This window comes from Neophocaena asiaeorientalis, unplaced genomic scaffold (assembly GCF_003031525.2).
Source record: "Neophocaena asiaeorientalis asiaeorientalis breed wild unplaced genomic scaffold, Neophocaena_asiaeorientalis_V1.1 scaffold40, whole genome shotgun sequence".
Classification (NCBI taxonomy): domain Eukaryota; kingdom Metazoa; phylum Chordata; class Mammalia; order Artiodactyla; family Phocoenidae; genus Neophocaena; species Neophocaena asiaeorientalis.
Window position 1 is genome coordinate 1,367,631 of NW_020185335.1, and position 117,434 is coordinate 1,485,064.

The 117,434-nt window shown below is 45.4% G+C and overlaps 5 protein-coding genes across 11 annotated transcripts; 2 read left to right on the forward strand and 3 right to left on the reverse strand.

Annotated features, from left to right (window-relative positions):
• Window positions 1–15,242: 15,242 nt before the first annotated feature.
• On the forward strand, window positions 15,243–52,338 carry PMFBP1 (polyamine modulated factor 1 binding protein 1). Its single transcript, XM_024735706.1, has 20 exons — window positions 15,243–15,404; window positions 24,333–24,575; window positions 27,946–28,167; window positions 31,765–31,935; window positions 32,927–33,037; window positions 35,754–35,880; window positions 35,978–36,135; window positions 37,554–37,794; window positions 40,208–40,397; window positions 40,562–40,715; window positions 41,656–41,823; window positions 42,088–42,225; window positions 44,288–44,452; window positions 45,013–45,180; window positions 45,486–45,653; window positions 46,476–46,579; window positions 47,082–47,156; window positions 49,343–49,578; window positions 49,932–50,016; window positions 52,122–52,338. Exons 1-20 carry the CDS (start codon window positions 15,387–15,389, stop codon window positions 52,336–52,338), a joined length of 3,159 nt encoding a protein of 1,052 aa, XP_024591474.1. The 5' UTR covers window positions 15,243–15,386.
• Window positions 52,339–53,293: 955 nt separating this feature from the next.
• On the reverse strand, window positions 53,294–71,138 carry DHX38 (DEAH-box helicase 38). Its single transcript, XM_024735683.1, has 27 exons — window positions 70,893–71,138; window positions 68,533–68,874; window positions 67,985–68,172; window positions 67,211–67,315; window positions 66,513–66,660; window positions 66,251–66,369; window positions 66,016–66,092; window positions 65,411–65,566; window positions 64,727–64,888; window positions 64,409–64,516; window positions 63,928–64,040; window positions 62,324–62,461; window positions 61,770–61,956; window positions 61,439–61,624; window positions 60,919–61,059; window positions 60,475–60,585; window positions 60,264–60,380; window positions 59,991–60,098; window positions 59,482–59,594; window positions 58,557–58,765; window positions 58,294–58,448; window positions 57,736–57,891; window positions 57,506–57,640; window positions 57,190–57,315; window positions 56,571–56,666; window positions 55,037–55,158; window positions 53,294–53,764 (listed from the first exon to the last, which is right to left on the reverse strand). The coding sequence occupies exons 2-27, from the start codon at window positions 68,853–68,855 to the stop codon at window positions 53,680–53,682; spliced, it is 3,684 nt and encodes a 1,227-aa protein (XP_024591451.1). The 5' UTR covers window positions 68,856–68,874; window positions 70,893–71,138; the 3' UTR covers window positions 53,294–53,679.
• A 207-nt stretch (window positions 71,139–71,345) lies between these two features.
• On the forward strand, window positions 71,346–80,051 carry TXNL4B (thioredoxin like 4B). 4 transcript variants are annotated; one of them, XM_024735596.1, is made up of 5 exons: window positions 71,346–71,565; window positions 74,155–74,383; window positions 74,680–74,848; window positions 76,453–76,604; window positions 78,695–80,051. In XM_024735596.1, exons 3-5 carry the CDS (start codon window positions 74,717–74,719, stop codon window positions 78,867–78,869), a joined length of 459 nt encoding a protein of 152 aa, XP_024591364.1. In that variant the 5' UTR covers window positions 71,346–71,565; window positions 74,155–74,383; window positions 74,680–74,716; the 3' UTR covers window positions 78,870–80,051. The 4 variants fall into 4 exon arrangements, with proteins under 4 accessions (XP_024591364.1, XP_024591362.1, XP_024591360.1 ...); XM_024735594.1 differs by lacking the exon at window positions 74,155–74,383 and having other exon boundaries at window positions 71,348–71,565; XM_024735592.1 differs by lacking the exons at window positions 71,346–71,565; window positions 74,155–74,383 and adding an exon at window positions 71,906–71,967.
• Window positions 80,052–81,833: 1,782 nt separating this feature from the next.
• Window positions 81,834–87,511, reverse strand: LOC112393373 (haptoglobin-like). The gene is made up of 5 exons (XM_024735591.1): window positions 87,370–87,511; window positions 85,689–85,768; window positions 85,294–85,392; window positions 83,706–83,780; window positions 81,834–82,752 (listed from the first exon to the last, which is right to left on the reverse strand). The coding sequence occupies exons 1-5, from the start codon at window positions 87,372–87,374 to the stop codon at window positions 81,974–81,976; spliced, it is 1,038 nt and encodes a 345-aa protein (XP_024591359.1). The 5' UTR covers window positions 87,375–87,511; the 3' UTR covers window positions 81,834–81,973.
• A 16,320-nt stretch (window positions 87,512–103,831) lies between these two features.
• DHODH (dihydroorotate dehydrogenase (quinone)) lies at window positions 103,832–117,252 on the reverse strand. Of its 4 annotated transcripts, none has more exons than XM_024735771.1 (9): window positions 117,211–117,252; window positions 114,581–114,793; window positions 112,475–112,674; window positions 110,047–110,129; window positions 106,880–107,067; window positions 106,159–106,272; window positions 104,996–105,149; window positions 104,661–104,820; window positions 103,832–104,183 (listed from the first exon to the last, which is right to left on the reverse strand). In XM_024735771.1, exons 1-9 carry the CDS (start codon window positions 117,229–117,231, stop codon window positions 104,129–104,131), a joined length of 1,188 nt encoding a protein of 395 aa, XP_024591539.1. In that variant the 5' UTR covers window positions 117,232–117,252; the 3' UTR covers window positions 103,832–104,128. The 4 variants fall into 4 exon arrangements, with proteins under 4 accessions (XP_024591539.1, XP_024591540.1, XP_024591541.1 ...); XM_024735772.1 differs by having other exon boundaries at window positions 106,168–106,272; window positions 117,211–117,237; XM_024735773.1 differs by having other exon boundaries at window positions 105,114–105,149; window positions 117,211–117,237.
• Window positions 117,253–117,434: the final 182 nt, after the last annotated feature.

Here is a 117,434-nt window from a genome sequence, read left to right on the forward strand (position 1 = left end):
TTTTTTTTTTTTTTTTTTACTATTGATCTGGTGCTTTAAGAGGGGAAAAAATCTCCTTGGCTGTCTAAACACTATTGATCCCTGCTTGGGAGTCGCAGCAGAAGTGTAGAAAGGGCGTGGATGAATTGAAATTTCATTTCCGACAACTTGTTCCTGTTATTTTTACCCTTTTGGACGGGGAGAAACAAGTTGCTGCGGCTTCAGTCAATGTGGTCGATAGCTCCACTGAGAAACTCAACACGGCTTCTGCCAGAGGTTTGGCAATGAGACATGATGTTGGATTTAGAGTGTGTGAAGCTGAAGGATGCTGGTGAAAATCACGAGGTCTTAATGGCAACCAGAGGCAGAGCAACTGCCTTTGGGCTCACTGAGACCCAGGGGGCTTGTGGCTTTGAAGAAAAGAAGACTTACAGAGACTAATGACACCCCCGTTTGGGAAAGGCCCTGAGTAGTCACACAAGAAGCTTCACCGAATAGAGGGTCCTCACTTCTGACTCATGGATGGCTGTATGTTATAACCAAAGTAGAAGCTAAATTTCTAGCTTCTCCTTTGGTTTAGCTCTAGCTGAAGCTAAATTTCAGACTTCAAAGAAGAGCATTAGGTTGAGCTATTCCAGGAGGTTGCCCACGACCTGTCCAGGAAAAGGACCAACGCAGAAACTGGAGCTGCAGGCCCGCAAGGAACTAGGGGATGATACTGGGTCTGCAAGGGCACACATCTGCAGCCAGCGGCCTCAGGAAGCCCGCCTAGCCCGGAGCACGCTGACTAGGTGTGGTTTGGTGCCAACAACACCAGCTTTGTTCTTACTTTTATTTGATGCTCAAAGAATACAGGAGAGAACCAGGCTCCTTCTTCCTAATGGCAACATCTGGCTTTTATGCAGCCATGCACCTTTGATCCTTAAGGATCCCAAAGCCCTTTACAATCTGCTATAGTGCTAATGGCCAGAGCAACAATCTCAAAGTAAACGTGCCAAGTATTCCCCACACTGGCTCCCTTTTCTCAGTTTTTCAGTGTATAGAACAGTTCTCCACTCTGGGAGGGAAGAGTCCAGTTTGGATCCCAAACACTTCTTTTGTCACGTCTTTTGCAAAGTTTGTCCTCCCTTTTTTTAACTAAAAGTATTTCATCACCATTCTTAATAAACAGTACTTTATTTACATTTCCAGTTATTTTACAGGCCCATTTCTGCCCCTATCCCCATCCCTCCCATTCCAGAAAAAGATGGAAATTTTCTCTCCTGGGAGCCAAGAATCTGCATTGCCAATGAGGTTGCAAATTCAGACGCAATAAACAGAATTAAGAAAAACTGAACTGGCATTTGACGGAAATTGTAAAATGACACTCAGAAATGTTGCTCTTGTGGAAATTACTGATATTAAAATATAAATCAGTGTCTTGTGTTTCCCGAAGCACCAGGGGCTCTATTAGGTTATGCAGTTTGATTGCTGAGCTGAACCTAAGAGACTTGGCAGTTCAGTGCTGAAGTTATCCCAAAGAATTTAACCCCTCTCCTACTGGAGAGCAGGCACCCAGGCAAATGCCTATTGATCATAGCATCTCCAAAAAGCCTTTGCTTTTCCACTGAACCCTTTGAAAACTGCAAGAAGGTGGAGGGGGCTAACATGGGGAGAGAAGAAGGTAAAGGAATTTGGAAAATCCCTTCTCAGGATAACAGTCTTACTGCGTAGTATCAGGAAGAAGGCAGCAGAGGGTAACTCAAGAAGCAGATTCTATGAAATTTTTTATTAGTTATAACGGGGAAAATAGTAACTCGGTAGACACCAGCATGACCAAGTGACCAAGGTCAATATCATTGGTAATAAGACATACTGATAGTGTGTAAGATGCTAACACTGGGGAAGTTGAGGAAAGGGTATATAGCAGCTCTCTGTACTATGTTTGCAACTTCTCTGGAAATCTAGCATTATTTCCGAAAGGTCTGTATGTTCCTGTTTTTTCACCAGAGTCAACCACTGCTACCTTTGTAGAGACAAAGCAAATCACAAAAAAACCATAATAAAGGCAGATTGTGTTGTTTTAAAAGGTGAATAGATAAAGTGCCATAGGAGTCTGAGGGGTTACCTACCTGGCAAGGCTGCTGTGAGGATTACTGTTCTTTTATGTTTAGAACAGTACCTTACATATAGTAGCTGCCACACAAGTGTTAATTAGCACATGTGGTTGGAAGGAAGATGACAGAAATGGCTATTCAGTTGGGTCTTGAAACTGTATGTTTTTTGGACAGAGAGATAGATACCTCATGTTTTAAAAAAGAAAGATACTGAGAAATCAGGTGGGAGAGTTCTCAGTATGTCGGTTGATCCTAATGGCAACCAAGATGCAATGGAGTGTGTACTTCAAAAGAGGAAATTTTACTAAATGGCATGGGAATAATGATGGTGGCAGTAGGAGGGCTAAGTATGTTGCTCCCTTCCCTACGCTGAATCTCACTACTCCATACCTCAAGTGGAGAAAGAGAAAGAGCGAATGCAATGAGCTGATGTATCAAGAGAAAACGAAGTCAAATCAAGGCAGAGAAAGGAACATTTGAGAAAAATGTTTGTAGGATCAAAGAGTTGGTCCACAATAAAACAGGGGTTCCAGAACCTATAGTAGAAGCACCTAGTGGAGGTCCTAGAAATGAAGAGTGAATTGTAAAGAGGTCTCTTGGAGAGGACTATAATTAAGGGTACTTTATGCCTTTGCATTAGATCTAGCTGCATACAACAGAGAAAATCCAAAACAGTGACTTAAGATAGAAGTCACTTATGATAGAAATTGCTCTCTCTGTGGAATTCCCTGGCCATCCAGTGGTTAGGACTCCACAATTCCACTGCAGGGGGCACAGGTTCGATCCCTGGTGGGGGAATCCCTCATGCCACGTGGTGTGGAAGTAAATAAATAAACAAACAAACAAATATGTAAGAAATTGCTCTCTCACTCCAGGGCTGGCATGGTGGTTCCATACCATCAGAGACCTAGGTTCTACCTCTATGAGCATTACATCATGTTCCAAATGGTTGCTGGAGCACCAGCCACTAAATCAGCATTCCAAACAATCGGGAAGGAGGAAAGAACAAAGAACTGCACATTACTCTTTAGCATTTCCAGGAAGTTCCCACAATATGTCCTCTTACATCTTACTGGCCAAAAGTTAGACATATAGCCATACCTGGCTACCAGAGAGGCTGGGATAGGTAGTCTTTTGGATAAGTACATAGACACCCCAATAAAATTATGGCTCTGTTACATGAACGATTAAAAGTATGGATGTTGGAACAGGCAACTGACAGCCTCTGTGAAAAGTACCAAAAGAAATAGCCATGGGGAGAGATTTTCACCTGCAGCAGTGAGTCTGATAAATCCTGGGACCCCTTCTCTTGTTCCTTCTAGACACTTATTTCTTCTGCCATTCCAAAGTCTCCTTTAGGAAGACCCAACGGGCCCTGCTTCCTCTCCAGAAAAGCCTCAGTCCTGGGGTTGAACTATGACCCAGTTAGTAACCCTGGTAAAACCATCCCCTTCTACCACCTCCCCCATCAGATATGCGCTACATGACCAGGGACTTCTTTCTTTTTGAACTGGATTTGGATCCAAAGAAGTAGACTGTTCATGCCAGGCCTTCACACAGTATGGCTCTGTCCATGCATTCTTGGCAGAAGTAATTTATTGTACAAGGAGCATCCTGTCAATTCATGGTGTTCACATATTTTTAAATGGAAGAAACATTGAACATCCTTTCCTCATTTCAATAATTAAGACCCCTAGGACTCATCACCCTTTTCTCATTGGTAGGAGATGGAACATTGGAGAAAAATCTAAAACCTAGCAAAAGTAAAGAAAGACTCATGGCTAAGTGTAAGTAAACCTGTTATTTTGATTAATCCCCAAGGATAGCTTTAACTTTAAACTAAATAGCATCTCTCTCTGTGAAAACATAGAAACATGTTTTAGATGAGAAAAATAGGTCCTTGATATTCTTCCGTCTAGGTCATGAAGGAAAAGGAACAGATGGTGTGGCTTTAAGGCCAGTAGTCCCTCCATATACCCGAGCAGTTACCGGTTCCTTGGGGAGAGAGCTAGCATCAGTAATCTGTGATGATGGCGTTTGTGTAACCTAATGAAGGTCGATGGTGTATGAAGTACTAACATGTGTTTCCCATCCTGCCCCTGTTCAACCTGTGTTTCACTGAACTGTTCACTTGTACTTTTTTCCTTCTTCCCCCACAAATAAACAAAGTCTCTTTGAGTTAAGAAAGGGGAGGGAGGGACTTCCCTGGTGGCACGGTGGTTAAGAATCCGCCTGCCAATACGGGGGGCATGGGTTCAATCCCTGGTCGGGGAAGGTCTCACATGCCACAGAGCAACTAAGCCCGTGCTCCACAACTACTGAGCCTGCGCTCTACAGCCCGCGAACCACAACTCCTGAGCCTGCGTGCCACAGCTACTGAAGCCCAGGCGCCTAGAGCCCATGCTCCGCAGCAAGAGAAGCCACCGCAGTGAGAAGCCTGCACCACAACAAAGAGTAGCCCCCACTCGCCGCAACTAGAGAAAGCCCACGTGCAGCAACGAAGACCCAACGCAGCCAAAAATAAAAATAAAAGAAAGAAAGGGAAAAAAAGAGGAAGAAGAGAATTTGAACATAAATAAGAGAATCTGACCCTGGTGAAATCAATGAAATGGGCACAAATGGGGAAAACAATAGGACCCCAGGTAGGTTTAGCAATCCAGGGGCAGAAAGGGCTTTTGACAAATATCAGGAATGGGGGACAGAGAAGTAAACAGAATCTTAAGATCCTATCCCCTTCCTCTCAACACCTTTCTAGAGAATGGTGGAAATGATGGTAGGTACAATGATGGTAGAGCAGGTCCAAGAGGAGAGGGCCTGAGACCAATCTCACGTGTTTGTGTGTGTGTCTCTCTCTCCTTCTGCATTAGGAGCTTCCTCAGGGGATGAAAAAGGGCCAGAAGACGCAAAGCCTACAGTAAGACAAAGATGTAATCTATGCAGCCTGATGACCAGGACACAGACATCTCAGCACACTTCAGCTGGGAGAGATGCCCATGACCATGGACCAGGAGCCACTCCTGATGCCAGGTTGCATCCTAGGACCTCAGAAATGAGGCACACTCTGGAGAGACCTAAATAGGTGGGAGGAATCATGAACTGCTTCATTTTTAACCTAAAAATGATGGAGTTTTCTCAGAAATAACTAAGATTCTGTTTTCTGCCATTTGGGGGAAATGGGGTTTAACAAAGAGGTTGAGTAATAGAAAAATAGTTACCTTTTCTTTGCCCACCTGAGTTCATACCTGCTACACTAGTCACCCATGTGAGATGCAGTGTTAGGTGTTTCTCGGGAATCTGTAAAGTGTTCTACGTGGGGGCTGAGGCCAACTTCAGGGGCACAAAACATCACTATGTTTTGTGATATGACATCACCCTGACCAAGTTTTTGTTTTCACTACAGTTTTTTTTTTTTTTTCCTGCTCACAACTGTCACCAAGAAAAAGCCTGCTAGAAAGGCAGATGGCAGAACTTTCGAATACAAAAAGAGTAGTTCCCTGGGCAGTTGCAACAGAATTGGAGATGCTGGTGGAGGAGATGAGGCACGAGGATGTGAATGTCTCAACAGTGATACAGGAGATAGCAGCACAGAAGATGTAGAATCAGTTTAAGAAGAGAGAAGACATTGAAGTCCTGGGCCCAGAGATCAGTATCCATTGATCAGGTAGGGGGCCCCTCCCTCTGTGATGAGTTCTCTCCTCTACAAAATATTTTTCCAGCCACACTCCTCAGAGGGCATTGTGAAGGTTCCCATGTTCATTTTATGAAGCATTTGAGGCTCCCTCAAAGCACTCTTCCTTATCCATCTGGCAAACATTACTGTCAAATGCTTCGAAAATTTATCATATAACCCTTCCCTTTTTTTCATCATAAACACTTCCAAATTGCCTACTGCTGCTGATAGTGACTCACAGGATTCCCATGTCTCCTTCATGGAACACAATTCAGCTCTCTATTTTTCCTCTGACTTATTTTACTTAGTAAATATATTTTCATGCAAATATGAGAGCCTGTGCCTGCCACTTTTCCTTCCAAATGCTCTTGGCCCTTGCAACGATAGCTGTGTAACTCCGTAGTAGATGAAACCAGCACAAGTTAGACAATCATTTTTCTGTCTTTGAGACAAAATTTCATTTGATTTAAGAATTATTTCCTGACTATCCAGTAAGTCTGCCTCTAGAGGAATATTATTCTCAAGGATATGTTTACTCCATTCCAACTTTTGTGTGATGCTTGGGTTAAGTTCACGATTCCTATTAAAGAAGAATGTCCATCAAGGTAGAACCTGAACCAGTAAACTTTAGAGCTAAGAAAGAAAACAGTCATTTAGTACAGCTCCTCAGTTTACAGAGGGAGAAACAAAGGCTTGGAGAGGTGAGTGCCTTTCCAAAGTCTACTCCTTGACCTAGATGCTGGGTCAGGATTAGCAGTTTACTGGCCTAGAGACCTATTCAGTGTTCTTTTAGGCCATGCTATTTTTAATCTTCTCATTTGCCTAACACTGTAGAGTAAATGTTTGCGTCCCCTCAAAATTCATGTGTTGAAATCCTAACCGCCAAGGTGATAGTGTTAGAAGGTCGGGTCTTTGGGAGGTGCTTAGGTCATGTGGATGAAGCCGTCATGAAAGAGATTAATGCCCTTATAAAAGAGACCCCAGAGTTCTCCCTTATCCCTTTCACCATGTGAATTTACAGCAAAAAAAGAAACAGCCATCTCTGAAGTGGGTCCTCACCAAACACCTAATCTGCTGGCACCTTAATCGTGAACTTCTCAACCTCCAGAACTGTGAGACAAAATTTTTTCTGTTGTTTATAAGATATGCAGTCTGTGATATTTTGTTGCAGCAGCCCAACCAGCTAAGACACCTTGCATGGAAATGATGTGTAACATTCACCAATATTTCCTCTTGGGGGTAAAGGAAGAATGTAGGCGTAGCCATATGACTTGTTTTGGCCAAAGAAATGTGAGCAGAAGTGAAGTGTGTCACTTCTACTTTAAGAACCTGTATGTGATTCATCTAGTTCCCTTTCTGCTGGGATGGCAACAGGCAACATACTAGATGACAGAGGTTCTACTAGCTGAGGACAATAAAGAGCAGAGCCCCAGCTGACTCATAAACGACGTGCAGCACAAATGAAAAATAAACCTTCATGGTTTTAAGTCCCTGAGATTTGTGGATTGTTTGTTACTGCAACATCACCTAGCCTCTCCCTACTGGGTAAGCCCAAGCTACATCACCATTCCCATGATGCATCTCTCTGCATGAAGACATAAGAGGGTAAACAATGCAGCAGATCAGAATACAACCCCATAAAACATTCCAAATTCTCACCAGCATTCTTTCTTCCTCTTGGCTTACATTAGGGATGTGGTTCATTACAAAGAATGAGTATTTTGATAGCTTCTCATTCTTGGAACTATTCTGCAGGTAAGTGCTTGGTGGAAATTTCCTCTGGTCTTAGAGTTTAAAACATAACGAATTAGATTGTTTTAATAAGTGCAGTGCATTATGACTTCAAATGCGTCATCCTATACTTACACACATACATGTGCACAAATCCTTGGTTTTCTTTGAGGCTTTTTATTTAGATAATTCTCAGCACTTTACAAGTTTCCTAACTTTACAAGCACCAACATTACAGTAACTTGATGCTGCAAAAAATCACATTATCAGATATTTCCAAATTAATAGTTAGAAATTATGGAAGGGAAGCTCCCCATGGAGTAGTAAGAGAGCCTCCCTGGCCTTGGGTAAGTCACTTAGCCCCTCTGGGCTTCAGTTTCCTCCTCTGTAAAATGGGGACAGTAATAGTATCTACCCACCAGGGTTATCATGAGAATGAAGTTGGTGTACACATCCCATTTGATTCATAGTTAGTAGTTAACTGTATTTGAGCCATTGAATACTTAGAAATCTAGAAAGTAAAATCATTTCAGTCCTTTTACTTTCCAAGAAAGATGTGTTCAGAAACTATTTAGCCTACCAAGTGGTGATTTTTCAGAAAAGATGTAAAACCATGGTCCTGTCTTCCTAGCAAAGGCTTTAACACACTTTTGGAAACAGAAACAGATGGGTAGGCAAGTAGGTATTGCTAACAGTTCGGAAATTTTTCCAAACTCCCTGCTCAGAGCACACATCCAGGTGGGAAAATCTTTAAAGGGCCAGACTCATTTATGCTTTTTCCATCTTAAATTCTTGGACTTTTTCAGGTTTATAACAAAGCTCAGGAAATGCTAAAGCTTAAAGGAGAATTGAGAGGTACCCAGGAAATGAAAGATGAGGTAAGCATCCTCACTCCTCTGTGTACGTAGAGTTGAAACTTTGCTACAAGGGACATCTTTTCCAGTTTCATGATTCAAAATTCCAATAACAACATCCCAAAATGTCACAGACAGAGGTGGACAGCAAAGCATAACATTTAAAAGCCCAGACTTGAGCTAGGTGAGTCTGGGTCCATATCTAATAGCAGTGTGATATTGGGCATGTTACTTACCCTCTCTGAGCTTCCTTTGCCTTACCTAGAAAATATGAATAATGAGTACCTATTTCAAAGGCTTGCTGTTAGGATTAAGTAAGATACTGCATGTAAAACACCAGTGCTTGGGGCTTAAGCACTTATTAAATATTGTTGCCGACATTTTCTTTTTATCTGGAATGATATGGAAACGGAGTGCTCTGATGACTCTATTATTTTGGTCAAACTGTGTTTATGTATTCCCTGACTTGTTCCAGAAAGGACTTAAAGGGGATGTTTTGGTTAGCATAGGGTTGTCCCACATGACATATGCTTTTTAACAGACCTTCTACCAAGAGCTCAGCAGCTTCTAAAAGAGGTGTTTCAGCTCCTTTCCTGCTGGATTACTAGTGGGAGCCATTGAGGATTCACTGAAAGTTCTGCAGGGAACGAGGATCTGGTATGGATTTTCTAGAAGGGCATTTCTTCATTCAGCTGATATCTCTGGGGCACCTTCACTGTGCCAGGCATTGTTCTAGGGCCTGGGGATAAATCAGTGGACAAAATCGACAAAGATCTCTGTTCTTGTGGAGGTTACTTTCTAGTGAAATAATTTCTCCAAGGATATGATATGTTGGAGAAAAGTATGTGGCAGTTGCCCAAGTACCAGCAGGAACTGGCGCATCTTCCAAAGGTGGTGGACCGCCTGCCATATGCCATGTGTATCCTAAGCCACATACTTTGTACAGTGTGCCAACTTTTAAAGAATTTAGAACACAATGAAATATACTCAGTCTTCACTATATGAACATAATTGGCTCCAAAATTTTTGCTCACAGGCAAAACCTCATGTAAATGCCCATTAATTCCCATCACAAGTAAACAAAAACTGTAATTTTTTTTTTTTTTTTTGCCGTACGCGGGCCTCTCACTGTTGCGGCCTCTCCCGTTGCGGAGCACAGGCTCCAGACGCGCAGGCTCAGCGGCCATGGCTCACGGGCCCAGCCTCTCTGCGGCATGTGGGATCTTCCCAGACAGGGCCCGAACCCGCGTCCCCTGCATTGGCAGGTGGACTCTCAACCACTGCGCCACCAGGGAAGCCCTGTAATGTTTTTATAGATGGAAAAGCAAGCTCAGGAATCAAGTTAGTAATATCAATAAGAATGTTTGAATTTACTGTAGATAACTTTAAACTCTTATTACACAAGTAAACTGTAAAAATTCCTGTAGCAATGTTAATTTTTAAGATTTCCTGCTTTTAATGTAAAATAGATAGCTAGTGGGAAGCAGCCACATAGCACAGGGAGATCAGCTTGGTGCTTTGTGACCACCTAGAGGGGTGGGATAGGGAGGGTGGGAGGGAGGGAGACACAAGAGGGAAGAGATATGGGAACATATGTATATGTGTAACTGATTCGCTTTGTTATACAGCAGAAACTAACACACCATTGTAAAGCAATTATACTCCAATAAAGATGTTAAAAATAAATAAATTTAAAAACTAAAATTGTTGGTAGAACAAAAGATTTCCTGCTTTTTCTTTTTTTTAATTAATTTATTTACTTTGGGCTGCATTGGGTCTTCGTTTCTGTGCATGGGCTTTCTCTAGTTGCGGCGAGAGGGGGCTACTCTTCGTTTCGGTGCACGGGCTTCTCACTGTCGTGGCTTCTCTTGTTGCGGAGCACGGGCTGTAGGCACACAGGCTTCAGTAGTTGTGGCTCGCAGGCTCCAGAGCACAGGCTCAGTAGTTGGGGTGCTCGGGCTCAGCTGCTCCACGGCATGTGGGATCTTCCTGGACCACGGATCGAACCCGTGTCCCCTAGAAGTGGCAGGCGGATTCTTAACCACTGTGCCACGAGGGAAGCCCAGATTTCCTGCTTTTTAAAACGTAAGTCTCACTAGATACTGATATATTTTGAATGGTAGTCATGGCTAAAGGTGGTTTTCCATTTTTTATTGAAGATTTGTCCTTATCCTCACAAAGGTAATTTCCCAAAGATGATGAATTTTATGGTATTGTTGGTGGACTCCAGTATTACTCTCGAAAGTGCCACCAAGCTTTCTTGTTCAAGTGCCAAATCCTGGGAAATGCTGCCGTCTTGAATCTTGGTGATGCTTCTAGGGCCTGAGAGTGCTACTGAATCACAAGCTTCAGTTTAACATCAGCTCCCCACAAGAAGAAGCATGAGACTATCTGTCAGTATTTTGAAGCCTAGAGCAAAATTTCTTCCTGGCTTTTGAAATACATGTTCAAGAAGGCATGCTCTTTGAAAAAAGACCCTTTAATCAATACAGAAAATTTGCTTCAGTAAATAACCTATTTTCCAATCACTATCATGCATCTGGTAGCAACTGTAGCCTCAGCACTCGCCGTTTTGCCTGTGGTTGGTAGCTGCTGCAGATGTCTCGTGCCTTCAAATCAAGTGACCAGGTTCCAACCCCATATAAGCAAAACTGGGTACAGGCACACTTCATTGTATTGAGCTTCACTTTATTGCACTCCACAAATATTACACTTTTTACAAATTGAAGGTTTGTGGCAACCCTATGTCGAGCAAGTCTATCGGCACCATTTTCTTTTTTAACATCTTTGTTGGAGTATAACTGCTTTACAATGGTGTGTTAGTTTCTGCTGTATAACAAAGCGAATCAGTCACACATATACATATGTTCCCATATCTCTTCCCTCTTGTGTCTCCCTCCCTCCCATCCTCCCTATCCCACCCCTCTAGGTGGTCACAGAGCACCCAGCTGATCTCCCTGTGCTATGCGGCTGCTTCCCACTAAGCTATCTATTTTATGTTTGGTAGTGTATATATGTATCGACGCCATTTTCAATAGCACTTGCTCACTTTGTGTCTCTGTGTCACATTTTAGTAATTCTTGCACTATTTCAAACTTTTTCATTACTATATTTGTTATGGTGATCTTTGATCAGTGACCTTTTTAAAATTTTTATTGGAGTATAGTTGCTTTACTATGTTGTTAATCAGTGATCTTTGACGTTACTTTTGCAAAAAGATTGCGACTCACTAAAGGTTCAGATGATGGTTACCATTTTTTAGCAATGAAGTATTTTTAAATTAAGGTATGTAATTTTTTAGCTATAATGCTTTTGCAAACTTAATAGACTACAATATAGTGAAAACATAACTTCTATATGCACTGGGAAACCAGAAAATTTGTGTGACTTGATTTACTATGATATTTGCTTTATCTCAGTGGTCTGGAAGCACACCCATAACATCGTCGAGGTAATGCCTGTATCTAAGTGCACGGCTTATGTAAGTGAAACTCACCTAGCAGTGGGGGCTTATGATTTCGGCCGTTGTTGAAGACTTCAGATCTAGGACAGGATCAGATGGTGCCTGAGGGTCAGCATTAGACTCTCAGTTCTTCTCATGCCCCAGTACTGGTTACAGAGCTTTGAATGATGAAATGTCAGATTAAGTCAATTCCTACTGCGTATTGATACTCAAAAGGCATCTGCCTGGAAGTTAGCGTTCATAAAGTACATAAGATTAGCAATAGTGTACAGTGACCTCTGTGCACAGTGTTAGCAGGAAATTAAGTTTACTGGACCCTCAGAAACACTTGCCTTTCTGGAGTTCTGAGGTGAGCACAGCCTCTTCTTACAACTACCTACAGTAAAAATAGTACATGGTTCATGGAAATCACCTTATTACTCTCCCAGGATTTTCATTCTGTTCTGATGAATAAAAACCCTTGTGTAATTTGGCCTTCAGGAGTGAATGGTTAGGTTCTGATTTCAAAAGCAAATTTCATTTGACATCCAGCAAAATACATTTGTTATTCAACTGGTTTAGGGCATCCTCAAAGAAAGGATTATTTATTCCAAACCTCAAAGAAATTGCCTCAGAGACTCTGAGTCAATGCTAATGTCCAAATTAGATGAGATCATCTACATTAAAGATCCAATTCTGAAACCCTAGTGGTGCGACAATATTGGGCTAGCAGGCCTACTGCTCAGGGGACATCTAAAACTAGAAGGAGTGGGCTTTCTTTTAATTGGCCTGAGAGAGAGGGCATTGAGCTTTTAACATAGAGAGGCTCAAGTTGTATGTCACTGGTACTTTGTTAATAAGTCCTCAGTGTGCCAGGCTTCATATGCAACAATCTGGTGACATGGCCCTCACCTTAGGATGCATATATTCAGCATCAAGGCAAGAGTATAGGGCATTTGACACTTCCATAGAGTTGGCATTGTATTATCATCTAATCCGCTCATAGATGCGAAAGACAGTCCTGTGGCGAGGGGGGAAGGGATCCCTAGGCCCCCACTCCCGTGAGTCTCCATACTCTATTCCCAGTATGGCAGCTATGAGAAAAGGGATTTAAAGCACTAGAATCAAACTGCTGCTCCTTTTTTTTTTTAATTTATTACTTATAAGTTTATTTATTTAATTTTGGCTGTGTTGGGTCTTTGTTGCTGTGCGCGGTCTTTCTCTAGTTGTGGTGAACAGGAGCTACTCTGTTGCGGTGCGCCGGCTTCTCATTGCACTGGCATCTCTTGCTGCAGAGCACAGGCTCTAGGCACACGGGCTTCAGTAGTTGTGTCATGTGGGCTCAGTAGTTGTGGTGCACAGGCTCTAGAGTGCAGGCTCAGTAGTTGTGGTGCACGGGCTTAGTTGCTCTGCAGCATGTGGGGTCTTCCCGGACCAGGGCTCAAACCCGTGTCCCCTGCATTGGCAGGTGGGTTCTCAGCCACTGCGCTACCAGGGAAGCCCAAACTGCTGCTCCTTGTCAGGTCAAGGATTTTGTTTTCTATTTAGAGAACAGTGTCTGTACACCATTTTTTAGCTGCTCTACACATATTCTCTTAAGAGAGTCCCTGGTAATTGTCTTAATGGTAATTACATGCTTGGGGCAGTTGACACGCACTGTTATTTTTCAGAAAGTGGGGAACAAGGGACAAGAGCAGGAGAGGAAGAGGGAGAGTTTTGAGATAATGAAATGCTTTTAATGACAGAGCCACACCGTTAACCTAATTAAACTGTAAAGTGGTTTTAAAAAAATCCAGGTACTAAATGGAAATGAAGGCATAAATCAGCTGAGACAGCGGCACTTCTGGGAAACCTTCTGAATTCCGAATACTCTGACATTGCCATGTAGGATTCTCGTGGTTATTCTCTGTCCACCCCACCTCCCCGGCCTTGTGCAGAGGTCTCTTAAACTGACCTGTCCAGTAGGCTTGATTTATGATGTCCATATCAGGTCTCCGGCTCCCCCGGGAGTGTGCGTTATATAGCTCATATATTTAAGAAGCCAGTGCAGTCAGTGGGACATGGTGGCAGAGCACTGGCTGCAGGGTCAGGAGAGCAGAGCTCTCCTCATTCTGCTGCTAACCACCTATGGGACTTTGGACACTGTCACTTGGATCACTTTGCCATTTCTGTGCACTCATGGCTTCTGCGTGCTTTTGCACCTGCAACTCTCTTAGAAGAATTGCCCTTGGGCTTTTGGGTTCACTTTGCTCATAAGAGCAGAAAGCTGGAAGTCCTTGGGAGCTTACGTCCCATGAGGCAGCCCTTAGCCATTGACTGGCTGATGCTGAAGCTGACAGCCCAGCTTTCATTGCATCTAAGCAGGACAGACTCTGAGGTGTAACTTACACTCTGGAGTTTCCTGTGGAATTAGGCTGAAGCCACTCCCGCAAAACTTTGTCTGAAATCGTGCCCTTGCTCGGTTTCTTTCTCTTCCCTGTCCTGCTTCCCCCACCTCCTTGCTGATTTCTCTTGGGAGTGTTTCTTGAATAGATGCCATGAATCCTCACCAAAGAGCCTGCTCTGGGTAATTTAACATAAACAAGCACCTACTATAAAAGCACCAGCCACAGTTCCAATATCTAAAACTTGGAGGTGGTAGTGCTTGCCCTCAAGAGTGTTACAAAAGGTTTGCACAGTGATAGGACTCAAGCACTGGACAGGTTCACAGAGGGCTTCTTGCTAATTTCTTTTTACACCGTTGTCACCCACAACACTGGGAGTGGAAGGTGGCGTCCTCTATGACAGGGCACCCACCCTCTTCCCACAGCTGTATACCCCCAACCCCACCCAAGCTGCTATGCTCCCCATTCTCTATTTTGATCTTGATCACTAATTTCCATCTGACCTAGCAGTAATTAACAAATCTTTTTCTCTCATAATCAAAGACAGGGATCTTGTGCGATCAGCCCAGGGATTTTACTTTTATTCCCATTGGTGTACGTCTCCAAAGAAAAGCACTAGGTTTATAGGTGAGGGAGGTCTTTGGTTTAGTGGGTAGAAGGGAAAGTTAAGAGACTTTTCAGAAGCCACATCAACTCCATCACTGATTCACAGTAGTCTCGACAAGTCCATTTGACATCTCACTATGTTCATCTCATCAGTGACAGAGCCATTAATATTTACAGACAGTCCACTAGGTACCTGAAATTATTCTAGGCACTGACTTTCTCTTGAAAAGCAGGGGAAGCGTCTATGATGCACCCACAGTAGTGGGTGAAGATTAATTAATGTAAATAAGTAATTGTCTGAATAATGCAGAGCACCCGGACACCTCACAAATGGATACTGTGTAAACATTACGCTGGATGAGTAATGACAGCTAAGGGTTGATGGACAAATTTCCAGCAAATTTAAAGTCTCTGTCAACCAGTGAATGAAAGGAAGCATTTTCTTGATAGTTCATAATTGATGCTTTTGTTTTTCTGACTGCTGAGGCGGGGGAGAGAGACCGAGAAGTGAGCAGCCTGAACAGCAAGCTCTTGAGCCTGCAAGCTGACATCAAGAATCTACACGATGTCTGCAAGAGACAGGGGAAGACCCTGCAGGAGAATCAGCTCTGTGTGGAGGAGGAGATGATGGACAGCGGCCACGTAAGGGCTTCAACATCCGTTTCCCACCTCTGCCCCCCCGCTTCCACCTCTGCCCCCTTGGGCAGGACCAATAATAGAAAGTTCTTCCACTGGTCATTCAAGAGCATTTATTGAGCAAGCAGTGAGAAAGAATTAAACACACACACCCTAACACACACACACACACACACACACACACACACACACACAAATGCCATCCCTGCCCTCAGGATTTTTCCATCTAGCTATCTCCAAGGTCATCTACATCTGAGCCTCTGTCTTTTCCTTATCTGGCCTTTCACACCTGGCTTTGCAGCATCTGAGGCCCATTGCCCTGAAAAGACCAGATCATAGTTATATAAAGAGAGTAGCATCTCTTAATGGATTTTAGACAAACTTCTAAATCACCCATGAAAATAACAACCATCCCACTTGCTCCAAGATGTCACTTCCTATCGGTGCAACAGGAGCTCTTTATTGCCACACCTGCAGCTCTCTGACTACAAGCTTTTCTTCTGGAAGCAGGAACCCAATCATAGGACAAGCTGAAGTACAGAAGAGTTAATACCCCTAGAAGCAGCCCTCAACCAATGACTGATGGGGAGATGGTTGATTAAATAACCTATCTCCCTTGCCCTATCTCACTGGAGATAACTCCAGGCATGCTCTTTGCTCTGTCCCAGAGTTCCTCAGTGGGGCCCAGCATCAGTTGCCCAACAGTGCTAACTAGGTTGGTAACACACACCCTTTCACAGTTTCCTTCCCTGCCTTGTTCATTTCCCCGCTCCCCCTACCTGAGTTTCCTAAAATCACCTTCCACATAAGCTACTACTTGACGTCTGGTTCCTTGCCATAGGACTTGCTTCCAGAGGTGCCCAAGCCAAGATACTCAGTAACACCTGTCCTGAACAGGAGGACCTCCTGGCATGATCATCTTTCTTGAGACTGTGATTTTGAACTAATACTTACCCATAGCCTAGGCAGTTCATCAGCTGAGGCAACTTCATTTCACCCTGAGGTTTTCTCCCTTGGAAACTCTAGCTCCAAGCTCTTTAAGCCAGCCTCTAAATTTTTCCACACAAGCTGGGGAGCCAGCTGGGAGATATTTTCCCATAGCTCTGTAAACACTTTGGGTTGCCAAGAACTCCTAACTTGCAGTCTTCATTTCTGCTTAGGGACTTGAGTCCTTGGCAAACATAAGGCAGGTACTTGTTGCACAGACCTGTTGTTAGACCTCCAAGTTAGCGTCTTAGGTGCTGTGTAAACAATCACCATCATCTTCAACGTTTGCAGTCAAGGACCTGGTCTCTCTTAATTGTGTCTGTTAGAGTTCTCCCGGGACTTACCACCTCCCTATAAGAACAACAGATTGTTCCTCTGCAATGCCCTAAAAATGCTAACAACAAAGTAATTCTACCTTGTCTTACTGAGCACTACTGTCCTTTCTGTAGGAAGTCACAAATATAGAAAAATCCATTGGTTTTCCTAAATGGATCCCAGGAAGAATATTACCATAATTTATTTTCTTTCAGCGTTTTAAGATATTTTCACCATTGCTGTTGCAAGTTTATTTATTCCCCCAGTCAGGGAAAGCCATGTGGCATATAAATGTACCTGGCAACTTGGAGGGAGAAAGGTATTGTCACATTTTTATTCTAATTGCCCAGAAGAAGGTCGAACAGCTTGAAGCAAGCTTTAAAACACGCTCTTTTTTCCCCAGCACTTAGCGCAGAATTTAAATTGCAGACTACGAATACAAATACACAATTAGATGTAGATTTAACACTCATCTACTCAGAAAATCATGCAAGATCTGCCTTCCACAAGGAAATATAATATGGGAACAAAGGGGGAACCCAAGACTTTCTGAAATTTTGACTAATATCTGACAAGGAGCTGGAGAAATAAGCAGGAGGTCATAGTTCAGGACACAGTTGTGTGAAAAAATCAAAATATTATATCAGATGTTATGCGTAACTAAAGGAGTGGCAGGCAGAGGGTAGGTGACCTTGTAAATCAAGAATACGTTGTGCTCCAAATCCCACGAACAGAGAGAGCTGTGCCTAGGGAAAACCAAGTGAGGTGCCTAGGGTGCAAAAAGTGCCAACCCTGTACTTGCTCAACCCTGAGACTGAATGCCTCCTTTAAATTTGCACATCACTTGCCTCACTCTAGTCCCAACCCTGCTCACATATCAAAAGTGCCTCCATTAAAGTGAAAGGAGAAAAGGACAACAGAGATATCATAGTAAAATGATGATGAAACCAGAAAAAGAGCAGTTTCCCAGGCTCCTTTGGCCCCGGCGGTGGCATGGAGAGAATACCCTGATATTCAGTAGAGTCTGGATTGCCAAACTCATCTTTGCAGTGGACTGAGGAATTATTTTTAGCAGAAAACTGTAAGAAATTTGATTTCTGCAGATAAAAGTAATTCATTGAATATATAAAGATTAATACACTCGATGGAAATTATCACACAAAGATATCATTTTGAATCATTGGGAATAAAAAAACTTTAAGAGAAATTGCTAAATGCAATGTGGGATCTAGGATTGGCTCCTGGAACAGAAAAAAAAAATAGTAGAAGAACTGATAAAATCCAAATAAACTATGTAGTATAGGTAATAGCAGTTTACCAATGTTAACTTCCTAGTTGGACAAATGTACCATGGTTATGTAAAATGTTAACATTAGGGGAAGGTGAGTGAAGAGTATATGGGAACATTCTGTACTACTTTTGGAATTTTTCTGTAAATCTAAAATTATTCCAAAATAAAGAGGGTTTTTTTTTTTTAAGTGAATCTCTGGTAAATAGAGATCACTGATAAGAAAAATGTCTAAACCATGAAGATGTGTCCAGAAGAAATGGATGTCACTGAAACACACAGTTCTACACTCTACCAATGTAAGAAAGTACAAGGAATGCAATCTGTAGAAGATATAAAAAGTAATAGGTGAACCTATCTAGTGATATAAGGCTAAACCAGGCTTACATGGGAAATATCTCACTTCCTACCTCAAAAATAGGGAAAGAAGTTCTGACAATGACTGGGAAAAGATGGGGCTTTTCCTCTTAAATGAAGAAAAATAAAAATCAGCAGGGATTCAGTTTTCAGAGCAATGCTAACCTGAGCACAAGAGTCAGCACAAACTAGGAGAGGGAATAAAATGGTTTAAAAGTATTTGGAAAAGCCGGCTTTAGGTAAAGCAGCAGGCCCTGATGACATGCTTCGAAGAGAAGCAGCCGCACAGCACAGGGAGATCAGCTCGGTGGTTTGTGACCACCTAGAGGGGTGGGATAGGGAGGGTGGGAGGGAGGGAGACCCAAGAGGGAAGACATATGGGAACATATGTATATGTATAACTGATTCACTTTGTTATACAGCAGAAACTAACACACCATTGTAAAGCAATTATACTCCAATAAAGATGTTAAAAAAAAAATAAGACCCAGCACAGCCAAAATAAATAAATAAATAAATAAAGAGTACTTAAGGAATTGGCAGGTGTTATTACATAGCTGCTAGCAATTATCTTTGAGAACTCAAGGGGATAAAGAAAGTCCCTGTAGACTGAAAAAGGGTAAATGCAGTGCTCATCTTTTTAAAAAGGGAAAAAGGACAATCCCGGTAATTATAGACCTGTCAACTTAACTTCAATATCAGGGAAAATATAGAACTTAACATCAATCAATTAGCATCAACTTGAAAAGCACAAAGTATTGGGTGGAAACCAACATGACTTTTCAAAAGACGAATCATGCCAGGCCAATTAATTTTCTTCTGTGATCAAGTGGCCACATAGGCAAGGAGGGAGCAGTAGCTATAATCTCTTTGACCATAAGTAGGGCTGAAAAGTAGTCTAAATATGGCAACAGTTCCTACAGGTGGCCAAGTCTCTATCTTTTAAGACAACTGAGGCCTGGACAGAAATCTAGCTGAGAAACACTGGTAGACCAGATGGCCTCTGGAATCATTTCCAACCCTGGATAGTCATTTTAGGAACTAATCTTACTTCCATGAGACTATTTCCAACTTGCTCACTTTCTCCAGATCTCAGTTTAAAGGTCAAAGCAGAATCTAGTAAAATATCTATGTCTTCACTCTAAAGAAAACTTTTTTAAAAAAGAAGACAAAGAAGCAGTAGAAAATGCATTGATGCCTTTGTGACACTGCTTTTTGGTACAAATGTAAGTGAAATTCAGGCTTAATCCATAGTATGTCATTTTCTATTCATGTAGAATTAAGAAAAATAATCTTTTGAATACTTAAGGATAAATAAGTAGAAATTTAATAGGTCTCAGATAAGTCTAGGCATTTCTCCAAGTCTTTGAAATTTGACTCCTAAGCCCATAGGTATCTACAGTGTGCAAATGTTTAATTCTCATCCAAGAAAACTCTAGTTTCTCTGCAGGTATGAGCAGTTCTTGGATCTTTATAAGCAGGCAAATTAGATCAGGTGCTACCTTTGCCCTGTACTGAAAGATTTTAGTGAACTCTCATCATCTGGTTGGTCTCTTATATTACCTCAAACCAAAATTAAACCCAGAAGTTTTAACATGTCCTCTGAGGAAGAGATGATTAGCAGTTCCCCAGTATCACTGCCAGGTTACTAAGCTTTATACTAGGAAAGGACATTCTTTACCCACAGGAGGCTTTAAAGCCAAAGAACAATTATGAACACACCAAAGTATAGATGATGTACTTGGAGGGGAAGCCCTAAGGAAAGAGTTTGACTTCTTTAAAAGAAGAGCATTTCTCTTATTCTTTTGGGTAATGAAGACACAGTGGGGACATGGATATAAGGGAAAGCAGAGAAAGAATATAATGAGGAGATTAGTCAGTTTTCAACTGGGTCATACACATCCAGCAGTGGAGAGGCAGGTCCAAATCAATACTTGCACACAAGCACTAGAAGGACCAGGAATCCTGTTTCTTAGTTTTCAGAGATCAAGTCACTGTCAACAAAGCCAAGAGAAACAGGATTGGAGCAAAATTTGGTAAGGATTTTATTGGGTATTAGCTTTACTAAAATAAGCCCTTCTGCAGTAACCATACACCAGATGTTCACTCCTTTGCTTTAGTTCTACCCACATTAAGTATTTATTCGTGACCACGTCTTTTTCCGATTAGCTCCCCACCCCAGAGTTTACCTGTATAGACAGAGGACTTGGGCTCTTGAGAACCTCCCCCATATATGTTTCTGTGCATGCACACCTGAGCACACACACACACACACACACACACACACACACACCCCACTCCCAAGTCCCTTCTCTCTGAACCTCATTCACAGATGAGTTGTAAGAATAGCACAATTCTTATCTTGAAAAGGATGAAAGCACTTAACTAAAAACATTTATTATAAACGTTGGCAATTGTAGCTACACAGAGTAAATACAAAATTCAGCTTTGTTTGGCCTAGGAAAGAATTCTCTCAGGCCAAGGGTTCAGCTTGTCTTTGCCTGGGATTTTTTTTGCCTGGTGACCATTGTGGTGCCTTTTCTGTCTTCTCTTTCAGATTGAACTGACACAGTCAGCTGTTGTCTCTCTGGCTCTGAACTGGGCTGATCAGCCTCCCTGATCTTATCTGTGCTGTCTCCACCCACTCTCACTACAGAAGATTTTCTCTCTTTTGGGTCCCAGCTCTTACTGAATTAATCTCTTTAACACTCCATCTCTCCAGTTACTCAGAGAAAAACCATGGAGTTATCCTGCCTTGTATGACCATTATCTCCCACCATCCCACATCTAACGCAGAAGCAAATCCTGTGGAGTCTACTTTCAAATATACATCTAAAATCCAGCCATCTCTCCCAACTCCTCCCTTGGTCCATGCCGCCGTCACTTCTCACCTGGATTCTTGCAGTAGCCTCCACGCTGGTCTCCCTGCTTCTATCTTTGACTCCCTACAGTTCATTTTCAATCTAACAGCCAGTGTGTCCTTTGTGACATCTACAGGAGATCACATCACTTCTCTGCTCAGTATACTCCACTGGCCTTTCACCTCCCTAAAAGGAAAAGTTAAAATTTTCAGAAAGGCCTACATGGTCCTAGAGGACCTCACCTCCCTTTCCTTTCTCACCTCATCTGGTACCGTTCTCCCCCTTACTGTCTCTGCTCCAGCCAGAACAAAGTGGCTTCTCAAACACCGCCAGGCCCCTCCCACCTCCAGGCCTTAGCACCTGCTGTTACCTCTCACTGGAGTGTTCCTGTTGTAGATTCCCACCAGGCTCCTTCCCTGCCTTCCCTGGACTCAGATGTCACCTTCTCAAAGCGATCTTCCATGAGAACAAAATTAATTCCAAATTACAACTTCCTCCATCCTGGCATTCCTCATCTCCCTCCCCTGCTTTACTCTCCTCCACAGCACTTTTTCCTCTTAATAAACTACATAACTTACTTCTGTAATTTGCTACCTCTCTCTCTCTCTCTCGTTCCCTCTCTCTGTCTCTCTCTCCCTCCACACATTCCCCCCAGTAGATGCAAAATTCTTGAAGGCAGAGATTCTGTTTTATATACTTCTGTATCCCCATTGCCTAGTCGAGTGCTTGGCACATAGCTGGTGTTCCCTTAATATTTGCTAAACAAATTAACTAAATGAAAATATATTCACACAATAGCTACCATGTTAATGTTCATAGCAGCATTACTCATAATAGAAACCGAAGCAATCCAGCTATCTATTAACTGGTGAACAGATAAACAAAGTATGGTGTATTCATACTCTTCAGCAGTAAAAATCAGTATTCAGAACAGAATCCTGATTCTTGCTACAGCCTGGATGAACCTCGAAAACATTATGCTAAGTGAAAGAAGCCAGACACAAAATATGACATATTATACAATTCCACTTATATGAAATGTCTGGAAAGGGCAAATTCACAGAGGCAGGAAACAGAGTAGTGGTTGCCTGGAGCTGGGGTAGCAATGGGAGTGACAAATGGGCATGAGGGAATTTTCAAGGCGATGGAAACATTCCAAAACTGGATTGCAATCATGGTTGCCCAACTCTATAAATTTGCTACAAATCATTGAATCGTACACTTACAGTAGTTGAATTTTATGATATATAGAGAATACTTCAATAAACCGATTTAAAAAAGTTTATTTTAAAAAAATTTGAAATTACTCTGTTAATGAGGCCAAGGCCACAAGCTCAAATTCTTGTGAGCCAGTGAGATTGCTTATTCTCTATTTTGTTTCTTTCTTTCCTCCAATACCTAGCTGTGTGTGAATCTATAATCTAGGCCCTATAGGAGTAGACATAACCCCTGCCCTTTGGGAATTTATAATCTAATTAAAAGATAAGATGCACAGAGATCATTACAATGCAAGGCAGAATATGAAATGCCACATTAAGGACATGCCAGGGAAGTGTTAAGTAGGAAGACAGTAAGCAGAGAAGGGCGCTAAGGAATGCCTACAGGCCACCCTCTTCACCCCCCTCTCTCCCACATGTCACCATGTTACTGAAAGTGGGATCTGACTGCTCGCTACTCTAAAGCCAATACTCAAGAGGCAAGGTTGGTAAAAGGAAACTGCTTTATTTCAGAGGCTGGCAACTGGGGAGGAGGGCAGACTCACATCCAAAGACTGACTCCCCCCACTGACAATCAGTGGGCAAGAGCTTTTAAAGCAGAGTTTCAGGGGTGTATATGTGGAGGGAGGGGGCTGCATGCAGAAACAGCACAGTCAGCCCTGACCGTCACCTTGAAATTGGTCATCGGTGGGTCTGACCAGCGTCATCTTGTTTGTTTTAGGTACAGTTAATCTTCAGTTCCAGGGTGGGTTTGTTCCCACTTCTTTGAGCCCATTTCTCAGAATTGTGGCAGCTTATGTCATGGCTACAGTCTGGTCATCATGTAATTAACTTTTTTCACCTGGGGGTTTCAGTATCTACCAGACAGCTCAAGGGATACGGCTCAGAATATTATCTATAGCCCTTGAGGAGGAACTAAATGTCCTTGACTTTGTTTAATGACTAAACTGTTATTAGTCGGTCTTGTTTGACTGCTTTACTTTGCTTCTGCATTTTCTCACTTCTCTGATTAAACTTATTCTTTGGCTAAAGTTTTTCTACAGACAAAAGGCAGGCAGAGCACATGGAGGGGAGGACCATAGGGTCCTGCTCCATTTCAACCAGGAATATTGGGAAAGAAAATATAGAAGCATCAGTGCAAAGATCTCAATTGTACTAGAATAAACAACTCAGGGATGTGTCCTATTAGCAGAATACCTGATACAGTGTAGGTGTTCAACATATGCATGAATGAAAATGTAGGTGGGGTGTGGCAGCATTTCAGGTTGATTGTAGACTGGCAGGGAGAGATCTCACACACACACATACACACGCACACATACACACACACACACACACACACACACACACTCAGCATCTGCAAGGTCACATCTGCCTTCAGAATGAGACAGAGTCAGTGCCCAGATGTGCCTGAACAATATCTCTGCCTCCCGTTTCCCAGCATTCCAGAAAGCTATTTCCCCAAGAGTTTGTCCTTTTATCTGGGCATTTTTAATAATCAAGTTTAGTCCAAGAACCATAACCAGAAATTCATTCCCTTCCAGGTCAATTGTGTTATCTTTATACGTGAAGACAAAACATAAGCATATTATCGAGTGTATCTTTATACTACTCTCTAGGTTCTTTATGTGAATGTTTTTTCTTCTGACCTACATAATAGGAATGGTAGATCTAAATAGTAGGAAGAAACTATGGTTTTTTCCTTCTTTTAAATCCTTCCCATAGAGTGAAAGTGCAAAGTGATGTTTAATTGTGAATAGAGTGAAATGTTTAATAAGTGCTCTGGAGATGAAAAGATAAATGGATGGATAAATGGATGTGAATGGTTGAACAAATGAAAAAGATCAAAGAATGAATGCCTGCTTGGTGACAGTCTAAAGCCTTTCTGTATATTTGATCTCAATTACAGAATAAGAAGCAAGTGTCAGCATTTGAGGAGTCACACATGGAGTTTGAGCCCAATAAACAGTGTCATCTGAGACAACTCCAACAACTCAAGAAAAAGTTGCTGGCCCTTCAGCAAGAACTGGAGTTTCGCACCGAGGAGCTGCAGACTTCTTACTGTTCCCTCCTGCAGTATCAGTCCATCCTGGAGAAGGAGACTTCCGACCTGGTTATTCTCCACCATCACTGCAAGATGAAAGAAGATGAGGTATAAATAAAGTAACTATGGAAATGTCCCATATGCCCATGTACCTACAGAAATCAGGCCAAAGCTACTAGAAAGCAAGCATTGGACTTAGAGAAGAGCTTCACAGCATCTTGAGCAGGTTTTATCAACTTTCCCTCTTTAATTCTTGATTTTTTTTGAAGCTGAACAGAGGGAACTAAACAGAATGGCATAATTGGGTGAAAGCTCCAGTATTAATGCACATGGGGTATGTGGTATGTGTGTACATGTGTGTGTGCACGCACATATATGTGTATGGTGTGCATGTAGGTTTGTCATCTCCATTCTATTACCATGGCAATTTAAATGCAAAAGACTCTGGTTCTCTGAGGGTTATGAAGGAGGTATAAGGTCCATTAAGTCAATCATATTTAGAAAAATCAAGTTTGGGTCATATATAAATTCCTGACACTTGCACAGTTGATAAGATAACCAGACACTGAGTCTTGAGTCAATCACTGACAGTACCAGATCAGTCATTTTTTTCAGACTGGAGTTTTAGATCACGTAGACTTAGCTTAAGTACATTCTGGACATTCATTTCTATTCATGTCCGAGGATAGTATTTTTTTTTAAACCAGAAAGTATCATCCTTGTAGAATCCCAAGTAAATTCCAAAGACCAAAGTCATAGAACTAAAATCAGCTGGGAAGTGATAGCACTGGCAGTAGTAAAACCATGGGTTCAAAGGAATGGGACAGGGACTTCCCTCGTGGCGCAATGGTTAAGAATCCGCCTGCCAGTGCAGGGGACACAGGTTCCAGCTCTGGTCCAGGAAGGTCCCACATGCCGTAGAGCAACTAAGCCCGTGCGCAACTATTGAGCCTGCGCTCTAGAGCCCGTGAGCCACAACTACTGAGCCTGCTCTCTAGAGCCCACAAGCCATAACTACTGAGCCTGCATGCCACAACTACTGAAGCCCACGCGCCTAGAGCCTGTGCTCCACCAACAAGAGAAGCCACCGCAATGAGAAGCCCTCGCACCGCAACAAAGAGCAGCCCCTGCTTGCCGCAACTAGAGAAAGCCCGTGCGCAGCAACGAAGACCTGACGCAGCCATAAATAAATAAATACATTTATTAAAAAAAAAAAAAAAGGGAATGGGACAGGCAGCCTCCTCTGGCATTTTCTTCCTCTGCCCTTAAAGATAAAATTCCAAGGGCTATCTTGAATGGTGCTGTTTTAAGAACTAACTCCAGGGGTTTTATGAAGGGCCTTAAAGAACATGGAATTTTTTTTAAAGGAAATATTATGACCAATAAGAATTTGCTGAAAAGGACTGGGAGGGAAAGGAACAAAGAAAGGTTATCCTACATAATATAATCTGGGACAAAGCCTGTGAGCATAAACCATGGTTTAATAAAGCTAATGCAGGGCTGTGTTAAAACTGTCTGGTTCATCTTAACTTAAACAAGAGTCCAGCCTAGATAAAGTCACCCTGAATTAGTTGGGATTCTATTTGGCTGCATATAACAGAAAACCCCATAGTAATAGTGTCTTAAATAAGATAGTTTATTTCTATGACATATAAAAGAAGGTCAGAGAGAGGTAGTCTAGGACTGTTACGGTAACTACATGTTTCATCAGATACATAGGGTTCTGTCTTTCAGCACCACCATCATCAGCCCAAGGCTTCCATTTTCTAGTTCACCTAAGACAGCTGCTGGAGCTCCAACCATCACATCTTCATTCCAAATAATCGGGTGGGAGGTGGGGTGGGGAGAGAAAGGCACACTCCTCCCTTTTAAGGACACTTCCCAGGAGCCGCACACAACACTTTCACTTATATACCATCGGCGAGAATTAGTCACGTGGCTACAGCTAGTTCTTAGGAAGGCAAGGAAATGCAGTGTTTTAGTGAGGCTCACTATTGTCCCAAATAAAGTCAAGGTGTGGGATTCGGCAAGCAGCAGTCACAAAATGGGAAAACTTTGGAAAAATTACTTTAGGCATTCTGCCAAGTTCCCCCAATATTTTGTTCACAGAAGTATCAAACTTCTGTCTAATGTTGGGTTTCCCAACAACAGATCTTAAGGAGATGAATATAAGTACTAGTCAATTCAGGAGGTGATCCCAGGAAGCATGGTGGGAGAATAGGGAAGTGAGTCAAACAAAGGCGGGAAGCCCATAAAGAAAATCAAGAGGATCACTGCTATGGGAAACTGGGGTTCAATCCCTCTGGAGAATTCTGGGAGATAATGTAGAACACCCCTCAGATTGATCCCAGCCAACCACCCCAGTCATCGTTTGAGAGTTGCACCTGAGGGTATTAAACTCCCCAGTGCTTGTCACTTGCCTTGTCTTGCTCCTCTGCTTGAGTGGACTCCTGGGGCCAGAGCAACGCTCAGGCAAAGAGTTGAAGATGCTTGTGGTTGGAATGGGGTTAGCATGCAAAGGGATGGTGAGTGTCAAGGGGATATGAGCTTCCATTATAAACGTTTGAATATAAAATATTCCTTTCCTCTTTTCCTTACCAAATAAACACCTCAAACTAAATGATCTTCTCCCAAGACGAATCTCAAATGACAGGCAGCAAATATATTAGCTTAGACCAATAAAATGTGTTCTGTCTGACTTCTACTGAACTATTTGAACCCAAATGAAGCCTTCCTGATGACCCTCCTGCTCTTAACTTTTTCAACACATACAATTCAAGCTATATAATTTAGCTCACTCAACAGTTGTTTGCTAATTTTAAATCGTATCTCTCCCCGATTTGTAAGAGTTTGTAAATTCTTTGAGGGAGGAGCCTATGTTATATAGGTATACATACCCCTAAGCACCCAAAACAGTGCTCATGAGCATTCAATAAATATCTGTCAGTTGGTTGACTAATTAATTGATTAGGAAGAAAAAGAACCTAAATAAGGATGCTGCAAATCCCAGTGGAACTTCGGGTCATGTTCCCCCACTATCTCTAGGGAACTTTGCTGACATGGGCCTGTGTGCACGAGGGGCTCCACATTTTCTAAATTAGACCTCTAGAGAATACATAGGAAAGAAAGAATACTGGCATTTTAAGCCCTTAAAAAATGGAGCTATACATTCATTCTTATTAATCAACTAACAAGTCTTTATTGAATTAACTACATACCAGACAGAATGAGAAATAGATATGGTCCCTGCCTTTAAGAAGCTTACCATCTAAACAGGACAAACTTTAAAAAAAAATTTCTAATCATTAACATTCTGATTTTATGTCTTGTAGTTTTTAGGTCTGAGCTGGGCCTGTTCTTTGCATCTGGGTTTCTAGTTAAGATATGAGACTCCTCTGCATGTGGTCTTATAGCAATATCCTTTCCTCGTTAGATGCTTCTATGGGTTCAGTGTTGTTGTTTTTTCCTACACCAACAGGTGATTCTCTATGAGGAAGAAATGGGAAATCATAATGAGAACACAGGGGAGAAGCTCCATTTGGCCCAGGAGCAACTCGCCTTGGCCAGGGACAAAATCCTCTCCCTAGAAAGGAGCTTAAACCTCTACAGGGATAAATACCAGACTTCCCTGAGCAGCATCGAGTTACTGGAGTGCCAAGTGAAGATGTTGGAGGGGGAGCTCAGCAGGATCGTCAGTCAGGTAGGACTTAAACCAGACCACTCAGACCAGGAGCTCCCAGGTGGTCCCTGTAACAGTCCCAGCCTCTCTGCCAGAAACCCAAACCTTCAACCAGTTGTCATTCCTTCCCTTGAATTTTGTAGCCCTCAGTTTTGAACTTCCAGCCTTCACATCTCCTGTAAGATTGCTCCTTAGGAATTTTAAGACTCCTTAATTAATTTAAGGAGCCACAACTTCAAATAAGGCAGAAAGTGAATTACCAAATGAGCTCTCAAATCTTCCATGTTGCCATGGGGGTCCGGCAGGGGGCTATTCCAGGTCACAGGACTCATGGAAACCATAGCTTCAGGATCAAATAGGAGGAGAAAGCCACAAAACATAGCAAAGAAGTGACTGAACTTGTTTCTTTTTTCTTTCAATTGCTTTTTAAAATTACACAAGTAATACAACAATATAGGCTCTCTAGACAGAATTATGGAGATTAAATGTAAAAGTCTACCTTCAGCCTTCTCCACTCCACTCTTCTCCCCCTAGGCAATCACCCGAAATGTTCTGGCAGTCTTCCCCATCCTATTGCTATGTAAAAAGTTAGAGTTTTCTTTTTACATAAATGAGTCATTTTATAAATATGGTTCTACACTTTGCTTTCTAAATGTATATCTTGATGATTTCTTCTAGTTACTACCTTGTATTCTGTAGTATGACTGTACCCTGTACCATCTACTGACCTGTTTGTCTACTACAAACAAGCTGTAAATGAACATCTTTATCTCTACGGGGTTAATTCCTGAAGTGGGATTTTGCTGGGTTAAAGGAAATGCTTATTTTTAATGTTTAAAGATACTTCTAAATTGAACACCAAAAAGGTTCTACCAGTTTACACTTTTACCAACAGTAATTTCCCTACACTCACAGGGTATGTTTTCAGTCTTTTTAAGTTGTGCTAAACTGATGCATGGGGAAAAAAAATAGATTTTCTCATTTTCTCAATTTTTTTTTCCTTTAGTTCTAATAGCTGTGGGTTGGGTTCCCCAGGAAGCAGACTCTGAGACAGACTGGTATACAGGACGTTTTTAGAGAAAGCTCTTGGCATCAACACCTGTGAAGGGGAAGGAAGCAGGGTTGGGCAGATGGAGAAGCTGGGCTCTGATGGTCCTAGCAAAGGCCTCAGCCAACCTCATGGAGACCTCTGGGGCTGGAAGGACCTTTGAGCTATTCTAAATTGGGGAGAAGGGAGCTGGCCTTTATAGCTCCATGTTGGTCAGTGATTGGATGTGAGCTGTCTTCCTAGGGAGAGACATGACCTTGGGCAAAAGTTTTCTTCAGCCCAGGCAATCCCCAAGAGGGCTGACAGCTGAGTCTATCTTAGGGCATCGCCCCCAGCAGCTGGAGGAGTAAGTCCTTCACTGCTGAAGGGGATCTGGGAGACCCATCACAGCTCCCACCTTGTGAATGAAGTAATGAGCCTGTTCATAAGTGAATCGGTCCTGTGGATTTCTGTTTTACGAATTGCTTTTAAATCCTTAACCAATTATTTAATTGGGTTGTTAGTCTTTTCTGTGTTGACTTATAGGAGGTTCTTAATATATTACAGGTAATAATGCTTCATTATATAAGTTATAAATATTTTCTCCCAGTTTGTAACTTTTCATTTTCTCTTATTAATGGTATTTTTCAACATACAAAACTTTTGAATTTTTATGAAGTTAAATCTCTTAGCTCTTCTTTATAGATTCTAGGTTTTATGTTTTGTTTAGGAAGGCCTTCATTACCCTCAAAATTGCAAAAGTTTATCTTATATTGTCTTTTAGCACTTTTTAAAAATTTATTTATTTTATTTGTTTATTTTTTAGCTGTGTTGGGTCTTCGTTGCTGTGCGTGGGCTTTTCTCTAGTTGCGGTGACCGGGGGCTACTCTTCGTTGTGGTGCGCGGGCTTCTCATTGCGGTGGCTTCCCTTGTTGCAGAGCACAGGCTCTAGGCATGTGGTCTCAGTAGTTGTGGCACGTGGGCTCAGTAGTTGTGGCATGTGGGCTCTAGAGTGCAGGCTCAGTAGTTGTGGCACATGGGCTTAGTTGATCCACAGCATGTGGGATCTTCCTGGACCAGGGCTCGAGCCCGTGTCCCCTGCGTTGGTAGGCGGATTCTTAACCACTGCGCCACCAGGGAAGCCCTAGCACTTTTATAATTTTGTATTTTTATGTTTTTAGCTTTAGTCCACCTGGAATATACATATATATATAATGCACACATACATATATATATTTTTTATATATACATAATAAGAGTATCATCTTACTGTTTCTTAACTTTTTTATTGTTTTCCATTCCTTTTTCCACATAGACACTGAATTATTTATACACTCATGGGCAGCTTTCATGCTTAGTGAACATGAACTATTTCTAACTTTGCCTGAAAAAGCCCAGTTAGGGAGACAGTTTAATGGAGAAAGTATCTACCGTCCAAACTAGGACTTTTTGGGTTTTTTTGCCTGTCTGCATCAGTTCACCCCATTATTAGTGCAGACCAGTGAACAGGTAGTAACCTTCATGCATGATTTCAGATGATCTAGAGAAAGACATTTTTTTAAAAAACGCACTTCTGGGAAAACAGCCATATTCATGGTGATGAGTGTCAACTGGTATGTTTTCTTTGAAGGACAATTGTGCAATATCAAAGTTTTAAATAGATCCAATTTAAATAGATTACTACTTCTACAAATTTAATCTACACGTAAACTAGAATAGGTGCTCAGAGATCTATGTGCAAAAATAGTCATTTCAGCTTCGTTTTAGAAAAAACTTGGAAGCAACATATATTCCCATCGATAGAAGACTGGATAAACATCTTTAAAAGCAATTTAAAAGAGCAAGATAAAAGCACATGTACTAACATGGATACATTTCTAAGGCATCTTGTTGAGAAAAAAAATGTTTCAAAAAGACAAAATAATATATGTATTCTACAATATTCATTTATATGTATGTAAATGTATAAAGTTCTAGAAGGATATGCACAAATTGTCATCTCTGGAGAATGCAGCAAGTATGGGATTAGAGGTGGTGGTCAAAGAGAAATTTAGACTTGCCTGTAACATTACAATGTTTTAGAAAGATTACATATATATGTGTGTGTGTATTACTCGTGCAGTTTGAAATTAATTTTAAAAGAAGAGTAAGATAGATCCACAAACAGCAATATGGAAAATATCCTAAATAAGTTGCCAAGTGAAAACACAATGTTTAGAAGAGTGTGCAGAAGCCTTTCAGTTGGTGGGGGAAGAGTAGAGGGTTATATACGTATACATATACGCATATGTAAATATGAATAAATTATCCCCAGAAGGATATACAAAAAACTGGTAACACAGACCGTCATGGAAAAGGGGACCTGTGTCATGGAGGGTCAAGACTGACTTTTCAGTGTATTCTCTTGTGAACGCTTCGAACTTTTTACCGTGTGTCCACTTAATTTTTTTCTTTGGTTAAGGAAGCTCTGATTCACATATATGAATATAAACTTTTAGAATACAGGTCTAGAGATCTTCCATGTTCATGGCATTCTGAAATTGACTCAAAAATTATGAACAAGATCAACCTATTATTTTTAAATATCCCAGGAGCCCAAGAGTAATGGTGATCATTCAAAGGTGCATATACACACTTCTCCCTGCATGATTCAAGAGCATCAGGAGACCCTGAAACGACTATCTGAAGTCTGGCAGAAGGTCTCTGAACAGGATGATCTAATAAAGGAACTTCGAAATAAGCTAGCCTGCAGTAACGCTTTGGTAAGTGTCTCCTTCTAGAACATTTTCCCAAGAGACCCAAAATAAAGCCATGAGGAAAGAGAGGAGGGGAAAAGAGTCACCTAAAGTAATCTCTTTTCCAGTACTCCTCAAATGTCTTACATATTCATGTCCCTGCCTCTTGTTCATACTCTCCATGGTATGCATCCCCCAACCCACACTAAGTTTGAGATTCTAAAGAGACTTAAAATCTCACACAACAACCAGGGTGTCCATCAGTAGGGAAATAGTTAAAGAGATTAAGAGGAATGATTAAAGAGCTATCCATATTATGGAATAACACACAGCCAAGGGAAAAGATTAAGCAGATCTGTAAGGGCTGCATGGAAGATGTTTGCGATACACTGTTGAGAAAAAGTTGCAGAATCTTATGTATAGTTCAATCCCACTTTTGTTTTTTAAGGTCTTTGATCGCAATAGAGAAGTATATACTGTAAATTGCCAATAGTGCCCCCTCCCCCTTAGTAGAAGTGAGAGAGGGGAGAATAAGTGGATAGGAGAGTCTCACTTCTTATTTTCAATGCTTGGGTTCTATTTGAATTATTTTCAACAAACAAGAACAAAAGTTTCATATTTTTTTTAATTTTAAAAAACATGTACACATTCACCCACTCCAAAAGAAACTTCCTTCTTTATTTCTTGAACTTTGAATCCTATCTTCTGAGAGATTCAGTACGTCTTTCCATCACAGCCTCCAAAGAATCTTCTTCTGCCTCATAAGCTGGACTGCACAGAGGATCAAGAGGGAGTACAAAATGTGGCCATTGACGGACTTGAGACAAATCACTGTCTATGCCTTAGTGAACCTTGATATAAGATTGAGAACATAATTCCTTCTCCTTAGTTTATATAATATGAATTATATAATGCTGCAACAAACTTGGGCTGAAAAAGGAACACCCTGCAAAAATAGCACTAGTAATAAGCCAGTTGCATTGATCACCCAGCATAACTGACTTGTGCTGGGTTGCAGGTTCTGGAGCGTGAAGAGGCTTTGATAAAATTACGAGCAGACTTTGCTTCCTATACAGCCACCCACCGACATCCCTCTAGCTCCTCAGAAGACTGTGAAGACATCAAAAAGGTGGGAGAACTTTTGCTTATGTGTGCCTGGTAGGATTGGGCCGAGTTGGGTTTGATTCTGGGCTCTCCTACTTATTAAAATTTTTATACTACATTTTATATTTTATTTTATATTTGTGTCACTTTGGTTAGCCCTGCCACAAGGATAGTGTGTATAATGTATGCCAAGCCCCCAAGGAGTGTGTCTGGCATGATTAGATTTTGGAATTGAATTTTGGAATTGCACCTGTCTCTTAACTCACATCCAATGGTACATCTAGACAAGACAGAGGCTCCTTTTGGCTTGCTAGCTTCAAAAGAACCATCCAGCCTTCTAGTTTCTGGCTGGAGTTGAAAAGCAACAAATTTAGGGAAGATTATTAATTCAAATCCACTCCCTTTTAAAAAAACTCTTATGTTTTCAAAATTCAAAGCCATCTCAAAAGTTGATTCTAATAATGAATAAGCATTTAAACCATGTAAACAAATGGCAGGATTTGACCAACAAATATGACAGTGAAAACTAGGTTAGGGTCCCTTCTAGGAGGTCTGAAGTCAGTCATGCCTGAACTCGAGGTACCAGGCAAAGCCAGCCACACGAGGCCATGCTGATGCTGAAATAGTGGCAAAGCGGAGTGGCAGAGAGAGTCAACACATCAGCTCTCCAAGGGATCCTCTAGTTGGGGAGTGGAGATGCTTCTTTTTCCAGGACTTTCTGATCCCACAAGGTTTAGATGAACTTTGGAGCTCTTCCTTGTACATCTGTCAATATTTATTTTAAAAGTCAGTCCCATGTTATTCATATCCTGACCTACAGCAAGATCTCATACACTCCATGTTTGTTTTCTTTTTGTCTGAGAAATGTCTTTATTTCTCCCTCACTTTTTAATTTTTTATAGTGGTAAAAAACACATAACATTAAATTGACCATCTTAACCATTTTTAAGTGTACAGTTAGTTGTGTTAAGTATATTCTCATTGTTGTGCAATAACTCTCTAGAACTTTTTCATCTTGCAAAACTGAAACTGTATCTACTAAACACAAATTCTTCTTTAATACTCCATTTTTTAAAATGATACAGACTTCCTCAAGAAACAGAATCCACTTTCACCCACCATTTTCTATATCCTACCCAAAGCCTTCACATTATTTGGACATTCTATTCAGGCTAGAACTACCCACATCACATTTAGTGCCAGCCGTCCTCTCCTCCCTCAGCTGGCCTGGCACACACTGGGCCTTTGAGTCTCTATAGGGCCCACACCCAGGTCAGACGGTGATTGCCCTGCATTTCTCCAGCTGTCCCCCTCTGTCTTCATGCTGCAACCCTCCTTCATTGTCAACTGTGAAATCACATAACTATCTCCCCAGCATCCCCTGATGCCCAGACAACTAATTGTTCCTTCTTGGCCATGTGTACATGTTCCTTCCTGCCTTCTCTGGTTACAGCCCCTTCCCCTCTCCTTCAGGGTAGAAGCCAAAGTTCTTGCTGAGGGAGGGACTAAGAGCCCTCTGTGATGTGACTGCCCCCTAACCTCCTCACCTCCTCCTTCTCTCCCCATCACTCACTCCACTCTAATCACATGGCCTCCTGCATGTTCTGCCCCCAGGGCCTTGTCATCAGCTAGCACTGCCCGCTCCCCCATCTGCAGAGCTCGTCCCTCAGATACCTCAACATGGCTCACGCCCTCACCTCCAGCAAGTGCCTGCTCAGAGGCCACCTTCTCAGTGAGGCCAACCCATCTATCCTATTTAAAACTGTAACCCACAGCCTCGCCCCTGCCTGCCCCATACATCTCCATTCCCCTTTTGCTGTTCTGTTTCTTCCATAGCACTTATCAACTTTTGTTTTCTGTAAGTCACTACTTTACGCTCTTTGTCTGTCTCATCCCACCAGAAGGTCAGCTCCCTGGGGTTAAGAATTGGTGTCTGTGTCGTTTGCAGCACCTACAGTGCGCACAGTGCCTGGCACACAGTAGGTGTCTTATCAATGACACTGAGTGTTACAGGGAGGAAGAGGTGGCTCCTTTTGTGCACATTCCATTCCGTGTGAGCATGAGAAGAAGTCTGCCATGTCCTTTCTTTTTTAACTCTCTTTTTACTTTTTTAAATTGAGATATAATTGACATACCAGAAAACTCACCATTTAAAGCGTACAATCAGAATGGACTTGAGGACACGGGGAGGGGGAAGGGTAAGCTGGGACGAAGTGAGAGAGTGGCATGGACATATATACACTACCAAACGTAAAATAGATAGCTAGTGGGAAGCAGCCGCATAGCACAGGGAGATCAGCTTGGTGCTTTGTGACCACCTAGAGGGGTGGGATAGGGAGGATGGGAGGAAGGGAGATGCAAGAGGGAGGAGATATGGGGACATATGTATATGTATAGCTGATTCACTGTGTTATAAAGCAGAAACTAACACACCATTGTAAAGCGATTTTACTCCAATAAAGATGTTTAAAAAAATAAAATAAAAATAAAGTGTACAATCATTGGTTTTTAGTGTATTCACAAAGTTAGGCAACAGCACCACTAATTCCAGAACATTTTCATCACTCCAAAAAGAAACCCATATCCACAAGCAGTCACCCCCACCATCCTCCCTCCCGCAAACCCTGGCAACCACTATTCTACTTTCCGTCCCTACGGATTTGCCTGTTCTGGACACTCAGAATTCTATAAAGCTTTCTTCCCCCATGTCCTCACCCTGCCCTGCTCTTCCATCTGCCCAGATACTGAACCACCTGCAGGAGCAGAAAGACAGCCAGTGCTCGCACGTGGAGGAGTACCAGAACCTCGTGAAGGATTTGCGCACGGAGCTAGAAGCCGTGTCGGAACAGAAGAAAAGCATCATGGAGGGTAAACCATGGGCCAGCGGGCTGCGGCAGAGGGTAGGCAGCCAAGGAAGCCAGAGCCCCGCTCTGAGCAAGAAGCACTCTGTCTTGTCCCGCTGCAGACATGTTGAAGCTGGAGCTGGACCTGCACAGGCTGCGGGAAGAGACATCTGCCCGCGTGGAGAGGAAGGACAAGGAGGTCGTCATCCTGCAACGGCGACTGCAGGAGCTGCAGGTGCAGTTCACTGAGACCCAGAAGCTCGGTTTGAAGAAAGACAAGGTAAGGCGAGGAGCTCCGTGGTTGGAACTGCCAGCAGGGACCTGTGAGGCCAGGCCTCGGCAGGGGCGGGTTCTGTGGCCCCGCACTTGCTGTGATTGCTTGGGGAGCGCCCACACATGCGCAGTGAGACTGCGGTGCTTCAGGCCCAGGGGCAATTCTGAGCTCTTCCCTGGAATTTCTCATGGCACGTAATAAATAAATAAAACATCAGGGGCCTTAATAGAGATGTGGACTCTGTAAGAAAGGGGTTCTTCCCCAGCCCTGCAATAGTGAGTTTGGGACACGCTCGTATTATTCCCTTATGCTTTTGTTTATGCCTAAGAGTAGAAAGAAATGCTATAAAATAATGTGCAGCCTTATTCACAATTTCATGTGAATTTCAATTCTTTAATTACAAATAACTTACAAATATGCAAACCAGGCAGTTTGAAAATATTAGTGGAACTATGCCCTAGAAGGTCTGTAGTTACCAACGTAAATCAAGCTCCTAGAAAAGCGTAAGACAGGAACCAAGGGCCGAAAGACTCTGAAACCAGCGCAAGTTTCTGTAGTCAGTACTGTTTCAACTCTAAACTTTTACCAGAGCTAGTAGAAATAATCCAATTGATTTGAGTGGCTGGTCATTCAAACTTCCTATTTCAAGGTCTGGAGGTGATTCACCAGTCAAAATAGAGGTATTTGGAGAGATGTTGAAGAAGCAGCAAGGAGTCTGGATAAGCAGCTTCGAGTCACTCATATATTCATTCAACAGATATTTTTGAGCTCCTATTATATGCCAAGCACTCTTCTAGGCATGAAGAATATAATAAAACATGTGCCATCCCTATTTTCATGGAGCTCACATTTCAGTCTTTAGAGACAAACAAATAAAACTAATATACAATAAAATGTTAGGTACTAATGAATTCCTAAAACAGCTTGGTGGCTGTTTTCCCCAGAGTGGTCGGGGAAGGCCTCTTTGATAAGGTGACATTTGGGCAGACATTTGAATGAAGTAAGGGGGCCACCCAGGCCAAAGTCTTGAAGAATATTCCAGGCAGAGGCAACATCAAGGGCAAGTGCCCTCAGGTGGGAGTCAGCTTGGAAGCAGAGAGGGTGGGGCGGCAAGAGGTGAGGTCAGACAGGTAGCCAAGTACCAGATCATGAGCGTCCCGGGACGTCGTTGTAAGGACTTTGGCCTTTTTCTAACTGAGATGGACCCAGTAGAGGTTTTGAACAGAGACATAACAAGATCTGACTCGCCTTTGTAAAAGCCCAACTCTGACTGCTTACAGGGAGGCAGGGAGCCCAGGTGGAGGCTATTGCAACATCCAGGCGAGAGAAGATGGTGGCTGGAAGAGGGCTCAAGACAATCTCTAACTGACTTCGCCCTGCCACTGCTCAGGCCTCTATCAGCATTAACACTTTGCTTCCCTCAGCTCCTCCAGGAGAAAGATGAGATGCTGCATGAGCTAGAGAAGGACCTAGCGCAGCTTAAGAACACCCTCGTAAAGAAGGAGATGGAGTTGGAGAAGCAGCAATGCATGACAAGTGAACTCGAAATTGCCATCCAGGAGGAGAGACGGGATAAGTGCAAGGCCGAGTATGGGCACCTGGGAGCTGAGATCAAGAAGCTGAAGGACTGTCTCGAAGATGCCAAACAGCAGCACAGGCTGGCTGGTGAGGCCCCCGGGCAAGCACTGTCCCCACACACTCCAGCCCACAGGGCCAGAGCAGCCCCCTCCTTTCCCCAATGTCCGTGTCCCTCTCCCTCACCGCTTTCTCACTCCGACCTCCTCATGATCTCATCTCATCTCACAGCACTTAGGACCGCCCTCTAAGCTCCTTCCTTCACCCCAACCTTACCTTTTCTCTGAAGCCCCCACCACACAGCAGGTGCTCGGGTTGGGAAGGCGGACCGCTGCTCTCACACGCCCACAGTTTTCTCTGCAGTCGCAGCTGAAGGCCCTCTCCTTTCCTCACCACGGAGAGCACAGGGCTCTGTACCTTGCTTCTTTGCATCACATTCCTCTCCACCTTCTCTGGGACCTTTGTCACACCATCCACTTCTTCCTTCCCTGGTTTTTAACGCTCTCCTGTTTCAGTCTCCACACACATTCGCTTGCAGTGTGGGTTGTGTCCTTGCTCCTCTGCCAAAAGTGCTTTCTCAGAAGTCACCAGTAACTTCTTGCCTTGGAAATGGGGTTGCCTTTGAGTGATTAAAATGTCCTGGAATTAGATGTTGATGGTTGCACAACTTTGTGGGTCTACTAGAAACCACTGTACTGTACACTTTAAAAGGATAAATTTTATGTTATGTGAGTGATGTATCAATTTGGGAAAAAAAGAAGGTCCAAAGCATGTCTTCCTTCCTCGCCCTCCTCTAACTCTCTGGGTGTCCACACTGTTGGTCCCCCGCACCTCAACGGTTGTTTATTAGCTTTGGAGACACAACAGGTCCCTTGTTCTTCCATAAATCTCACCATTGTTTCCTCTTTTCCCTCCTGCCCTGACAGTGGTCACCCATCTCTAAGATTCTGCCCTCTCCTCTCCTCTCTACACTCATTCCTTGATGAGCGCCTCTGCTCCTTGTAGCTGCATTTCTTTGCAGGTGACTCCAATGCCTAGAGCCCCAGCCCTGACTTGGCACCTGGTCAGTCTTGTCTTTAGAGACTAGCTCCACCTGACCAACCCACCTTCCCCACTAACCCAACATTCCCAAAGCTGAATCTACTTTCTTCCCTATTAAAAAAAATCCTCCTCCCTTCTTCCGGGTGTATAATTATTTCCGTAGTGACACCATCTTTCTTCCAGTATCCCAGGCTTAAAAAAACGGAGAGAAAAGTGATATTTAAGTAGAAATGATAGGAGAAACTACCGGAAGTGGGGATATATTTGGTGTAGAGAAACCCCAGTAATCAACTTACTCCTTCATACCCAGTGGAGGCAAGGACGTGGGCTAAAAGGATATTGTCAGAAGTCTTTCTCCATTCTAATCCACTCCAATTTTCCTAAAGCACTCTTTCCTTTATGGCAGGTCCCTACTCAAGAACCCACTAAATCATGTCTAAACATTTCTCTCAGGCTTTCAACGTCCTCCAAAACCCCCTCTGGTCCATCCACTTCCTCAATTCTGTCTCTCACCATTCCTTCCCACTTTCCTTTCCAGTTAAGCTGATATCTTCCCCATCATCTTCCCACATGCCCTCCCCATTCCCTTCACTGTGCCCTCCACCCCGAGAATTCCCTTTCTTCTCCTTCTTCTAAGGCCCAGCTCAGCCACTGTTCCTCCATAAGTCCATCTCCAGCTGTACTTCCCTGCTTTGGTCTTCCTTCCTGAGTTCACAGTGAGTTTAACATTACTGTGTTCTCTATGTCAGGTAAACCAATTACAACTCCCTCACTAGACTCTAAACTCCATGAGGGTCAGGATTTGTCTTCAATGACAGGATGAGTTGCAGAAGAGATACCAAGCAATTTTGACCAATTTGTTTAATTTTAGTCAAGAAGGAGTTCACGACTGGTTGGGTAGCTGAAGACAGATAATTTATCAGAGCTCATTAGGAGTGATAATGAAATAGAGAGAGATGAGGACAGATTGGAAATTGAAGTAAGTCACAGAATGAAGGAACAGACTTTTGGTTTTTTTGGCTACATTGGGTCTTCGTTGCTTCACACAGGCTTTCTCTGGTTGCAGCAAGCGGGGGCTTCTCTTCATTGTGGTGCGCAGGCTTCTCATTGCAGTGGCTTCTCTTGTTGTGGAGCACGGGCTGTAGGTGCGCAGGCTTCAGTAGTTGTGGCACATGGGCTCAGTAGTTGTGGCACGCAGGCTCAGTAGTTGTGGCTTGCAGGCTCTAGAGTTCGGGCTCAGTAGTTGTGGCACACGGGCTTAGTTGCTCCACGGCATGTGGGATCTTCCCGGACCAGGGCTCAAACCCGTGTCCCCTACATTGGCAGGCAGATTCTTAACCACTGCACCACCAGGGAAGCCCCAAGGAACAGACTTTTTAACTGGTCTCATTTGAGAGTCTGATCTTCACACATACTCCCTTCACACATGGACATGCCCCGGGCTATCTCCTGTCTTCTGCAGCTCAGCAAGCAGCCCAATATAAAGAAGAGGCCATTCTGGCAAAGGGTAACCTGGAGGATTGCCATAGGAAACTGCAAAGCTGCATTTGCCTGGAGAAGCAGAAGGCAGAGACCATCCAGGAGCTCCGGAGAGAACTTCAGAAGCTGCAGAAGGATTCCCTAATGGCTGAGGAGGAACTCGCGCCCAGCAGGTACCACAGGTTCCCCTCCAGACAGAGTCTCTGTCCCTCGTAAGCCAGTTGGGACCCTGTGGGCTGCTGCCCAGGAGTTGGGTAGCAAGCCCCGGGCAGCCAGCCCACAGTCCACCGACATGGACCCTGAAGTCCATCCACCTGTTTTTGCCGTTTTGCTTTAGGAAACGGATAGCGGAGCTGACATCAGAATTATCTGAGTTCTCGAGAAAGCTTGAAATTTCAGAGAAGGAAAAGAGGCAGCTTCAGAAGACAGTGACTGAGCAGGATGTAAAACTGAATGACCTGCTAGATCGTATAAATCACATTCAACACCAGGTGTGGAGGGCAAGTAGGCAGCCAGCTCAAGCATTTGCTCTGTTTCAGATTAAATGCATTGCTCTTGGGAATTCCCTGGCCGTCCAGTGGTTAGGACTCCGAGCTCTCACTGCAAAGGGTCTGGGTCAATCCCTGGTTGGGAAACTAAGATCCCACAAGCTGAGCGGTGTGGCCAAAAAAAAAAAAATTGCATTGCTCTTTATTTGGGAAGATGCCACCACCAATCCATTGCAAAGTACTTGTCCGGAATTTGTTTTAGAATGCTAAGCCAGCCAGGCAGCTCCAGTTCCCACAACCAATAAGCATTTTCAGGGGCCAAGCTTAAAAACAGTCAAAGGAAAATATTATTTCTTTTTCTAGGACTCAAAAGCTATCCTTCTCAGTCGATTTAAAGTTTTTTAACTTTGAATTATTCCTTTTGTGCTTTTCTAAGATTTTTTAAAATTTATTCAAAGAGTATTTTATGTGGAAAGACTTGGTAAGTAAGTGGGACCTGGATCTATAAATAAAATAAGTTGGTATTTCTAATTTAACAAAGAAAAACTGTTGCTGAACCTAAGAGGAAACTTTTTTATTAAACACGCTAAATAACCAAGGAGTTGGCCTCATTTTTTTTTTTTTTTTTTTTTTGGTACACGGGCCTCTCACTGTTGTGGCCTCTCCCGTTGCACAGCACAGGCTCCGGACGCACAGGCTCAGCAGCCATGGCTCACGGGCCCAGCCGCTCTGTGGCATGTGGGATGTGGGATGTGGGATCTTCCTGGACCGGGGCACGAACCCGTGTCCCCTGCATCGGCAGGCGGACTCTCAACCACTGCGCCACCAGGGAAGCCCTGTCCTCATATTTATTTCAGCCATCCCTGTGCACAGTTGTCTGGGCTGGGGGTTTTCTCTGCAGAAATATGGTGCCTGACTTGCAGCCCCGTGTTTGTTTTCTCAGAACAGGAAGCAAGCCTCCTCCAAATGCAGTCTAGAAGAACAGCTTCAGGAGGAAACCAGGTTGCTGGAGGAGAAACAGGAGCAGTTGAAAAAGAGTAAAGAGCAGGAGAAGTTACTGCAGCAAGAGCTCGAGATATTCCGACAGGAAGAAAAAAAGAAAGAAAAGATGGTGAGGAGAATCTGGGAAGCCTCGGGATTAAGAATCCAAGGCCAGACCTGAGCCCAGCTGGGCCTGGTGGGAAACAGAGGCTGAGGGTGCTCAGACTTCAGGAGAGAAGGGAGGGAGGGGGAGAAAGACAAGTGAGGAGGGCAGAGAAGGCCTGAGATACATGGGGTGCAAACTGGAGCTGTGTGTGAGGGCAGAAGGAGGGGCTTCTGCAGGAGTCTAAGATAACACCTCCATCTGGGCTTTGTTTCCTTAATTGGGGAGCAGTCAAAGGAGAATTTGAGAAAGTTGGAGGAGGAAAATGCTAATCTCAAATCACAGTTAAAGCAATGTTCTGCGCAACTAGATTCCTCTCTCTGCAAACAAAACAGCACCCAGCAAATCAACCAGGAGCTGACTCGTAAGGTGAGTAGACAGAAACCCCAAGGGGGTGAGAAATTTGAACCCTATGACCCTTGACCTGAAGTTGGCACCTAGCTCTCCTCCATCACAGAAATGCCACTAACTGCCCAGCCCATGTGCATTCTGGGGCACCGGAGCCCCCACTTCCCTCCTGAAGTGTCACCCACTTGCTGGCCGAGAAGTATTTCTTCCACATGTAGAAGGTCTTATTTAATATCTGGTGGAGCCCCAAACCATCTGGCCTTTGGCATCAAGGCTTCCAGAGCTGCATTTTAGACCAGAGTTGAGTGAGCCCATTGTTTGGGGCAATTTGCTAGGGAACACTTCCAAAAATAGTCCCAAAGCACAAAAATGGGATGAAAGGGGACATGGTTATATTTCATTACACGAATTAAGACGAGAGGAGTAAATGGCACCTAATGTATGCGAGGCATTGTGCTCACATTCAGTCATTTGCTGACTGTCGACTTACGTCCTTGGCATATGCCTTCCATCTGCTGGTTTACAGAGGAGAGAAAGGCTGAGGCTCAGACTGACTGATTGGTAAGTGACGGGATGGAGCAATATTTGAACCTGGATCATCTGGCTCTGCCACCTGACCTCTGCCCTTCATCCTGAATGGCAATACGTGCCCCAGATGTACCCATTCCGTATTTCTGGACAAGAAAAAAATACAGCATCTTGATTAGGTAGTCTCTTGAATTATGAATGAGAGACCAAGCAGCTCTGATTCCTTCATAATAAAGAGTTCATCTTAAAATACTATGACCACTCTAAGCGTAAGAATAGCACTAGGCAATAGAACTCTCTGTGATGATGGAAAAGTTCTAAATCAGAGTTACCTGGTACTACATGCACTAGCCACATATGGCTATTGAGTGCTCGAAATATGGCTTAGTATGACTAAGGAACTGAATTTATAAGTTTAATTTTAGTTTTATTGAAATGTAAATAGCCTCATGTGGCTAGTGGCTGCCATATTAAACAGCAGAGGTCTGAGGCACTGATGTTTCTGGAGTTTTGTCACTCAGAGATATAAATCTCTCCTCTAGTGTGATCCAGAGTTGAGGCCTGAATCACTCAAATCCCCAAGGAACTGCTTTCAATATAAGGAATACTGCCTAAGTATTTAATATAGGCCTGTTATCACATTTGCCAAAAGAAAGGGAGTTATGTAAATGTGCAACTAGAAGCACTAATTTCAGAGTTCCTTTGATGGGAATCCAGAGGCTGGAGGAGTTTACGTGTGTGTAAGCATGTTCAATTTTTTAAAAGCATGCCCCACATATAACAGACTTTTTGAATCAATGGAAACAGCCATTAGAAAGAGGCTTAGTTTTGCATTCTAAACTGCATTTCCTTTCATCAGTAGTCCATATTTCAATTTTAAACACACTCTGTCAGAACTATATGTCCAATTCATCCCTAGTATTGCCCAATGCACTATTTCATTCAGTCCAAATAAATCATTTAGTATATTTAGTGAACACCTATTATATGCCATGCTCTGAGCTACAGGTAGTGGGGATACAGCAATGGAGAAAGCACACACAGTCCTGCTTTCATGGTGCATCAGGTCTAGTGGATTATGTCAGGAGTTGAGGCATAATGCATACCACTGAAATGTCGCATCGTATTTCCTAACCTAGAATTGGATTCCAGGTTAACACTAACCCTAACCCTAACCCTAACCATGAGACAGTTAACTATTAACAGAAACCATCCAGTTACAAATGTAGGACCCGTGCTTGGCTGGCACACGTCAAAGGCTGCGGAGTCTGTGAAAGGGACTTTTCGTGTATTTGACACATCATGGCCCAGTACTTCCAGTACTCCTTGTATTGGGAAGACATGCTATCTAGAAAGGAAGTGTGGGAGAGGGGTGCAGAAGAACCTGGAAAGGCAGCTCTTCCTCTTCCAACAGTGAGGGGAAGTGGGCATTATCACAGTCTGCTGGGCAGGTAGTTAGTGCAGGGAGGAGAGAGCCCTGTGCCTGTCCATCTGTGGACACAGAGGATGCCTCCACGGCCATGAACCTTGACAGTTATGTTCCCCCTCCCTAAAGATAACCCTTCAGAAGGAGACAATGGCGAGTCTGCAGATTCAGCTGGACAAGGCTGCAGCGAAAGAGAAGCAATACCTCCAGACCACGGTCAGTAAAGAAGTCTATGAGGAGGTATGCCGGAAGTCAGCCTCCTGCCAAGACGACCTAACACAGGCCCTGGATAAGGTGGGCTACACCCTCTCATCTCCAGGGCTGTTTAATATCCAAGTTATCCCAGCAGCATGAAAGGTGAAGGAGTCGATTTCCTGCATAACTGGCTGTCACCAAGGCCATCTGCAAACCCTTGCATTGGCTGGGATGTCTGTCCAGAGAAGGCCTGCTTCTCCTTAGTGAGGCTTTGGGGAAGAGGGGGATAGAGGCCAAATCTAACAAGTCTTTCTGCCCATGGCTAACCCAGGGGCAAGGTCTTCCCAAGACCTGGATTTTTCAGGGAAATTCATGCCGCATCCCTGTGCTAATCATGCCTGGCTGATGAGCTCATAGAATTGGAAAGAGAGGAAACGGGAGAGGGGCAGGGGAGATGCGGAAGACTGACCGTTGTCACTTCTCAACCCTCCCTGGGACTCTAGGCGAGGTGACCAGGACCAGGTGTGTCTGTGCCCCCCTGGGCAGAGAAGAGAGTAGGGGCTGTGGGACTGGTGGAACCCTTCTCCATTCAGGACTCAGCAGAGAGGCCCAAGCGCAATGACAGCCGTTCTCCCCCCAACCCTTTGTCTTTACCAAAGCTCAATCATTCGACCTCAGAGACAAAGAGTCTTCACCGAAGTCTGACACAGGCCCAAGACAGGAAGATTCAGCTGGAAGAGGAAGTCATTGCTTACGAGGAGAGGATGAAAAAGCTGAATGTGGAGTTAAAAAAACTGCAGGGCTTCCAGCAGCAGAGTGAGCTAGAGGTGAGGAGCGGCCAGGGGCCCCGGCTGCCGTCCTGCCCAGGGCCCCAAGGCCTCTTCTTGCCCCACAGCTGTGTACTTCGCACTGAGCCAGTCCCTTTGGCTAACAGGTGCCTTCCCTTTTGCTGGGCTCTGGGAGCTTCAAGAAGGCGGCAACTGTCAGAGCAGGGGCGCCCTCTGCTGGCCGCTGGATATAAAACACTCCCTCGTGAACCTCCCAGAGAAAGTGCCCTCCCGCCTTGTTGTGGGTCCTCCAGGGTCAGGGTGGCAAGCTGGGGTCTCCCTCCTCACTGTGCGCTACCGAGCAGGTGCAGGCCTTCGACAAAAAGCTGGAGGACATGAGCAATCAGGTGCTGCAGTGGCAGAAGCAGCACCAGCGGGACCTCGAGGTGCTGGCCGCTAAAGAGGAGCAGCTCAGGGCGTTCCAGGAGGAAATGCGCGCCCTGAAAGAGAGCCTCCTCGCGGACGGGACGGAGGTGGGCACTCCTCAACTCCCAGCCGCTTCCTCCCACTGCCCCAGAACATCCCACGACCGCCTGCATGACAGACACCCTTTGGTGGGGGTGGGGGTGCCTGGGAGCAAGGAAAGGACACCCCCTCTATTCAGTACAAAGCAGGGTCTGGGTGTTCCAGGCCCACAACGGCTGTCTCGACCCAACCATCTTCCCGTGACTTTGTTGATAGAGATATTGAACAGAGCAAAGGTCCCAATCCAGAGGAGAGAGAATGCCATCTCCATGTCAGGTACACCAGCAGCCCCAACTTAGATAATCCACGGCTCAGTCACCCTCCAGAGCCCCTCCTGACACTTTCAATTACCCTGCAGTAGAATCGGCTAAGAGCTCTTTGTGCACGTCCAGCTCTCTGAGCAGTGAAGTTTGTAGCAGGAGGCTCCCGGATATCCTTGGGGTGGCCACAGGGCCTTTGCCCAAATTAGAAAAAAAAGTCCTCCCTTTCCACCAGATATTTTTTCTTTCATCTGTTTTTAAAAAGGCTTAATGTATTGCTGTTTTAGAATAGGTCACTTTGCTACCTTTGGCCTGAAAATCATTATTATAAATGTACAAACCTACTTTGTCTCTACTATAAGTGGTGTCTGCTCACAGATGTCACCTTTGTGATAATGCACTGCTGTGGAGGTGGAGGCCTGCAGTGGCAATTCCAACTCTGGCCTCAGGGTTGGACAGCAGAGTCAATGTTTCTTCTCCCAGGAAGAGAGGAGACCTGATTTGGGAGAAGGGAGGTGACAGGCCTGTGCTCCCACCCCCTTACTATCTCATTTACTTCTTGTACCAAAGTCCTGTTGCCTGCCCCAGCGGTCTGCGCCCAAAGACACCTGCAGGCTGCACCGAGAGAATGATCAGATTATGTCCAACATGGAGCAATGGGCAAAAGAGCAGAAGTAAGTGCGGAAGAAAACAGTAAGGCAGGCTTCCAAGGGCTGGAATCACACCTGTGCCAGAGAAGAGTGTCATACACACACACACACAGCCCTCCAGGGAAACTGATCCAGTCTCAGCCCACACCCAGATGCTGGGAATAAGATGAAGGGGCCGCAACCCTTCAGGCGGGTTCAGAAAGCCCCTCCCACTTGGAAATGGAGCAGCTTCCAGACAGAAGGGATGCTCCTGTGGGTCAGATTTCCTCCTCCCAGCCTGGTGTCGGGCTTCACTGCCTGGATCCCGTGAACTCACTTGGGATCACAGTGATTTTGCATGGGAGTGTAGAGGGTCCTCGTAATTGCCAGTTGCTAGGAGGGCTCTAGCTCCGGGGACGGGGGGATGAGCGGGGGGTCTGGGCCCCGAAGAGGCCTTGCAGAGAACACCCAATGTCCTTTTCAGCCAGCTCATGCTCTTACCCACAGGGGTCTGGGGAACGCTTTTCTTCTGTGAATTTTATTACAGGATCGCCAATGAGAAACTAGGAAACAAGCTCCGTGAACAGGTCAAATATATTGCCAAGCTGACTGGTGAAAAGGAGTAAGTCATCCCACGTCCCCCTGGCTGGAGCTTGGGCCCCAGGGAGAGGAGTCAGCCAGGAACCAGGGCTGGCTTTTTCACTGGATATGTGGAGAAAGACCCCAAGTCCCGAGTCTGCATCCATGTGACCTTGGGCAGTACCACTTGACCTCTTTGGGCCTTAGTACCCTCACCAACAATAAAAAAGGGGGTTAATCATCTCTATGTCCCTCTCCACTGTCACCTTCCACAGTTCTCAGAAGTCAGAATGCTGAGAAGGAAACAGGAACTGAAAAGCAGACTGTATTAGTTAGGGTAGTGGCTAAGCTGTGGTAACGGAGAGCTCTCCAAACAAAGGGACATAGAACATAGAAGGAGCACCTCTATGAGGTGAGCAGTCAAGGTTGGTGGGGTCCTTCTGTCCCGTGTGGTCATTTGGGTCCATCTACTTGCAGCCTTGGTTCACCCTCATGGTCAAAGCTGGGTCAGCATAGAGTGTGGTATGGGAGGAGTGTTGGAAGTTGGGAACAGAGGCAAAAGTATGGATGTCTAAAACTGAGATTTCAGAGGTGGCATAGTAACAGGTAATGACAAGCTCCAGGGCAGTGTTTCCCAACCTTTTGTCAGGGAACACTTAGAAAACGAACACCTTTGTTTGACACACTGAGAGGGTCTTGGATGGGGTTGCTTATGGTAAAGGTGACCAACCAGCAGCTGTGCCAAACCCTGCTCCAAGGACTGAGGTATCGCAGCACACCTGGGACCCATTCATGCAGCCCCAGTTAGAAAGCTGTGTCCTGAGCTTGGACCATAGGAAAGCGTCTGGGTTGAAGGAGATGAAAAGATCACTGAAATAAGGAGGTCAAGGAACTGAAGGGCCAGGGCTTGGATGAAAAGTACAGGATGCTGAAAGCATCAGGGATGCTGACAGGAGTGGACCAGAGAGAGTGGCAGAGAGCCAGGGAATGAGGGCATTCGAGGACCCTACCTCCAGGCCCAGTGGCACAAGGAGCATGGCAACAACATGAAGAGCTACAAGGGAAGGGGTGTCTTCACTGCCAGCCAGATTTATACAGAGCAAGAGGGCAGAGAATACGCCCAGAGAAGCAGTTGAGGATGAATTCTCTACTTGATTTCCTCTAGAAAAGATCATAAAATATTTCACTAGGACAGAAACATTTTCTGAAAGGATTTAACTAAAGGAGATATTTTCAGAATCTGAAGGTAGCCGGGCACCAGGCTTTTTCTTGTATTGTGCCAAGTTCTGGCAAGTTTTTTGGGTTTTTTGTTTGTTTGTTTCACAAAGAACTCATTCTTGAGTTTGCTTGACCCTATTTGAAGGAACACCATCTTTTAATCGTAATAACAAGAGCTCAACTAATAGTTATTGCTTACTCATGAGGAGCACTGTTCCAAGTGCTTTACGTGTGTTAACTTATTTAATCTTCATAATACCTCACACGTTCAGTGCACGTATAATCCCCATTTAAGGATGAAGAAAGGGAGAAACTCAGGCTACATGATCTTCCCATGGTCTCATGACCAGTAAGTGGCAGAGTCAGAATCCCAACTTGGGAAGCCTGGTTCCAGAGCCCACTGTCACTCACTTCTCTCAACACTGGTTTGGAGAAATAAGGCTGTTAGTATTAACAGTTGCCATTTATTGAGCCACAGGAGGTATGCTCAGTTACCTTTCCCCTCACCTACATTGGAGCTGCCATTTCCTCCATAAAATGGGGACAAGTAACTTGCCCAAGCTCTCGACAGAGCCGGGATCCCCTGTGTTCTCAACCTTTCGGCAAAGGGAGGCAAAAGAACTTGGGCTTTGGCATCAGAACTGGATGTGAGTGTTTCCTAGGCATGGCTGTGAGAAACTGAGGACATGTGATCAGAGTTGTTCTGGCTCTTTGAATCCAATTTCTATCATTTGTCAAACAGGATTTTTATATGAACCCCAGAAGGCAGATCAGACTCAATGGTCCCCATCTAACAGATAAGAAAACTAGCCCAGAGCTGACATGACACAGTGGGTCAGGAGTGCTGATTCTGGGTCCACCCCAACCCCAGGCCTGGGCTTCTTCCTGGGGATGCACATAGGCCTCCATTTCCACAGAACATGCGTGAGAGCACCAGCTCTGGAAGGAACTGGGCGTCCACGGATCTGGAACAGACCAAACACCCACCTGTCCTTCCCTCTCCTTCCCCAGCCACCTCCACAATGTAATGGTCCATCTGCAAAAGGAAAACAAGAAACTAAAGAATGAAATAGAGGAGAAGCTGAAAGCTGGGCCCTCAAGGGTATATACCAAAGCCCTATGCCCAAGCAAAACAGACCCCACATCAAGGGGGAAAGTGTATGGCACCTTGGACTGGAGGGGGATAACCCAAGATGTGAGCCAAAGAATGGACATCACCAAGTCTGTCGGGATGCCCCACTGCTCAGGTATGTCCACCATGTGTCTTTTGCTACTTACTATGGTGCTGTCTTTCTTAGTCCATTGGGTCAAAAAAAAAAAAAAAACATATTTTGAAGAGATCACTGGATTGGAAATTCAAATAGGGGAAAAAAACAAATCTCTTGCTTAGCTCTTCCGGACCAGAGATCATTGTTTTCTCCTCTGTAAAGGGGGAGGCAAATGAATTAAGGCCCATCCTGATTTAAGAATCTTTGATGTTACCCAGGTGCCTCCTATCTCAGACCTATCCCTTCTCCTGACCCAGTCCCTTTTGGAAGGTGTGAGGATAAGAAGGGAACAGGCAGAATAGGCGTTTTTCTCCTCTAACGTGTTTTGGAAGCCTCACAAGAATGCCCCGGTCTCCTGTTCGGCCTGAGTCCAAGGCTACCTTTTCTGCCACCTGTAGACTCCATGGTACCCCCAAGGTAAGAAGTCACCTGCCACAGAGCTGCCTGGCCACGAGACTAGTCCTTGAGGAATCACTTCATTAATTTCTCCTCAAATCAAGATTGTCATTTCCTCCCTGTTCCCTCAGGTTCCTCATATTGCTAGAATCAGCGCCTTGCCCTGAGCATCATTTCCATGCATGTTTTTCAGAGGACAGTGAGTTCCTATTCCTCTCTCTTGACTTGGATCAGCTCTAACCGGAATATGTCAAGGTCCAAGCTTATTCTGCAAGATGCTAACGTTTTATTGAGTTTTGTCTACTTCCTGCGGCAGAGTGAGCCTTGGAACCCTGCTACCATCTCCAGGCCCAAACTCTAAAATAAAGACATGAGCACAGCAGCCTCAGTGAGCTCGTGGTGTCTTGCAGACAATCCTGCCCCCTCAGGTCCCCAGCAATGTGTTCATCCCTATTTTCCCTAAATTCTAAAACATATAGTTCTCTTTGACGTATATAGGGGAGCTGTAATTCTCAAAGCAAGCTTCTGGATTATCTGGATTCGTTTTTAAACCAACAAGAGATAATTAGTTCCTTTTTTATTCCTTCCATCTCTGTCTGGAATTTAAGAAGAAAAAGAAATATCTAAAAACCTCCAAAAGGAAACTAATCCTGAGACCCAAAAGAGAAGAAGAGCAATAAATGATGCATTTTCCAAAGGCAGGAGGGAGAGATAGCCATCTGCTTTCTCCCTGGCTGCCATATTCCTTCTTTTAACAATTTTATTTTTCTCCCCAGCCAGCTCAGTACAAGAAAAATTCCATTATAACAAACTCCAAGGACAGCTAAACTATTTTATTGTGGCTGGATTTTGTTAAACTAAGTACATGTCTAGAATTTCTATTTCTAGTCTATAGAAAATTGAGAGAAATAGCTAAAGGTAAAGTAAGAGAAAGAAATGAAAGAGCTTGCATTTCTGGAAGAGGGGAAAGGAAAAGTGAAGGAAGAAACCCACTAGTTGATAGCAATTCTTAAATATCTTGCCTCCCTCCCCAGCCAAACAAAAGCCAAGAAAAATTTCTGCTAATAGCAGCAATGTGTTATATAGGATGCCCCTGCTAGGACTTGGGAAGGGCAAATTCTGGAAATGCAGTGTGGGGCAGGAGTGATGGGCACGTCTGGTGGTTTCTATTGTGATGGTCATTGTCTGGTTTTTAATGCTCTTTTGACTGTGTTCCTTCATTTGGTTTAGAATAAGGATATGTCTTCTAGAGAAAACAAAGACTGAAGGGTCTGGTACTAATGAAATGGCTTCTAGTTCTAGCCTGTGGGCCATTTATTCAAGTAAAAGTTCAGTGTCATTAAAATCCCCAGTACAGCCTACTAAAAAGGCATTTTGTCTCTTTAATTTACAAAAAGTTTTCATATGTGTTGGCCAAAGGGACCATATCTGGGTACTTTGAATGTTGTACTTTTTCCAAAGTTGTCTTTCGCCTCCTATAGCATGATTACACCAGAGGAAAGCAGGTAGCATGCTATGGGGAGCAAAGGGGCAGGAGAGCCAGAACCATGTCAATACATCACCCAGCCGTGTGGCCTTGCAAGCCCAGCCAGGTAGGAGACCCAACTGAGTGGAGGGGCTGGGCTTGGAGAAATGAAGAAAGGTAGGAGAAAGGGCAGGGAGCCCGAATGTTGCCTGCCTCTAATGCTTTAAGAAATAACCAAAGAAGTGAGTTCTTTAAAAGTTGACATTAAAAAGACGTGGTCTCTGTATGAAACTATAATGGTGGATGCATTTGTCCTAACCCATAGAATGTACAGACACCAAGGGTGACCCCTAAGGTAAACTACGGACTTTAGGGGGTAATGATGTGTCAGCGCAGGCTCATCAGTTGTAACAATCGAACCACTGCGGTGGGCGATGCTCATAGTGGGGAGGCTGTGCAGGTTTGGGGGCAGGGGAAGCAGATATAGGAGAAATCTCTGTACCTCCTGCTCAATTTTGCTGTGCACCTAAAGCCACGCTAAAAAAAAATAACAAAAAAGAAACGATTATAAAGCTAGGACTTAGCCGAGGGGATTACAAATAAAGCGCTTCAGCCACCCAGTCGGAGGGTCACTCAGATTCTGCTACTTTGGGGGCCGCAGAATCCTTTGTGACAGATCCTCTTCTACCTACCTGGAGTATAATTCTTCTCCCCCTGAGCTAAAGGAACCCAGAACAAACCCCAGCCGCCGCCTTACTAAAGGGAAGGAGGAGCTCCCTAGAACCACCATGTGGCCATGTACACTCGCCTTTGAGCCTCCTCTGCACATCCCATATGAGGAGGAAGCTTCCTGCCATAGGCAGGGCCCAGCAAGCTAGCCCCGGGGTCCCCAGAAGGAGCCCCCTATCTCAGCCTGAGACCCTCAACTGCTGATATTTCTAAGATGTCTAAAGTATCCTGCTCCCCTCAAGTAGGCATTAAAGGGTAGACGCACATGGCTGAGAGCAAGGCAGGGGACCCCTGTCCAGTTCAACAACCTTACTGTTCTCTCACACCAGTCTCAGGAATCCACTTCCGGGTCATCACCAAGAAACGCTTTTGTACCTCTAGAAAAAGAATCAGTTATCATCTGAGGAAGAGATGGTGAAAAGCAGAGTATTAAATCGGAATATTAAAGCTGGAAGGAAGGTAGATCTGAATGGAAAGGGTCCATAGTTAAAAAGAAAGCATTGGAGAAGAGTGCAAACAGATTCTTGGGCAGAAGTCCAGGAGCCAAAGCAGATTCGGGTACAGCCGCTGGGGGCGGGGAGCCTCCCCACTTACTCTGTGGCATCTGTGTATGCCACGTGCCTCACCAAACGGCGCCTCAGCACACCGCTGAGGCTGCTTAACAACAGAAAAGACTCGTGATTCTAGCGTAAGCATCGTCTTCTACGTGAAAACCGATAAGCAACATTTTACACTATTTTCCATGAATACACAACACATAACGGAAGAAACTTCGGCCATTCTGAGCAATAGAGCAGCCAACCCGCCCATGGGAAAGGACAGAGGGTGCGCGGCTGCTCACCTTCCTCCCACTTCCTGGCCACCGTGGCCGCCTTGCCCCAGCCCTGCCAGGTGCTGGTGCCCCAGGCCATTCTCCTTCCCTGTCAGCTGAGTCCCACCCCATCAACCCCTCCTCTAAGAGGCACTGCCTGGAGAACAGAAATAAGGGCGAGCTAAGGTTCTAGAAGGATCCATCCAAGGAAAGTCAGCGTTCTGCCTGTTCTCTAATGTGTGATTTAGGGCAGTCAGGGGAAAAGAAGAGTCAGAAATACAATAACATTTTACAAACAATAAATTTATTTCCAAATCCCGAATTATAACCAAATTATAATTCCCCCTAGGTCTATTGTGCTGTTTTACACAAGAATTTTAAAAAACAGAGTCACAGCTGTGTCATTCATACACCAAGTGTCCCGGGGACAGTTTATTTGAATACGGTGGGTCCGGCCACCTCTCGTGGTCCTGGCAGCTGCTCTGCGGCCCCACGTCTGCACCGAGAAACTCCCACCTCCTCCATGGCAGAGCCTGGCCGCAACAGGTGCCCCCAGGGCCATGATGTACACAAATGAAAGCACACAGATGAAACGGTTTTGTCGGCAGGCCTGGGTGCTCCAGCCACGGGGCTCATGACTCAACACCTGGCCCCCCTCCTCTTCAGGGACAGCATCAGCTCAGAGCCCAAAGCGGGCTGGTGTGCGGCGAGGGGTCATGGGTTCCCCTTGCTCTTTCCGACCTGGGGTGTAGATCTTTGTAGACCTGGAGACACAGAAGAGGGGTTAGGAATCGCACTGCTGCTCACTCCGGCCAGGACACACAGGAGGACGAGGAGCCTGAGGTGTGAGCAGGCTTTGGGGCTGCAGGGTCTCCGCCCCTGGCACACTTCCACTCCCCTCGCCTTCCCTATGTGTGATCGGGAGCAGAAGGAGATAGCACCTCTTTCTTATATCCACTGAGGCACGTTATGAGATTTTTTAACAATTCCATTCATATCCCCTAGGTGAGCTATGAAGGGAGTCTTCCCTCCACCTCACCAGGCCGCCACTCGAGCTGTGGCTGGGCTTTGTCCCCAGTTCCTGGAAGTATCTCTAGACCCTTGGAATTTCCCAAGGGACTGGAGTGTCTCTGTTATTCACGGTGGACCACATCTGATAGTTTATGCAAATGAGATGACTCAGGATGGTGGCTGCCCTGCCAGAAAAACCAACCTGTGATTAGAGGGCTGTGCGTTGAGCCTCGTGCTATTAGCCCAGACTCTGGGGAGGGAAAAGGGATTGGAGACTAAGTCAACACATGGGTCCTGCCCAATAAAACTCTGGGCACCAAAGCTCGGGTGAGCTTCCCTGGTGACAATACTCTGTGTAATGTGCCAGTAGGGCAACATGACCCCAAGGACAATGGAAGACTTCACATCTAAGACCCTCTCAGACCTCACTTTATACATCTCTCCCTTTGGCTGGTTCTGTGTCCTTTTGCTATAATAAAACTGTAATATGTATAGTACTTTCCTGAGTTCTGCGAGGTATTCTAGCAAATTATCAAACCTGAGGGAGTCCATGGGGATCCCCAAATTTGTAACAAGTTGGTGAGAAATGAGGGTGACCCTGGGTACCCCCCAACTTGCAGGTGGTGACTGAGGTGAGGGCAGTCTTGCAGGGACTATGCCCTTCACCTGTGCGGTCTAACTCCAGGCACCAGGGCAGACGCAGGTGCCCAAGGCTCTCCTGGCCTTGCCTCTCCACTGTGATGTCCAAGCCCTAGCCTGTTGGTAAAGCTCTGAGACCTACTCTGCCGCTCCAGCCCACCTTGGGCCCCATCACAACATAACAAACAACGACCAGGAGTTGCAGCTGTATCACCACTCCTTGAAAGTATGTCCAAAACCCCTCCCGTCTCCACGTGACCACAGTCAACTCGTCACCAATTCACCTCTGCACATTTAACTTCTCTTAAATCGTGACCCTGCCTCAGGGCCTGGTCAGTCCAGCTGGTGGGCTCCATCAGGACAAGAGTCCCGAGACCACAGCTCACCTGACACTACCCAGGGGGCTGCGCTTTTCCTGCTCCTGCCGCCGGGCCCGCAGCTGCTCCTCGGCCAGTGCCATCTCCTCCTCCATGGCAGAGGCTTCCTCTTTGGCCCGTCGGCGGTTCTCCTAGAGAAGGGAGAGGTACTGGGGTCACTGGGGATTGGCGGGTGAGGAGGGCCGGCCTGCACCCATCTCCCTGCTGCAAGCCAGGTGCTGGTAGACCTTGCCAGCTCCCAAAGGCAGGGACACACAGCTCCCTGCCCCAGCACTGAGGCCTGCTTTGCTCACTGATCCAAGACAGACATTGGATGATTGAGTCCTCACCCTGTCATGCCTCAGCCCTCCACTCAATTTGCTAAGTGCTTACATGCTCTAACCAAGTTCATAACCATGCCAGGAAGTACAGGAAACAGAGAAGGCATGACATCTGGCTGGAGAGGACGGACACAGGAAGATGTGTGCGGGCCCGGTGTGGGGAGGACTATGCTGAGAAGGGGGGAAGCTAAAGTCCACAACATTCTGCAGCCCCGCCTCCAGCCGGGAGCCACCAGTGGACACCAAGACTGTCAGGAGACCGAGAAGTAGGGAGAGAATTTATAACGGAGGGTCAGGTGGGACCACTGAGCAATCCTAGTGTCTTCAAAAGTGGCACCACCAGACCTTATGTGCCTCCTGACTGGATCTAAAAGGAGGTTCACAGCACCACATGCACTTATGCATCCTTACCCGAAACAGCTGAATCTGAATCTAACCAAGGCTTTAGATTAATGACTAGCTTACAAAAAGCACATGGGATAGAGGCAAAAGTTAAATATGTTGAGGAAGCAATCAGCTCAAAAGAGAACGTGGAACATTCTACAGATGACCAACCTGTTTTCTCCGATAAGTCAATGCCATAAAAAATGAGTCGGGGCAGAGCTTATTCCAGAATAAAAGACTTAATATATATAATGACAAATTTCAACGCCTGGATCCAAATTCAAGCAAATCAATTATAAAAAATTATCTTTGGAATAAAAAAGGAAACATGAATAAGAAGTGGAGACTTTAGGAACATTAAGGATTAATTCTGTTGAGTAAGATTTGCATGGAGGTTATGTTTTAATTTTTGAAAGTCCTTTTAGAGGCACATATTCAAGTGTTTATGGGTGAAAAAATATAATGTCTGAGGTATGCTTTAAAATATTCCAGGAAAAACCAATATGTATGGAGCGGGGTGGGAATAAGAAACAAGGTTGGGCAGAATGTTGATAATTATGGAAGCTAAGTGAGGAACTCGTGGCTCATTATACTGTTTCTGTCCACTTTTATGAGTATTTGGACTTTTCAATAATTTGTTTTTTTTAAGGCTCAGCAGACCAAGCAAATGGAGTGGGTGCGGGGGAGATCAGACAGACTAACCTGCCTAGATCACAACTTTTATGTTTGACAGAGAAGTGAAGGGAAGCCAGATGACGATGTGTCTTTAATACCAGGCTGAGGGGAAAGCGGATCCCAGAGACAAACAGATCCTCCATAGAAAAGCACAGGATCCTTACCTGCCGAGACTTTCCTGCCTGTTTCACGCTGTAGAACATGGGGCCCAGCTCTGCCAGCCACTCTCCGTCCACAGCAGTCACACACTGCATGTACTCCTGCAGGCAGAAGGGCCACAAAGCGGTGGTCACAGAAGGACTAATGCTTTGAGCTGTCCCTCCCAGAGCAGTTCCACAATTAGGAGCTGAATGGGAAGGGCCTACCCCTAGCCCTGTGAGGCTGAAAAAGGCGAGGGAAAGCCGCAGACACTGGGATTCTAATCCCTTCTCCCATCCAAATTCCTCCACGCTTGAGAAAAAGGCCCCTATTGTCCAACAGAAAAGGCCCAGCCCCTCAGAAAACCCTTCTAACAACACCAAAAGGGCTTGCTTGTCCGCGGCAGCAAGTAGGAGACAATCCTGCTGGCACAGCCGAGGCCACTGGAATCTAGAGGTTAACTGTGTATCCTTATAAACTTCCCCAAACCCCCAAGTGAAAACCAACTTCAATTTCCCTGCAAGCATGTGGCCTTAAGCCTCCCAAGCTCAAAACCCATCCCAGAAGGCGGCAAAGGGTTATTACAAAGGCCTGGCCCAGCCAAGTGGGCCTACAGTCATACAGGCTGCCTTGGAAAAGACTCACCTTGGTGGTCATGACCAACTCGTGATACACAATGTAGTCTGGGGTGTAGCCCATTCCAAAGAGGGAGCTGGTGGGGTGCAGGTGGCAGGGCATGCCTGTCCGGATATTCACATACTCCCCGATTCCCTACGGAAGAGATGCAACAGGTGGCTACATTGCAAAACACTGCACATCTGGGCCACTACCCAGTCCAGTACTGTCTTGACACAGGCTTTTGGGGGAAGCCCAGATCTGCAGGGCTGTACAATGAGACACGAGACCTCTGCCCTCGAAAGAAGTATCAGGCCCAGAGGGGCCATAGCCCTACTAGGCTCACCTTGAGCTTGGCTGCCTGGTGGAAATAGGCAGCACAGATACACTTCCTGACAATGTCCCAGTCGGTGCCACACGAGGCCAGGCTCATCCGCTGCTGCACCATGATGTCCTTGAGCTGAGCCCGCACCTCCCGGACCTAGAGCAGGACACAGGTAGACAAGGATGGAGCCCTCCTTCCCTGCATCCCAACCCTCCTCCCAACGTGCTGCTTGTCTCGGCCACTGCCCCCACCTTCCGCATGGCCTTGGCATGGATGAAATGATCGTTACACCAGATGGTAGAGTAACTGTTGTTCTTCCACTGCAGGTAGACATTCAGGTAGGTCAGATGGTCACTCTCAGGGACTGCGAACTTCTCCCGGATTTGGTCGCTCTCCTCCTCTCGGCCCTAGGAAGGAAAAAGGGAAGTCCAGGTCCAATGAGAAGAGCTATCTCACACTATCATCTACCCTCACCACAACTAAAAACACATCAACGTAGTGCCCTGACAATATAGGAAAAATAAATTAGTTTACAACAAAATATTTATTCTAAAATGTGAGGGCTCAGGCACAGCCATCCTAGAAAAAACTGCAAAACACTCCCTGAGAACCATGGATCTTGCCCACCCCTTCCCCTACCCCAACCTGCTTAACATAAAACAGCAAAACCACTCTGGAAACTGATTCCTGCCCGTCCCTCCACTCTGTCTTAACAACACAGAGAGAAACTACTCCCCTCTCTCAACCTTCCCTGAGCCCATAACCTCCCGAGATCCCTGGGAGGAGAGGAGCCGGACAGCATCTCCCACCTTGGGCCTGTAGAAGATGGCTGGGACCGAGAGCATGGAGACGATGAGCAGGATCTCGGAGCTGCAGCCCATGTCACAGGACACGATGAGCATCTTGGACAGGGCCGGGTCCAGCGGGAACTCCACCATCAGCCGCCCGGTCGAGGTCAGACCGCCTGGGAGAGAGGAGCAAATCCGCACGGTCAGTGGACACAGTGCCATAAGAGGGAGAACCCAGGCGCCAGAGCCCACGGGGCCCTGCCCGGCTCCCGGGGCCACAGCACCTGTGTTGTCCAGGGCCCCGAGGATCCAGAGCTGATACATGGAGTTGAGCATGTTGTCCTCCGGGGGCGGGTCCATGAAGTGGAACTGCAGCAGGTCCTGCACCCCCAGGGACTTGAGCAGCAGCACCACGTTGGCCAGGTTGGTCCGCTGGATCTCGGGCACCGTGGTGGTCAAGAGCTCATTCTTGTAGGCGCTCTGGGTGTAGAGCCTGTGGGGGAGAAGACGCAGTCCTGCCGCACTTCCCACCATGCTGCCCGGCTGAGCCCCTCAAATATGCCCGGCTGTCTACACAGGGACCAACACTGGGCTTGTGCACCCAGAAGAGGCAGTGCAGATGAAAGCCACGGGTAAGGAGGAGAAGTCCTCATTTCTTCCCCCCACCTCCCCCTTTCCCTTACAATCACGAATCTCCACTACTCAAAGCTCAGTCCTGACAATTCACCATTCTGCTGGAGTCGCCTATGTACTTGTTTCATTTCTGGAACCAGTGAGCCTGGGACTAGAATTATGGCTGGGGGTTTTTTTCTTTATATTTTTCTAGATTTTCTGAATTTCTATGGTTAATACATTATTTTTACAAATCGGAACAAAAAAGAGAGAGAGAGTAATTGGAGGAGGCAAAAAAGAACCGGTGCTGAAATTTGTTCACATTTGTCTTCTGGGAGGAGGCACACTGTAATCACTGGTCATCCGCTGCAGACACCTTCAGCACAGGTCCTCCTAAAACCCAAGGCCGCTCAGACGCCAGGGCTGCCTGGGAAGGCAGCTTCTTCCACTCAGCAGCATGTGATGAGAGGACCAACAAGCGCTGCCCCACCATTGGTTCCCAGCCTCAGGGATCACCTCTCTGCAGGATCACAGTCCAAGCCTTCCCACCCCAGCTGGGGCTCCACCCCAGAAAGCAGGCTAGCACAGGGCTCCTACCTGAAACACTGACCTGGGCCCGTCCTGCCGGCTCGCCCCGACCTCTGGTTGGCATTGGCCTGGCTGATGGGGTAGATCTGCAGAGCATCCATGCCAATCCTGGGGTTGAAGACCTAGGAGGGGACAGCAAAGACCTGACTAAGGACAGAGTGAGGGGAAAAAGGGAGGCAGGCTTGAGACAAAGACAAACCCTGGTTGCTACACATCACAGAATGAAGTGTCTTAGCGATGTAAGCAGCCATCTTTCGGAACCAGGAACCTCAAGAAATTTCCCCTAAACACCAGCTCCGCAATCTCTATCGAGCTATGTAAGCTATGTGTCTACCTCGAGTTATCACAAGGATGGAATGAATCAAGCACACGGCAAAACCAGCACTCAATAAACACCACCACCACTTCCATGAGCAATCGTCGTGTGAGGGCCAAGGACCCAGGGCCTGCCTTCCCACCCCCTTGGCTGAGTTAGCTTTGGGTGAAGGCCCAGGGCCCCGGTGCCTGTCTCCTCTTACCTTCAATTTACAATAACCAGAATCGATAACAAACATGATGCCATCGACAGTCAGAGAGGTCTCAGCAATGTTGGTGGCAACAATACACTTCCGAACGCCATCCGGAGCCTGGAGCCGGACAGGACACTCATGGAGGGAAGGCTGTAGGCCTTCAGGTAGGAAAAACCCCACAAGGAGAAAAGTACACCCCACCCATGCCAGAAAAGTAACACCCTCCCCCTTGCCCTCCTTTGGGGGAGTCTGGGGGAATCCCAAGGTGGGGACCCATCTCACCTTCTGGAAGATTTTGGCCTGGAGGTCAGAAGGCAGCTGGGAATAGATGGGCAGCACAGCCAAGGCGGGCGCGTTCTCCAGTTCTTCCAGATGCTCCACAATCTGGTCTGAGGTCACCTGAGGGCACAGAGAGGAGCTGTGAGACACCAGATCCCCCAGTTCTCACACGAAGGACACACCCGTTCATCCCAGTCATGACCGAGGCACGCACCTCGATGTCCTCTTGGCCAGGCATGAAGATAAGGATGTCCCCGGGGGCCCCCGACAGATGCACCTGCAGAGACTGCTTCACTGCGGCCTCCACATAATCCTCCTGGGGGGTCTGCAAACCAGTGAGGGACACCGTGAGAGGGAATGCAGGCCAAGCCCCCACTGGGAACTGGTGACCCAGTTCTGGTCAGGGGCTAGAGCCGATGAACTCTCAGGGCTGCCGCACCTGCAGACAGGCCTGATGGCCCTCCCTGAGCCCTGCACGTCCACTCCAAAGAAACAACCAAGCGAAATCTCCCCAGAGTGCAGTCCTTCGCCTCCAAGCCCTATAGCCCCAGGCTCCCAGGGTCCCCACAAAACCTCTCCAGACTCAGTGTGCCACTCCACATCCCCCAACCACCTCCTCATCAAGGGTCAGGGCAGTTCCAAAACAGGGCCTCAGTACCTTGCTGAAGAGGATGTCAACAGGGAAGGTACGACCAGGGATGTGGAAGATGGGGACATTCCCAAAAAAGGAAGCAAATTTCTCTGCGTCCATGGTGGCCGATGTGACGATGAGCTTCAGGTCTGAGCGCCGAGCCACCACCTAAAAGAAGAAGTCAGTCAGAGGCTTCCCCACAGTTTTGGGACCCTTGGCTTCTGCCCTCCAGTCTCATCGGCATCACTACCAAATGAAACAGAAGTCAAAGCTGACGGATGGCTCATTAGATTCATGACAATCCTGAACTGAATCCGTGGAGCCACAGCCAGGAGAACCACGAGTCACTCAGCTGAGCAAGAACAGAGTAAACCACCACCAGCTCTGAACCCCGCAGCCAAGGGCCTCAGGGGCAACTCGGCCTGTCAAAGACCCCCTCAGCTTCCCCAGGCTAGACCCCAGCCCGCCTGGAGTGCCTCGTCACTAACTCCTGGCAGGGCGGTGGTCCAAGCCCCACAGGCACAGAGGCTGGACCCGCAGCCCTCACCTCCCGGAGCAGCCCAAAGAGCACGTCGGTGTTGAGGGAGCGCTCGTGGGCCTCATCCATGATGATGGCGCTGTAGTGATCCAGGTCCGCTTCCCGGAGGGACTCTCGCAGCAGGATTCCATCAGTCATGTACTTGATCAAGGTGCTTTCTGAAGTGCAGTCTTCGAAACGGATGGCATAACCCACCTGGAGGCCAGAGAGACCGCTCAGAAGCTCTGGGCGCCCAGTCGCCCTTGCACACCCCGAGCTGGGTCCAGGCCTCAGCAGATCAGCCCAAATGACAGAAGCTACCGGGCAAGAACTACACAGCTCAGCGCTTGCGCCCACTCACCTCCTCACCAAGGTTGCCCCCCATCTCTTCACTGACTCTCTTGGCCACCGACATGGCAGCCACACGGCGGGGCTGGGTGCACCCGATCATCCCATAGTCCGTGTAACCGTCTTCATGCAGGTACTGGGTCAGCTGAGTGGTCTTACCACTCCCTGTCTCCCCAACCACGATCACGATGCTATTATCTCTGCAAGGAAGAGAAGATAAAGGGTGAATCAGCCCGAGCGGAAGGCCACCTCCTACCCCCACCTGTAGCTATCCAAGGAGCATGCCTGCACAGGGAGGAGGATTTCCCTGGGAAAACGGTCTTATACTGAAACACCCTCTAAAAAGTCTGGAAGACAGTATGGTTTAAACAAATGAACTAAAACAAAACGATGCCATCTTGCTTACTTCAAGCAGGGTAGCCCAGCGCACCCAAGTGAGGGGAAAAAATCCTTTCCCTTCTCCACCAGATGTCACACCCAAAAGAAAAAGAGCTGCAGAGTACACACAGGAGAAAACGGGACACCTGATTCAACAGTGGAATCCCGACCCGGCGTGGACACAGTTACCTGATAATCGTGAGCAGTTCCTGCTGCACAGCAAAGATGGGCAGGTACTGCCTCTGCTCCAGGATAGACTTCTTCTTTGCGAATTCACTGCTGGCTTCGCTCTTTTTCTTCATGTGGTCTGCAAACTTCTGCTCTGTCCTGAGAACGCACAGCAGCCTAAGCGCCCTGCACGGCTTCCCACATCTTCTCTCCTGACTGGGTTACTGCCCTGCTTCCTACACCCGGAAGTGAGCACTGCTTCAAATATGCAGTAAATCTTTGAGACGCCACAGCTGCGAGGTGCTGCTCATCTCCTCTGTCCTAAGGGACCAGACTGCTGTCTGAGAATCCATCATCCAAAACCTGTTCATCGCCCCCAGGACACACAGCTGCAGAGGGCTCAGAGGAGCTACAGATCAGCGAGTGGCAAATCCTCTGCCCTGAGAGACTTCAGCCGGAAGAGGAGCTGAAATCCACAGGTCATCACCTTATATGGAACAACCCTGGGCAATGTCAGCACCACACTTAACAGGCTGAAAGGAGGAGTTGTGGTTACAGTCAGGACCAAGGTCAGACTCCCTCCCACCTCTTGGTGGGACAGCAGAGTCCACAAGGCTTTATTTTTAAAGAACTGTGAGAACAATCCCACTTGACGTTTACCTACAGCTTCCACTGAAAGCGCTCAAGTATCCGACACACGTACATCCCCAGGCTGCAGAGCGAAAAAGGTACCAGTCCTACCTTACCTACATTAGTCTACAGTCTCCACCCATCCCTTCCCCAAGAGACTTTTCCTCCATCAGATTTGAGCCCAGGCTCTGTCAAGCTTCCTGTTTCTAACATCCCAGTCACTCCGGGTCAGCTAACAATTAACACCTATGGGATTAAATTAACTAGAAACTAACAAGGGCTGATCAATAGCACCAACTTCTCACTTCTCACAGGGTTATAGAGAATTATTAACTCAGATGACAATTTTGTAGGATTTCAGAGTGTTCAATGAGATTCAGAAGGGACATTTGAGTTCAGCCACCTACACAATGAGGAAAGCCCAATAAGCAGTTATCCAACATCTGCTTAAATACCTCTATGAATGGGGAAGTCACTACCTGAGAAGACAATCCTTTCTATTCTCAAACCTCTATTTAAAATACTTCTTCCTTAGATTGAACTAAAATCTAAGGGTGCAAAGCACACTTTCTCACACTGAGCATCTGAAAGGCACTCTGGCAGAGTGGCTAAGAGTGTGGGCTCTGAAACTAGACTGTCTGGGTGTGATCCGCACTCCACCATTTCTAGCTGGGTAACCTCAAACAAGTTACTTAACCTCCCTGGACCTCATCCTCCTCGCATGAAAAATGGGAAAGATTACACCTGTCCCATGGGACTGTCATGAGAATCCAATGACTGAATATCTGTGAGTTCTGTGGTGCTGCCTGGCACAGAAGAAGCTCCTGCAGTATCAGGGGCGACAGTAGGAATGTTATCTCAGAAAAGTCGAAAAGACCAGGAGGAAGGGACCAGAGACCCAAAATGACATCATTTTCCTATTGGTGAGTGACGAATCCTATCAGACCCCTTGAGGCCCCATCTTCAGAGACACCTGCTGCTGGCGAGACTCCTACCTGTAGTCCACTTTACCGTCCTCTGTCAGAGCTTTATCCGGCTCTTCCTCTTTCTTGACACCCATTATATCTCCCAGTTTGGTTCCAGCCAATTCCCAGTGTTTGTGTTGAGCCTGAAAAAGACACAAAAAGTCAATCTGCTCCATCCCGTGACACAACTGCAGTCCACGGAAAATCAATCCCATCTGACAACAGGCTTCATCTAGCAGGCAGTAGATTCCCACAAGGTAGCAGTGGCACCGAGCCGTGCCTCCCAATCTTATGTCTGAAGCTCCTGAGACACCAGGCCCCGGATTATCTTAACTGAGGCCCTGGAGGAGGAATGCAATACCCTCCCACAAGGGCTGTTTCTTGCTCAATGAGTTTCCTCTAACTGCCAATAGAAACCCTACCTGTGAGGTGGAACGTGATCTTTAAAAAAAAGAAAAAAAAACAAAAAAATAGGCAGATACTCTCTGGCCCTAGAAGACGAGAAACCAACCTTTTTGCGTTCCTTTTGCTCCCTGTGCTTCCGCACTGTTTGACTGCCTTTTCTAGCGATAATGGCCAGGTCAGAAGTGGCGTCCTTGACTGGAATCACAGGCTCTGGCTGCAGGAGGTTGAGGAAAAAGAGAAATTCTGCGCTGACCATTAAACTCAACACAAAGGTCCACTTCGTACTGGCCCTGGTAAACGAAGGGTTGCTACCCTACCCCTATCGTGATGGGGCTTTTTTCCTCTCCTTTCCTTTCTCTTTCTTTCTTTTCCCATTTCAGGCTTCTCTTGAGCGTTCTTCTCTCTGACAACAGAGGACCCTCACCTGCTTGGTGAAGACGATGCGCCCGTCCAGAAAGGGAGGCACCAGGTTATGCACCATCAGATGGACCTTGGCTGCACTGTCCTCTTCAAAGTCGTCGTCCACCTCCAGCCGATGCACCACCCCGCTGGTGAGCATGCGGTTGGTCTCCCAGCGTTCGTTATCCTGTGAGGACACAACGGGAGGCCACGCTAAGACTGCAACTGCAAGGCCGTCCTGAAAGGTCCCAGGTGAGGCCACACAGAGGGGCCACAGGGGCTGCAGAGATGTCACGGGCCTCTCTACCCTGCAGCTCCTTAGACAGAAGAATCGCTGATCCCAAACCACCTGCAGTACTCTTCCCAGAAGCAACCCGTCGTATCTGAGGCAGAACCTTATATGGATACACAAACGGTGACTGCCCCTGGCCCCGCTGAGAGACACAAAGGACACACCACAGAGCCGGGGCCTGACCCCCCAGTTCCCATCAACAGCACCCCTCCAGGAACTACTGCAGAAGACGGAAGTCACGATTTGGGTTGGGTTTTTCTTAAGTTACTGATAAGCTCCCTGCCCACCCCTCTGCCTCCAGAGGAATCGCTAAGTCTGTGACGTCAGCAGCGGGGAGACAAGCTGTGCCGTCGGCAGGTGCGTGTGACCTGCCGCTTCTCCAGCTGAATCTGCTCCACCTGCTGTGGGCAGCCTCACCTCATTGATCTGCCTCCGCTGAGCCGAAATGCGCTTCTGCTTCTGTTTGTGCAGGTGCTGCTCCCGCCTCCTCACGTAGTCCTCAGAGGAGTAGGCCAGGGGGTTGTGGAACTCATCATATCCCTCATCCATCATGTACCAATCCCGGTCCGCTTGCTGCGGCACAAGAGACAAAGCAATCAGAACAAGGCGCAGATCGAGTTTCTGTGCAGGACGTGGCCAGAAGGGGAGGACGTGTTTGGTAAGAAGTCACTGGTGCAGCAGAGCAATCCTCGGGAGAGACACAAGAGAGGCTGTAAGACGAGCCACCTAGAGGAGAAGCACAGTTTACAGCGCAGCCCACCATGACGGCACTTCTTACATTTACCACACGATGGCACCAGCACACAGCCGAAAAAGTTAAGTCTGACCTGCATTTGGTGAGAAGTTTGACCACAGAGCCTTTGCCTGGAAAGAGATTCCATGGCTTCGAGACTGAACGTGGCTCAACGTCCGGTTCCACTACAGTGTAACCCATGACCCTTGTGCTCAGACACCCCCGGTCACCCACTCACTGACAGATGGCCACCACCCCTCATTCAATCCCTCAAAGGTGTAGTTTTTACCCTCTGGTCATCCTCCCATTGCTGCCGCTCCTCTTCTGTGTCAAATGAAATTCCTTCTTCGCCATCCTCACGTCTCCCTGCGGGAGAACACGTAGCAGGTCAGTCTGCACGGTCCCAGCTCATCCTCAGTGGCCTCACACAGACCTGCCAAGCAGCACAGCCCCAGCCCGGCTTTGCCCAGCCCCACCAGGAAAAGCGACCCTGCTTCCTGCTTCCCACTTCCACCCTGCCTTACCTCGGCCCCTGGACAGACGTGGGGTGGACCCCAGGTGTCTCCTGTCATCGGCCCACTCATTGTATTTGTAGGATGGGGTTGGCAGAGGTGTGTCGTCTGAGTACCTGCTCCTCACAGACCTGGGAAACAGTATAACCAGCCTCACTAAATAGTCACTAAGCTGAGATGTGTTCCCCAGCCACCATCTGCCCTCCCAGCCCCAATCACGCCCACCCTGTGCCGCCCACCCAGAGAACCTGGACTGCACCACCCAGAACGTCACCTGTCCCTATCTCGACTGGACAGCCGATGACTCCGCTCAGAATCCCGATAGGAAGGTGTTGGGGAGGGCGATTCCCACTGTGAGCGCTTGGAGGAGCCATAGCCACTGTCCTCCTCATCCCAGGTAGACCTTGAAGGGGTGGCTGCATCTGGGCCACAAAAGACACATCCACAGGAAACGTCTAAGACATGGCTATAGAGCCATTAGGTGAAAGTCAATTCACCAAATTTCTTTTACTATTTATAAACTTTGTACCTATTTGCAATGGATAAGATGGTTTTGACAGCTTTTAAAGATATCTGAATTTTAACGTCCCAGTTTTCATCTGTGCTCATAACAACATTTTAAGGAATATCCAATTTATATCTGCAAGCATATCCCTCTTGAATGTACATACTTCTTTGTATTAAAACCTTCTTCTGCCCCTACCCTACCCACCCCCAGCTCCCTATTCTTTCCTACCATTTAGAAAACTGGCCACTCAGCAAACTGGCAAATCATGTTAAGGGAGCATATCTGTGTCCACAGAGAAGTCCACAGCCTTCCCAACTGAATCAACTGACTCAGAACCAAGTATCCCCAGAAATTCATGGTGAAATCAGGAATTCCAACCCAGTTCCACTGAGGATGAGAGTCACTCACCCTGCCTCTCATACACTTGGCTCTCACAAACAACCACAAGCAACAGCTCAGACTACCTTTAGGCCGGTGTCGGGGGCTCTCAGGTTCGTTTCTTCTGCCGCTGCGCTCTGACCCTCCATCTCGCTCCGACCTGCTGCTGTGCCTGTTTCTATCCCGCTCATCTGTGAGGAGTCACCGGCAGAGCTTAGAAAACAGGTGTCCCATCCCAACTTCCACCCATCTTCACCCTAGAGAAAGGACAGGCCTCCCCACTCACTCACAGGTGCAACCTCACTGCTCTAATGCGATCCATGGGCCCCTGAAACTCACATATCCCCATTCTTTCAAGGGCAAAAGTTAGTTACTGGCTAGAAAGTTTCAAACTCACAGTAAGTTATTTTCCTGCAAGAATTCAAAAAAGAGCAGTTACAAGTCTATAATGAATAGTTATTTAATAGTTACAAGCCTACAAGCTCCAGAAATCAAACAACACTGAGGAAAGCCAGTATTGGATTTTATGTCTAGCTTTGATCCACAGCACCGTCCCTTTTCTCTCACCAACACTAGTGTCAACTGATTTCTCAAACATATTACCCATTTTCACCTTTATCACCAATTTTCAGGATAAAATGAGGACCACACACTCAAGCAAAGCAGCTATGTTGCAAGTAACAGCTCTTTTCTTAAACTGCCTGCTAATCCCAATACCAACAGGGTCAAAACCAACCAGGCTGACATGAAAACGGAGTTCCCTAATTAACGGGTGTTATAAAAACTCCCACAACAGGAAAAAGGCCGACATGTTAATTCAGGTGCTTAGCAGGCACTAGGAACTCTGCTGGGCAGTTTACCTCTGTCTCTCTTGCGGTCACAGTCTCGATCCCTCGACCTCTCCTTCTTCCGATCCTTTTCTTCTTTGGACGAGGCGTAGACACCATGTTCCCGCCACTCCCGCTCTCTCTGCCGGCTGCGTTCCCAAAACTCTTCACTCACACCACCAGGATGGGATGGAGTCTCTACCCGAGCAGATCGATAATGTCTGAAACAGGGAGGGCAGCTGGTAAAGGGCTTATCCATGGAAGAAAAACCTGCCCCAAACCTTTGGCCAGGCCAAACATGTGACCTGGCCTTTTCCACTTTATCTCCCTGGTATAGCAGGTTTGCATATGGCAACAACCGTAAGCGCTTCTAACCTCCATCATCTACTCTTTACGTGCCTTTGAATCTTCCCCCAGATCTGAAAAAAATACCAATTCTTATCTAGCCTCAATGTTATAGAATCACAGTAAAATCATAAAGTCCTAAATGTCCAACAAGAAAACTGAGAGATAAACATGAGATGCTATTTTCTGGCCTCCGTTTTCATTCCCTTTGGGGCAGTCCACCCGAAGGCTCTTACCTGTCTTTCCGGCTACTGTGTCCAGCCTGGTCACTGCCCTCCTCCTCAGCATCCTTCTGGTCGTCCTTGCTCTCTTCCCAGTCCTTATAGGAAGAGATTCTGGACTTCTTCTTGTCCTCCCCATCATCCTTCTCCTCTCTCTCCCTCCTTTTCAGGGAAGCCAACAAGTCTAGTCCCAGCAATGAAGGGCGGGGAGCAGGGGCCTTGAAGACATGCTGCTCACTAGATGCACTTTTGGTCTTGAAAATAAGACCGCCAACCTGGGAGTCCACATCAGTGCCTTCCAATCGATGGATCGAGGAATCCTCGCTGGTGTCCTCCATGACAGGCTCTGGGATTTCTCTGGAAGGAAAACAAACCATTTGATATCAGACATAAGAAGGGAAAAGGCTTGGCTCTGCTACATCCCAGAATAACCGTAGGTATATGGATCTCTGGGGGGTTGACCTCCCCCTCGAGATCAGAATTCCTTTAGTTACCTCTTACCAAGACCTGTCCATCAAGTCATCGACAATCTCAAAAGATCTTCCTACTTCCACCCCAACTCACGTCAGAAACAGATACACACACACACACCAGGATCCAAGAGGGTATCAACCAGGCAAGAACAGACCTCACTAAGAGACACTTACTAGAGCATTATGGCATCTATAAAGGGAGTTTAGGGAAAACACCACTAGATTTTAAATCAGAAACCTCAATTAGAACCCAGGCTCTTGACATTTTCTACCTGCATGATTGTAAGCAAATAACTTAATCTTTGGTTAGGCATAATTTCTACACCTGCAAAATGGAAGTACTTTTTGCTCTATCTAATCCATGGAGTTATTGTGAGAATCAAATATGAAAGTGTATGTGAAAGCACTCTGTAACCATAAAGAGTTACATAAATGTCATTGTTACATTATTTCACTTGCTGTGCTCCAAGGTATTGATTTGGGTCCCTCACCATTTTTTTACACAAGTTCTTCATCCTCTCCCTTCCTTTAAACTACAGATATAGCAGAGTTGTTGACGTATAAGACTACCATCCATGTGATCCATACTTTAATGAATTGTGTTTTGTAGAAAACACTTCTCTCACAGCAGTCGAAATCTATTTAGCAACAATTCAAGTTCACCAAAAAAAAAATAATAATAATGAGAATCACCAGGCTAGTAAATGATATTTCTGAAAAGTAGGTAACTGTAGGATTTTCTGGCATTCAACTTATGACAAATTCCTCTTTACCTCCCACTATACACAATCTACTTACAAACATATCCCATTCTGAGTGCTTGAATAATTTCCCTCATTCCAACAAGCCAGTAAAGCAAAGAGCTGTCAAGGGATAGGGCACCACCAGAATCCAGAATGTTTCACCCAGCTCTAATTAACATATACAGCTCTATAGAAGGATATTGTTAAACAGACTGAACATATAGTATGAACAACAGTTGCATTTTTTTAAATGCCATCAGGCAGAAGAGAAAAGGGAAAGCTACCTATTGGTGACATCTGTATTCATGTGAGGAAATCTAAACAGGAAGGTAGGATTTACATGTTCTGCTCAGTAGTCTGAACTAGAAAATATACTTCTAGAATGTCATTTTATGCAGGAGAGAGAACCTTGTCTGTCTTGTTGACTGCTTTGCCCAGTGCCTAGCAAAATAAACGTTTGAGGAATAAATGAATGAATGAGTTTAAACTGATTAAAGGAAACAGGGAGCCAGAAATTTCTAGGGACAACAAAGAAAGATGCCAGCAGCACAGGAAAAGGAGTCTGACAAACAGGACAACTAACAGCTGAGAAAAGTAAATATGAAGCTAAGTGTTGGCTTGTGAAGAATAATTAGTGGCAAAGAAGCCACAGAAGGTACAAGAAAAATAATGAAGAAAAAACTGGATACATTCATTCAACAATTACTGAGTGCTTTCTGTGAACCGATCGCTGTTCTGGGCATTAGAGATAAAGAGAACAAATCAGACAAAACTCCCGACCTTTTTGGAGCTGACATTCTAGTAAAAGATATCACCTGGTAGAGATACCACTGTGACAGAGAAGAGGAAGACAAAAGGAGCCCTACTGGGCTCGGTGTCCGTCTGGGAGTGGACTAATATGAGGTGAGCAGGGTGACCCCCCGGGCAGCATCCCTGGACTTCTGCGAGGCCAGGCCAGGAAGCTGGATCTGACCTGAGCAAGGAGAAAGGCCGGTCTTGCAGGACCTAGGCAGCATCCCTAAGGTGAGTAACGCAAGTTGGGTGACAGGGACAAGACTTTCCAAACCTGGGCCCGAACCTGAGCGAGGGGCCGATATCCGCCGCTTGGAGCCGCCACGATTGGCGAAGAAAAGGTCGGAAATGAAGAATGGACACTCACCTCACCAAGCCCGACTCTCGGGACCTTCTGTCCCGGATTCTGGGGCGCTGGCGCAGCCACTCCTCGCTCAGACCGCCTCAAAGAGCCAATATCCACACCTTGAAAGCCGCCATTATTGTCCCATAAGACTTTGCGCGGCCCCCTCTATCCGTCCAAAGATACCATCGAGAGCAGCCCGAAAAACGCCCGTTCCTAGTGCGGGACAGAACGCTTACAAGGCTAGACTGTCTTTCTCTGCGGCTCTGATTAGAGGCACTTCCGAGTCTCCTGACGACCAATCACGCTTAGTCTAAGAGGCGACGCCCCGCCTCTAGGTGGAATGTGGGAAGGAGAAGTTAAAGAGATCGGTCATATTTATAAGGGCGGAAGGGACCCTAGGGCTTCCGGTCAGGGCCGGGGAAGGTGGGCGGTGACTAGAATAACCTCTTCCGCTTATTTGAGGTGGGCCTAATGCGAGTTCACCACTGCGCCTGTGCGTCTTTTTCCGTTTCCGTCCCCTTAAAGTGGTGCGCCACAGTTGCTAGGCAGCTCTAGCCCGTGGGTTACTTTGGTTTGGGGTCGCAGCCGCGGTTGGGGGAGGAGGAAAGAGCTTCCCCAGTCGGCTTTTTGGAGAAAGGGTGAGGGTTGCCGACAACCCTGAAGTGGAAGAGAGGGAGCTGACGTGTACAAATAAGTAAGTATCGTTTTCCCTGGCAGTTGTGGGCCAGGAGTGTAGCCCAACCACTGGCATCATTAAAAGTATGTTGGGGCTTCCCTGGTGGCGCAGTGGTTGAGAGTCCGCCTGCCGATGCAGGGGACACGGGTTCATGCCCCGGTCCGGGAAGATCCCACACGGGCGGAGCAACTAAGCCCGTGCGCCACAACTACTGAGCCTGCGCTCTAGAGCTCGTGCTCCGCAGCAAAAGAAGCCACCACGCCAAGGAGAAGCCCACACACAGCAACGAAGAATAGCCCCTGCGCGCCACACTTAGAGAAAGCCCGCTCGCAGCAACGAAGACCCAACGCAGCCAAAAATAAATTTTTAAAAAAGTATGTATGTCGGATATTTGGGGAAAATAAAGACGCGCAGCCCAGTGTAAGTAAAAGTCACTCGTCTGTTCACACGCAGAGATAACATCTCTGATGGTCTTTGGGGATATTCATTTCTAGTTATTTTTCTATGTGAATATGTACATGTGTATTATAGTTAGGTTTTGTACAAAAGTGGGATCACACTTTATATACTGTTGTTTTATAACTTTGTTTTCTTTATCACGAGGGTTTTTCAGTTATTCATCTCTAACACGGCATATAATGACAGTGTGCTAGTACGTTGCAGTGGCTATACTATCATTTATTTCCTTATTCCCCTACTGATGGCTATTCAGGTTGTTTGCAGTTTTTCACCGTTATAAATGTACGTTGATCTTTGTGCATATGTCTATTTATTTACTAGGAATAAATTCTCAGAAGTGGAATTGTTGGTCAAAGAGTATTCAGGTTTCTTTCTAGAAAAGTTTTGCTTCTCTGCATTCCAGCAGGGACTCTGAATGCCTGCCCCTTCACTCACACTCTTGCCGTTATCATTTAATCTTTGCCAAATTAATGGATTTGAAAATATATCGTTTAACTTGCTTTCCTTTGCTTACTGGTAAAGCTTAACTTTCCCAGTATATTTGTCCATTTTTACCTCTTCTTTTGTGAATTTTCCGTTGGTATCCTTTGCTGTGGACATTTTCTTAGGTGTGGTCTCAATTTCCGTCTCCTCTTTCCAACATTTATCCAGTTGCACCCTCTTACAGGCTTATCTCCCCACTCCCCGTTGACAGCTTTGCTCTCCCACCACTTCCTCTTCTTTATCAGTAACTTACAGAAGTTGCTGTTTGTTTGAATTCTAGTGGTGGGACAGATGCATCTTCTTTCTGACTTTCCCTTTCATCAGTAATTTGTTCTGCCACTCCGACTTGAAGAAGTCCCTTCTGGCAATCATCTTCTCTATTTAAAGTATGACCTTTTGGGACTTCCCTGGTGGTGCAGTGGTAACGAATCCACCTGCCAATGCAGGGGACACGGGTTTGAGCCCTGGTCTGGGAGGATTCCACATGCCGCAGAGCAACTAAGCCTGTGCGCCACAACTTCTGAGCCTGTGCTCTAGAGCCCGCAAGCCACAAATGCTGGAGCCTGCAAACCTAGAACACGTGCTCCATAACAAGAGAAGCCACCGCAATGAGAAGCCTGCGCACCACAACGAAGAGTAGCCCCTGCTCGCCTCAACTAGAGAAAGCCCACGTGCAGCAAGTGACCCAACACAGCCAAAAATTAATTAATTTAAAAAAATAAATGAAGTGTGACCTATTACTAGAACAATTTCATCTCCTATGTGAATTTTTAGTAATTCATATCTTAAAATGTGACTTGTCACCAAAAATAAGAGAGAGAGAAAGAAATCCTCCCTTTTTGTAGCATAAGACACATTTGGGACTGAATTCAAAATATTAAATATCTTAATGGAGTGTCATGGATGGATCAAAAGTAAAGCTCCTTGATCATAGAGTTTCTTAATCATAAAAATCGGACTTGTTGTAGTAGAAGAAACACTGGACTAGAAATTTGATGGCGTGGATTCTAGTTCTTTTTTTTGTAGCTAGAAGTGTAACTATGAGCAAACTAGTCTGAAAACGAGAAGCCCCTTCTACCTCAGTATTTTACTATTTGTTTTGTGTATGTGTGTGTGTGGTTTTTACACACTCTTAATTGATCTGTTTGCCATGTGATGAGGTATACTCAGTAAGACATACACCAAGGATCTTTAAACCAAACTCATGATAATAAAAATGTCCGTCAATAAAAGACTGTTTAAAAAAGGATGGGGGCTTCCCTGGTGGCGCAGTGGTTGAGAGTCCGCCTGCGGAAGCAGGGGACACAGGTTCGTGCCCCGGTCCGGGAAGATCCCACATGCCGCAGAGCGGCTGGGCCCGTGAGCCATGGCCGCTGAGCCTGTGCGTCCGGAGCCTGTGCTCCGCAACGGGAGAGGCCACAACAGTGAGAGGCCCGCGTACCGCAAAAAAAAAAAAAAAAAGGATGGAACGGGCATGAAATAGTACGGCACTGTGACGAAAAATGTGTGAGTTTTCTATACAGAGATACGTGATGGTCTTCACATGTGAGGTAAAGTGCAAAGTGCAGAAGAGTGGGTAAAGTACGTGTGCTGGACGTGTGTCATTTACTCCAGCAATCTCAGCCACACAGTTCTGGTAACTACTCCCTCCCATGGCTCCTTCAGGCCTGCGGGTGAGAACAGCGCCCTGTCCCGCTGCTACTAGCCCAGGGTCCTGCACTACACCCTGGTGTTTTCCTACACGTTTCCTTAATGAAAGGCTTCAGATTACCAAATTTGAGGATGTCATCTCTTTCCTGCTGGAACACTGACTGAAAGAATACACTCTCTTTTGAGTAAAAAACGTTGGAACCCGTTTGTATTTTCTTGTGAACGCATAACAAAACTCTGGAAGGTACGTGAGAAACTAATGAAGGTTGTTACCTTGTAACTACTTACAGGGCACTGGGAACTAAGCCAGTTGAGGGGAGACAATAATACCTTTCTATATTGTTCCTTTTTAACTGGTGGACTTACTTGCCTCCAGTTTGTGCATTTAGTGTGTTCCTTTTACTTTGTTGTTCCTGTGTTGTGTGAAACCTTTTTTCCTCTGGAAAAAAAATACATATACACATTACCTACTACAAAAATTAAAAATGTTTTAAAATTAGGACTCATGCACTTAATGTCTTTAAACATTTCAACTTTCAGGACTGACAGTGAGGATTGTTACTTGGATTATTTCAACATGAGCTTCCTGTTACCCAAGCTGAGTAGCAAAAAAGAAGTGGACCAGGCGATAAAAAGTACTGCAGAGAAGGTGCTGGTTCTCAGGTTCGGGAGAGACGAGGATCCTGTTTGTCTGCAACTAGATGATATTGTAAGTGAATTTTTTAAGTAAATCGTTTTTATTAAAAAGCTATACATTCTCACTTCCACATCTGCAAAATGAAGGAAAGGGAGCAGGCAGGGCCCGGGGATATAGCTGTTCATTTGTTAGCACACTTTCACTAAGAGCCGATCGTGTGCCTGCCCTGAGCTGAACCCCCAAATCTGTGGTTGTGCTGAATCTGCCCTGGATGCCCTTCCTCAGTAGCAGCTGCCGAAGCTCAGTTTCACCAACAATTCAGTGGAAGACCAGGAACATTATTAACAAGTCTATGAACATTGTCTTACTCAATGCTCACAACACGGGGATAATTGCTATTACTGTTCCCAAGGGGGGCAGATGAATGCCAGGAAGGTCAGGTGACTTCCCACAGGCACAGCACCACTAAATTGCAGAGCTGGGATTTGAACTTTGTTTTCTCTGCCTGCAAATATGCTTTTTGAGTGTGCTGCCTCCAGTGTGTGCCTGATGACAATCTCTGATTTCACAACAAATCTTCACAGTCTGATGAATAGGAAGGGGAGTATGGGACAGAGTGAGTTGATCCTTGTCTCTGTTTATTGTGGAGAGAGACTTACCCAGGACTAAGACCTCACCCACCATTTCTACTGCTGCCACCCTCAGTGTGGATACAGTGTAAGAAACCCCACTTCTGTGGTTAAAAATGAGGGTGTGGGGCTTCCCTGGTGGCGCAGTGGTTGAGAGTCTGCCTGCCGATGCAGGGGACACAGGTTGGTGCCCTGGTCCGGGAAGATCCCACATGCTGCGGAGCGGCTAGGTCCGTGAGCCATGGCCGCTGAGCCTGCACGTCCGGAGCCTGTGCTCCGTAACGGGAGAGGCCACAACAGTGAGAGGCCCGCGTACAGCAAAAAAAAAAATGAGGGTATGATGTGTTAATCTGGGGGGCAGGGGCCACAGCATTTTACCCTCAACTACAGAGGGTTTGGAATATCACAGAGGTCAAGAGTATAGACTCTGAAGCCAAGCTGTCCGAGTTCAAATCCTAACCTTACTGCGTACAGCCATGTGACCAGGGGCACATTACCTGCCCATACCTCGGTTTGCTTATCTGTGAAACGGTGACTGTAGCAGTGCATACCTCATAGGAATGTTGTAAGGATTAAAGGAGCCAACAAGTGTAAAGCACTTAGAACGCGTAGCACATAACAAGTGCCATGTAAGTGTTTCCTATTTTTATCATAATTATCATCTATGGGGAGATTGGAAGGAAAAGATGTGGGGGAATTCCATTGTCTGTGGTACATATTTCTGAGTTGTTTTGTTTTTTATTTAAGCGAGTATGGATTTTATAAATCCATAAAAAGTTTATAAAAACTTTACAATCAAAAATAGAAGAAAAAAAAAGAAGCAGAAATATATTCACACAATTTGCCTAGGGCCCTTTCATTACCCTGCCAACAGTGATTCAGACTCTGAATGGTAAGGTTACACTGTGTCTAATGTGGAACTCAAACAGGCTAGATTCTTGGCCCGGGAATTTTTTTCAAACAGAAAATTCTCTTCCAGTAAAAAGGTTCACAGAAGAAACGTTGCTGCCCTCAAGTTGTAACCCACATCTCTCTCTTCATTTGTAGCTTTCTAAGACCTCTCCTGACTTAAGTAAGATGGCTGCTATATATCTGGTAGACGTGGACCAAACCCCAGTTTATACACACTATTTTGACATCAGTTATATTCCATCTACCGTGTTTTTCTTCAATGGGCAGCATATGAAAGTGGATTATGGGTAAGTTATATTGACATGAAGTTGTTATAGTCTTAAAAGTTTCTTTTATCCAGGCAGTTTCAGTAGCGCACCTGTTTGCCTGTGATGGGGGCTTTGTGAGTCTTTTGCTGGTACTGTTTCCTGAGTTGATGCACTCTCTAATTTTTTTATGTGGAACTTTGGTACAAAATGAGAGTGTTTCAGTATGAGTGGTGAATTTTAACTTAAGTGTGAGAGAATAGTACAGTTTGTGAAGCACTCGCCATCTTTCAGTGTAGAAATACAGAACAGCTTTTTAAAAAGTTTCCCAGGAATTTTATTTAGAACAAAGTAGGTCATTTGTTCTTAACCTTTTGAAACTCATAGACTGCATCTATAAAAGAAGTAATCCTTCAGCAAATTAAGACATGCTTTTGTCTTGCCAAGTTTCCTGTCTTCTTTCACTCAGAGAATTTTGAAGTCATTCTTCAACAAAGTCTGTCAAGAATAAGTAACATGAGGGACTTCCCTGGCCGTCCAGTGGTTAAGGCTTCACCTTCCAACACAGGGGGTGCAGGTCCGATCCCTGGTCAGGGAGCTAAGATCCCACATGCCTCGAGGCCAAAAAACCAAAACATAAAACAGAAGCAATATTGTAACAAATTCAGTAAAGACTTTAAAAATGGTCCACATCAAAAAAAAAAGTCTTAAAAAAAAAAGAATAAGTAACATGAAATCTTTAATGCCTTCCCCTCCATCCAGTCGGCATCCCAATACTTATTAATTTTGAATGTATCCGTAATAATCCTATCATTTCTTACTGTGGTCAAGGAGTCCACTTGTCTAGATCTGTGTGCCTGCTTTGTCATCATTTATTTGAAAGTGTATTAAATATAATCTGTTTTAAGTGTTTTATAGCTATTTATTCTCCTAGAATACAGTTGATATATGTATTAGTTTGGTGAATATTTTCAGAGGGTGATTTATGGTACTACTTACCACCTTAAAATGTATACAATTTTTAACCCAGCAATTGCATTTCCAGGGATTTATCTGAAGGAAAATAGTCATGAAAGTGGCCAGAATTGGCTACATAGATCTTCATTCATCCCACCATTATTTAGAAAACAAAATACTTAGAAAGAAGCTAGATGTCTACAGAAGCATACTAGAAATTAATTTAATATGGTATGGGAGATGCATGTTTAATGACTTTGAAAGAACTATGTTATATGTTCATTGAAAAAAGCACCTTACAAGATAGTTTACATGATATGATTCCCGTGACTCTGAAAAAAAGAAATGCATACACACACACACACACACACACACACACACACAAACACAAGCTTGAAAGGGTATATACCAAAATGTGGCCTATGGCCTCATTTTTTTTTCCCTAAACTGCTTCTACAGTAAACATACTTGATACTTGAAAAGTAAAAAAGAAAAAGAAAAAAAAAGGTAATATTGCACCTACCACTCAGAAGTATAAGTGACTAGAACTCAGAGACAAGGACAAGTTAATGGACTTTGCACAGTGTCTAGTCAACAACAGCAACAACAAACTAAGCCCATGCTAACACCCAGGGGATACTACTTGATGATGAGTTGAGAAGTGATTAAATAGGTTTTGAAGCAGAAGCTTTGCACCTGGTAGGGCTTACATGCTCTCCCAGCGGCCCACAACACTGGTTTTAGTCGTATATCAAATGGGCCCTGTAATCGCAAAGGGAAAATCAGTGTCAGGCTTTGTGTCTAAAGGCTCCCTGATCAGAAGAAAATAACAGAGCTGCTATTTATTTTGTTTATCCTGAAGGTCTGACAAGTAATTATGAAAAGTTTTGAGCGAGGTTGTTTCTCTCCTATGCTATTTAGGTCTCCAGATCACACTAAGTTCGTGGGAAGTTTCAAAACCAAACAAGACTTCATAGATTTGATTGAAGTAATTTATCGAGGTGCAATGAGGGGAAAACTTATTGTTCAAAGTCCTATTGATCCCAAGAATATTCCCAAATATGACCTCCTCTATCAAGACATTTAGCACCTTCACTACTGTCAAAGTTGAAGAGACAGGCCCATCGTGAAACAGTGCCTGACTCCAGCTGTGCTGTTTTTCTGGGGTCTTTCGGAAATGTGGTCAGCATCCCGGCGGAGAAGACGTTTGACGTGTATAGAAAATACCGGCCCCCAAGTAGAAGACCACACTGGTGCTGTGACAATTGGGAATGCCCAAGTGTCTACTCCCTGCAGAGCCCAGAGCAGTCAAGTCAGCCATGGTCAGTTTCCCCAGTGTGGTTATTTTAATTTCTCTTCATATTATAGTTTTCTTTGTTCTTTAAGATAATACAGAATCCTTCTAAACCTTGGCTGGTACAATTTGATTTAACTATGTTTATTCGATACACAAGTAAAATAGAAAGTCAATTCCCGTAAGAGCAAAAATACTCCTTTTCTACCCTATGTGTACACACCCACCCCTTCCATCTTCCTCGGCTCGCCACTCCTCCACTCGTGTATTTATCTCGTGCTCGACTATTATCCCAGTTCCTCTGGAATAAGTCATTCTTTACTGAGAGCAGGCAAGTTTGTTTTACCTTCGAGCCTTTCTGGCTCAGACTTCGGAAGGTGTCCTGGCTTGCTCAATTCACCAGCTTTTCTATTATGAAATTGCCCAAGAAGTGAGAACGTGAACCTTCACCATCCAGCACCCAACGTCAGCTAAACAAAGAATTAACTACCCTTAGTAGGCCGGAGCTGATCTCTCCCAGAGCTCCGTCTCTTCCTGAGGAGAAAACTGTACTTCACGGACTCAAGACTGGAAAGAGATCTCAGAATTGCTAGAAAGAAGTATCCTGTTTATAGGACTTGCCTGTGTTAACAGCTTTATGAAGAATTCTCCCAGGGTCCTCTGGCACAGCCTGCCACCACTTGGGCAAGTTCCTGCTCCTCTCAAAACCTCGTGGGGCTAAGGGTACTGACTCTCTAGAATAAGAGAATAGATGCAGAGCCAGAGGGCAGTGTGCCAGGCAGCACGTGACCTGCTTGGCAGCTTTTTGCCACCTTGATGACAGAAACCCAGTTCTGTGCAGGGCAGCACTCTCGGTGCAAGTCTGTCCCCCTTTGCCAGGTGCTTCCTGTCCAAGCCTTTTCTGACAAATGTGGCGTAGAAGGAAGGCTGCTGGGTACCTTGTGGCCTTCATTGATAAAGGAGAGAGCCACTCCAGGAAGGAGACAACAAAACCCTGTCAGCACCACCTCCGTCTTCTGGCCCCCACTTCCTGCTTTCATGGTGATCGTGGTGCATGGAACTGCAGCAGCTGTCTTAGGACCACGAGGCAACCAACGCTGGGATGAAAAATGAACATGCTGAGAAGACCGGTGAAGAGAGCCTGGGTCCCTGATAAAGATACTGAGCTACTGAGTGGACTCTAGACATGCCTCCCTTAAGACTTCTATGAAAGAATAAAATGTCTTTACTGCCTGTCACTGTTAGTTGGATTTTCTGTCCCTCATAGCCTAAGTCACAGAGCATTTGAGGTGTGGGAAGTGCTCAGATAACAGCAAAACCTCGGAACTTTCATGCGTAAGATTCTCATATCTTCTCTCCTACTGAGGGCTTTAGGGAATGTTTCTCTGAAGTCCTGGTTTACATGTTTTTGTTCCCATCTTGGTTGCTGTCCATTCCACAAGTATTTATTAAGTACATACTGTGTGCCCTGTCCTGTGCCAGATGCTACATAAAAACGAATGACTCCTGGATGGAAGAAAGGCTGCTTAGAAGAGACAGTGCCTGAGCCTTAAAGGAGAGTAGGAGGTACTCATGGAGAAAGGGGAGGGCTTTTCAGGAGAGGGCACCGGGGGAGGAAGGCCCGGGGGCTGGAGACGGCACGCGTGTTGAGAGGGCTCCACGGAGTCCAGTGTCACTGGAACCCGAGGGGGAGGCCAGGCGGGTGAGAGGTGCCGCTGGGAGGAAGGCAGAGGAGATGAGGGAATTGGGAAAATGCCGAAAGTTTTCTTTTCTGTTCCTCCTGAGGGGTGGGCAGGAGCCACTTAATCAGTCAGATTGCTTTTCAAGAAAACTTAGTGCTGAAGGTACGATTAGAAGACATAGGTGCCTCCTGAGAGGCATCATTTCATGTGTTTGTATTATTTTTCAGTTTCTAGCAATCGTCTTTTCCACACTCTCTAGAATACAGGTCTAAGTCCTTCATTGGCCTACGAGCTGTGACCTGTCGAAAATTATTGATGGATCTGGAGAGTGCCTGTGAGGACAATGTCACAGGGAAGGGCAGAACCCTAGTGAGGAATAGTGACATTTTAAGCTGTGAGCAGGAGAGGCCCTATTTTGGGATGACAGGATGGTATATTGGTGAAGGGCCAGCATACTGAATAAAGACTTATTGCTCACTTAGAACTTTTCTTCTTCAGTTAGAAGAGCTTCATGTGCTGGGTTCTAGAACCTTTTTTCTGGGAAACCCTTAATAACGAGACCGTTCTTTGTGAAATGAAAGACTCAGATGGCTTGCGTTTGACTCCTGGTAAAGGGTAGGTTTCTTCCAAGTGGGAAAGGCAGCCCCTCCTAAGGAAGAGACTTCTAACTTTACCCGGCCCCAGAATGTTATTACTGATGGGCACTTTAGAGATCGTCTGGGTTAAGCCCCTCATAGGAGAGACCTGGGGACCGATGGGCAGGGAGCTTAAGGAACTTGGCAAATTTATCGTCGAGCTGTGATTTGGACCCAGCAAGTCCAGAAATCCTGCCTTTATACCATCTTACTTTGCCACCTGAAGCACTGGTGTGTTGGAGCACGAACAACAAAGTACTGTCTGTGTTAAAGCACTTGTTTTCATGCCACTTTGAGCTAGCATCTTCCTCACCAGCCTCCACTCTTTCTCCTCCTTTACTCTGAAGAAGCAAAAGGATGCGGTGAAAAGAGCTCGGGATTTGTATTTAGACAGACCTAGGTTAAAGGTTCAGCTTCACTATTTGATAGCTATGTAACCCTAAGCAAATCACTTAACTTCTCTGAGTCTCTATTTCCTTGTCTGTAAAACAGGGATAACAGTGACCTCGGAGGCCTGCCGTTGGATAGGCGCTCATTCAGTGATCATGAGGGCTGCAGTGGGGCAGTTTGTATCACTTTAGGGATTTCCAGTTGCCCTGGGGGTTTTTCTGCCACACTCCCAGTAAACTCTAGAGCACTTGGCTGCTGCCATACTATAAATGAGAGAACTTAAAAAGGCCCAAGGCCAAAAACAGCACAGAAATGAGTCAAAGGAAGCTCTTTATTGATCGACTCAGCACTGCAGGGCTGGAACCCATCAGCTTCATGGCACGTTTTTGTCCCCTCTGCTACTGTCCAGTTTTCCCTCGGCCTTTCAGGCAAAGGCTTCCAGCCAGCCTTGCATTAGTTGTCAGCTATGGTTTTCTGAACCCAGTCCAGAATGGAGGACACCTTCACATACACACCATACTCGGCAGTAGCACAGCTCTTGTCAAAGCTCAGGATCCCGGCCGCGTACCAGGTGTCGTCAGCCTCATCGTGAATGGCAAAGGCGCTGCCGGCATCGCCGTAGCAGGTGTCTTCCTGATGCTTGGACAAGCCAGCACAGAAGGTGTGCTCATTCAGTGCCGGCTGCACCCCTACAGGGCTCTTTGGTGTCTTCTTCTCGGGCACAGTGCTGCCTTCGTAGTGCTGTACACACTTGTCTTGGTCAGCCACCGGCAGCATGATGTACTTCAGATGCTCAGTAAAGATGAAGTTGGCATTTCGCCCCCAGCCAGACACGTAACCCACACGCCCCACTTCCACATAATCTTTTGAAGGTAGGCAGATGGGCATTACTGTCTCATCCGTGGGCACCTTCTCTCTGAGTTTGATGAGCCCAATGTCCACCTCAGAGTAGTCAGGGTGGAGAAGCACCTTCTCGATCTCCACAAGCTGCTTTCTCCCCACATAGAGTCTTAAAGTAGGAGCAATGTCTTTTGCTTTTGTTGTATTGTCATGACCCAAGAAGAGATTTTTAGCTGTGGTCAGCAGCCATTGTTCATTGATCAGCGTGGCCCCCGAGGTGAGATTATTGTGGGAGACCATCTTAGCCTGCCAGGGAAAGCTGCCTTTGGCATCCAGTGAGCCACCGATGATCCTTTGCACCTGAACCACTGGATGCTTGGGCTTTCCGCATACTGTTGAGGAGAGTAAGAAAATTATGAGCAGAGTGTGACCGTCTGCCAGTCTTTCCCAGGGAAGGATAAAAGGACCGACTCCTGCTGCTGTCTGAATGGTCACCGTTCATTTCTCCAGAGCTGGAAACGTTTGCACGCTTTGCCCTTACCTTCTGCTCCTCTTGTTCCCAGTGTTTATAGTTTAAAATGATTCTTTTTTTTTCTTTTAATGTTTGCGTCACTAAAGCAGAGTTCTATTTCCTGCTTTTCTAACTCACAAAGAAACAAGTAGCCCTGAAGTTCTCAAACTCTGGCCGCTGAACTCTATGTATATTTAAACAGTCTATCACAGCAAGATGTCCATAGCTCCCTTAAATTCATTGTAAGCACAAGGAGCTACCATGATTCATTCTCTCTGAATAAAGAGGGATGTGATACTGCATTTCATAACAGGCAGGTTAGCAGTTCCGCATCCCTAGTAGCAGAAGACGGTAGGCAAGATCCTCTTGTTCCAAGAGGGAAAAGGAGGGAGCGTCAGCTCTTCCTAGTAACAGAGTCCTGACCCATCTCCAGCCTCCTGTGTCATACTCTCACGGATTAAGGTTTTGTTATGCCCTCCCTTGACCTGTTGTTCCTGGAGCTTGCTTTACCCTTGGCCCAGGGCTCTCTAGGTGGGCTCTGTGTACTCACAGAGTTTCCTGATCCTCTGTGGGCAGTGTAGACAGTGGATTCAGTCAGTGCCCCGCAGGCCAAATGAACAAATCCTTAGTGAACTTCATGGGGAAGTATTACCTGCCTGTGCACTTCTCTGCCCAGCCACCTGTGGTTCTCCCTGGTCCCTCCCCTCGGCTCTTGTGTGCCCAGAGGAAACCACACAGGGAGGATGTGCCTCTAGGACATTTCAATCCCTGCTGGTGCACCGACCCCTCAACACCCACTTTTCCGTCTCCTTCCCAGGACCCATGATTTCCTACCTGCTTCACACTCGGGGAGTTGCTCTCCAAGGTCCTTATTTATCCACTGCTTCTCACTGTTTAAGGTGTACACTCCTGAAACAAAAAGAAAAAAAATGAGCCAAAAGGGAAATTGTAAAATTGTATCTGGACCTAGCGTGGGGAGAGAAGGTATTTAAAGAGCAGAATCAGAGAGGCAGGAAGGGGGAGGGCGGGGGAAGAGGAGGAAGGGAGGAGCGCTGTGCTAGAAGCCAAGTGCGGGGGCCACGGTGCAGCCCAGCAGGGCAGAAGAGTGGTCACGGGGACCGTGGCGATCATGGTGATCGTGGCAAGGCGGTACGGGGTCCTGACTCCCTCTTACAGGCTACCTGAACTTGGGCAAATTACTCAACCTTTCTGTGCCTCAGTTTCAGCAGCAGCAAAGTGAGAGTAATAACAGTATCTCTTGGGAATCCCCTGGTGGTCCAGTGGTCAGGACTCCGCACTTCCAATGCAGGGAGCACGGGTTCGATCGCTGGTCGGGGAACTAAGGTCCCACGAGCAGTGCAGGGCGGCCAAAATAAATAATAGTATCTCTGCGGAGGGGTGTTGTGAGGACCTAGTGAGCAAGTCCGTGTGAAGCACTTAGAACAGTTCCAGGAGTGCAGTGCTCACTAGGTAAGGGCTCCCTGTCGTCATCACCGTCACCGTCATTTTGTCCACGTAGATGTCACTCTGAGAGGGTAGGCTACATGGCGTCGCCTCCCTCCCCTTAACAAAGGAGAAAACTTGAAGCTGAGAAAAGTTAATTTGCCCAAAAGGCCACAGCTACTGGTGACAAAACCCTTGTTAATATTTAAAGAGCAGAATCAGAGAGGCAGGAAGGGGGAGGGCGGGGGAAGAGGAGGAAGGGAGGAGCGCTGTGCTAGAAGCCAAGTGCGGGGGCCACGGTGCAGCCCAGCAGGGCAGAAGAGTGGTCACGGGGACCGTGGCGATCATGGTGATCGTGGCAAGGCGGTACGGGGTCCTGACTCCCTCTTACAGGCTACCTGAACTTGGGCAAATTACTCAACCTTTCTGTGCCTCAGTTTCAGCAGCAGCAAAGTGAGAGTAATAACAGTATCTCTTGGGAATCCCCTGGTGGTCCAGTGGTCAGGACTCCGCACTTCCAATGCAGGGAGCACGGGTTCGATCGCTGGTCGGGGAACTAAGGTCCCACGAGCAGTGCAGGGCGGCCAAAATAAATAATAGTATCTCTGCGGAGGGGTGTTGTGAGGACCTAGTGAGCAAGTCCGTGTGAAGCACTTAGAACAGTTCCAGGAGTGCAGTGCTCACTAGGTAAGGGCTCCCTGTCGTCATCACCGTCACCGTCATTTTGTCCACGTAGATGTCACTCTGAGAGGGTAGGCTACATGGCGTCGCCTCCCTCCCCTTAACAAAGGAGAAAACTTGAAGCTGAGAAAAGTTAATTTGCCCAAAAGGCCACAGCTACCGGTGACAAAACCCTTGTTAGAACCTAAATCTCCTGGCTCCAGAGAACACGGGCACTTTCTGGACAGTCACCCTGGCTCCACTCCTTGTGGAAATGGTGAGACAGAGGAGGGCCCGGAGACATTCGTCCCGGCCTTACCATCTCCAGCGCGTAGTTTGTAGTGGGTTTTACACCGATAGCGAACCAAGTGTTCCAGGTAGCCATTGGCAATCTCGGGGGGCTTTAAGCAGCTGTCATCTGCAAAGAAAAACAGGAAGAGAAGGTTCGTAGTCAGAAGCTTCCCCTAGAGACCCAAAAAGTCAGAGGAGAAGCAGCTGCTTTGCACATCAACCTCCCTCCACCCCAAATGGAAGCCCTGGGCCTCCCCTTATTACTGGCTGGCTTCCCAATTTTCTTCATGATACTGAAAGACCAGAGATTAAGGTGAGAAGGAGCAATTGGATCTTCCCCAGGAGAGGGTGCAGGTCTGATGGGGCAAAAGTGGATGCAGCAGTGCTGGGAGGTACAGCTCTTGTCCAAACACAGAGTCCTACCTGTGGCAGTTGTGGTCTCGCTGGTTTCCACCGCGAAAAGCTGCCCGCAGAGCAGGAGGGCGACAACAGCTTGCAGGGCACTGCAGAGAAGACGGAAAGGAGCGCGCAGCTCGTCTTCCCGCTTCACCACACACACACACACACACACACACACACACACACACACACACACACACACACACACCCCATTAGGCAAAAAATAGATACGGAAGTGCTAGGACCTAGAAGCCCTTTGCTGCTGGGAATTCTACAGAAGCTTCAGAGAAGAACAACCAAGATAGGAAGGCACATGGGGATTGGACCTCAGTTTCTGGCAGCATTCAGGAAACATTAAATTGTTAATATATGAGCTCTCCAGCAAAGAGAAACCTCACTTGGGCACCCTAAGGTGCTGGGCTACAAGGATACTGCTAATGAAATGTGGATAACTGGAAGATGGGGAAGTGGGAATTTACTATGCTCTTCTCTCGACTTTTTGAAATTTTCCATAATAAGAGGGTTTTTTTAATATATAATTTAAAACACTGATATAGCTTTTTCTATTATTTTATAATTTGACTTCAGGAAATGGTATAGCAAACCCCAGGATTCCAGGTTACCTGGAAGATAACTGGCTCCCTGAAAGGTCGACTGTGCACATGGGCATCAATGCACAGGCTATACTCACCAGTTAACCATCTCCCTGAAAGATGTCAGCTACTCAAATATTGCTTGGTTAAATTTCTAGTCTCATTATTTCAACATTTCAAAAAAAATTTTTATTTTTTTAAAAATCTGAGTGCCTGAATTGTGTCACTCAAATGTGTCACTATTGATCTTTCTTATTATACATTTTTAAAAAGAAAAAAAATCTGCTAATAGGCATATTCAAAATGCCAGGGGGAATTCCCTGGCGGTCCAGTGGTTAGGACTCAGCACTCTCATTACCAAGGGCCCAGGTTCATTCCCTGGTTGGGGGACTAAGATCCCACAAGCCATGTGGCGTGGCCCAAAAAAGAAAAAAAATGCCAGGAGGCCTACCACAGGAGCTGCTGGCATCCCCCGCGAAAATATCATAACCTCGAGGAAAAAGCTATTCCTTAGGGGCTTCCCTGGTGGCGCAGTGGTTGAGAATCTGCCTGCCGATGCAGGGGACACGGGTTCGAGCCCTGGTCTGGGAAGATCCCACATGCCGCGGAGCAACTAGGCCCGTGAGCCACAACTACCGAGCCTACGCGTCTGTAGCCTGTGCTCCGCAACAAGAGAGGCCGCGATAGTGAGTGGCCCGCGCACCGCAATGAAGAGTAGCCCCCGCTTGCCGCAACTGGAGAAAGCCCTGGCACAGAAACAAAGACCCAACACAGCCAAAAATAAATAAATAATTAATTAAAAATGAATATCTGCTTATAAAAAAAATTTGTTAAAAAAAAAAAGCTATTCCTTAGAGAAAGTCACGTCTCATGGGAAAGACAGCACCATCTGAAAGAATTACCCTTTATGGATACGGAAAAGCAGAGGATTTAACACAGAAAACACTTTATTCACTATAATTTAGCCCATTTGCCTTATTCCTTTGTTATATTTTTGCATCTCTCCTGTAGGCCTCTCCTGTACCTGGGCTGTCATGTAGATAAAAGATATATACAAAGAAGGATGAAATAATCCAGAGGAAAGGGGGGACAGGGCTGAACTGTGGACTCACCTCATCTTTGGTATGTCTGCCTCTGAAACAGCAGTGCTGTGGGGCACCTTCTGATGCTTTTATGCCTCCGGTATCTCACTCCACCCCCTTCTTGATTTCATAATCCCTGTGTCTACACACTTTGGCCTTGCTAAGGTCACTCGCATTTTCCAGTAACAAAGCCACAAACAACATCTCTGTTAAAGAGTCGAGCTCTTGCTTCACGCTTGAGTTTCCCCTGGTGTTCTTCATGCTTGAGCCAAAGAAACCTGGCCACATCATGACCCCATGTAGCTGCCAAAGTGTTTCCCGAAATCAGCCACTGTGCAGGACTGGGGGAGGAACCGTCAATCTGTGTCTCTTTGTTTTGGATGATTTTCAGCACTGAACAGAGCCTTTTGGGGGTTATTTCAGATCCCTTAGAGACACTCCTGCAACCTGGCTGAGATAGGGCTCTAGAGTAAGCATGTCCTTTTCAGAATCATTTGCCCCACTCTGTGTTGCCATCTCCTTATTGCTGCAAAGCTCTCCAACCTGAAATCAGTAAAATGTATTTATTATGTCTTCTCTGATCTCTTTTTCCAAGAAATCACACAAAATTGTTAAAGCTATAGTGTAGACGCAAACTATACTCAATGGCAGTGGTTATCGTGGTTTTGTAGTCCAGTAATCAATCCAAATAGGCAGGCGAGAAAAATAGATGTGCTTTAGTCAGATGCCTGCAGCTGTGTATCCCAAGTACTGTTCAACTGAAATTTAATATCAACTCATTTATAAAAAGCCAGTGGTTCTTAAATTAGAGTGTGCAGAAGAATCCCTTTGGGATACTTAAGGTGGCACTGATGTAATAGCAGAATAACTGGAAACAGCACAAATGTCTATCAATAGGAGAATGGCTAAATAATGTTGGTATATTTGTATAACAGGACATTATACAGCCATGAGAATGAATGAACTATGAAAGAACATGGATAGCGTTATAAACATAGTTTTTAAAGAGAACTTCAAGTTTCAGGAGATTATATTAAGTAAGAATGATACCGCTTCTGTAGAGCTCAAAATCAGGCAAACTCAGTAATGGATTCTAAGATATGACACCAAAATCGCAAGCAACAAAAGGAAAAATGGGTAAATTGAGCTTCATTAAAATTTAAAACTTCTGTGCATCAAAGGATAATATCAAGAAAGTGAAAAGATAATCTATGAATAGGAGAAAATATTTACAAATCATATATCTGATAAGCATTTAATATCCAGAATAAAGAACTCTTACAGCAACAAAATAAAAAACAAACGAACAATTAAACATGGGCAAATGACGTGAATAAACATTTTTCCAAAGAAGATACACAAAAATGGTCAATAAGTACATGAAAAGATGATCAACATTGCTGGAAAATGTCATTAGGGAAATGCAAGTCAAAACCGCAAGACATCACCTTACACCTACAAGTATGACTACAATCACAAGAAAAACTATATATAATAAGTCTTGGCAAGGATGTGGAGAAATTGGAACTCCCATACATTGCCGATGGAAATGTAAAATGGAGTAGTATCTGCAAAACAGTATGATGGTTCCTCAAAAAGCTAAACTAGAATTGCCATATGACCCAGCAATTCCACTTCTAGGTATTTAATCCAAAATAATTGAAAAGGGACTCAAACAGATTCTTTTCTTTTTTTAATATATTTATTTATTTATTTTTGGCTGCGTTGGGTCTTCGTTGCTGCGCGGGCGGGCTTTCTCTAGTTGTGGCGAGCAGGGGCTACTCTTCGTTGCGGTGCGTGCGCTTCTCGTTGCAGTGGCTTCTCTTGTTGCAGAGCATGGGCTCAGTAGTTGTGGCGCTCAGGCTTAGTTGCTCCACAGCACGTGGGATCTTCCTGGACCAGGGCTCAAACCCGTGTTCCCTGCATTGGCAGGTGGATTCTTAACCACTGTGCCCCCAGGGAAGTCCTCAAACAGATTCTTGTACACCAATGTTCATTGCAGCATTATTCACAATATCCAAAGGTAGAAACAACCCAAATGTCCTTCAACAGATGAGTGGATAAAAATACATACAGTGGAATATTATTCACCTATAAGAAATTCTGATACATGCTGCAACATGAAACTTTGAAAACATTATGCTAAGTGAAAGAAACCAGAAACAAAGAGACAAATATTATGTGGTTCCACTTGTATGAAACGTCTAGACAGAAAGTAGAATAGAGGCTCCCTGGGGCCGGGGGAAGGGAGGAAAGGGGAGTTATTGCTTAATGGGTACAGAGTTTCTGCTTGGAATGATGAAAAAGTTTTGCAAACAGTGGTGATGGTTGCACAATATTGCAAATATAATTAATGCCACTGAGTTGTATACTTTAAAATTGTTAAAATCAGAAATTTCATGTTATATATATTTTATCACAATAAAAAAATTCAAAAAAAATAAACTTCTTTTTCTTAGCCAATGAAAACTTTTTAAAAACAACCAAGACTGAACAATATAATGTATAGGCATAGATGCCAAGAAGACAAAAACTTTATTTTAAAAAATTTTAATAGAACGGAAAACACAAAATGTAAAATGTTACTCTCGTAGGGAGGCAGAAGGAAGGTATAAGAGAGAAGCACATAGGTAAATATAAACATAAATAAATTATTGTTAATGATCCAACTTTTGGGCTGGGTAATAGGTTCATGAAAGTACACTTTATTGTGATTTATTTTTAAAAAGACATCACACATACACATATATGTATATCACATATAATTACAGGTAACAAATAACATTTTAAAATGTGAAGGAGGGGGAAATCACGTGATAGACTTATTAAGAAGCAAAGCCCAGGCCCCTCCTTCCAGAAATTTTGATTCGATAGGTCTGTCAGGGTCTACAAATCTGCGTTTTAAATGACCGTAACTTCTCCCAGCCCCGTATGCACGCTACTGCGCGATGGTGCAGCTCCATGATCCTATGAAACAGAGGGGGAGGCTTTCTCTTTGGGCTGCAGCTACCCCTCCTAAGGGATCTAAAATGAAACATTTCTGGGGACATCTCTGGGGGCGCGGTGGTTAAGACTCCGCATTCCCAATGCAGGGGGCCAGGGTTCAATCCCTGATCAGGGAACTAGATCCCACATGCATGCTGCAACTAAGAGTTCACATGCCACAACTAAGGAGCCCACAAGCCGCAACTAAGACCCAGCGCAACTAAATAAATAAAAACTTTAAAAAAATAAAAATAAAATAAAATGAAACATAGTGAATACATTTTATAGAGAGAACAGAAAGCAGAAAAGTTTAAAAGATCAATAAGTCAGGACAGCAATTAGTGGAGGAGCTCAAAGGCAAAGTTTTGACTTTGGAAGAAAAAACTATTTTTAAAAGTTTGTTCTGCCAATATGGAAGTCTTGAAATTTTGTAAGCTACAGAAAAGTAAAAATAAGAAAAAGTCCTCCCATTATTTCACCACCCCAAGACCCAAGACAGCCAGTAACTAACCACTATTAACACTTTAGTGTCACTTCCTTCCAGGCTTTTCTCTGTACACATTTTTATATAGTTTTGATAATTCTTTATACAGAATTTTTGCGTGGTCTGCCTTTTTCACCCAATGTTATAGGCATTTTCCATCTTGCAGCAAATCTCTTTGAACCATTTTTAATGCCATATTATATTTCTAACTTAAATATCCCCTCATTGTTGCAAATTTAAGGTGATTCTAATTTGTCTTTTATAAATATCTTATATAAACACAGGGAAGTGAGGTAGGAGGCCAGGCTCACTTTATTCCATATGGATATACAATTGATTCCGGCATCATTTACTAAAAATTTTAAGTGTTCAGCTTGATGAATCTTTATATAACTCCTGTGTAATCAACACTCAGATCAAGATTTGGAATATTTCCAGCCCCCAAGAAGCCTACTTTGGGTTTCTTCCAGTCAACGCCCAACCCCCCAAAAGTAACCATTGTTCTGACTTCTCTATCTTGATAGAATAAGTTTGCCTGTTCTTGAACTTCATATAAATAAAATCAAATAGCAGTCGTTCTTTGTTTCTGGCTTCTTTTGCCCATCATTATGTCTGTGAGAATCATCCATGTTGTCATATTAGTTTACTTCTTTTTTTTTCTTTCATTGCTGAGAAGTATTCCACTGTATGAATAAACCACAATTGATTTATCCATTCTCCTGTTTATGGATGTTTGAATTTATTCCAGTTCAGGGCTATTATAAATAAAGCTGCCTTGAACATTCTTGCATGTCTTTTGGTAGATGCATGCACTCATTTCTCTTGGATAAATACTTTGTTGTGTCAACGGTAGGCATATATCTAGCTTTGATAGATACTACAAAATGGTTCTCCAATATACACTCCCAGCAGCAATATGGCAAAGTTCCAGTTGACCCATATCCTCGCCAATGCATTATAATTTTAGCCATTCTGGAGCATATGCAGCAAAATATAATAATGACTTTAATTTGCATTTCCCAGACATCAAATGATACGTAGAACACTTTTTATATCCTGTTGATCCATTTAGATATTCTCTCTATGAAATGTCTTTTCCTTGTTGATTTGTTAGGAGCTGGGGTTTTTTGTCTTTTTTTTTAAGATATTTTGAACACTAATCTTTTGTTAAGTAAACGTATTGTCAACATCTCGCATTCTAAGGCTTGTCTTTCACTCTCTTAATCGTGTATTTTGATGAACAGAAGTACAGTATTTTTTTTAATTTGTTTATTTTTTAGTTTTGGCTGCGTTGGGTCTTCATTGCTGCGCATGGGCTTTCTCTAGTTGCAGCGAGCGGGGGCTACTCTTCGTTGCAGTGCACGGGCTTCTCATTGCCGTTGCTTCACTTGTTGTGGAGCACAGGCTCTAGGCGCGCAGGCTCCAGTAGTTGTGGTGCACGGGCCTAGTTGCTCCACGGCATGTGGGATCTTCCTAGACCAGGGCTCGAGCCCGTGCCCCCTGCGTTGACAGGCTGATTCTTAACCACTGCGCCAGCAGGGGAGCCCCGAATTACAATAGTTCTGAATTTTAATGTCCTAATTTATCAGCTTTTTAAATTTTATGGTTAGTGTTTTTTGTCCTGATTAAGAAATCTTTGCCTATAAGATTATGACAACATTCTCTTAAATTTTATTCTAGAATTCTATCTTCACATTTAGGTCTATGATCCATATGGAATTAATGTTCATGTATGATGTGAGATAAAAGTTCAGGTTCATTTTTTTCCATATAGATAAGCAATTGCTCCAGTATCATTTGCTGTAATGATCATCCTGTAATGTCAGAAGTTAGATGACCATATATGTGTTGGTCTCTTTCTGTATTCTTTATTCTGTTCCATGAATCTATTTGTTTAATCTTAGGCCAATGCCACAGTCTCAATAAGGAGTAGTTAATAGTAAATCTTGCTATCTGGTATTTCAGGTGTTCCAAATATATTCTTCTTCCTCAAGATTGGTCTGACTGACTACTCTAGGTCCTTTGCATTTCATCCTCATATTAATTTTATTTTTTAATTAATTTTATTGGAGTATAGTTGATTTACAATGTTGTGTTATTTTCTGCTGTACAGCAAAGTGAATCAGTTATACATATACATATATCCACCCTTTTTTAGATTCTTCTCCCATATAGGCCATTACAGAGTATTGAGTAGAGTTCCCTGTGCTGTACAGTAGGTCCTTATTAGTTATCTATTTTATAAATAGTAGTGTGTATATGTCAATCCCAATCTCCTAATTCATCCCTCCCCCCTCTTACCCCCTGGTAACCATAAGTTTGTTTTATACATCTGTAAGTCTATTTTTGTCTTGTAGGTAAGTTCATTTGTACACTTTTTTTAGCTTCCACATATAAGCAATATCATACGATATTTGTCTTTCTCTGTCTGGCTTATTTCACTCAGTATGACAATCTTTAGGTCCATCCATGTTGCTGCAAATGGCATTATTTCATTTTTTATGAAGATCATATGGTAGCTCTGTTTTCAGTTTTGTAAGGAACCTCTATACTGTACCAACTTACATTCCCACCAACAGTGTAGAAGGGTTCCTTTTTCTCTGCACCCTCTCCAGCATTTATTGTTTCTAGATTTTTTGATGATGGCCATTCTGACTGGTGTGAGGTGACATCTCATTGTAGTTGTGATTTGCATTTCTCTAATAATTAGTCATGTTGAACGTCTTTTCATGTGCCTCTTGGCCATCTGTATGTCTTCTTTGGAAAAATGTCTATTCAGGTCTTCTGCCCATTTATTGATTGGGTTGTTTGTTTTGTTTTGTTTTGTTTTTTTGATATTGAGCTGCATGAGCTGTTTGTATATTTTAGAGATTAATCCCTTGTTGGTCTCTTTGTCTGCAAATATTTTCTCCCATTCTGTGGGTTGTCTTTTCATTGTGTTTATATTTTCCTTTGCTGTGCAAAAGTTTTAAGTTTAATTAGATCCCATTTGTTTATGTTTGTTTTTATTTTCACTACTCTAGGAGGTGGATCAAAAAAGATCTTGCTGCGATTTCTTGTACCTCTTTCATTAGATTTATTCCCAAGTATTTGATTTTTATGATATTGTAAATTATATTTTAATTTAATGTGCTAATTGTTTATTACTAATATAGGAAAGTACAATTAATTTTCATATATTGACCTTGTATCCAGCAATCTTGGTAAATTCACTAACCAAATCTAATACTTTGATTAATGTTCTACATTTTTAGGTACACAGTCATGCCATTTACAAATAATGGCTCTTTTACCTCTTCTTTTTTTTTTTTTTTCTTTTCGGTATGCAGTCCGGACACTGTTGTGGCCTCTCCCGCTGCGGAGCACAGGCTCCGGACGCGCAGGCTCAGCGGCCATGGCTCACGGGCCCAGCCGCTCCGCGGCATGTGGGATCCTCCCGGACCGGGGCACGAACCCGTGTCCCCTGCATCGGCAGGCAGACTCTCAACCACTGCGCCACCAGGGAAGCCCTTCTTTTCCAATCTTTAACCTTTATACCTTATTTCCTTTTCTCACTTTATTGCACTAACTAGGATTTTCATTACAGTGTTAAGTGGAAGTAGGGAGTGGACATCCTTGTCTTGTTCCCAAACTCAAGAAGGCAGAAAACATTCAAAATTTCACTCTTAAGTTAGTTGTAGGTTTGTTTTGTTTTGAGGTGGTTGTTGTTTTGTTTTTAGGTATCCTTTATAAGATTAAGGAAGTTACTTTCTATTCTTAGTTTGTTGAAGTTTTGTTATTTTTTTTAACATAAAGAGATGTCAAATGCTTTTTCTTTATCCACTAAAATTTTCTCTTTATTGTGTTAATGTGGTGAATTACATTGATTGATTTTTGAACGTTAAACCACCCTTGCATTTCTGAAATTAACTTCAATTTCTCATAATGTAGTAGAATTTTTAAATATTGCTGGGTTTCATTTGCTGATTTTTCTAAAGGATTTTTCCATCTGAGTTCATGGTAAATACTGGCCTATGATTTTCCTTTCTTGTAATGTCCTTATCAAGATTTCATATTAAGGTTATGTTGATCTCGTAACACAAGTTGGGGAGTGTTCCTTATTTCTCTATTCCGTGAAAGAGCTTATGTAGGACTGACACTATTTCTTCCTTAATTGTTTGGAGGAGTTTGCCAATGAAGGCCTACAGGCCTATAGTTTCCTGTGGGAAAACTTAAAATTTCAGATTGTTTCTTGAATAGATAAGGGACTGTTCAGAGTTTCTGTTTTTTCTAGTGGTAGGTTGTGTTTGTCTAGAAATTTACCCATCTCAGCAAAGTTGTCAAATTGATTGGCATAAAGCTGTTCCTAACATTACTCTATTTGTAATATCAGTAGGATTAGTAGTGATGCCCTGTCCTGATATTGGTAATTTGTGGGGGATTTTTCCCTTTTTTCTTGAAAAATCTTGCTAAGGATTTATCGATTTTATTAATCTTTTCAAACTTCAAACTTTTGCTTTAGTTGATTTTTTTCTATTGTTTGCCTCTTTTTCTTTCAATGATTCCCACTCTTAACTTTATTATTTCCTCTTTTTTTCTTACTTTAATTTTTTAATTTTCTTTTTTTAACTTCTTAAAGCAGAAACTTTTATCAATTTTAACTTTTCATTTCTAATGCATGTATTTAAAACTATATATTTTCCCCTACATGCTGCTTTACCTATATCCCATAAGTTTTAATAAAATTTTTATCAATCAGTTTAAAATATTTTCTAATTTCCATTTTATGTCTTGTTCATTCCATGATTATTTAAAAGTATGCTGTTTAACTTGCAAACATTTGGAGATTTTAAAATTATTTTTCCACTGTTGATTTCTAGTTTAATTACACAGTGGTCAGAGAATATACTCCATATGATTTTTTTAATTTAGTTATTTATTATTTATTTTTGGCTGTGTTGGGTCTTTGTTGCTGCACGCCGGCTTTCTCTAGTTGTGGCGAGCGGGGGCTACTCTTCATTGCAGTGTGCAGCTTCTCATTGCTGTGGCTTTTCTTGCTGTGGAGCACAGGTTCTAGGCGCTCGGGCTTCAGTAGTTGTGGCACGTGGGCTCAGTAGTTGTGACACTCAGGCTCAGTAGTTGTGGCTCGCGGGCTCTAGAGCTAATGCTCAGTAGTTGTGGCGCACGGGCTTAGTTGCTCCGCAGCATGTGGGATCTTCCCAGACCAGGGCTCGAACCCGTGTCCCCTGGAATGGTGTTAAAATGGAGCTCTGCTTTTGAATCAGTGTAAGAAATCAGGAATTTGCTTAATTATGGCTCCAGGAAATAGTATGAAATTAGTCCTGGCCACAGAGAAATCAGCATAGCTGTAACCTGCTGAGCCCCCAGGTGGCCCTCCTCTCTGCTAGGGAAGCCCTGGGCTCCTTCCTCTGTTGTTGGGTGTAACCCAGTGGCTTCTGGCCAGTTGTGTTTGTACAGTTGACCCTTGAATAAGGGTTTGAACGGTGTGGGTACACTTATACACAGATTTTTTTCAATAAACACATACTACAGTACTGCACGATCTGTGGTTGGTCAAATCCGGGGACCATAAAGTTATACACAGATTTTTGACTGCACAGAGGTCACTGCCCCAACCCCTGCGTTGTTCAAGGGTCAATGGAATTTGGAAAGATGGTGGAAAACTCAGCTATCTTCATCCCCAACACATGACACGGCCGCCAGCAGGAAGTAGGATCTCAATAAATGATTCTTGGAAGAATGAGTGAGTGAAAGAACAGATGAATAAGGGTCAGCTGTATTCACACACACATATGTGTATACATACATGTGTGTATGTGTGCATATAAATATATATTTGTATGGTTGTGTGTTTGTTTTTTAATGGTTATGTTAGAGTCGCAACTGTAGTTGAAATTCTCATCTAACCAGAATGAATTTTTTAGGATCCAGGACATGGATTCCACACTTTTTGCTCCGTTGAGGTAGGAAGGTGTCACTAGATCCAGTAGCCTTACAAATTCCACATCCAATAAAATGGACGAGGCTCAGCAGGCTAGCCAGCTTCTCGCGTAACCGAGGGCTGAAATGGCAGCACCTCAGTTATAGCTTGCGCTCGTCTGGGCAGGAAAGGGGTTGTGCTGCCCCAGGAGGCTTCTGACCCTCCAGGCACAGCTTTGTTCCTGGGTCCAACCAAGTCGACCCTAGTGACTAAAGGGGTGGCAGGTGGTGCGGGCAGGTTGCCTTCACGTGCTGTAACTCTTTCTGTTTCCTGTGGGACACTTGCCAAATGTGGCTTTCAACACCCAGGAAAACTCTCCCTGGCTGGCAAGAATGCGGGGAGTTTTCATGGTAATTGCATTTCCTCCCCAAAAGGCCCTGCCCTTCGGAGCCTGGCCCCTGTGTTGCTGCCCAGGTATTTCACAAACACCCCCTGCCTGCCGGTGCTGGGTCATTCCCACCCTGCCTCTGCACACACATCTCTCGGCCCTGCCCACCGGTGTCCTCTTAGCTGTGACAGCCACACTAACTTCATTTCCCACATTTATAACAACAAGTTTCTTAGAAAAAATTCCCCTGACTGCCAAGATTCCACAGGTAACATGATAGTCTGATTCCACAGGTAACATTCTCACACTGTGGTAGCACCAGAGATCGGCACCTGGAGGAAAGAGAAATCTTGACATGGGTCTTAGCCAAGTAGAAAGCAGATAACATATCTTCCAGGTAAGTACAAGATTACAGTAAGTCTCAATCTGGCTTCTTTATTAGCTGGGATTAAATTTGGCTAAATATGAGGGAAAACCCCAATTGACAGTGACTGAAGCACACAAGGTTTTATTTTCTCAAATAAGAGGTAGGGAAATAAGCAGACAGAGCTGGCATGAAGCCCTTTCCAGCTTATGCCTCTGGGATGACCTTGATCCTCAGGTCTAAAAAGGCTGCCAAAGCTCCAGACATCATGATCCGGGCAGCGGCAGACTTCCCAGAAGTTGCACACAGTGCTTTCATACGTATCTCACTGAGTAGAATTTGGTCATATATCCACATGCAGCTACAGCAGAGATCAAAGGCTAAAGGAAATATAGCCTTTATTCTGGGAATCCAGAATGTAGAACCGTTTCTAAGACAACTCGCCTGATGTCTTCAGAGGTGACGGCTTTAGATTTAAAAAGACTAAAGAAACATACAGGTGAGCCTTGATTGACTCTAGAAATTATTTTTAGGGCAATGGGGAAACTTGGAATACGGACTAAATGTTAGATGATATTAGGAAATCATGGCTGTTTTCTTAGGTAAGATCATAGAGTTATGTTTTCATAGGAACATATCCTTATTTTTAGCAAATGCAGGCTATGAAGTACTTAGGAGTGAAGTGTCCTGACATCTACCATTTCATTCAAAATGGTTCATCAAAATACTGTATATAAATAGATTAAAAAGATTGGTAAGAAAAGCGTGGAAAAGATAGAAAGAATTAATGAGTCTAGGTGGAGGGGGATAGATGTTTGTTACACTATTTCAACTTTTCTTATGTCTAAATGTCTTATAATAAAAATTGGGGGAGAGTAATTCTCTGTTTGGTTTGGTTGTTCCACGGTCTTTTTCACATAAGGTTGACTACCTCCTGATGAACAGGAATGCTGTTCCTGTCAGCACTCTGGAGCCAGTCAGTTCAGAGGGTCTGCGGGTAGTGGGTTGAATCCTGAGTCTTAGCCAGGGTGGATCTCAGAGTTTGTGGGTGTGGAGAGAGAAGATGGCATCTTGGCCCTCAACTTCTCTAAGGGTATCCCCTATCACCGAGATTGCAGCACAGCAGCAAGGATCCACAAGTCCCATCACCTATCTGAGATAACAAATAGATAGAAAATGAATCCAAGACATCTTGTATAGCAGAGGGCTCAGTGGTATATCAGGATACTACTGGGTAGAGTAAAGCAAGTGCTAGACTTGAAATTGGGAGACTCTGTCCTCCCTCTGCCATTTCTGCCCATATCGTCTTGGGGCAGGCACTTAACTTCAGTTTCCTCATCTGTAAAATGCAGATCATAATCTCTACCTCACCTACCTCACACAAAGCTGTCTGAAGATCAAAGAAGACACTGTGTGTGATTTGCTGTAAATTTACCAGTGTACAAGATAATTAGGAAGATGACCTTGCTTGTCTGAGAACTATTTCATCCTATTAGGCTGCCATGCAGTTACCACAGACACCAGGACCAAATGAACTTTTCAAAATTCTGCTCATGGTGGTTTAGAAATATCTCCACAAATTCTTTTGACATTCCTCCCTTCAAAAATGGAAACTAATTTCCCTCCTCTTGTACTGATATGTGTGCTGGACTTAGTGCCTTGCTTCTAACATAGAGTTGCCAGGTAAATTACGTTATGCCCAATTAAATTTGGATTTCAGAAAAACAACAATTTTTTTTTTTTTTTTTTTTTTTTTGCGGTACGCGGGCCTCTCACTGCCGTGGCCTCTCCCGTTGCGGAGCACAGGCTCCGGACGCGCAGGCTCAGCGGCCATGGCTCACGGGCCCAGCCGCTCCGCGGCATGTGGGATCTTCCCGAACTGGGGCACGAACCCGTGTCCCCTGCATCGGCAGGCGGACTCTCAACCACTGCACCACCAGGGAAGCCCAACAAGTAAATTTTTGCATAAGCATGTCCCAACTATTGCATGGGATGTACTTATACTTAAAAGCATATCCATTGTTTATCTGGAATTCAAATTTAACTGGGTATCCCATTGTTTTTGTTTGTTTTACTAAAACTGGCAACTCTATTCTAATGAAGAGAATGAAAGTGACATAAGTAATGGTGTATGACCACCAAGGCGAGGTCATAAAAGGCATCGGAGCTTCCACCTTGCTGTAGGTCACTGGCTCTGGAAGAAGCTGGGTGCCCTGGCATGAGGACACTCAGGCAGCCCTTCCTGCCAACGGCCAGCACCAGCTCCCAGGCCATCTTAGAAGTGGATGCCCCAGCCCCAGTGAAGGCTTAGATGAGTGCAGCCCTGGCCAACCTCCTGGGAGACCCTGAGCCAGAACCACCAACTAATTTGCTCCTGAATTCCTGACCTGACACTGTGTGGAACAGTAAATGATTGTTGTTTCAAGCTGCTATGTTTTGGATCCTCAGGCTCACCCCTGGCTGGCACTGTGGTCCCTACAGAATGTCCCCCACTTCTACGGGACTCTGAGCTTTGATCACTAGATCCCATTTGACCACCTTATTTCAGACCAATCAAGTGCCCAGGGCAAGTATCTATGAAAGCTTTTTTATAAAAAGTAATTGCACACAGGAAGTCTATATGTTAAAAGAAGATGAACTTTTGAGGGAGAAGAGAAGGGAAAAGGGACTAATAATACTTGTCAGAGGTCCTGTAAGGACCTTTACCTTCATCAGAAGGAGATACTCAGGCCCTGGGGCCCAGTTCCGCTGATTCCCAGCTGCCTGGTTTGGGGAGGTTATTTAATCTCTCAAAGCCCTCATTTTATCTGTGAATACAAGCACAGTAATACCTATTTGCAGGACTTTTTTGATGATTAGAAACATTGAAAATATTGTTTATTAAGAGATTAGGATGTGCTGAGCCATATTGCCCTTAGTATTTAATCCTCAGAACAGCCCTTTGAGATGGGTCTGTCCTTCTCCCCATTTTACACATTAGGAGACTGAGGCCCACAAAAGTTACATGATGCCCACAGCAGGAGGAAAGACAAGCAGGGTCGCCTGAAACAACTGAGAATGGGTGAACCCAGGGAAAGCTACACCCCTTCTGTTGCCCTTCCCTGCAGGTTTGTTTTTTTTTTTTTCTCATTTATTTATTTATTTATTTGGCTGCGTCGGGTCTTAGTTGCGACACGCGGGATCTAGTTACCTGACCAGGGATCGAACCCGGGCCCCCTGCAGTGGGAGTGCGGAGTCTTAGCCACTGGACCACCAGGGAAGTCCCCCTGTGTCTTATTTGAAGTCTCTTCTCTCTCTCTCCCAGATACACAAACACACACACACACACACACACACACACACACACACAAATGGATGTGGCAATCACACAGGCTGCAGCTCAAAGTGGCTTGCTAAACCCACAATTACTTTTTTCTTTTTCCACCAAGGAAGAGACATAATGGAAACTATCTCCAGTGAGAAAGTGGAGAAGGAACAAGTTTTTTCCAGGGCAGTTCTTGAAAATTCCCATGTGGAGCAGCCTAAGAGGAAAGGGGCCTCTCTTACAAAGTTGTAGAGAAAGTATAAACTGAACAACCCCCTCTAATGGCAATCTGGCGGTAACTATCAACATTTTAAGTGCACATAACCTTTGCCTGAGCAATACCATTTCTGGGAATCTATTCCACAGAAATTTTACTGGAAGAGCACAAAGATACATAAACCAAGAGACTCGCTGATATACTGTTTGTGATGTGAAAAACAAACAGCCTACACGTCTAGCCATAAGCAAATACTGATATATCTGAGCTGCGGAAACCCAAAGGTCTGTTAGCAAGAGCAAGGTAGATTGAAGGGACGGACATTGAAAGACTCCATGTTTACATGGGGGAAAAAAGCAAGTTGTGAAATAAGATTTAACTTACTACTTATTTAACTAATGTGAATTTACTTATTTAACTAATGTGAAATTGGCAGGGGATGCACACAACACAAAATGCAAGAGTCAATAATGTAAATCATATTAGCAGTTCTGCACACTAATCCACCCAACAGTCCTGGGCCTCACGGGGCATTGGCAACCTGGGCCTCCTCCCATGTGTCTCCCAGCATCGAGCTTCTCTGGGCTGAGTGTAGTTTCCAGAGTTAAGAAAAACAGGTACTCCTTACACCACAGGGCCCCCGAACGTAAGCCAACTACTTACGCTGGTGCTCAAGAGAAACAGCAGCCCGTTAAAGCTGTGCTAAAAGACAGATTGTCAGTCTCCAACAGAGAATCTTCCAAAGGGCAACTCTTCCCCTTTCCTTCCCCCTTTCCCTGAACAGTTCAGTCATAAAGCCATTAGCTGGCACGGAGCAAGGTAGGTGCCTGCAGTGGCAGCAAAAGAGGAGCAAGGGGCTCAAAGTAGAAGATCAATCAATACCCACACAGGACAAAGAGGGCGCCCACAAAGTGTGTGTGTGCGTAAGCATTTGGTGTGGGGCGTCAGAGTCCTAGCTTACAAGGAAAGTGGCCATGCAGGGGGACAGGCCAGCAAAGAAGTCAGAGCCTAAATGAGGTGAGGGGGATGTCTGCCCCCGGGAGCAGCCTGGAGCAGGTATCGGAGCTGTACAAAGTGAGGACAGTGCCCAAGGGGTAAGGGATGGTGAAAGATGTCAGGACCCAAGCAAGGAAAAAGGATGCCAGCACATGGCAGGGGGTGGAAACCAGAGATTACTTACATATGAGAGGACTGATCAAATAAGAAAATAGAGTAAGTATAGAGGTAGTCAGGGTTTCCACAGTCAGAGAAGAGAGTTACAAATATGGGAAGGGAAGCAACTAGAATTAAACTTATGGTTTGGTATTGGAATTGAAGGTATCAGTCTGAACTCATGGTTTTCAATATAGAGAGATATAGAAATACAGATGTATGTGTACATGTATATTCCCTAGCTCTATCCCTGGTCAGGGCACTAAGATCCTGCAAGCCACGCGGTGTGGCCAAAAAAAAAAAAAAAATAGTTCTTTGTACTATTCTTGAAACACTTTTATATGTGTGTGTGATAGACTTTTTAAAAAAGACAGAATAGCTATGGGTATGTGCTTGCATATACAAAGAAAACTGACTGGAAAAATCTAGATGGATACAAAAGTTAACTGTGACTACCTCTGATATGTGGGATTGTTTGAGGAGGGAAGGAGGTAGACAACATTTATTTGGGGGCTATACTGTTTAATTCATGAATAGGTATTATTTTCATACTAAGATTCTTTTTTTTTAAGAGATCATTACCTCTATTTTTTATTATTTATTTATTTTTGGTTGCACTAGGTCTTAGTTGCTGCACGTGGACTCCTTAGTTGCGGCTCCAGGGCTCTGTAGTTGTGGCTCACCAGCTCCTTAGTTGTGGCATGTGGGCTCCTTAGTTGTGGCACGTGGGCTCCTTAGTTGTGGCATGCAAACTCTTAGTTGCAGCATGCATGTGGAATCTAGTTCCCTGACCAGGGATCGAACCTGGGCCCCCTGCATTGGGAGCATAGAGTCTTATCCACTGCACCACGAAGGAAGTCCCTAAGATTCTTTTTTAAGAAACAGGAAAAAGATCTTTGTAAAAGACAGCAGGAGACTGACTGTTGGCTTCTTGGCAGAGGCAGTGGTCAGAGGCTGAGGGCTGAGGCCGAGATTCAACAATGAGACAAGGACATATTACCTCTACAGCAGCCACAGGCCTCTCCAGAGCTACCAAGAAATTTTAAAATCAAACCTGCACTGAGGTGAAGGGAATAAAGGTAATTTCCTGTTGGCTGCGAAGGTGTACTGACATCTACAGCACTTCCCAGCCGAGGTTTTCAACCTCCAATCACCATTTGCTTTTCAGTTTTGAAAAGGTTAGCGTTTCTGTTTCTTTAGTTAATGACTAGACCTCTTGAGCCTCTTGTCTAGTGTCTTCAAGCACCTCGAGAACCTGCCTGCCCAATGGCCCACAAGTCACAGATTTTTAAATAAGGGGGATAACAAGCCCATTTTCTGAACTATGTCTCTCCAAAATTGCCATGTTAAAATCCAGACTGGCAGTATCTCAAAATGTGACCTTGTTTGGAGACAGGGCCTTTACAGAAGTAATCAAGTTAAAATGACCAGCATGACCAGTGTCCCTCTGCGCACAGAGGGAAGACCAGGTGCAGACATGGAGAGGACGGCCATCCACAGCCCTATTCTTGCAACTTTTATCTAAGTTTGAAATATTTTCAAAATACAGTTAAAATTTTAAATAAAAATAAAGATAGAATGAAAGAGAGTCAAGCTCCTGGGAAGCCCACTACAGATCCCGGGGGAGCAGAGGCCTGGAAGAACCTACAGGATCTGGGCAAGAGGGCTGGGATTTAAATCCAGTTTTTAAATGACTTTATTTTACCGTGATTTTCCCTCCAAATGTCTAATGTCCTTGTAATATTAAAGGATCCTGGGATTTGAATCTAGAAAGAATCGTGGATGCAGTTCCTGTCCGACAAGTGGTTGAACAAAGCCTTGCATTGCTTCTGGTGACCCTCATGCTTGGCTTTTACAGTCCAGCCGGTGGAGGGGCCCCTGTGGTTTGGGGATGTGGTCTCCTCTCTCCATCAGCCACAAAGGCTCGCTTGATTTAGCGGGACGGTTCCAGATCAGGCTTCCCACTGACCCATCCTCACCTCCGATGATCTGCTCCAATGGCATCTGTGACTCTGGTAAAACCCTGCTCCCTGGAGAAAGAAAACAAAGCAATTTCAGCAAATGGTAAAGGAAAGGCCTGGCTCTTACTGGAAGCCCACACTCAGCCAGGCTCTATCTCGTCCGTAACTGCACCTGCCTCGCTCTCCCAAACGCAGGCCCATGCCCTGTACAGTGTCTAAACCCTGGGATCTACCCAGGCCTTCAGGCCAGGGAGGGAATCAATTTTAAGTACCGACAGCTCCTGACATCAAGCCAGTGTTACTGAATTAACAGGAATGCCACCAGAACTCCTCGGGCCTATAAACACCATTGCCTTGGAAGTTAATCTTGAATTCCTTGGCACTGTTTGACCTTTGTCAAAAGAGCAACAGGGTAAGCTTCCCCTGCGTTTGGGGTGTACCCCTCGAATGCATTTTCAATGAAGAATAAAGACTGATGAATAGCATCCCCTTGATTTGATACCACATTAACTTTGCCTGGTTCAAGCCACAGGTGGCCCCACTCACTTCAAAAGGGCCTCCAGCTCCCGCTTGACTCTGCCCACCAGGGGCGGCCCCCGGTAGGTGAGGGCTGTGTACAGCTGCACCAGGGAGGCCCCCGCCCGGATCTTCTCCAGCGCGTCCTGCCCGCTGCTGACACCGCCAACCCCAATGATGGGAACTCTGCCTGCAGAGAAGCACACAGCACACTGTGAGGAGGGCTGGGTGACAGGAGAGCCAGGAGCTGTTTGGCTGCAGCCCCAGCCCCCTGCTGAGTGCGGCAGTTCAGGAACCCCGATACCATCACAGACCCGGCGCCTGAGCCACACGTAGATCTGAAGACAGGGACACCAAATTCTTGCCTTGGGTGAGTGCATACATCTCCCTGATGGTTTGCGTTGATAAATCTCGGAGGGGCTTCCCGCTCAGCCCTCCCATTTCAGAGCGCAGGGCCCCCTGGAGGCTGGCAGGGCGACTCACTGTGGTGTTCGTGACAATCAGTCCATCGATGCCCAACTACAGTGTGAGACAGAGAAAGAGCCCCTAAGTCAGGGCACGATGGACTTGAAGAAGCTTCCCCGGGGGTCTGAGAGAGCAGCCGGGCTGGGCGCCTACACCTAAGGCCGCAGAAGCAAGAGCTAGACCAGGCCCCACTCACTATGCTTTCTGGGCAAGTGTCAGAGTGAGCTTCAACGTGATAGTAGCAGCCATCATGTACCAACCGCCGTACGGTTCCCCCAGGACACGGTTTAATCCTTAGAACAACTCAGTCTAGAGTGTCCTGTCCAAAGCCTCCAGGTAGTAAGTGGTGGAAGCAGGATTTCAACCCCGGACTGCCGGGCTCAGTCTGTGTTTGCGCTACTCCCCTATGACACAGAGACCCAGGGTTAGACTGGAGAAAGACAGAACACTGCAGTCTGACCAAGACTGAAGGATGCACGGCCTTAAAGCCCTTGCTGAAGGAAGAGGAGGGAAGAGGCAGGAGAAAAGGACCCATTCAAACATTTATTGAAACGTTTACTTTCTATTCCAGGCATTGCCTCATTTTATCGCACTTCACTTTATTGTGCTTCACAGGTACTGGGTTTTTTTTACAAGTTTCTGGCAACCCTGCACTGTCAGATGATAGTGAGCATATTTTCAGCAATAAAGTTTTTTTTTTAATCTGGATTATTACACCTCAAATGTTTTAATAAAACAGAAAATAAGAATAAAGTATTTTTTAATGAAGGTATGTACACTTTTTTAGATGTAATGCTGTTGTGCGCTGAACAGACTACAGCAGTGTAAACATGACTTTTTTTTTTTTTTTTTTTTTTTTTTTTTATCATGTGACTTGCTTTATTGCAGTGGTCTGGAACTGAACCCGCAATATCTCCAAGGTCTGCCTGTATACGATAAATTACATCCTGACAGCCCTCCATATAACAGAAAGGAAACCACAAAGACTGCCGTCTGGGCTGACCCAGCTGGCCAGGTGGCCTCTACAGGCAATGAAGGGCGTCCCCCGGGCACCGACCCTCACCTCTCTCACCACACTGGCGATATCCTCCTTGTCCTGGGCCGTGAGGTCAGGAGCGATCTTCACCAGCACGGCTGGCTTGTGCACTACCTTCAGGGCATCCCTCTCCTGCAGCACCTAGAGCAACATGGGGCCAGAGATGAGGACCCCCAAGACTGCAGTTGACAGTATAACCGTGACCTGCAGCCGCAGACCAGTGTGTTTTCACACTAGCTGTCAGAATAAAGCACCAGCAATTTCTCCTTTTCAGGAAACACCGCTCTCAATTATGCAAAAGACCCCACCAAGTCAGAGCTGATTCCACTCTCTTGAACCAAGGGATCCCCAAGAGTGAGTCCCTAATGTCATTGGCATTGGCTAATATATCAAGGTTTACTTAGACTTTTGTTCCTAAAAGAGACAGCAAATACTGTCACAAGCACGGTTTAATGAAAAGTCATTCTATTCATTCATTCAATGCGCTAGATGCTAGGGACAGGGTGGTAAATGAGAGATGTGGTCCCTGCTCTCACGGACCCTGTGGGTTAACAGCAGGGATAGATAACTGAGCAGCTGACTAATACTGAGCACAATCAGTGTTATATAGGGAATCAGAGGGAAGCAAGGGGTCCTAACTGGTCCAGGTCTTAAGGACAACTCCTCGATAGTGGATAGCAACGTTGAAGCTTTGCCCTAGAGGATGAGCAGGTAGGACAGGCTGGTGGAGCGGGATGTAATTGCCCACCTTGGTCAGCAGGCGGCGCAGCTCGGTCTTTCCCTGAAGGCTCCTCAGCCCAGCTGTGTTGGGACTGGATACATTCACTACCAGGTAGTCAGCCAAGGGGCCCAGGACTCGAACCCCCTCTGCGTAGTCCGAGGCAGCGTCCACCGAGGTCTTATTCTTCCCCAGGTTTATTCCCAGTGGCAGCCCATCTGTAAATATCACTGGTCAGGATTCTGTCCCCACTCACCGTTTCCTGTGCAACATTTTGAAGCCATCCTTGACCGAAGAGCCCACAAACAGCCTCACAGGCTTTCCAACTCCAAATATGACCTTTCCCGCGCCAGCTGACAAACGCTGACCTATGCACGGCGCTGTTGCCTGCGGGCCAAGAACCGAGCCCTCCACCTTCATCTGCGCAGCTGGGTTTGGGCAGCTCCTAGGATGTTTTACCGCTTTGTGCCCTTTTTCTTTTTTCTTTTTTTTTTTTTTTTTACAGTACGCAGGCCTCTCACTGCTGTGGTCTCTCCAGACACACAGGCTCAGCGGCCATGGCTCACGGGCCCAGCCGCTCCGCGGCATGTGGGATCTTCCCGGACCGGGGCACGAACCCACATCCCCTGCATTAGCAGGCGGACTCTCAATCACTGCGCCACCAGGGAAGCCCCCTTTTTCTTTTTTAAAATTTATTGGAAAATGGAGAAATTAGGAGCGCAAATGCTAGTGTTTAAAAAGGTAGGGCTCGTAAATGAAATACGACTGAGACAGAAGTCAGTAGCATTACACAGGGGCAGCTGTTTACCCTCAAGGGCTGCTTGTTAGACTTGGGTCACGTGACTGGGTGTGCAGTCGTGAAGAAAAAGCAAAATTAAAGGATATGTATAAAATACTGGAAAATATTTTCAATTCTCATGCCTAAAATGTAGAGGCATAACGGTTTTATAATTTCCATTCTCTGAGAAGGGACTCCCCCTTGTAACTAGGGTGACCACACATCTCAGTGCTCCCAGGACAGCCCTGAATACTCCTGTAGCCTGGGCATAATTATTCATGCCTGCATCCCTTCCACTCTCAAAAGTGTTGTCTCAGTTTGCACAGTAAGTAATATGGTCACCTTACCTTAAAATCCAGGGAATTATCACCTGACTTGTATTTTCGACTTTCAGTGTGTTTCTGAAATGTATTTTTCTATGTGTGAAAGCAAGGGCTTGTCTGTACTTGACTTCTCCTAAGATACTACCTTATCTGCAAAGGCTAAAGTATATCCATGGTACCACCTGCTTTTTCCAGCTAACTGGGACGTCCAGTTAGCTCACAAAATGTATGTCAGGTCAGGGAGGATCAAAGAACAACATCCAGTACTGCTAACTACCTTCTCATACCTTAAATGCAGTCACCTGTTTTATCATCAACTTGAAAGTAAATGAGATTCGTGTCACTCACTTCATGGGTGGAAGGGAGGGGAGGGGTTTAGCATCCAGTTAGACAAATTATATAACAAGGTCTCCAAGCCTCCCAAATCAAGTGAAGATGGTTTGGAAACTGTAATTCTTTTCCACACAGGTAAACCGGCTTAATAGAGAATATCACTTTCATGTAGCCAGTGGATCTTTCATTAGTAGTCATTTGCCCCAAATGACAAGATTTTGGAGTTAGACAAAAATTGCTGAATTACTCTATCCGCAAAGGGCACCACAGCTCTTAACAACTCATGTTGCTTGGTATGATGCTAGCACTAAGCTGTCTTCAAGGCTTCCAGCTGCCGGTGAACACTACGTGCAGAGCCCTGCTGTGGGATTTTGTCTCACTCCAACAAATGTTAGCACCACGGTGGGGGGCGAGGAGCGGGCAAGGGAGAACAGGGGAGAAAAGTGGTGTAAGGGGCACTGTGAACAGTTAAAAGAAGGAAAGGGAGACAAGAAGGCAGGAGAGTATCACAAACCATGGAAGTCCTATCATGAACTTCAAAGCCCACAAGTGGCAAGGTCTATCTACAGTATAGCAGGGTCTGGTTCTGCCAAAGCCAGGGAATTCCAAACAAGGTCATTTCCTACTCCCCAAATCAGAGATTGCCAACTGCCTCGGCCCTTTCAATCTTGCGTTCAGAAATGAATCCGGTACCGCAGGTTTTTCTCATCTCACCACCAGGACATCTAATGAGGCTAAACTCCTGGAAGGAGTTCCAGAAAGGCCCACCAAGGAAGATGGCCGCAACGCCATGCAACCCTAGAGGGCACCTGGGAAGGTACAGTGAGGATGGCATGGTGCCAAGACCACTATGTTCACCCCAAGGGACAGCAAGGCAGAGAGCCCCAGGGGATGAGTATCAGCACCTCCAAGGCAGCCTTCAGAAATGCATGGTGTGGGCTTCCCTGGTGGCGCAGTGGTTAAGAATCCGCCTGCAAATGCAGGGGACACCGGTTCAAGCCTTGGTCCAGGAAGATCCCACATGCCGCAGAGCAACTAAGCCCCTGCGCCACGACTTCTGAGCCTGCGTGCTGTACTTACTGAAGCCCACGTGCTAGAGCCGGTGCTCCGCAACAAGAGAAGCCACTTTAATGAGAAACCCATGCAATGCAACGAAGAGTAACCCCTGCTCACTGCAACTAGGGAAAGCCCTAGTGCAGCAACAAAGACCCAATGCAGACAAAAATAAATTAATGAATTTTTAAAAATGCATGGTGTTTCCAAATAAGTCATGAAGGATATTTTCCCCAATGCCGGGAGTAGTTATCTCTGAGTAGGGAAGAGTGTGAGTAATTTTAATGTTCTTCTTTATGCTTCCCTGCGTTTACTAACACTTCTATAATTAGCATTCATTATTTATAATGGAGAAAAAGGACAACAGAGCAGGATGTACAAAGATGGCACCCAAGCCCTGCTCGCATCAACTGCCTATGTGATCACAGAGCAGCCACTCTGCACTGCTTACTTCCAAGCTGTCCCAGTTTGACACAGGTTACATAACGAGGCAGGAACTAAGTGTATCTTTGCTCAGTTGTGAAATTCAGTTAAGAGCTTGGAGGGTGTGATGGAGCCAGGAAAATTCCTCTAGCAGAGGAGCCCTGAGTTCCATACTGTTTTTTCCTATTGTTCAATCATGTTCATTTCACTAGGAATGTTCCTGACTTTCTCCCACAAGTTTCCTTCCAACAACTGAAGAACAGCCCTCTTAGGCAGGCCCCCTTTACCTTCTGTGAGCCTGGCCTGCGTCTGCTGTCTGGCCCGTAACCTGTGTTCCACCACTGAGAGTCCATGACTGTTGAATCCGTATCTGTAGCACAGAAGAGCGTTAGGGAGGAGATAAGGTTAGAGCCCTCAGGCAGAAAGCAAAGACTCTGGAGGGATGGCTCCATGGCCATTTTCAACATATATTTATGATGTAAAAACCAAAGAAAAAAATCAGAGTCAGTTCTTAGACTTCTAAAGTCTAAACACCCCTGGAAGTCCTAGAGAACTTGCCAGAACACCATCAAATACAAAGGGAAAGATTAAAATTTGCCAACAAGCCACTTAGCCAACTAGCACTGTAAACAGCCCAGACCTGTCTGGACCTAGCCCACTCCTGCTTCCCACCCAACGGGGCCCTCACCACTCTGATGACCCATCCTCCCACCTCCCGCCTGTGCCCCACGAACACGCTTCCTGGAACCCATCCTGCCGCTCCATTCCCCCATCCTTTCTACCTATTAAATCTCCCTCTTCCTGGCCCAAGTCAAATGCACCCTCTCCTCCTTGCATAAAGCTCCCAGCCACAAATGATCCCTCACCTCCTGGCATTCATGGAGTGCTTTGTACCTATCTTTCTCCTAGCTTGAGATGTACGTATATGCTTCAGTTCCCCTACTGGGTTCCAGTCTTCTCGAGGACAAGGGACACATCTCCTCCCTCACCTGCCACTAGACACTCCGCAAAGGCTGGGCCTCGCCCCTCTTGCTCATCTCTACGTCCCCAGCCCCACTGTGGGTTGTTGGCCTAATGGCCATCCCCACTCCCTTCCTCCTTGCCTGTGGAACCCAGCTCCCCTGACACGGGGTGAAAATGCCAATGACTCCTTTCCCAGCCTCGCTGGCAACTCAAGCATGAACTTGAGACGGGGCTTGGTCACTGAGACACAAGGTGATGCCTACCAGGGAGCTTCTGGGAAAATATCTCCCCCCATATCCATACTTCCTTTCCCTTTCTGCTCTCTGATGTCCTCATGCGAGGACGTATGCTTGCAGCTGGGGTAGGCATCTTACAAACGAGAAGGGAAGGCCCACAGAGGTTGGACCAGAGTACTGACGCCTGGGCTCAACCAGGCGTTGGGGGCAGAACCCTGCCGCTCAACCAACCGTAAAACTGCCTACTTCACCCGTTAACAAACGCCTATTGTTTAAGCCACTTTGTTACTTGCAGCCAAAAACACCTAACAGATACATGTAGTTGCTGACTCATGTTCATTCAGCACCCACCCTGTGCGAGGCAGAGCAGGGAGCCTGGGCACACAAGTGCTTGGAGCTCAGGCCCGGCCCTCTTGTGCCACTTCTCACCCGCGGGACTCTGCCAGGCACCGTCTTCCTGGTACCTGCAGTTATTTGTGGCAGCTGAATCATCAACAAATATCTTTTGCCCGAACACTCTGAAGATATTGATCCCAGCTTACAGGGGAAAGGTCAATAACTCGACGTCTAATGCTGGAAATTTTCCTCGAAACAAGCACGATGAAGCAGGACGTGCAGCCAAATAAACCTTCCACACGTCAGTCTCCCAGGAGGCCCTTCACGATCCCAAAGGTGCCTACCAATGCCCCCAACGAGGCTCTCAAAACTCTGTTACCGAAAAGAAGGAACTTCTTCGCTCTCTGGGTTAGCTGCAGTGAAAACTGCCCAGGGCTTACAAAGAGAAGGGCTTTACACAGTCTAGAAGGACCTCTCTTCCTAAAAGCAGCCGTCTATGTTGATTATTAAATTTCCCAATTACTAAAGGCTGGAGCTGTGCTGTCAGGTGCAAGAGCCACTAGCCATGTGTGGCCACTGAGAGCAAAGCCTGGCCAGTCCAAAGCAAGAGTGCCGTAAGGAAAACATGCTGGATTTCGAAGACTTGGTACAAGTGGAAGAAGGTAAACAGCCAGTCATTTTTATATTGCTTAATATTAAAATTATGATAGAGTATATTAAGTATTTCTAATTAAGTAGTATAATAAATAACTGTTACAAATAATAATTAAATAGAATATATTATTAAAGTTTATTGCACCTGTTTCTTTTTGCTATTTTATTGTGGCTACCAGAATATTTTAAATTACATATAGGGCTCATATGATATTTCTACTGGACAGAGCTGGGCAAGGACACTGGAGTAACAATGTGGAAAAAGCACAAACTCTAAAGTCAGATAAGCCAACATCCATTCCCAAGTTCTCCCGCTTCTGATCTCGTGACTGTAGCTAAGTCGTGTAGCTCTCTTAACCTCATCGTGTATACGCGTTAAACTGAAATCATGAAACCTGCTTTTACGCCCGCACAGAGTAGATGCTCAACATGGTTCCAGAACATTCCAAATGACAGAAAAATGTCCACACTGTATGGCAGAAAAAACACCCTGAGTGTCCTGCTGGGGAGAAGGCTGCTCACCTACCTGTTAATGACAGCTTGGTCCTCAGGGAGGCGGAAGACCCTGGGTCTGGGGTTTCCTTCCTGAGGTTTTGGGGTAACACTGCCTATCTCAACAAAACCAAAGCCCATCTTGTAAAGTCCATCCACAGCTTCCCCGTGCTTGTCAAATCCTGCAGCGATTCCTACTGGATTTCGGAATTTATGGCCCAGGACTCTCACTTCCTAGGGAGAAGGAGACAAAGTCACAGGTACACAAGGCCACGTTGGTGTTTCTCAAAGCGTGGTCCACGGCACGCCTACATCAGAATCACCTGCTTGTTAAACAGCAGATCCCAGGGCCCATCCCCGGACTAAGGAATCAGAATCTCTGGGGGAGGGTGGGGAAGAATGGAACTCTGAGGGAACCTGTTTTTAACAGTGCTCTCCAGGTGATTCTGATGCCAGCCAGAGTTTGAGAACCATCGGGCTTTATCATCACTGAGGAGAAAAACAGTGTTTCCACCATGGGTTGAGCAGGAGACAGGTGCTGCCTTTTCCAATTACGGTGAAGAACCGTACTTTCTTATCCACTATTTAGCCCCTAGATGGTGCTATTCTGAAACAGTCAGGCAGCAAAATCCTTGAATCTTAGTAAGTCAGCGACCGCTGTGTCCCTCCTCAGCCAGGTGATACCAAGGCCCAGCTGCGTCCTCACGACTCCAGTGCTCGACCCAGCAGCACTGATTGCTGGGCCCCAGAACCAGGCTGGGCTGGAAGCAGGTTCTTCCCTGGCAAACATGGGGCGGATTCCTGATTGTTCTCTATGATGAAAGTGACTGGGGCCTAATTACTGTCAGGTCTAGCCTAACTCCTGAGGGACTTAGTATTTGCACCCTGATCTAGCCAACAAATCTAGAAGCAAGATAACTACGTTAAAATGTGGGAAAGGAATCGGGATATGGTAAAGTCAGCAGTTGCCAACAGAATCGTCACTGTCAGCTGATACGGCAGGAAAGCCTGTGCCAGGACTAGCAAGGACCTCCAAGGGCGGCGCCATCTGGCCCTGGAAGCAGGAGGAAGCAAGGCTGCCCCACGGAGGGCAAGAAGAGATGGCAGTGAGTGTGTGCATGCGGTGCCTCGGGGACTGGGAGGCTGGGAGGGTGGCCACACTGGGGCCCTGGGGGCCATGCTCCAGGACGGGTCTCTAGGCCCCGGCTGCCCAACAGGCTCCCTGGGCAGCCTTCAGTCCTCAGGCCCAGAGATGACCGTCAAATGGGGCTGGCACCAAACCAGCGCATCTGCGTACAGGTCTCCCCCACTTTTCCGAAGTTCTCTTTATGCCACTTTGCTTTTACGAAAGACCTACATTTGTACCTGTTTTCTCTAACCAACAGGAATCCAAAGAGGATTTTCACTTTTACAGAAAAAGGTGCCACGTGTGCTCAAAACTGCAGGATGGGAAGTGAAAGGGATTCTAAGACAAAAAGGGAAAATATAGAGAAGGCCCCTTTGATTGCTAACAGTGACCCTTCCCCAAAGAGGTCTGAGTGTGTTTTCTTCATGTTCACATCATTCTAATGTTCCCCATTTGGTAAGAAGTCTCCTAAATGGAAACTGTCTGGGCTTGCACGAGGATGTAGATTCTAGGAGGACGTGGACTCTTGCACTTTGTTCGCTGCAGAAACCCCAGCACACAGAAGAGTAAGGGGATACGGTGGGGCCCCTGTGTTGAATGCAGGACGGAATGAGGCTGGGACAGGAGTCGTATGCTTTCCTCAAAGGGCTTGGCTAGACATGCCTACATCACATTAGATGTTAGTGATGCTGGCATGCTTCCCTTTTCAGCAGAGGTGAACACTGAGCTACCCGAGACCTCCGCGAGGCAGGATGGCGGCTAACGGACGGATGCTGAGCCAGACTCCATGGGTTTGATTCCTGGCTCAGCCACTTCCTAGCTGTGCGCATTTGGGTAAGTCACTTAACTACTCTGCACTTCAGTGTTCCTGATCTGTAGATGGGGATGACGGTTTGGGGTGGGGGGCTAATTTGGGACTCTGGTTTTCAAAAGGATCAGCCCCAGCTAAATAAATTAGGGAACTTTGACCTTGACCCTCGTGTCTATCGCACAAGGTGTTACAGGAGTACCTACCAGCATGTCAGAGTCTTGAAACGTGGCACGAGGAAGGAGCCCCAGGGAGGTGACGTGAACAGCCAGCCTGTGGGCTGCCTCGGGGTTCAGCAGCCCCTGCAGAGCCGGCATCAAGTGGTCCGCGTAGAAACGTTCATCCCCCGTGGCCGTCAGGTAGGAGGCGAAGAGAAGTCCTCCGCCCCCCAGGATCACCATGGCATCCTGGGCCCGCTTCTGGAAAAAAGAGCCAATGGGGCCCCCTCAAGGCTAGGCTGTAGCACCTTCTCTGAACCCTTTACACGACTTACACACACACAGAGGACATAACATGCAGTGATGTCCGTGGCCTTGTGCTAACGCTGGTCTCCTTGGGTTCTTGCTCACGTATTGCCTCCACAGTCAGAGGCTGTATCTGCACTTCTGCTGACACGCCCTCCTCTAGCCCTGAAGGACTCCAGGCCAGGGATTTCAAGAGGGGTAAGGCTTCCCTGGTGGCGCAGTGGTTAAGAATCCACCTGCCAATACAGGGGACATGGGTTCAATCCCTGGTGCGGGAAGATCCCACATGTCGTGGAGCAACTAAGCCCGTGTGCCACAACTACTGAAGCCCGCCCACCTAGAGCCCGTGCCCTGCAACAAGCAAGCCACCACAATGAGAAGCCCGCGCACCGCAACGAAGAGTAGCCCCCACTTGCCGCAACTAGAGTAAACCTGCGTGCAGCAACGAAGACCCAAAGCAGCCAAAAATAAATAAATTAAATATTAAAATTTTAAAAAAAACTTTAAGAGAGGCAGTATTGCCCCCTAGGGACATGTGGTGGGCACCCAGAGGAGAATGTTAATAGATTTAGTGAGCAGGAAGTCAGTAAAGTCAGAACGGTCCCTATCGTGTGTGACTTTTGAACATCCTACTGACATTCACTAGGTAAAAATATCTGTTCATATTATCTGAGCCTAGAAATGCAAACTCTGTTTCCCCACATAAACACAATCTCCTGTGTGGTTTTCATCTGTATTGACTTTCCAGGAATGCAATTACCTTGTAGATTGAGGGATGACTATACTGTTTTGCACAGAACATTACCAAGAATCACTCACCATTTCAGAAAATCCATGTGGAATGGTTCAGTGCTTTGCTCAGATGTTTGACAATAAAACATTCCTGTGGCACTAGAATTTCTAAGTAGAGGCTTAAACACCTGACTCACTATCTAGGTGACTCATGCCCTAATACTTATGGGTTGAAATACATATTATTTTATTATAAATTTACTTCTCCTTTATATTCCAGTTAGGACATTATGTTGACTTTTAAAAATTATATATAGAAAGATTACATTATACATAAATTCCACTTCAGGATAATAAAGAGGGTTGCAAAAAAAATTTTTTTAAAGGAGCATCAGGTCTTTTTTTTAAATTTTATTAAAGTATCATTGATTTACAATGTTGTGTTAATTTCTGCTGTACAGCAAAATGATTCAGTTATACATGTATATATTCTTTTTCATATTCTTTTCCATTATGGTTTATCACAGGATATTGAATATAGTTCCCTGTGCTATACGGCAGGACCTTGCTGTCTATCCATTCTACATATAATAGTTTGCATCTGCTAGTCCCAAACTCCCAATCTTTCCCTCCCCCACCCCCCTCCCCCTTGGCAGCCACAGGTCTGTTCTCTAGAGAGCATCAGGTCTTCTTGGATCAAGCTCAAACATCGCTCATAATACTTTTCTCTAATTATCACTGCCCAATGCTGAGTCCCTCACTCATTCATTCATTCAATCATTCAGCACATAGTGACTGTGCACTCAAGGATGGGCTCCAGACCGAGTCCCTGCCTTTACAAGGAGTACAACCTCAGAAGGAGACAGAAATCAATGATCATGCAAACATATAACTGTGACAAAGCTATGAAGAAAAAAGTGAGAGAAGAACCTAACAATCAAAGAGGTAGAGAAAGGCTTCCTTGACTAAGTGCCTTAAAGCTGATATTCAAAGGATAAATAGAAGTTAATTAGGCGGCAGGGCGGGGCGGTGTAAATGCGCTCTCCACTCTTGGCGGCAGAGGAGAATGAGATGCACCCAGGTGATTTGAGTTTCGTTCCCTGAACAAGGAAGTGACCTGATCGGATTTGCCTTTAGGGTCACTCCTAGCCGTCAACATAGATCTAGTATTCATTTTTCTCGCTTCTCCTCCAGGAGACTGTAGGAACGCCCCTTATGTTGATCAACAGATTTCTGAGCGCCGTTACAAAGACCCTGCCCTAAACTTTTATCTAAAAGGGCTGGCACCATGTTTTACTGTAATTTCATTCCAGGTTGGATGCTGCACACACTGCTAGGCGATCCTGTGTTCACTAAGCGCCCTGTGCCTGGCTCAGTAAAGGCCCACGTGCGCTGACACAGATCGGCATCTACTCCGTTTACACGTCCGTTTACACAGTGACCACGTACATGTGTAAATGCACACGCATGATCATTTGCAGGTGTCCCCAAAGACACACAAACGTGCCAAAAAGGCCCACCCTCTCGGAGCCACCTCCCGTCCACACCTCGCCCAGGCTAGCCCTCCCTCCATCCTCGCCCCGCCTGCCTTCCCGCAAGTTCTCTCTTCGCCGCTGCAGGGCCGCACCAGCTGAACTCACTTTGAGCTGTCTCCACGCCATGCTCCTTCCGCCACTGGGCCCGCCTCTGTCTCGTTTCCATTGGAGAAGATGGCGGTGACTCTCTAGTCTCCGCCCCTCCAGCTGCCGACTCACCAATCGCTGGGCAAGAGGGTGGGGCGGGGCCCCCTCCGCGGAGGGAAAAGCCCCGCTCAGCTCCGAGAGGCTGGTTGGGCGCTCACGCGCGGGCGCGATCCCCATGTGCC

Excerpts from the sequence above, each read along its gene's own strand:
- PMFBP1 (XM_024735706.1), top strand. Across the intron at positions 46,580-47,081 it reads CAATGGGCAAAAGAGCAGAA|GATCGCCAATGAGAAACTAG; the intron begins GTAAGTGCGGAA and ends ATTTTATTACAG. Across the intron at positions 50,017-52,121 it reads GACTCCATGGTACCCCCAAG|AATCCTTTGTGACAGATCCT; the intron begins GTAAGAAGTCAC and ends TGGGGGCCGCAG.
- LOC112393373 (XM_024735591.1), bottom strand. Across the intron at positions 85,393-85,688 it reads CGAGACCACAACTGCCACAG|ATGACAGCTGCTTAAAGCCC; the intron begins GTAGGACTCTGT and ends TTTTCTTTGCAG. Across the intron at positions 83,781-85,293 it reads CAAACTACGCGCTGGAGATG|GAGTGTACACCTTAAACAGT; the intron begins GTAAGGCCGGGA and ends TTTTTGTTTCAG.
- DHX38 (XM_024735683.1), bottom strand. The coding sequence starts at position 68,855 with ATGGAGGACACCAGCGAGGATTCCTCGATCCATCGATTGGAAGGCACT. Across the intron at positions 68,173-68,532 it reads CACAGTAGCCGGAAAGACAG|ACATTATCGATCTGCTCGGG; the intron begins GTAAGAGCCTTC and ends TCCCTGTTTCAG. Across the intron at positions 60,099-60,263 it reads AGGCCAAAATCTTCCAGAAG|GCTCCGGATGGCGTTCGGAA; the intron begins GTGAGATGGGTC and ends GTCCGGCTCCAG.
- TXNL4B (XM_024735592.1), top strand. The coding sequence starts at position 71,924 with ATGTATGTCGGATATTTGGGGAAAATAAAGACGCGCAGCCCAGT. Across the intron at positions 74,849-76,452 it reads GTCTGCAACTAGATGATATT|CTTTCTAAGACCTCTCCTGA; the intron begins GTAAGTGAATTT and ends CTTCATTTGTAG. Across the intron at positions 76,605-78,694 it reads CATATGAAAGTGGATTATGG|AAATGTGGTCAGCATCCCGG; the intron begins GTAAGTTATATT and ends GGGGTCTTTCGG.
- DHODH (XM_024735771.1), bottom strand. The coding sequence starts at position 117,231 with ATGGCGTGGAGACAGCTCAAA. Across the intron at positions 106,273-106,879 it reads TGCGCCGCCTGCTGACCAAG|GTGCTGCAGGAGAGGGATGC; the intron begins GTGGGCAATTAC and ends ATGTTGCTCTAG. Across the intron at positions 105,150-106,158 it reads TCGCCAGTGTGGTGAGAGAG|TTGGGCATCGATGGACTGAT; the intron begins GTGAGGGTCGGT and ends CTCACACTGTAG.